The 139,818-nt window shown below is 39.4% G+C and overlaps 7 protein-coding genes across 16 annotated transcripts in view; 2 read left to right on the top strand and 5 right to left on the bottom strand.

The window, feature by feature from the left end:
- The window catches only part of LOC309488894 (protocadherin Fat 4-like), a gene marked incomplete at both ends in the record, with an annotated part of 15,620 nt that extends 8,849 nt beyond the window's left edge, over positions 1 to 6,771 (bottom strand). Inside the window, 3 exons of the mRNA XM_082157312.1 lie at positions 1 to 1,088; positions 1,911 to 4,208; positions 6,676 to 6,771. The exon at positions 1 to 1,088 is cut by the window's left edge and continues 1,207 nt beyond it. Coding sequence (XP_082013438.1) covers positions 1 to 1,088; positions 1,911 to 4,208; positions 6,676 to 6,771 — 3,482 coding nt within the window. The remainder of the gene's footprint in view (positions 1,089 to 1,910; positions 4,209 to 6,675) is intronic.
- A 25,048-nt stretch (positions 6,772 to 31,819) lies between these two features.
- Positions 31,820 to 43,372, bottom strand: LOC309488893 (protocadherin alpha-C2-like). Its single transcript, XM_082157311.1, has 6 exons — positions 40,837 to 43,372; positions 39,774 to 39,835; positions 39,535 to 39,647; positions 39,152 to 39,400; positions 35,306 to 37,767; positions 31,820 to 33,730 (listed from the first exon to the last, which is right to left on the bottom strand). Exons 1-6 carry the CDS (start codon positions 43,306 to 43,308, stop codon positions 33,707 to 33,709), a joined length of 5,382 nt encoding a protein of 1,793 aa, XP_082013437.1. The 5' UTR covers positions 43,309 to 43,372; the 3' UTR covers positions 31,820 to 33,706.
- An 11,998-nt stretch (positions 43,373 to 55,370) lies between these two features.
- fgf18b (fibroblast growth factor 18b) lies at positions 55,371 to 62,324 on the top strand. Of its 2 annotated transcripts, XM_082158211.1 has the most exons (5): positions 55,371 to 55,804; positions 58,576 to 58,615; positions 58,719 to 58,896; positions 59,980 to 60,086; positions 60,290 to 62,324. In XM_082158211.1, the coding sequence occupies exons 1-5, from the start codon at positions 55,773 to 55,775 to the stop codon at positions 60,572 to 60,574; spliced, it is 642 nt and encodes a 213-aa protein (XP_082014337.1). In that variant the 5' UTR covers positions 55,371 to 55,772; the 3' UTR covers positions 60,575 to 62,324. The 2 variants fall into 2 exon arrangements, with proteins under 2 accessions (XP_082014337.1, XP_082014336.1); XM_082158210.1 differs by lacking the exon at positions 55,371 to 55,804 and having other exon boundaries at positions 58,477 to 58,615.
- Positions 62,325 to 63,585: 1,261 nt separating this feature from the next.
- fbxw11b (F-box and WD repeat domain containing 11b) lies at positions 63,586 to 78,746 on the bottom strand. Of its 2 annotated transcripts, none has more exons than XM_082158197.1 (13): positions 78,623 to 78,746; positions 75,853 to 75,912; positions 73,820 to 74,060; positions 72,764 to 72,950; positions 72,450 to 72,540; positions 71,951 to 72,088; positions 70,382 to 70,500; positions 69,974 to 70,223; positions 67,626 to 67,744; positions 67,200 to 67,310; positions 66,517 to 66,595; positions 64,509 to 64,673; positions 63,586 to 64,420 (listed from the first exon to the last, which is right to left on the bottom strand). In XM_082158197.1, the coding sequence occupies exons 1-12, from the start codon at positions 78,659 to 78,661 to the stop codon at positions 64,512 to 64,514; spliced, it is 1,596 nt and encodes a 531-aa protein (XP_082014323.1). In that variant the 5' UTR covers positions 78,662 to 78,746; the 3' UTR covers positions 63,586 to 64,420; positions 64,509 to 64,511. The 2 variants fall into 2 exon arrangements, with proteins under 2 accessions (XP_082014323.1, XP_082014322.1); XM_082158196.1 differs by having other exon boundaries at positions 73,820 to 74,039; positions 78,623 to 78,676.
- Positions 78,747 to 79,238: 492 nt separating this feature from the next.
- Positions 79,239 to 86,114, bottom strand: etf1b (eukaryotic translation termination factor 1b). 8 transcript variants are annotated; one of them, XM_082158200.1, is made up of 11 exons: positions 85,911 to 86,114; positions 85,465 to 85,570; positions 84,184 to 84,359; positions 83,810 to 83,949; positions 83,586 to 83,724; positions 83,306 to 83,496; positions 83,092 to 83,221; positions 82,767 to 82,937; positions 82,605 to 82,669; positions 80,741 to 80,888; positions 79,239 to 80,662 (listed from the first exon to the last, which is right to left on the bottom strand). In XM_082158200.1, the coding sequence occupies exons 2-11, from the start codon at positions 85,548 to 85,550 to the stop codon at positions 80,580 to 80,582; spliced, it is 1,329 nt and encodes a 442-aa protein (XP_082014326.1). In that variant the 5' UTR covers positions 85,551 to 85,570; positions 85,911 to 86,114; the 3' UTR covers positions 79,239 to 80,579. The 8 variants fall into 8 exon arrangements, with proteins under 8 accessions (XP_082014326.1, XP_082014325.1, XP_082014329.1 ...); XM_082158199.1 differs by having other exon boundaries at positions 85,465 to 85,573; positions 85,911 to 86,110; XM_082158203.1 differs by lacking the exon at positions 85,911 to 86,114 and adding an exon at positions 84,495 to 84,613 and having other exon boundaries at positions 85,465 to 85,573.
- Positions 86,115 to 89,136: 3,022 nt separating this feature from the next.
- On the bottom strand, positions 89,137 to 103,836 carry trpc7a (transient receptor potential cation channel, subfamily C, member 7a). The gene is made up of 12 exons (XM_082158506.1): positions 103,342 to 103,836; positions 97,388 to 98,150; positions 94,302 to 94,484; positions 94,052 to 94,216; positions 93,731 to 93,947; positions 91,894 to 92,127; positions 91,430 to 91,694; positions 90,234 to 90,429; positions 89,923 to 90,144; positions 89,772 to 89,849; positions 89,608 to 89,683; positions 89,137 to 89,322 (listed from the first exon to the last, which is right to left on the bottom strand). Exons 1-12 carry the CDS (start codon positions 103,740 to 103,742, stop codon positions 89,183 to 89,185), a joined length of 2,940 nt encoding a protein of 979 aa, XP_082014632.1. The 5' UTR covers positions 103,743 to 103,836; the 3' UTR covers positions 89,137 to 89,182.
- A 4,103-nt stretch (positions 103,837 to 107,939) lies between these two features.
- avd (avidin) lies at positions 107,940 to 110,110 on the top strand. The gene is made up of 4 exons (XM_082157083.1): positions 107,940 to 108,038; positions 108,137 to 108,347; positions 109,722 to 109,842; positions 109,929 to 110,110. The coding sequence occupies exons 1-4, from the start codon at positions 107,949 to 107,951 to the stop codon at positions 109,969 to 109,971; spliced, it is 465 nt and encodes a 154-aa protein (XP_082013209.1). The 5' UTR covers positions 107,940 to 107,948; the 3' UTR covers positions 109,972 to 110,110.
- Positions 110,111 to 139,818: the final 29,708 nt, after the last annotated feature.

Genomic DNA, 139,818 nt, shown 5'->3' with positions numbered 1-139,818 from the left:
GGAAACGAGCCTTTCAGCGCACAGTGAACAATGCCATTCTTACCTCCATCTTTATCAGACACTGTGACTAAAGCAACAGCAGTTCCTGGTTTTGCGTCCTCTTTCACACTTTCCAACAGAGGAGTCGTAACTATCTCTGGCACATTGTCATTCTCATCCACAACTTCTATTAAAACTTTGCAGTGTGCAATTTTTGGAGGACTGCCTTTGTCTTTTGCCTGAACACGGAGCTCAATTGCAGGCTGTTCTTCGTAATCAATGTGTCCTTGAACAACAATTTCCCCAGAATTAGAATCAATGCTAAACAGTTTCAATTCATCGGTATTTCCATGTCCAAGAAATGAATATTGAATTTCACTATTGATGCCCTCATCCAAATCAGTGGCAGAAACAGAAATTATTTTGGTTCCAATTGGTGTGTTTTCCTTCACTTTTACTTTGTATAAAGGTTTGCTGAAAATAGGCTTATTATCGTTTACATCCATGACGTCAACAACAACACTCAATGTTCCAGATTTAGGAGGTTTTCCTCCGTCAACAGCGGTTAATATTAAGTGAATAACGGCTTGTTTCTCTCGGTCTAAAGCTTTCTGTAGAACTAACTCAGCAGAAATACTCTGTTGCCCGCTATGGACATCTAAAGAAAAATATTCATTTGAACGAAGTTTGTAATCTTTCAGAGAATTACTACCGACATCTGAATCTTTTGCGATTGGAAGAGGAAATCTGTCCCCCGCATTTGCATCCTCTGTAACATTTATAACATACGTCGTGTCAATAAAAAACGGAGCATTGTCGTTCACATCCACAATTATAATTTCAAGCCGATAAAGTCTGTGCGGATTCTGATCAAGAGCCTCTAAATTCAATGTACATTTCTGATTAGTGCCACACAACTCCTCACGATCAATCCTGTCTTTGACAACCAGCGACCCCGTTTTCACATTAACATCAAAATACTTTGCATTTGATCCAGGCATAATCTGAAAGATGCGTGATTCTAGTTCCTGAGTGCTGATCTTGAGGTCTTTTGCAATATTCCCGATCACGGTTCCTTTATTTACCTCCTCGGAGATGGTATAGACAATCTGGCCAAGCGAAGATTTCCATAACAGAAATAAAATTATCCAGAAGCCAAGATATTCGGTGACATCCATGATTGTGCAGTCAATATCTTGCGAATTTTTTTTATATAAAAACGATTAAAACAACTAAACAGACCTCTCTCGATACAATCCTAAATCACGACGCAGAAGCTACTATAAGCCTTGGTTATTTGCACCCTTTCAGCGCATATTCTGTTGCTGTAAAGGAGGAGCTCAGATGACTCTCAAAGTTGTGGTCTGCAGTGCCACCATGTGTTGTAACAGTGATGAAACAATGAGATGTTACTTCATAAACTTTCCTATAAAACAAAGAGCAAACTAAACGTATCTACGTCTTAATAAATTCAAAACTAAACCTTCATATCTACGCAATCATTACGAAATAGAAAAAAAATGTTGTGTTGTGTATTCCAGCAAATACAAATATTGAGAAGGAATATACAACGTCAATACCGCTGTCCGTGGTACTGAAGTTATTTTGCTAATGAACTCATTTGCAAAACTAAAATGCATCATCTTAAAAACGAGTGAGAAATTTAAATAATATTTCCAATTTGTCAAAGCAGTCCAGTATATGTATTATCTTAAGTACATTTAGAATACTATATAGGATGCGCGTAATAAAATAGAAAATTAAATAATACGATATTTCCTTTGTTATATTATTCCCATAGACATGTAAACTGGAAAATGAACTGTAATGAGAGTTTATAAAATCCAAACATTCAACTTAATCGTTTCTAACAATGTAATTTTGCAAGTCAAGCAGTGATTGCAATACACAAGCAAGTTGCAATGTCTTACCTTCTCTGAGTTAGGAAGAGTTTGGGTGCGCGTAAAAGTGTCTTCTCCACTATTAATGCTGATCAACTCCGCGTCTGCTGGTGGAAACGGCGAGGGGTAAACGACTACATCACTCTTTATTGTGTCTGAACTAAAACACACGTCATACTGTTGAGTAGATTTAGAGAAGGACCAGCTTCCGTCTGGATGGGTGCTGATCACTGGAGCGCTGTACCTGCTGAAACTGCCGTCTGTCCTGTAGCATTTAGCTGCTATCAAACCCACGAGACTCAGTAAAAAGATGACTGATACTGAGACGATAGCGATGAGCAGATACACATTCAGATCTGAAAAACTCTCCTCTTTAACAGGAACTTCTCTGAATGATGTCTTTATGTCATCCAGACTCTCAACAACCACAACATCCATGGACATAGTCGCTGAGAGTGATGGCTCTCCATTATCAGACACTGTAATTATAAGTGGGTGAGTTTTTAAGTCATTGTCACTCATTCGTCTCTTAGTCTTTATTTCTCCAGTGCTGCTTCCAATGCGGAAGAGATTCGTTCCTTTGGGTTCACTTATATGATAAGACAGAAGAGCGTTATATCCAGAGTCAGCATCAACAGCTCTGATCTTGGCTACAAAGTATCCCGCTTCAGCAGAGTAGGGAATGTTCTCAGTATTAACTGATCCAGGATCAGAATAAGGCGGTAAAATAACTGGACTGTTGTCATTCTCATCCAGAATAAACACATTTACAGTCACATTACTGCTCAGAGGAGGAACACCAGAGTCTGTTGCCATCACTTTAAGTTGAAATCTCTTTGTTTCTTCATGATTAAAAGATTGTAAACTGAATATTTCTCCACTCAAAGAGTTTATATTGATCAGTGTTGTTACAGGAACACTGGAGCTGGAACTGTCTAACAGTGAATATGAAAGTTCTGCGTTCTCACCAGTGTCTGAATCATCAGCTGTCACTTTTGTCACGAGTCCTCCAGCTTGACCATTCTCACTTAGAAAAGCGTTAATAACGGGTGCTGGGAAATGTGGGGCATTGTCATTAACATCAGAGATATGTACAGTTATAACAGTGCTGCTGGAAAGAGCCGGAGTTCCTTCATCTGAAGCTGTAATTGTGATGTTATACTGAGAAACACTCTCTCTGTCCAGAGGTCCGTCTACCACTAGAGAATAATGATTGTTATATGACGTCTCCAGTTTGAAAGGAAACGAGCCTTTCAGCGCACAGTGAACAATGCCATTCTTACCTCCATCTTTATCAGACACTGTGACTAAAGCAACAGCAGTTCCCAGTTTTGCGTCCTCTTTCACACTCTCCAACAGAGGAGTCGTAACTATCTCTGGCACATTGTCATTCTCATCCACAACTTCTATTAAAACTTTACAGTGTGCACTTTTTGGAGGGCTGCCTTTATCTCTCGCCTGAACACGGAGTTCAATTGCAGAATCTTCTTCATAATCAATTTGTCCTTGAACAACAATTTCCCCAGAGTTAGAATTAATGCTAAACAGATTCAGTTCATCTGTATTTCCATGTCCAAGAAATGAATATTGAATTTCACTATTGATGCCCTCATCCAAATCAGTGGCAGAAACAGAAATTATTTTGGTTCCAATTGGCGTGTTTTCTTTTACTTTAACTTTATATAAAGGTTTACTGAAAATAGGCTGATTATCGTTTATATCCATGACGTCAACAACAATACTCAAGGTTCCAGATTTAGGAGGTTTTCCTCCGTCAACAGCGGTTAATATTAAGTGAATAACGGCTTGTTTCTCTCGGTCTAAAGCTTTCTGAAGAACTAACTCAGCAGATATACTCTGTTGCCCGCTATGAACATCTAAAGAAAAATATTCATTTGAACTGAGTTTGTAATCTTTCAGAGAATTACTGCCGACATCTGAATCTTTTGCTATTGGAAGAGGAAATCTTTCCCCCTCATTTGCAATCTCTGTAACATTCACAACATGCATGCTGGCAGAAAAAAACGGAGCATTGTCGTTGACATCCACAATCATAATTTCAAGCCGATAAAGTCTGTGAGGATTCTGAGCAAGAGCCTCTAAATTAAATGTACATTTCTGATTAGAGCCACACAACTCCTCACGATCAATCCTGTCTTTGACAAACAGCGACCCCGTTTTCACATTAACATCAAAATACTTTGCATTTGATCCAGGCATAATCTGAAACATGCGTGATTCTAGTTCCTGAGCGCTGATCTTGAGGTCTTTTGCAATATTCCCGATCACTGTTCCTTTATTCACCTCCTCGGAGATGGAATAGACAATCTGGCCAAGCGAAGATTTCCATAAACACAGAAATAAAACGGTCCAAAAGCCAAAATATTCTGTGACATCCATGATTGTGCAGTCAATGTCCTGCGATTTATTTAATGTAACAGCGGCTAAAACAAACTAAACAGACCTCTCTCGATACAATCCGAAATCACGACGCAGAAGCTATAAGCCTTGGTTATTTGCACCCTTTCAACGCATATTCTGTTGCTGTAAAGGAGGAGCTCAGATGACTCTCAAAGTTGTGGTCTGCAGTGCCACCATGTGTTGTAACCGTGACAAAACAATGAAATGTTACTCTATAAAACAAGTGAACTAAACGTATCACCATCTTCATTTAGTCAACCTTCATAGTGTTGATAGTCATTACAAAACAGAAAAAATCTTGTGTTTTGTGTATTACAACAAATATGTATGAGAATAAATATACAACGCCATTACCGCTGTCCGTGGTACTGAAATGACTTTGCTCTAATACAACATAAGGCTACAGTTTGGCAATAATTCAAGCTAATAAAGAAAGTAGAAAGGCCGTACAAGCAAATCAAACGATGACATCCCAAAGCTGCACATCAATATATGAACAAAAATACGGCAGAGTCACGATATGCAGAAATAACTTAAAATAAAATGTATCATCCTATCAACAAGTGAAAAAATCAACTTTTATTTTTTAACACTTAATATTTCATAAACATTTAAACTAAATAAACTGTAAAACTGTAGAAAATAAGAAAAATAAGTCTACTTAAACGTTGCTAAACATGACCAGTTTGCACCACTAGATGACACTCAAGTTTCCTAGTTGTAGTTAATTGTGAAGTAAGAGGAGACAAGAGTAGCGAGAATGCTGAGCATGTGTATGCATGTTACAATGCTGGCTATGACCATATATTAAAGTTTCTTAAATTAAATATTATTTTTGTGTTTCTTGTCTACATAAGACACAACACTATCAAACCAATAAGACTCAATAAAATATGACTGACTGAGACAACAGAGATGAGTAGATACAGATTCAGATCAGAAAAATTCCTTTAGATCTCCACCCCAGGTGTATTAGAAGTTCCAGTCTCTTTAACAGATCCTGTCAGAAGACAACAAGTTAACAAAACTGTATTTGTCTGGGTACCCAAACAGTGTTCTATCAGCCTGAGAGGTTGACAGATGAAGTCAAATAAGACATGGATTAAATGCAAGCTAACTTTAATGATCATTGGACACAAAAGCTTTGTGTTCAGACCATACTCTTCCCATTCTACAAGTCATTTAAAAGAACATGTCCCTTCTGTCATAGCATGTACCAGCATTGTTTAGGTCTCTTTTACAACAGTTAAGTGATCTGACAAAGCAAGTCAACACTCTCATTGATGTGATCTGGAGTAAGTTGCTGAAACTGCAACTGTTAAAGGGATACTTCAGCTCTGGGAAGATGAATGTGTATTTAAAATAGGTCATTTAAGTAGAAGAAATGTGAAGAAATTTTTGAATTTTGAGCTTTCTAGACTGAGAAAAGCCAGAAAATGTATTTTTGGCTTATGTGGATGAAAGACAACAACTCCCAGTATGCACTTGCTTCACTGCCCTAGGAGGCCACGCCTACCGGTAAGAGAGCGCAGTTGAAAACAACAAGGCTATTAGGCTAGCCTACATGATGATTTTGCCAGGGATTTAGAGATCGCCCAAAATGTCTGGGATTCGGCTTTTGCGTTCTACAGTCGCCATTCATTATGTTTACTGTGGCGAGCAGGACGAGGCTGACGGCCGCGGGAGAACGTCGCGAGGCCGGTGGCGTGATTACTGAGACGCGCCGGGTCTTGCATCTCTCACGGAGGAGCGGGAATTTTCTTAGCAATGGTAAAACGCACATCAACCGATTACTTGTTTAGCGTTCATGTAAACACTACATTCAGACTCACCAATCGGAATGAATTCAGTTAGATTGAAACAAAAGGTGTGCATGTAAACAGTGAATGGCGACCGCAGAACGCAAAAGCTGAATCCCGGACATTTTGAACGATCTCGCCCGCCGGACAAGTCCGGGAAAAGGAGGATGGTAACCCCTACTTACTCAGCTTTCTCCTACTATTCAGCTTTCTCCACAGAACAAGAGCCTGTTAGCTTAGCTTCCAAAGAAAGACGGCTGACACTGTGTGTGCATTCTGTGAGTGAGATCCCACCCTCTATGGGCTGGTTGAAAACATGCGGAACAACGCCTTCTACTGGCTGTAGTCTTTAGCCTCTGGCCAGAAAATCCTCCGATGACGCAAAATGACGATTTTTGCGTCATCGGAGGATTTTTTCCAGACAAAAAATACATAAATCTCTTGTCTCAGGGGGATATGAGGGTGGAAAGCATGGTAATTCGAAAATACTACAGGTTTTCTACTAATACAAAGCTTAATGCTAAATCCTGAAGTATCCCTTTAAAAATGCTTCAAGTTATTCCAAAATGTCTCACTTGCAGTTTCTCATTTGGATGAGAAAAGAGTATAACAACCTGTTCCACCATAACTTCAGCTGTATTGTTGATTAAATCAAACATCTGCAAGGCCATTATGCTCATGTTATTTTGTCAAATTGTAGAGATCAAATCAGACAGTGACCCCCCAAAATGAAAATTGTCATCATTTACACACAACAACACCGACAAACAGAAACGGACACGGACACACCGAAATGGACACGACACGTCAAAAAACGTGAATTTGACTTGGTTACACATGAGACATACTGTATACAATACAATGTGACAATTTTATTACAAATTAAAAACTGTTTTCTATTTTAATATATTTATATGACGTAACATTTTTATTTATTCCTGTGATGGCAAAGAGGCACGGACACCGGCACAGACACGGACAAATGTTTAACCGGCAAGGCTTTAAAGCACATGTAAATAATGAACTTTTGTAAATTGCAGTATCCCGTGAGTGTAACTCGACCTCTGTGTTAGCATGTGATGTGAATGTTCGTCACATTATACAGTATGTTGGGACGGAGGAGCCAGACCACGGACACCGGCACAGACACGGACACCGGCACGGACACACCGGAATGGACACGGACACCGGCATGGACACAGGCACAGGCATGGACACCGGAACGGACACGGACACACTGGCACAAAACCCGACACGGACACACCGTCACAGACCCTGGCACAGACACGGACACACCAGCACGGACAACGGAAAGGACACAGTCACCAGCACGGAGACACCAGAATGGACACGGACACACCGGCACAGACCCTGGCACAGACACGGACACACCAGCATGAACACCAGAAAGGACACAGTCACCAGCACGGACACACCAGAATGGACACGGACACACCGGCACGGACACGGGCACCAGCACGGACACACTGGTACGGACACACCGGCAGGGACACCAGCACCGGCACGGACAAAGACACAGACAATGGCATGGATACCGACACGGAAACCGGCACGGACACCGGCACGGACACAACAGCATGGACACAGACACCGGGACGGACACACCAGCATGGACACCGACACGGACACCGGCACCGGCATGGACGCACGGACACACCAGGACGGACACTGGCACGGACACCGGCACGGACACAACAGCATGGACACCGGCATGGACACACCGGCACGGACACATCGGCACGGACACAACAGCATGGACACAGACACCGGCACGGACACACCAGCATGGACACCAGCACCGACAAGGACACACCGGCACGGACACAGGCGCGGACACACCCGCACGGACACACCGGCACGACACCTGTGAACAATCAAGACGATCAACCAATAAGAATATGGTGGTCGATATGGCAAAAATATAATATCACGATTTTTTTCCGCGAAAATCACGATTCATGTTTTTATCACGATTTCTTTTGCATATTGGTTTTAACCCTGATGTATATATATTTGTCATTTTCTATATTTACTGAGGGTGAAATTATGATAAAATGCTTTTATTTATTTTTTTGTATTTTGAAACATGTTTATGTTCAACATGTATTGTTTTTTTCTTTTCTACATTATAGTTTGGTTGGGGTGTACATGTGAAAAAACGTGTCTCACATCATATTGGGTTGTTAGTTGATGTGCATTGGCCCAAATAAGAGACTGACAAGTTTGTGAGCCAATCAGATTTTCCGAGGGGAGAGTTTTTTTGGTTCAGAGAAAGTTCGAGAAAAAAAGTTCGAGAGAAAGTTCGAGAGAAAAACAGAGGAGAGACGAGAGAAAGTTATGGGGCGAAAAGATGCGATTTGAGTGATTTATTTGAGTGTTTAGCGCAAGAATCTTTCTTGTAATAAGAAGTACTGCTCGTATTTCTTCACTAAGGAGGAGGCTTGTGATTACTGCGGACTGTTTCATGTGAGTTTTGCCGTCTTTGCATGTTTGGCTCGGCCAGAGTTGAACGCTTGTGTGTGTTGGCATTCTTTGTAGACTGAAACTGTTGTTGTCATCTGCTTAAACCGAGCTGAGTTTCAGGATAACTACGTAGACTTTCGTTTCCCGGGATGAACTTGTCGGTGAGCATCGTTCAGTAATTTTATGAGGATCTGACGCTCAAACAATCTCTGCATCTGTCGTACACGGAGACATTGCAACCCATGGGACACCGGACCATTTCAATGTGATGAATGCGGATGTGTTTCAACGTACACTAGCAACCAGATTGAGGTAACTTTTGAAACAATTCTTTTGTTTGCTCCCTCGAGCGAAGGGGCCATTTTCGTTTTCTCGGCCACTACGCACTCAAGCTCCGAATCAGGCCTGCAACGGGGTGGGATGTGTGTTAACATTCAAGTGCACTAATTATATTTGTGACCGGTCTTTTTCTTTCCATTTTGAGTGTATTTTTGGATGTGTTAAAAGTTTAAAAGGGTTATTAGAGCTTATACAAGTGATACATAGTTATAAGTTAATTTGATAGTATAACTTAAAGTTAAACAGAAAGAAAGGGTGTATGCCTATATATGGTTAACTTTAGTGAGTTAAATACATTCAGACAGTGACTTAATATTGACAATCCTGCCGTGATACGGTAAAAAAAAAGTGTTTAGTTACTGTTAAAAGGAAGGCAATCACAAGAGGGTTGTTTTGTCATATTTTATTTTATTTGGTTTAGTTTTCATTTACATTGTCAAATTCAAATAATTGATCTATTTCATTTCATTTAAATACAAAGTTTCAATTTACCTTACATTTAATACAATACATATCGATTTAAACGTTATTTTGTGAGTGTGTGTGTTTTTTGTAGTTTAAAAGTGATTTATAAACAACTCATGTGCTAAGTAAACAGACTGCTTGCATAAAGTGATTTCCTGGAGGTTAATTTATATTAGAAGACAGGGTTAACAGATCATGTCAGAGAGCGATCTATCACGAGAACTTTGCAGCTGGTGCGCAAATGAGAAAATTGATCCCCAACATGCTATTTTGCTTGTTGGTGTGCCTTCTGACACCGATGTTGCGTTTATCGAAGACACGGTGCAAACGGTCAAAGTCTTTGGTCGAGTACGGGCTCGCGCCACAAAAGAAGGCACAGTTCCTGGGACACTTTTGGTATTGTGCGAGTGCAGAGAGAAAATCTGTCCCGCTCAGGTGCCGTCTGAAGTGTTGTCATCCTCTGGGGAGACCTGGGAAATTGTTGTGATAAAAGATGAGGATCCTAATGTGAATGCCTTTTCAGACAAATTAGCTCAGTTCCTAAACAGGGAAGGCAAAAGCATTACTGACCTTCAAAGCCTGATAAACCCCTTGGCTTCAAATGTTACATCACCTGAGACGATCATTCGTGCCATTGGGGAGTTATTGGAGAAAACTAAGCCTACTAGCGATGGTCAAGCCTACCGTCGGTTACGCATATTTTCTGGTCTCGAGCCTACCCCAGTTGGTGAAGAGAATAGTGAGAATTGGCTTGAGCAAGCTAGATTGATGATATTTGAGTCAGACTGCTCCGCCAAGGAGAAGCGCAAACGTATAGTGGAAAGCCTTAAAGGGCCAGCCTTAGAGGTGATAAAGGCGGTAAGAGCCAACAACCCAGATGCTACAGCGCTCGAGTATATTGAGGCATTGGAGTGTGCTTTTAGCACCTCAGAGTCGGGTGAGGACTTATACTTTGCTTTCTGTTTGCTTCGACAAGAGCCTGGGGAGGCATTGTCTGATTTTCTTCGTAGACAAGAAAGATCGCTAACATTAGTGATCAAGCGGGGAGGGTTAACGCCTCAGAGAGCTGATCGTGCCCGTGTAGAACAGTTGTTAAGGTGTGCGATTGAATCAGATTTGATGCTATTGAAGTTGCGGCTGCATGAACGGAAAGAAAACCCCCCCACGTTTCTTAAACTTCTCAATGAGATTCGAGAAGAAGAAGAAAATGAAACGGCTAGACGTAAGCTTGGTGTCAGTGTGAAAGATAAGACCGTAAAAGACAGAGTGAAGGGCTCACTGTCAAATCGAGACAACTTGAAAGTAGATGCTAAAGAGTTAAGACTCCAACTGGGCAGCACAAGTATATCGCGGCCCTCAGAGAGGGATGATGTTAAGAGCAAAACTGAGGTAAGGCCCTCAGACAACCCGTTAAATGCAGAGGTCCTAGCCCTAAAAGCTCAAGTAGAACAACTACAGAAACAGTTGTCTGTGCTTAGTGTAGGGGCGAGTAGTCCGAATACTCAAGAGTTTCCTGTAAGCCGTGGTTCCGTTGCTCCAATAAGATCGGCAGGTAAAAGCAGTGACGGGTTTTTCTGTTACAATTGTGGCGGAGATGGCCACATTGCCAGCAAATGTGACCACGCTGCAAATTCTGCTTTAGTCATTCAGAAACTGCTACAATTACTTCGCAAATCTAAAGAGAAAAAAACAGATTCAGGCCAGAGAGATACTGATGTAGGGAAGAGTAATTGCTTCTCCAAGAAAAGCCTAATTGAGGTTCCTGAGCCTAGTCTTGTACCACCTGGTCTAGTAGGGCCATCCTCCACAGTCGAGGTCAAGGTTAATGGACAGCCTTGTTTAGCTTTGTTAGATAGTGGGTCACAGGTGACCATTGTCTTTGAGAAGTGGTACTTACGTCATCTACCCCAAGTACCCTTAAATCATTTAGATGGATTAGCTATCTGGGGTTTGAGTTCATCCAGCTATCCTTACAGAGGGTATATTGTGGTAGACATAGAATTCCCACAGGCTCTGATGGGTTCATCTGAGGTAATTTCAAGGCAAGGCAGGCAAGGCAAGTTTATTTATATAGCACATTTCATACACAATGGCAATTCAAAGTGCTTTACATAGAAGAAATTAAAATAATAAAAAGAAATAAGAATAATTAAAACAGTTTAGAAAAATAAAATGAAATACAGTACAGTCGGACGAACAGTGGCACAGTGCTCATTCAGTAAATGCATAGCTAAACAAAAGTGTTTTGAGTCTAGATTTGAATGTGACCACTGTAGGAGCACATCTGATCTCTTCTGGAAGCTGGTTCCAGCTGCGGCTGGCATAATAGCTAAAAGCAGACTCACCATGTTTAGAGTGAACCCTTGGTATTTCTAGCTGATATGATCCTAATGATCTGAGTGATCTGTTGGGTTTATATTCAGTGAGCATATCTGCAATGTATTGAGGTCCTAGGCCATTGAATGATTTATATACCAGTAATAATACTTTAAAATCAATCCTAAATCTAACTGGGAGCCAGTGTAGAGACCTGAGGACTGGTGTGATATGTTCATATTTTCTGGTTCTGCTCAGAATCCTAGCGGCAGCGTTCTGTATGAGCTGCAACTGTCTTATGGTCTTTTTGGAAAGGCCAGTGAGGAGACCATTACAATAATCCACCCTGCTGGTGATGAAAGCATGCACAAGTTTCTCTAAGTCTTGTCTGGAAACAAAGCATCTAATTCTTGCAATATTTTTTAGATGATAGTATGCTGATTTAGTTATTGCTTTGACATGACTACTGAAACTAAGGTCTGACTCTAGTGTCACACCAAGATTCCTGACTTGATTTTTAGTTGTTTGACCCCTGGAGTGAAGGTATGCGTTCACCTTGAGAACTTCATCTTTGTTTCCAAATGCAATGACTTCAGTTTTATCTTTGTTTAACTGAAGAAAGTTTTGGCACATCCAACTGTTGACTTCATCAATGCATTGGCACAGGGAGTCAATTGGGCTGTAATCGTTAGGCGATAGGGCTAAGTACAGCTGTGTATCGTCTGCATAGCTGTGGTAAGCAATTTGGTTCTTTCTCATTATTTGGCTCATTGGGAGCATATACAGGTTGAACAGGAGTGGCGCAAGAATTGAGCCTTGAGGGACTCCGCATGTCATGGATGTCCACTCAGACTTATGGTCTCCTATACTCACATAATAACCTCTCTCATCTAAGTATGACCTGAACCATTTTAGGACTATCCCAGAAAGCCCCACCCAGTTTTCCAGCCTGTCAAGAAGTATGTTATGATCGACAGTGTCAAATGCAGCACTGAGGTCGAGTAGTACCAGCACTGATAATTTGCCTGAATCAGTATTTAAGCGAATATCGTTTATTATCTTTATGAGCGCTGTCTCTGTGCTGTGATGCGGTCGGAAACCAGATTGAAAATTGTCAAAGTATCCATTCGAGCTTAAGAATTTGTTCAGCTGATTGAAGACAACTTTTTCTATGATCTTGCCTATGAAAGGAAGATTTGAGATCGGTCTATAGTTGCTTAATATGGTCTTATCCAGATTGTTCTTTTTCAGGAGGGGCTTGACAACTGCAGTTTTCAGGGAGTTTGGAAAAATCCCAGAGAGAAGTGAGGCATTTACCACTTCTAGAAGATCTGCTTCTAAACTGTTTAGCACACTTTTAAAAAAAGATGTGGGAAGTGTGTCAAGAGCGCATGTTGATGTTTTAAGGTGCTGTACGGTTTCTACCAAAATTTTGACATCAATTTTATTGAAATCAGACAAAGTTACTACTTTTTCAGGTGGTCTGATCTGTCTGACCCCAGCGCAACTCAATGATTTGCTGATCACCTTTCTGATATTATTGATTTTGTCAGAGAAGAAGGAAGCAAACTCACTGCACTTGCTGTTTGAGAGCATTTCACTGGGAATCTGGCTTGGGGGGTTTGTCAGTCTCTCTACAGTAGCAAAAAGAGTGCGTGTGTTGTTTAAATTGCAGTTTATAATATTTGAGAAGAAAGTCTGTCTAGCTTTGCCTAGTTCCATATTGAAAGCATGAAGGCTGTCTTTGTAGATGTTATAATGGACTACAAGCTTTGTCTTCCGCCACATGCGCTCTGCTTTTCTGCATTGTCTTTTCATATTTTGCACTGCTGTTGAGTTTCTCCAAGGTGCTTTTTGTCTGCCACTCTTCTTCCTGACTTTCACAGGAGCAATATCATCAATTGCACTTTTAACTTTTGAGTTAAAAGAATCAAGGAGAAAATCAACAGAGTCAGCAGATATGCTTGGTGTTAAGGATATAGCCTTCATAAATAGTACACTAGTGTTCTCATTTAAGCATCTCTTCTTGACAGACACAGATCTAGCTTCAGTGGCAGGAGAGATCAATATATCAAAGAAAATACAGAAATGATCAGACAGTGCTACATCCTTAATAACAATCGATGAAATGTTTAGACCCTTACTGATAAGTAAATCTAGAGTGTGTCCATGATTGTGTGTGGGTCCATGTACATGCTGAGTCAGATCAAAAGTTTTTAAAACAGTTTTGATTTCTTTTGCCATATTGTTTTCTGCATTATCTATGTGAATGTTAAAATCTCCAGCAATGGCAAAACAGTCAAGCTCTGAGGTAATTGTTGATAACAGTTCTGTAAATTCCTCAGCAAAGGCTGGAGAATATTTTGGAGGCCTGTAAATAATGATGAGTAAAATGCGTGGAGCACCTTTTAATACAATACCCAGATATTCGAAAGACGAGTAGTTCCCAAATGATATTTGCTTACATTGATAAATATCTTTAAAAAGAGCAGCTAGACCCCCACCTCTCTTAACAGCTCTGCAGACACTCATAAAAGTAAAGTTAGGAGGGGATGTTTCATTGAGGATTGTTGCACTGCAGCTGTCTTCTAGCCAGGTTTCATTTAGAAGCATAAAATCCAGGTTGTTTGTGGTTAAGTCATTGACTAGAAGTGATTTATTTTTAAGTGAGCGGATGTTTAAAATTGCTAACTTAACAGTCTTACTTTTTTCCCTACACCAATCTTAGTTAGACGTGCAATAGGCATCAGATTAGTTGAGTTTGCTGTACGGCTATTGAAGGCCTTAGACTTTCTATCTTGTAATAGAACAGCAATAGAGAAAGATACAGGCACACTGGGTTCCCGCTTGTTCTGTAAACATTTGAGAAAGTTACTGTTATCAAAGCGGGGACCCGACATACATCACTGAGAGCTGGTATCAGTTGTTTTTGGTTGACCTCGAGCAGATGGAGGAGGGTGTGGGCCCTGGCGTTGTGGCAGAGGCCGAAGAGCTCTCACAGAAGGAGGGGGAGGGCGAGCTGGGCCTGCAGGCTTTGGTGGTAGCGGTGCCCGACGTTTTTTGGTTGATATCTGGGGGCTTGCAGCAAAAGAGTGTGATAGTCTGGTTCCAGCATGCACTAGTTCTTCCATTTTCTGTGAGAAGCACAGAAGTGGAGTTGGTGGCGAGAGGGAGAAGGTGTCTGGTGAAAGGGGCTGTTGCTCTGGTGTTATAGGAGGCTGTGATATGCTGTCCTGGCTTCCCTGGCTGTTTTCCAGGAAGCCGTCCTTGGGTGCTGAATCTTGGAGCAGTTCTAATATGTCTGTCTGTGGTGAGCTCTGTGGGCAGGGCTCAGCTGAGATTGTGTCCGTGAGCAGAGGTTGTTGTGGCTCAGTGGTGTTATCATTGTCCTTTGTGTGATATGTCAACATCATGTCCATTCTTAAGTGAAGTCCTGTGGTCATTCATACTGTGTCCAGGTGTGTGTGTGCCGTTCTGATTGAGTGGATTGGCACACACTGCAGAAGGATGATTGAGGGAGAAGTAGATATTGTCCTTTAACACTCTTGAACCAAGTTTGTTTGGGTGATGGCCATCCCGATGAAATAGTTGTCTCTGACTCCAGAAGAGATTGAAGTTGTCAATGAAGTTTACTCCTTTTATATTGCAGGTTTTTTGCATCCATGTATTAATCCCAAGCAACCGTGAAAACCTGTTTGTCCCTCTTGCTGGGAGTGTTCCACTGATGAATGTCTTAACTTTCAGTTTTTTAAGTGTTTCAAAAAGTTCATTGAAATCCTTCTTAAGGAGTTCTGACTGCTCTTTATGAATGTCATTCTTCCCCACATGAATGATGAGTCGATTTGCAGTCTTATGTTTCATTAGAATGTTCTGAAGTTCCCTGTTTATATCAGAAGTTGTTGCTTGTGGAAGGCAGCATGTAGTTGTATCCCTGCTGCTTATGTTTCTGATTATGGAGTCCCCCACTATCAGAGTCCTGGGCTCGGCTGTGCTCTGAGCAGAGTGCCGCTGTCTGCTCGACCTTGAGCGCCAGTTAGCATCAGTGTTAGCTACTGGCTGATACAGTCTGTGTTCGATCACATTCATCACGTTTGGGGGTTCCTCATTTACATTCATTAGTACTTCAAATCTGTTCTCAAGATGTATAGGTGTTGGTAGGAGACCAATCTTTGCAATCTTTGTCTGAGCTGTATCTGGGGTAGAGGATGCTACTGCGGTAATATGTGAGGCTCGTGACAATCTGATGTCTCGAGTGCCTTTGGGTCTCGCTCCCTGTTTGTGCCATCGATTTGTAAGTCGATCGGCTTGTTTCTCTACCTGTCGAGGAGCACTAGTTTCATGGGACTCACCGGCTATATGCTGAGGGTGTCCCTGACGAAGCTCTGTTGTGTGTTCCGTCTGGTTTGGTGGTCCCGTAAATAACTTTGTTTCAAGAACTGCAATCCTTTGTAAAAGTCTGTGGCAGTTAGTGCAGCAAGTAGATTCCAGAAGAGGCATTTTCTCTCTTAACCTTGTAGGCAGTTGTGTTTTCCTTTCCCCAGAATGTAAGCTGGTCGGGTAGAAGAATTCTGCGTTTTTGTAGTAATCCAGACTTTGTCGTTTGAGCACTGTGCTGATTTGAAGTTAAAGTTAGGTGATAAAAGGATCTAAAATTATAAAAGTATAGAAGATAAAATATAAAAGCGATAGAGCAAAGCGCGGAGCAGTAAGCAAGAGCGTCCGAACAGTAGCTGAGCAGGAAGTAGCACTTGCATTGGTGTGTCCGGATCCAGTCGGGCCTGAACAAACGCCAGTGATTGTGGGGACCAATGCCAGCTTTTTCCAAAGATTAGTTGACATTTGTACTGGGAGCTCAGGGCCCAAGACCTCTCATGTTATGAGGATACAGTCTCAATGGATAACAGATAGGTTAGTCCCTTCAAGTAAAATTGCTGCTCCAGAAGAAAAACCTGTTGGTGAGGTGAAGTGGGTGGGTGATAGCCCTCTTACACTCCCTCCTCAGACTGAAACATGTGTGGTGGGTCACATGGACAGTCAGTCTCCTCTGGAGAAAGATATTTACCTGGTAGAGGGTCCTGAAGATGATGTTCTTCCTGCAGGAGTGTTAGTACCTCCTGTGGTGGTTCCTTTTTCAGCCATGGAGGCAAACCAACTCAGAGTTTTGGTGCGCAATGATACTTTTAAGGAAAAGTCTATACCAAATGGGACGGTGTTAGCCAGAGTTTATGCTACAGACACAGTGAGGGACGCACGGGAGGTAACAACAGACCATCAAATACTCGATCCCGAATTGTTTGATTTTGGTAACTCCCCTGTGCCTCAGGCATGGAAAGATCGACTCAGACAGAAATGATCAGAAAGAGTGAATGTGTTTTCCCTATCTGATGTTGATGTAGGATTAGCGCAAGGGGTCAAACATCATATTCGGTTGAGGGACGACACCCCTTTCCGTGAGCGGTCCCGACGTATCGCCCCTGCGGATGTTGAAGACGTTCGTCGGCACTTAAAAAATGTGATGACCGCCGGAATTATTAAAGAGTCGCGGAGCCCATATGCATCTCCCATCGTCATTGCTCGGAAAAAGAATGGCGATGTGAGAATGTGTGTGGACTACCGCTCTTTAAATAGTCGCACCGTACCCGACCAATACACCACCCCCAGGATAGATGATGCATTGGACTGCCTAGCTGGTAGCCAGTGGTTTTCTGTCCTGGACCTCCGGAGCGGATATTATCAGATAGAGATGGCCGAGGAGGATAAAGAGAAAACCGCATTCATCTGCCCTTTGGGGTTTTTCCAATTTGAACGCATGCCCCAAGGAATAACTGGAGCCCCAGCCACATTCCAACGGCTGATGGAGAGGGCCGTTGGGGACATGCACCTCCTCGAAGCCATCGTCTATCTTGATGATATCATCGTCTTTGGACGAACTTTAGATCAACATGAAGAGCGTCTTCTCAAAGTTCTCGATCGGTTGGAAGAATGCGGTCTAAAAGTTTCTATTGACAAATGTCAATTTTGCCAGCCTGAGGTTAAATATGTTGGTCATATGGTGTCGGCAGAGGGTATTGCGGCTGACCCTGCAAAAATTGAGGCAGTAGCAAAATGGAAGCAGCCGTATGACCTGAAATCGCTGCGGTCCTTTCTGGGCTTTTGCGGTTATTACCGCCGGTTCATAAAGGGTTACTCCTCCGTAGTGCGACCACTCACTGACCTAACGAAAGGTTTTCCACCCGTCGGTAAGGGAAAAACAAAGTCTAAGATCGCTGGGGCTCATGGGTACTTCAAAGAATCAGAACCCTTTGGAGATCGCTGGACTCCCGAATGTACTGAGGCTTTTAGGGAAATTATTTATCGATTGACCCATGCACCAGTTTTGGCCTTTGCAGATCCATCCAAGCCATACATCTTGCATGTAGATGCAAGTATGAATGGTCTTGGGGCGGTCCTTAATCAAGAAAACCCGGATGGGTTGCGCCCAGTCGCGTACGCCAGCCGTAAGTTGAGTGAAACGGAACAGCGCTATACCATCCATCAGCTTGAATTCCTAGCCTTCAAATGGGCTGTGGTCGATAAGTTTCATGATTATTTGTATGGGGCAAGGTTTTCCGTCCGTACCGATAACAACCCTCTCACTTACGTGCTGAGCAGTGCTAAACTGAACGCCACCGGACACCGATGGTTGGCCGCTCTCGCCACCTATGAGTTTACTATTCAGTATAAGCCAGGTCGCACTAATACTGATGCTGATTTATTGTCCCGCAATCCGTCTGATGACACGGCTCCCATTAAGTGGGCTGAGATCTCCCCATCTGGCGTCAAAGCTGTATGCAAACTCGCTCAAGTTGATGTCCCGTCCAGTACTCCTCACAGGTTTGCCGATCAATTAAGGACAGGTTTTACTGGCCGAAAATGGGTAGCGACATTGAGTCCTACGTGAAAAACTGTGGTAGATGCATTGCTCGTAAGTCTATCCCACAGAAGGCTGCCCGCTGAATCAGCTAACCAGTAGAGGCCCCCTTGATTTAGTCTGTATCGACTTTTTATCCCTAGAACCTGACAGCAAGGGATTTGCAAATGTTTTGGTAATTACCGACCATTATACCCGTTACGCTCAGGCGTATCCCACTAGGGATCAAAAAGCGACAACCGTTGCAAAGGTCCTGTTTGAGAAATTTTTCGTCCACTATGGTCTACCTGCACGGGTACACTCCGACCAGGGGCGAGATTTTGAGTGCCAACTGATTCAAGAGTTTCTCCGAATGCTAGGCATCCGAAAATCCAGGACCACACCCTACCATCCCCAGGGTGACCCACAGCCGGAGCGTTTCAACAGGACGCTTTTGTCAATGCTGGGCACCCTGGAGTCAGCAAAGAGACAAAGGTGGAGCCAATATGTTAGCTCACTGGTACATGCATACAATTGCACTTTCAATGAGGCAACGGGTTACTCGCCCTATTATTTGTTGTTTGGGCGAGAGGCTAGATTGCCCATTGATGTTTGTTTTGGACTTTTTCCCTATGGGAAGGAAAATACTACCCACACGCAGTATGTGCAAAAGTTGAAGGCTGATCTTCAGGAGGCCTACGAACTTGCTTCCGCTGCAGCTTTGAGAAACCACCAGAAAAACAAAACCTACTATGATCGTAGAGTCCGGCATCAGGTTTTGGTTAAAGGAGACAGAGTGTTGGTTAAAAATTTGGGACTCAAAGGGAAACACAAACTTCAGGATAAGTGGTGTTCCGTTCCGCACCTTGTGGTGGAACAATTGCCCAATTTGCCTGTATATCGTGTGAAACCCGAAAATGGGTTTGGGCGAGAGAGAACGTTGCACAGAGATCATTTGCTCCCAATTGGAGAGTTTGTTCGGTTTGGTAACTCCGTTGAGAAAGAAAAAGTCTCTCGTAAACCGGTGACAAGGGCTGAGCGAGCAAGGAGAGAATTCACAAAAGCATCAAGAACAGAGGCTGCTCAGTTACCTCATGTATCTGTAGATTTTACAGCCAGCTTATCTAGTTCTTAGGATGAAATGTATTATGGTGAGTCAGAAATTTGCCTAGAGATACTAGATTCCTTCAGAAAAGAGCCTGAACATGGTGATAATGAGCCGGTTGTGTTGGCGGAAGATATTTTGTCTGTCAGTGAGCAGAGTGATGTAGAAGAACCACCTGTGGTACCTGAGGAAATGGTAGGGAACGATGCTGAGTCTGCCGTAGCTGAAGCAGTGGAGTCGGAGTCTGAAGGGGGAGACAATCCCGTTTCATATGACTCTGATAAAGCTGAAGAAAGTAGACATACTTATAGACTCAGACGCAGAGTAGAACCCGTCATTCGACTCAGTTATGATGAGCCAGGGGTACCTACAGACCGGCCTATACCTTAGTACATCGTGGGCTTGTCATTCGGATAAGTTACGAAACCCGAGATGTTAATTCCTTTTACACAGGTTGTAAATGTGTACCTGTCCCCTCTCGATATAAATGAGCATACGGTTTAAGTCTGGTCTTATGGGGGCATGAAGACCCTCTGAAGGGGGAGAGTGTAACCCTGATGTATATATATTTGTCATTTTCTATATTTACTGAGGGTGAAATTATGATAAAATGCTTTTATTTATTTTTTTGTATTTTGAAACATGTTTATGTTCAACATGTATTGTTTTTTTCTTTTCTACATTATAGTTTGGTTGGGGTGTACATGTGAAAAAACGTGTCTCACATCATCTTGGGTTGTTAGTTGATGTGCATTGGCCCAAATAAGAGACTGACAAGTTTGTGAGCCAATCAGATTTTCCGAGGGGAGAGTTTTTTTGGTTCAGAGAAAGTTAGAGAAAAAAAGTTTGAGAGAAAGTTCAAGAGAAAAACAGAGGAGAGACGAGAGAAAGTTATGGGGCGAAAAGATGCGATTTGAGTGATTTATTTGAGTGTTTAGCGCAAGAATCTTTCTTGTAATAAGAAGTACTGCTCGTATTTCTTCACTAAGGAGGAGGCTTGTGATTTCTGCGGACTGTTTCATGTGAGTTTTGCCGTCTTTGCATGTTTGGCTCGGCCAGAGTTGAACGCTTGTGTGTGTTGGCATTCTTTGTAGACTGAAACTGTTGTTGTCATCTGCTTAAACCGAGCTGAGTTTCAGGATAACTACGTAGACTTTCGTTTCCCGGGATGAACTTGTCGGTGAGCATCGTTCAGTAATTTTATGAGGATCTGACGCTCAAACAACCTCTGCATCTGTCGTACACGGAGACATTGCAACCCATGGGACACCGGACCATTTCAATGTGATGAATGCGGATGTGTTTCAACGTACACTAGCAACCAGATTGAGGTAACTTTTGAAACAATTCTTTTGTTTGCTCCCTCGAGCGAAGGGGCCATTTTCGTTTTCTCGGCCACTACGCACTCAAGCTCCGAATCAGGCCTGCAACGGGGTGGGATGTGTGTTAACATTCAAGTGCACTAATTATATTGTGACCGGTCTTTTTCTTTCCATTTTGAGTGTATTTTTGGATGTGTTAAAAGTTTAAAAGGGTTAATAGAGCTTATACAAGTGATACATAGTTATAAGTTAATTTGATAGTATAACTTAAAGTTAAACAGAAAGAAAGGGTGTATGCCTATATATGGTTAACTTTAGTGAGTTAAATACATTCAGACAGTGACTTAATATTGACAATCCTGCCGTGATACGGTAAAAAAAAAAAGTGTTTAGTTACTGTTAAAAGGAAGGCAATCACAAGAGGGTTGTTTTGTCATATTTTATTTTATTTGGTTTAGTTTTCATTTACATTGTCAAATTCAAATAATTGATCTATTTCATTTCATTTAAATACAAAGTTTCAATTTACCTTACATTTAATACAATACATATCGATTTAAACGTTATTTTGTGAGTGTGTGTGTTTTTGTAGTTTAAAAGTGATTTATAAACAACTCATGTGCTAAGTAAACAGACTGCTTGCATAAAGTGATTTCCTGGAGGTTAATTTATATTAGAAGACAGGGTTAATAGATCATTTAGGAATAAAAGAACTCAGGTCCTTATCAACAGACTCTGGCCTAGTGCAAATGGTTGGTGGATAGGGGCTACACTATTTTGCAAGTGACTGAGCATTACAGCCAAACTAATTACCTTTTTTTTTTTTTTTTTTTTTTTTAAAGCCTTACAAGCTAACAAAATTAAAAATTAAAAAAGAATGGCAGACATTTAAGACAGTGGTGAAGATAAAAACGTTGTCATTATTTTCTTTGTTATTAAAAGATAAGAACAAAGATACACATTACATATACACAACATACAATATACAAATGAAATAAACAGTGCTTTATTTTTTCAGCTACAGTAGGTGTATTTAACAGAAACATTGAAGAACGAAATTAAATGAACAAATATCAAAATAAAACACTACATAGACTTCACTGTATAAATAATACATTGATACTTATTAAAGCTACTATTAAAGTTCTCAGAGCAGTGAGTGATTTTCTCTGTTTTTTGTTAGGGTTAGGGTTAGTAATACCCTAAAATGTAATAGTTCCCTAATAGTTTAATAGTACCCAAATAGTTCCCCCAAAAATTACAAAAATGCTCAAGTTGTTTTAAACCCAAATAAGTTTATTCTGTTGAAAATAAAAGTTATTTTGAAGAATGTGATCAACCAAACCGTTACTGGTCCCCAGTGACTTCCATAGTATTGTATATATTTTCCTACTATGGAAGTCAGTGGGTACCAGCAACTGTTTGGTTCAAAATATCTTCTTTTGTGTTAAGCACAAGAAATAAATGAATACAGGTTTGGAACAACATTACAGTGAGTAAATAAAGACAGAATTTAATTTTTTGGGTGAACTATCCTTTTAAGGACAAGTGGCAGCATGTTTATTATTAGGCTACTGTCACTTTAAAGCCGCTTGTCCACCAGCGTCTCGATTTCTGACGCGACGCCAAAGCCCATTCATTTCCAATGGAACTACGTCAGGCAGCAAAAACGCCCCCGCAAAGCATGATGGGTCGCGTCGCGTCGATTTGGTCAACAGCGGCGCTGCAAAAAAGTATCTCGGTGGATACTTTATGCAAATGAGAGCGTCAAAACGCGGGGCAGCAGCCAATGGAAACTCGGCGGCGAGAATTTGTGTATGGCCGTTGCTATGGTTTCATATTTTTTTTTACATTTTTCCCGGCGCGAAAAGCAGCGAAAACGTCACTGGCGTCGCGTCGGAACAAAAATTGATCGGACGCTGCCGCTTGTCCACCAGCGTCTCGATTTCTGACGCGACGCCAAAGCCCATTCATTTCCTATGGAACTACGTCAGGCAGCAAAAACGCCCCCGCAAAGCATGATGGGTCGTGTCGCGTCGATTTGGTCAACAGCGGCGCTGCAAAAAAGTATCTCGGTGGATACTTTATGCAAATGAGAGCGTCAAAACGCGGGGCAGCAGCCAATGGAAACTCGGCGGCGAGAATTTGTGTATGGCCGTTGCTATGGTTTCATATTTTTTTTTACATTTTGCCCGGCGCAAAAAGCAGCTAAAACGTCACAGGCGTCGCGTCGGAACAAAACTTGATCGGACGCTGGTGGACAAGCGGCTGACGCGTTACGCGCGTAAAAAATTCCTGCGGCGCGAATGAGGCGTAGAGCGCGGCGCGGTAGCCTTGTTTATACTTTCGCCTGGCTCCGCAGCGCGAGTCTCCGCAGACTGCGCGCGCACCTCCGCAAACGGACGAGGCGTTTATACTTGACGCGCTCGCCGTTGTACTATTCTGTGAAACGATAGGGGGCGACTCGAGTAATTGTCCTCTAAACCAGGGGTTCTCAAACTTTTTGAGTGTGTGGACCACTATTTGTAATCAAGAATTTTCGCGGACCACCTCATAATACACATAATAAAATATGTCTACACACAGTCCTACCTGAATTAATCTGCACCTCTAAATAGGCTTACTAGCACTAAAACTATAACTGGTCATCACATCACAGGCTTGTTAAAGGAAAGTTTACTGCACACAACGGCTGCCACATATTCAATTTATTTATTTAGGCTACTCAAGCGCCCAGGGCATAATCAGGTTCATTTGAACAACAGGCTTATTTCCATAGCAATGTAGTATGAAATCTATACAGTAATAAGAACACTGGAATATAGTCAACATTTCAAAACCTTTGGCGATTTTAGGGGATTATTATTATTATAAATCTTCAGAGTTTTACAAGTCCTCAAAGTTTGTCCACTTAACAGCACATCTGCAAAACATTTCAGAAACGCGAGATCAAGAAACTAACTGGAAATTAAATAATAACAGGCCTTATTCATTCCATTTATAAACATTTCGTTTCATATAAACTGCCTATGCCTAACTGTGCGTTCACACACCGGACGCGAATAGCGCGTCAAATTCAAAAAGGGATTATGTGAAATTCGCGCCTGCCGCGTCTAGTGATACGCTTGACCACTTTGTATCAATTCGCGCGTCAAGAGCTAAATTGACGCGCGTAAAAACAAAAGTTTGAAGCGAAATTTCGTCCGTTGTGAACGCACCATTAAAGGCTATGCGTGTGATGTGATAATGAGAACATATTTGCCTCTGCCCTTTTCTCTTCAGAGAACCTGTTGCTATCCACCGAACCAATGTTGTGGTTCTAACGGCACTGAACTTGAATGTCACGGCCGAACACCACTAGGCTATTTTAGTAATCACACAATAACTTGACAATTTAATTAAAATGTTATATCAATATAGGCCTGCATATTCTTTTTACTTTTCTTTTTTTATGGGAATTTCCTGGTAAAATGAAGGTAAAAAAAATATTATTTTATATTTTATTTAGCCTTTCCACGGACCACCTGCAGTACCCTCACGGACCACTAGTGGTCCGCGGACCACAGTTTGAAAATGGCTGCTATAGACGGAGGTTACGTTCGAGAAGAAGTTCGACAATAACCCAGCCCCCGACGTAAGCATGACGTGGTAAAAGAACGGTTCTAGTCCAGCAAAGAGTTGGTGCCGCTTTGGAACCAATTTTCCTGGCCGAGAACCGGTTCTTTGGCTGTCAAAATACAAAGAACTGGTTCGCGAGTAGGCACCGGCTCCGAACCGGCACCAGCACTGCCTTGGTGGAAAAGGAGTAATAGTCCCTCCAGGGTGTCCTAGGTCTTCCTCGCGGTGTGACGTGCCCGGAACACCTCCCCGGGAAGGCGTCCAGGAGGCATCCGGAACAGATGCCCGAGCCACCTCAGCTGGCCTCTCTCGATATGGAGAAGCAGCAGCTTTACTCTGAGCTCCTCCCGAGTGACTGAGCTCCTCACCCTATCTCTAAGTAAACGGGTAAATCGAGAGCTTCGCCCTGCAGCTCAGCTCCGTCTTCACCACGACAGACCGGTACATCGACTGCATTACTGCAGAAGCTGCACCAATCCGTCGGTCAATCTCCCGTTCCATCCTTCCCTCACTCGTGAACAAGACCCCAAGATACCTGAACTCCTCCACTTGAGACAGGAACTCTCCACCAACCTGAAGCGGGAAAGCCACCCTTTTCTGACTGAGAACCATGGCCTTGGACTTGGAGGTGCTGACTCTCATCCCAGCTGATTTACACTCGGCTGCAAAGCATACCAGTGCATGCTGGAGGTCCTGATGCAATGAGGCCAACATGACAACATCATCCGCAAAAAGCAGAGGAAATCATGTGGTCCCCAAACAGGACACTCTCCGGCCCCTGGCTGCGTCTAGGAATTCTGTCAATTATGAACAGAACCGGTGACAAAGGGCAGCCCTGCCGGAGTCCAACATGCACTGGGAACAAGTCTGACTTACTGCCGGCAATGCAAACCAGTCCAGTCGTACAGTGACCGGACAGCCCTTAGCAGAGGGCCCCGGACCCCATACTCCCAGAGCACAGAGCAGGAAAATTCAACTGCAGTAGCCACCGTTCAACCTGAAGAGGGCAGCACTCAGACGTTTTTACACCATATATTGTAAAATTAAAACACTTTATACCCAAATGTCAAAAAAGTTACTCGAATCAATGAACAGCACTAATAAAGCCCCATTCTTACAGATCATTAACTAAAAAAAGTTGGTTTAGGGTTTAGTTACCCTTTAATTATATAAGTATATGTCACGGGGTGACAAATAAGCCCGGGACTATCCCTGCTAGAGAAATGTCCCCGCTGAGATTTGGGAAGCGAAACACCGTCCCAAAGCCTGGGTGAGTGCCTGTCGCTATGGTAACCTAGTGGCGGATTGACGGCAGGTGTGGGTAATTTGCGCTGAGCGTTTGAATGGGGCCACACTGGCTCATGAGAGTATAAAAAGTCAGAGGAAGAGAAAGTGAGTGTTGGTTCTTCCCCGCGGGGGTTGTGAGAGAGAGACGCGCAGCACGTGAGCGGCCGTGGCCGCGGTCGCGGCGGGAGGCCGCGGGAGAGAGAGGCACGAGCAGAGGGGGACACGACGAGAATGAGAGGTGAGACGGGCAGCACGTGAGCGGCCGTGGCCGCGGTCGCGGCGGGAGGCCGCGGGAGAGAGAGGACGAGAGAGACAGATGAGAGAGACAGATGAGAGAGCCAGAGAAAACCTCGGCTGGATTGCGGGTGGAAGCCTTGGTACACTGAGTCTGTTGAATTGCAGTTTTATTGTGGAAATGAGCACGAGTGAAACCTTACAGTGTGTGGTGGAAATGTGAGTTGGGAATTATTTCTGCTGTTCACTCGCAATCACACGTGTCTATTCCTCCCTCTGTCTGAGTCCAGTGAAGAACCTGCTAATGCTGTGAGTTACACGTGTCTATTCCTCTCTCTGTCTGAGTCCAGTGAAGAGCCTGCTAATGCTGTGAGTTACACGTGTCTATTCCTCCCTCTGTCTGAGTCCAGAGAAGAGCCTGCTAATGCTGTGAGTTACAGCTGTCTATTCCTCCCTCTGTCTGAGTCCAGTGAAGAGCCTGCTAATGCTGTGAGTTACACGTGTCTATTCCTCTCTCTGTCTGAGTCCAGTGAAGAGCCTGCTAATGCTGTGAGTTACACGTGTCTATTCCTCCCTCTGTCTGAGTCCAGAGAAGAGCCTGCTAATGCTGTGAGTTACACGTGTCTATTCCTCCCTCTGTCTGAGTCCAGAGAAGAGCCTGCTAATGCTGTGAGTTACAGCTGTCTATTCCTCCCTCTGTCTGAGTCCAGTGAAGAGCCTGCTAATGCTGTGAGTTACACGTGTCTATTCCTCTCTCTGTCTGAGTCCAGTGAAGAGCCTGCTAATGCTGTGAGTTACACGTGTCTATTCCTCCCTCTGTCTGAGTCCAGAGAAGAGCCTGCTAATGCTGTGAGTTACACGTGTCTATTCCTCCCTCTGTCTGAGTCCAGTGGGGAACCTGCTAATGCTGTGATTTACATGTATTCATTCCTCTCTCTGCCTGAGTCCAGTGAAGACCCTGCTAAACGCTGTGAGTTACACGTATCTATTCCTCTCTCTGTCAGAGTCCAGAGAAGAGCCTGCTAATGCTGTGAGTTACACGTGTCTATTCCTCCCTCTGTCTGAGTCCAGTGAAGAACCGGCTAATGCCGGAAGGGCCTGCTAATGCTGGAAGAGCCTGCTGATGCTGGAAGAGCCCGTTAATGCTGGAAGAGCCTGAGGCTAGTGAAGAGCCGGCTAATGCCGGAAGGGCCTGCTAATGCTGGAAGAGCCTGCTGATGCTGGAAGAGCCCGTTAATGTTGGAAGAGCCTGAGGCTAGTGAAGAACCGGCTAATGCCGGAAGGGCCTGCTAATGCTGGAAGAGCCTGCTGATGCTGGAAGAGCCCGTTAATGCTGGAAGAGCCTGCTGATGCTGGAAGAGCCTGTTAAGGCTGGAAGAGCCTGAGGCTAGTGAAGAGCCGGCTAACGCTGGAAGGGCCTGCTGATACTGGAAGAGCCTGCTGATGCTAGAGCCGGCTAATGCCGGAAGGGCCTGCTAATGCTGGGAGGGCCTGCTGATGCGGGAAGAGCCTGTTAATGCTGGAAGAGCCTGAGGCTAGTGAAGAGCCGGCTGATGCTGGAAGAACCTGCTCCCGAAGAAAAGAGGATGTGGAAGGGACTTTATATTGTTTTTATTATTTAATAAAGTGTATATTTATTTTGAATGCTGTGTCTGCCATTTCCTTCGTGTCCACGGCCGGCTCCTCAGGGGCGGCACGCAAGCGAAGGGGTGGGCGGCCCGCTGGCGCTCCACCCCGACCTGTGACATAAAATGGCGTAGTCGGCAGGATGCCGCCCTGAGTTGAGCAACCGTGGGCCGAAGGTATGGCGACCAGTTTTTTTTCCTTTTTTTTGTTGTTTATTTTTGTTTTGTTTCTTTTTTTGTTTTTCTCTTCCCTTTTCTTCGGCGTCCCGCTCCAGGGACTGGAGCGGATTGGTGGGGGGGTATGTCACGGGGTGACAAATAAGCCCGGGACTATCCCTGCTAGAGAAATGTCCCCGCTGAGATTTGGGAAGCGAAACACCGTCCCAAAGCCTGGGTGAGTGCCTGTCGCTATGGTAACCTAGTGGCGGATTGACGGCAGGTGTGGGTAATTTGCGCTGAGCGTTTGAATGGGGCCACACTGGCTCATGAGAGTATAAAAAGTCAGAGGAAGAGAAAGTGAGTGTTGGTTCTTCCCCGCGGGGGTTGTGAGAGAGAGACGCGCAGCACGTGAGCGGCCGTGGCCGCGGTCGCGGCGGGAGGCCGCGGGAGAGAGAGGCACGAGCAGAGGGGGACACGACGAGAATGAGAGGTGAGACGGGCAGCACGTGAGCGGCCGTGGCCGCGGTCGCGGCGGGAGGCCGCGGGAGAGAGAGGACGAGAGAGACAGATGAGAGAGACAGATGAGAGAGCCAGAGAAAACCTCGGCTGGATTGCGGGTGGAAGCCTTGGTACACTGAGTCTGTTGAATTGCAGTTTTATTGTGGAAATGAGCACGAGTGAAACCTTACAGTGTGTGGTGGAAATGTGAGTTGGGAATTATTTCTGCTGTTCACTCGCAATCACACGTGTCTATTCCTCCCTCTGTCTGAGTCCAGTGAAGAACCTGCTAATGCTGTGAGTTACACGTGTCTATTCCTCTCTCTGTCTGAGTCCAGTGAAGAGCCTGCTAATGCTGTGAGTTACACGTGTCTATTCCTCCCTCTGTCTGAGTCCAGAGAAGAGCCTGCTAATGCTGTGAGTTACAGCTGTCTATTCCTCCCTCTGTCTGAGTCCAGTGAAGAGCCTGCTAATGCTGTGAGTTACACGTGTCTATTCCTCTCTCTGTCTGAGTCCAGTGAAGAGCCTGCTAATGCTGTGAGTTACACGTGTCTATTCCTCCCTCTGTCTGAGTCCAGAGAAGAGCCTGCTAATGCTGTGAGTTACACGTGTCTATTCCTCCCTCTGTCTGAGTCCAGAGAAGAGCCTGCTAATGCTGTGAGTTACAGCTGTCTATTCCTCCCTCTGTCTGAGTCCAGTGAAGAGCCTGCTAATGCTGTGAGTTACACGTGTCTATTCCTCTCTCTGTCTGAGTCCAGTGAAGAGCCTGCTAATGCTGTGAGTTACACGTGTCTATTCCTCCCTCTGTCTGAGTCCAGAGAAGAGCCTGCTAATGCTGTGAGTTACACGTGTCTATTCCTCCCTCTGTCTGAGTCCAGTGGGGAACCTGCTAATGCTGTGATTTACATGTATTCATTCCTCTCTCTGCCTGAGTCCAGTGAAGACCCTGCTAAACGCTGTGAGTTACACGTATCTATTCCTCTCTCTGTCAGAGTCCAGAGAAGAGCCTGCTAATGCTGTGAGTTACACGTGTCTATTCCTCCCTCTGTCTGAGTCCAGTGAAGAACCGGCTAATGCCGGAAGGGCCTGCTAATGCTGGAAGAGCCTGCTGATGCTGGAAGAGCCCGTTAATGCTGGAAGAGCCTGAGGCTAGTGAAGAGCCGGCTAATGCCGGAAGGGCCTGCTAATGCTGGAAGAGCCTGCTGATGCTGGAAGAGCCCGTTAATGTTGGAAGAGCCTGAGGCTAGTGAAGAACCGGCTAATGCCGGAAGGGCCTGCTAATGCTGGAAGAGCCTGCTGATGCTGGAAGAGCCCGTTAATGCTGGAAGAGCCTGCTGATGCTGGAAGAGCCTGTTAAGGCTGGAAGAGCCTGAGGCTAGTGAAGAGCCGGCTAACGCTGGAAGGGCCTGCTGATACTGGAAGAGCCTGCTGATGCTAGAGCCGGCTAATGCCGGAAGGGCCTGCTAATGCTGGAAGGGCCTGCTGATGCGGGAAGAGCCTGTTAATGCTGGAAGAGCCTGAGGCTAGTGAAGAGCCGGCTGATGCTGGAAGAACCTGCTCCCGAAGAAAAGAGGATGTGGAAGGGACTTTATATTGTTTTTATTATTTAATAAAGTGTATATTTATTTTGAATGCTGTGTCTGCCATTTCCTTCGTGTCCACGGCCGGCTCCTCAGGGGCGGCACGCAAGCGAAGGGGTGGGCGGCCCGCTGGCGCTCCACCCCGACCTGTGACATATATCTTGATCAAAAGATTGAGTTCAAGTGTAGGCCAAATATCCTTAGACTTTAGTATACTTAAGAGTAATAGTAAGTATATTTCTGAGAAGTACACAACCAGTCAAAAGTTTTGGATCGGTTAGAGTTTTAATGTTTTTAAAGGAAGTCTCTTCTGCTCACCAAGGCTGCATTTATTTGATTAAAAATACACACACAAAAAAGTAATATTGTTAAAAATTATAACAATTTAAAATATCTGTTTTCTATTTTAATATATTTTAAAATGTAATTTATTCCTGTGATCAAGCTGAATTTTCAGCATCATTACTCCAGTCTTCAGTGTCACATGATCCTCCAGAAATTATTCTAATATGCTAATTTGATGCTAAAAAAACATTCATTATTATTATCAATGTTGAAAACAGTGTACGATTTTTTTTTTTCCAGGATTCTTTGATGAATAGAAAGTTCAAAAGAACAGCATTTATTTGAAATATCATATTTTGTAAGATTACAAATGTCTTTACTGTAACTTTTGATCAATTTGATTCATCCTTGATGAATAAAAGTATTGATTTATTTTATTTATTTCCCCTAAAAAATAGAATAAAAATTCTTACTGACCCAAAACTTTTGAACGGTAGTGTACATAAAAAGTAGACTGAAAGTATGCTTTCTTATTTTTAGGTCACAAGACGTATACTAATAGCACACTTGAATAAAATTCTTGTATGTAAGGGCAAGAGATGTATATATTTTAAAGATATATATAAATGTGTATTTGTGGACAGAGATTGTGCACTCTAAATTAAAAATGGAAGAATGAAAAATTAAACCGTTTAAATGGCATCCATGTGTTTTGGAGCTTCGGGTGGTATTATATCGATAACAAAGAAAAACACTGAGCAAAGAATGCTGAGTTCCATGTATGTTGCCTGTCACGTCAAGTAAGAGACTTTATGTGCTACAGTGCAGAAGCCGCAGACCAGCTGAAGTGTGCCTGTGGTGAGATACTGTGAGACAGATCTGCAAACTGCTGTGTCAAGCTTTTGCGTGCTAAATAGCCCCAACTAGTGGCAGAAATATGTAAAACGCATCTAGATGGTGTCAGCAGTATTTCTCTCCTGCCTATTCAATACTAAATCACCATTTATTAGGTTGTGTGTATATCCTTGACTTCCCAAGTCAGAAAGATCTCAATCCTGAAGAAATACACAGACAAATTATAGAAGCACACCAGCATACATTTTAAATGGGTGGCTCATTGAGACTGTCTAATTATTTTATTATATTTGTGTATTTTATAACTATCGCTTCAGTTAGATATTTGATGCGATACTCAGATCTGTACTCTGAATCACAGTATAAGCATATCACGTATCAAGGCCTGAAAACATATACGTGCGTGAGAATCTGCATGTGTGTTTTAGAAAGAAAGAGGCAGAGGGAGAAACAGGCAGTTTGACAGTATGTGTTAGAGAGGTTAAAAAATGGTGTGCTTCTCTAGATCTAAAGAGATGGAGGTGTTGTCATGGTGACTGTTTCTATGGAGGCAGTCTTGCCTAGGTCAGCACCAATGAGACGGTGTGTTTTGCCATTATGTGATCACACTTCACAATTCAAGACAGTGAGTCTGAAACTCCAGAAATACTGTAAAAGCTTTTATTTTACAGCTGTATATACAAGCAAAGGGCAAATCATAAAGTCCAGCAAGGACACAAAGGCATTGTTTACTTTGTTTGCATAAGGACATTTCGCAAGTAAGGCAACAGAAAGTAAATACAAATACCGAAACGAGAAACCCAAGGCATGTCGATGAGATTGTGGTGTATGAGTGTGCTAATAGTATTACAATACTAAACCTCATCCAGTTTTTGCTGTTTTAAATTTCAGGCACACTTTTCTCTGCCCTAAGGCACACTGCAGTTTTTTTTACTCGTGTCATTTATCTCTAAATTCTCAAATCTGCTTTAAGGAACTCCAATTTGAGCTGTCACCTTTCAGCACAGTTATTTCAACTGAATTACAAGGCTTTCAATACTATAATGGTAACTTTTGAGTGTCATTCTGTGTTCTGGTCACAGCATGTGCCAATCTAAATACAGATCACATGTTTCAAGTGACCTATATTGCTGTTTTTTTCCCCTCTCTTTTTCTCCTTGTTCCTCCTACACCACATTTTCTTGCACTATCCTCACTCATTTCCACCATCCCACTCCTTAGCTGCGACAAATCCTTTTAATATAAGGAAAGGAATGGAGTTTTGATTTCTGTAACGATATAATTAGGTCTACATAATAATGATATAACGAAACTGCCAAATATCTCACCACATATAATAATTTCTTAAAACATTGCACTGTCATCATAAAAGAAGCAGCATTAAATACATTAACAAGCATTTCTTTTCTTGTTTTCATAATACAAAACAATATAAACTTCAAAAACTTCAGTAAATAAGGCCAAAAATTACACTGAATAGCAATTTAATAATATAATTGTTAATTCTCGTACAAAAAAGGTGTATATTATTGTTGTCAGTTATTCATTTTTGTGGCAGGATAATATTCTGGCTATATATCTGCAAAAGCTAGATTCATACTTGGTTTTACCTTTTTTTGGATTTGCACATTTTTTGCCTCCTTGGTTTTCAGTAAAATTTTGGCACATCACTATGGCAGTTGCCATGCTGATGTAATTATTACTTTGTAGCATTTGTCTGATTTAAAATACTTTAATTTTCTAAATGCTCTTGCCAAGGAAAATCAATTTTAAGCCGTTTACAGGGCAGGAGAAAAATAAACATTAATCTATGTGTACATGTGCACTACATAGATGTCAAACCAAATGTTTTGAGGTATAGACAATGCCTGGCTCATTCGCTTGTGCTCATCTGATCACAACTTTCTCATCAGCGCGTTTAAACTATGCAAAAATAGAGCATCATTGATACCAGAACTTTGATCCATCTTTGTCTTTGTATCTTACTGGAACCCCAAATGGCTGAAAGTCCAGGTTCTTCTGGTAGTCACGAAGTACCACCAGTATCTCTCTCTTCTGTCATAGAATCTGTATAGAAATCTTTTAGATACAAAAAGTCTATCTTGTTTGTCTTAGCCATGCAAAGTCATGCTCAATGTGGTTACAAATGGCTGACATATAGTTCTTAGACCCAGCATTAAATCACCACAAATATGAGATCCAGCCGCGCTGAATTAATGTCTTTCTCTGACACAATGTTGGTCTTGGTCTTCTATTAGCCCAAAAGGCAACGTGAAGAACAGGAAGCAGGAGAATAAGTGATAGTAAAATAAGTCAAATGAGTAAATTACGGTAATAAATGAAAGGACAAATGATATAAATGAATATAAAACATGAAAGAATCTCTCTCTTGAAGCTACACACACAGGTTGCTCAAGTTAGATCCTTGACCAAAATGTCTTGAATCTAAAGAAACCCTGATAAACGGTTAAATAGAAGTTCAATCTGTCCTTCATGGACAGAGCCTGGTGTGGAAGGTTGTAAACCATCAGTCAACGTGTCCAGATCATGGTAAATCACTGCTTGACTCCTGTCAATAGAAGGAAACGCAATTAATCCAACAGTCAAGACTGTAGAACAGAATGTTTACATTTTACATTTGGCAAAGCAACTTACATTGCATTCAAAGATCTACATTTTATAAGTTTGTGCACTCCCTGGAAATCAAACCTTGCCATTGCTATAGTTTGAGCTACAGGAATGCTGAACCTCATGCATTTTTCTAGTTCTTGAATAGTTTAGTTGTTGTTTTTATTTAATAGTAACATGGAACATTAGGTTTAAGAAACAAAATAGAGTGAAAAACAACTTAACATTACTGGGCCGACCCTGTAAAACACGGCAAAATATATTACAAAATGTACTTCAATGGACAAGAAAATACATTTCCAGTCTTAAATACACAACAATACATTTTAGGTATGCATTATATTGCAATTGTATGTGCAATCTTTTATTTGAGAGATTGCAGTCTTATTCAACAGAGGTCTAGACTCTAAAATTAAGGTTGCATATCTGAGTATGATTAAGTGTGAGTGATAGCAACCATTTGGAGACAGCTCAGAAAAAGCTCTCACACAGATTTAGGCTGACGTAAAGGGAGAAAAGCCGCAGAGCTAACTTTTACTTTTACTTTGATTAACTTTGATCAGGAAAAGGGAATTATATGATCAGTCTAAATGTGTGGAAAATTCTCAGTCTTCCTTTACTTCACAGCTCCATCACTGCATGTCACTCGTTCTCCCACTCACATCCAAATATAGACACATACTGATGCGTTAAGACTGGGTGTCCAACTTTATGTATAATAAATATCAAAAAACAGATCTGTTTTGTTGCTGTTTATCATTTACAGTGCACACTTTTTACACTTTTTTTTCTCCCAAATTTCCTTTAACAAACAGGCCCAAAGTCATTTTCAGTGGATGTTTGAAGTCAGGTTTACACTTATACATTTAATGCCTGATAATCAAAATGTGCCTTAGTGATTTTGAACAATATTAGTTTATTAATTTTAACCCTCTGGTAATATTTGCATGTGGGTCAAAAATGACCCAAAAAAATGTATTTCAATGAAATGATTGTACTATATTTTAGTTCGATAATGGCAGATTATTGCTGAAGTTTAAAAAAGTGAACTTTAAATATATATAAATATATATTCCAAATTTGAAGTTGATTTCTCCAAAAAAAATTAGCTTTCAGTACGAGTTTGTTTGTGGGCAGTAACCAATAGATGAAATGCATCTATCATTCATTTCCAATGCAATCATTTTTGACTGCAACCAATACAAGTGTGACTATTTTTTCAGGACCATTTAACCTTTTCGAATCATGTCCATGTTTTTTCTGTTCACACAGCAAGTGCCAAAACCTTTACCAAGTTTCATTCCACTCTGATGAAGTAAAATAATTCCAAAAAACAAAACATTTAATTTTTCCGTCAAAAAATTACTGATCAGCACCAGAGGGTTAAATGTTTTGCTTAAAAAGTGTCCTTGAGCTATATTTATTTAAAATAAACTTGGCTTGATGTTAATGCAGACTGTTTTATATGTTCATTACTTATTGGGGTCACTGTATATGCATATAGTGGTTCCAGTACCTGTAAAGTGGAAGATCTTGATGCACTGGTCTCAGTCAGCGCAGCACTTCCTGGGATACTTGACACAATAAACCCTGTTCCGTTAGGAAGGGGCTGCCGCACCACCACCTTCCCTTTTCTAGTCTCTTGCAGAAACAGACTGTACCAGTAGGCATCACTTGAGATGAGAGTAGAGTCAGCGATGGTGGAGGAGTTCCTCTGGCTGTGGATGCTGTTCCTACCCTGTGGAGCCGCTTGTGAGGGCTTCGATTCCTGACATTTCAGCACGATGATCACCAGGATGGTGATGAGCAGCATAAACAACACCGACCCCAAACCGATCAGCAAGTACAGGTTTAGATCGGTGATCAGGTCGTATTCGACAGGCACCTCTGTGGTTTCGGTTAACTGCGTGACCACTTGGTCCACTGTGGAGATCTTGATGGTCACCGTGGCGGAGCGAGGCGGTTCTCCGTTGTCTCTGGCTATGATGACCAGGTGTTGAACTTTGGGGTCTCTGTAACTGAACATCCGCGTGGTTCGTATCTCGCCGTTGTACTGATCGAGGCTGAATAGTGGCGTGTCTGTGATCTGCAGGAACTGATATGTTATACGAGAGTTCTGCATGGAGTCGGCGTCCAACGCGATAACCTTGGTGACCAGGGATCCTTTATCGCTCGACCTTGGGATTTTTTGCTCTATGACAGTGCCCTGCGGACGCCAGGGAGAAACTATGAGGGGCGTGTTGTCGTTTTGGTCCAGGATGATGATGTGTACGGTCACATTACTGCTAAGCGGAGGGAGCCCAGAATCTCTCGCTTCAATGTGGAACAGAAACTCCTTCTCCCTTTCGTAGTCAAATGTGCGTAAAGCGTAGAGGTTGCCATTTTCAGGATTGATGGAAAACAGCATGGACATTGAGGTGTTGACTATCTCCTTTTCTATGATGAAGTAAACCAGATACTGATTTTCATGCAGGTCTGGGTCATGAGCGGTTAGTGAGGCTAGCAACGCTCCGGGCTCGTTGTTTTCCATCAGATGAATGGTATAGAGGGTTTGAGGAAACATTGGGCCATTATCATTTACATCTTGAATTGTAACACTGATCGTTTCGTTATCGGTCAGAGGAGGGCTTCCTCTGTCAGTCACGTGAAGAGTGATGTCATAACTGTGGATGCGCTCACGGTCAAGTGATTCGGTGACTATTAACGTAAAAAAGTCTTCCGATGACTTATTAAGTGCAAAAGGTAACATCTCAGCATTGTGGATGGAGAGAACAACTTTGCCATTATCTCCAGAGTCCCTGTCGCTCACGCTGATGACGGCGATCACCGTTCCTACAGGGTCATTTTCTTTAATCAGACTCTGTGAAGATTTGATCGTAATCTCAGGATGGTTGTCGTTTAGATCGGTGATGAACACTAATATTTTACACTGACCTGAAAGCGGATTCACTGCCTTGTCCTTGGCTTCAACATACATCTCAAAACTCTTCACTTCTTCAAAATCGATCTCGTCTTTTACTCTTATTTCTCCACTGCTGGGATCCAAAGAGAACTTTTCTTGTGTTTTCTCAGATGTGTATAAAGTGAAAGAGTATATGACGTCCGCATTGACACCCTCGTCCAAATCTGTTGCATTCAGCTGCATAATCAGCGTCCCTATAGGTGCATTCTCAATGAGGTCAACCGAGTAAACTTGTCGATCAAACTGAGGGGCGTTGTCATTGATGTCCAGCACTTGAATGATAATGCTGGCCGTGCCTGAACGTGCAGGTTTGCCGCCGTCCACAGCGGTGAGGGTTAGTGTGTGGACGGCCTGTTTTTCTCTGTCCAAACTAGCTTTTAGTACCAGGTCGACATATTTAGTCCCGTCACTTCCAGTCTGGATTTCAATGGTAAACTCGTTACTTTCACTCAGGTAATAGGTCTCGATCGAGTTCTCTCCAACATCTGCATCCACCGCGTTTGTTAAAGAAAATCTCTCTCCAGGTGTTGCTGATTCCGAAACATCGAGCGGTATTCTCTCCCGTCTGAACTGAGGCGCGTTGTCATTTATGTCCATAATTTCCAATTCGATATTAAATATGCGTAATGGGCTCTCGATTATCACATCCATCTTGAGGAAACAGAACGATGATGTTTTGGCCGGGCATAAATACTCCCGATCAATTTTCTCAGCGATAAACAGTTCTCCGGTGTCTTTATTTATTTCTAGGTATTTCTTGCTATGAATATAATCCAGCTTTACCTTTCGTTCCAACAGGCTGTGCGCGTCGAGGCCCAAATCCGAGGCGATATTTGCGATCACGGAGCCCACTGGAATTTCTTCGGGGATGGAGTATCTTGTTACAGCCGAGGCGAGACTCCACAGCGCGGAGAGGACTGCGAAACCGAGACGCCATCTCCTCCTTTGATCCATTGCAGTGCACACGTTAATGCTTTCGCTGTCTTTCACAAGAATTATAGCAATGTTTTCGAAAACGAATGGAGGTTAGCGGGTATTTGGAAAGCATCTTAAAAGCATCCAGCAGAGAATCGCCATATAGCGCCGTGCCGTGGATCCCGCCCGCTGATCAGATTCATCTGAGCTTCAGTGCTGCTCTGACAGTCCAACAGCATTGTGAAAGAAAAGCATGGGTTGTGCTTGCATTCCCCTTAAAGTGAATAGCATTAGTGCAGCGACATCGATCGTGTGAAGATATACATTTACATAAAAATATATATATATAAATATATATTTTAGGAAAATGAAAAAAATATTATTTCTGAAATTACTTTTGACTTTAGCTTTCTGGAAGTCTTATGAAAGCTAGCACATATAATGTACAGTTTGTCTGCAAATGTTGAAAGTAATAAAAAATGTATTTATATAAGGTACTATTATTTATTTTTCTCGACAAATTAAGACTGTTGTTGGGCGTCATCAAACAAGAAGCAAGTTCAGCACCACGGACAGATCCATCTTGTATCTTGGTTCCACTGATAAGCCAAGCAAAATAAAAGCATGTTTAGGGTGGAAAATGAACAACAACAAAAATTTCTGCGCGACAATCCTCACTTTATTACAGTAATGATTTATATTTATTATTTTTATTATTATTATTATTCCTAAAATCACAGATGTTGCGGTCTGCTAATATTCCACACAGGCTGCTATAATTAATTGTAATTATGTATCTAATTGGTAACGATTTAATGCACCTAATCAGTAACAATTACAGGTGTGTCATTTATAAAGAAGCACTGTGAATACTTGTCTCTTCAAACCATTTGTAGATTAATGCCATTGTGTAAACTAACCATAAGCCATGTTGATTTAATGTTATACATGTAAAATCCACCTATAAATTAAAGCTCTATATATTTTGCTACTCTACTTTTTTTTTTTTTTTTTTTTTTTTGTCAAAGAGGGTGGGGGAATAGACAAGAAATGCACAGTTTTATACCATCATGCTGTTTCTTGTCATTTTGGCACAGCAAGAACCACTGCAGTGATCATTTTTTTACATTGCAAATGACAAAAGAGCAATATTAAATCAATTATAATGATATTCTTTATTCTGTACATTTTGGAAACAAAAGGGATATCATTTTGGAAAATATAACCTGAATTCTCACCAATATGGGTGATTATAATTGAAGCAATCATCTGTTTAATGCTTTCAGAAAGTTTTCGAACACTGAAGATATCAGGAAAACAATGCAATAACAATTACAGAATTATCAAAGTACTTTAAGTAATGTCTTGTTGTGAAAGTTATGAAGGCAAATTATACAGCACATTTAATCCAAGTGGAATATATACAATTTATATACAGGAAGAAATCTACAGATGAAAAATACAAATGGAAAAATCATTTGAAAAAATCATTGGTTATTATTGCATCCTCTTGGCGGTTATTGTTCGGCTTTTTCTTTTTGCCAAAAGTTGAGAATGAGTTGTAGACTTCAAACTCCCCATTGTTTGCCATCTTAAGTGTACAGAGTGTTGATGGTGTTCCGGGAATGTAAACATTATGTTGATAGTCTGGTGAGGGTTGAATTGAATCCGGTTGGTTGTAACGTGTCCATGATCGGTTTGGAAAGCCCCCAACCTTAGGTGAGGTCTTATAATCTGTTTTAAGTGACAAAGAAAAGTTCAATTCGATTAAATAACAAGGAAGCTATACAGAATATATAAAGCTGGTCTTTTTGAGCATGCCTTTTAACTGAACATGTTTTTAAGGATGACAAATATAATGATTTTACCATGCATGTGATTTCCCCAGGTCCAGTACTGTGGAACAGATGGGTAAGCATAGTTGTCTGAGTCCTGAATCAGTCTGCGCTGCAGAGTCCTACCTGTGTTTATTGGAGTATGGCTAAAAAAAAACAAAAAAAACATGGACATGTCAGATGCTTTGTGTGTGTGTGTGTGTGTGTGTGAGAGAGAGAGAAAGAGAGAGAGAGAGAGAGAGAGCAATAGAATCAGCTTTTACTTTAATCACCTTTTGTATGTATAATTGAGCTGGTTCTTAGTCAGTGTTTGGTCTTTGTTTCCCTGTTTGAGCTGCAAAGAAAAGAAAAAAAAGAGTTGAAATATTTACTCCACGCACTTATACATGAGAGGCACAATAATGTACTACAAGCACAATGTCTATGCCAAGAAGAGGAAAGACCTCAGAAGAACACATCAAAAACAGTCACTAAAGCACTAAGTGACTTTACTAATTCATCACCTTGTTGCAGTATACTTACAATTTGCAGCAGTGACAAAAAAATGCATGTGTTTATTTATTTATTTATGAACTGTGCATTAAGAATTTTAAGGTCTAGTTCACAGAAAAACAATGAATATCCAGTATAGCTCAAAGGTAGAATAAACAATACACTATTGTTTGCTCAATAGTTAATTTCAGTGCTGTTCTGCAAATGTATAATAATAATAATAATAATAATATGTATTTTATTTTATTTTATATAATTATTGTTTTTGTTATTATTTAATTATTATAATGGGCAATTATTCTATAAAATTATATATTTTATTATATTGTTGTGATGTGTTATATTATATATATATATATATATATATATATATATATATATATTTATTTATTTATTTATTTATTTATTTATTTATTTATTTAAAATAATACAGAGTTAGCTCAACATAGGGACAGGAGAGCTGTCAGTCAATAAATGGGAAAACAAAGTAACTTGCGTTAATTATTTGAAAAAGTAACTCAGATGTTTTGTTGTAAATTTAAAAATAATGTGTTATTTTACTAGCTACTTGAAAAAGTAATTGATTACGTGTTACTCCAACACTGTTGTTGTTGTTGTTGTTGTTGTTATTATCATTATTATTAGTATAGTCCTGCGTGTGGTACTTGCATTGGCATGTCCAAATATTGTTTATATTTGTAATTAAATTACAATTTACAGGCTATTGTTTACATTTTATTATTTAATCTCCTGCCAATTTCTGGGCTGATTAAAGAACAAGAAGTATATGAAGTCTCCATCTAGTGGACAAACTTGATATATCTATTTTTTGTTGATTATTACCTCGTTTGGAGAGGTCACATTCCTTGTACCAAGACTGTGGCTGGTTGGGCTCCAGGTCAAAGTTTTATTTTCCATTTCCTTGATGTTATTTCGAGAAGATGTTCCCATCGGGCTACAAGGCTTGAGGAACATGAAGTCACTTTTAGATGACTCTGGAGTTAAACACATTTTATAGCAGTAGTTTTGACCTATTGGGTGGTTCGCGTTTACTTCCACGCAGTGCGTGGGCCCCTTTGATCCCGGTGATATGTGAATGTTCAAGTTGGACTTTTTAATGACGTCACTGGAGGGGTCCTTAGAATGAAACCCACAGCACGAGTTTCTGTCCTTGTGTCCCTTAATTGTAGCCAGGACAATAATAGCCACGAGAAACGTGAATGAAACCGCGCCCAGAGACACGATTAAATACAGCGTGAGGTTTGACCTGTACTGAGGGCTGAGCGCGAGGTCACCAAAATCAGGCAAGGATTCTGGCACGCTGTCAACAACTGACAACATGATGGAGGCCGTGGCCGAGAGGGGCGGATGACCGTTGTCCTTCACCAAAACCACTAGCCTCTGCCTCCTGGGGTCGTTGTCCATCAGCCGGCGGATTGTCCTGATCTCCCCAGTGTACAACGCAACGCTGAACAAACTGAGATCTGTAGCTTGAAGGACTTCATAAAAAAGACGCGAGTTTTGCCCGGCATCCGCGTCCATGGCGGTGATTTTAGCCACTAGGTATCCGGCATCAGCATTTCTAGGGACAACTACAACCGCTGTGGTGTCATTCTCGGGCATCGGGGATACAATGATTGGAGGATTGTCATTCTGATCCAAAACAAACACGTTCACTGTTACGTTAGCGCGGAGAGGCGGAAAACCAGCATCTTCGGCTTGAACCACGATCTGAAAGTTTCTGAGCTGCTCGTGGTCGAAAGAACGCAGTGCGTAAATGTTGCCGTTATCTGAATTGATGGACACGTAGGTGGACACTGGCATTCCATGGATGTCGTTTTCTTGAATAGAGTAGGATAAGTAAGAATTCTGATCCGCGTCTGCGTCTTGTGCGGTGATGGTGCAAATCGAGGCTCCTGGCGCGTTGTTTTCGGTCAGGTAGACCGTGTAGGAGGGCTGTCTGAAACGCGGCGCGTTGTCGTTTATGTCAGACACTTGCACTAAAATAGTTTTCCTGGTAAAAAGAGGAGGCGAGCCCATATCACGCGCCGTGAGGGTGATGTTATACTCTGAAATGGTCTCTCTGTCCAGAAAATCACACGTAACCAAAGTGTAGTAGTTTTTAAAAGAGGAGTGCAGCTGAAAGGGAACGTGATGAGGAATTTCACAATCAACATTTCCGTTTTCCCCAGAGTCTTTATCCATAACGCTAATGACTGCTATCACTGTGCCAGGGGGAGCATCCTCTTGGACAGGCGTAGATACTGATGTAAGAATCACTTCTGGAAGATTGTCGTTGACGTCTATGATGTTAACCATAACTTTGCAGTGCACTGCCACCGCAGAGGGTCCCTTGTCTTTGGCTTGCACATAAATCTCGTGCATTCGTGCCTTTTCATAATCTATAAGTCCTTTTACTTTGATTTCTCCAGTGCGGGAATCCACGCTGAACAGCTCGCGCACTCTCATTGGAGCGTGGCCGCTGAAAGAGTATGTGATCTCTCCATTGGGTCCTTCATCGATATCAGTGGCGTTTAGTTTTATCACGACTGTGCCTCGCGGTGCGTTTTCAGCCAGCTTCACTTTATAAAAGTTCTGATCGAACACAGGCGCGTTATCGTTGGCATCCAGTACCGTTATGTTTATTTGCGCAGTGCCCGACCTCTCTGGCGAGCCTCCATCCACCGCTGTAATAACCATCAAGTGGGTCTTCTGCTGCTCCCGGTCCAGCGGAGTTTCAAGGATCAGTTCTGCGAATTTACTGCCGTCACTACGCGTCTGGACGTCCAGGACGAAGTGTTCGTTTACGCTCAGCAAATACGAGCGCATAGAGTTCTCACCGACGTCCAGGTCCTGCGCGCTTTCCAGTGGGAAGCGCGATCCAGGCGCGGCGGATTCGGAGATATCCAGGTTAAATTCACTCCATGGAAAGACTGGAGAGTTGTCGTTTACATCAAATATTTCAACTTCGACCCTATACAATTCTAATGGGTTTTCGATCACAACCTGAAGATGGAATGAACAATATGGATTTTGTTCGCACAACTCTTCTCGATCAATTCTTTCATTGACAAATAAAACCCCGTTTTCTAAATTCACCTCTAAATATTGCCGTTTTGCACCTGAGACTATTCTAAATCGGCGAACTGAGAGTTTGTTGGTGTCTAATCCCAGATCCTCCGCAATATTTCCAACAAAAGCCCCGTGCTCCAGTTCTTCTGGGATCGTGTAACGAATCTGTGCCAGAACTACATCCATCAGAGACGCGATGAGCGCCAGGCAGGTTACCTGCCATGTCCATATCCACAGCTCCATTTAAATATAGTCTCCTTCCTGTGTGCCTTCAAATGAACGACCAAACAAAACACTCATAGCTAAAGCTTTAAAATGGTAGACAAAAATCCACCCAAACGCACAGTAACATTTCGTGAGAGAATGAGCACACTAATGACAATGAAGTGGTAAATCCCTGAACCTCGTACTTTAACACTGGAGAGCGCGCCTTTGGCCAATGGCACGTGCGCAAGAGTGAGAGAGCGCGAGTGTGTTTGCATGTGGGAGACAGAAGGGGAGGAGGTGAACTCTAAACACTATATTGTGTCTTCATTTTCAATACATTTCTTATTACATTGTTAAAATCCGAATCGTTTCACAATTGGGGTTTGTTGATCTCCCACCGCCATACGTACAAAATAAAATAAAATGTATGATTTCAATACACTGTAGATATACGAGTCGGCTTATAATATTATTCCCATTTGCCTGTTATTAACCGTAATTACATTCGTTTTACATAATGGTGCCCATCTTTTTATTTTTTTATTATATATAATTGGGTCATTGATTCAGTGCCTTTTGTGTCCCCAGTAAAGATCATGATCTTACTTAAAATGTTGAACAATATACATGTTAAACCTGTCTAAGTCATAAATAACACAATTTGTATTATAAGCATATTAAAGTTGATTAAAAAATAATTTGAGACATTTTACAGCATTTTGATCCACATATAATCATTTTTCCTATGTCCCCAGGTCTGTGTATCCCAATTTCAGGCTAGAAGAAGAAGAAGTTTTATTAATATAGCGCCTTTCCATAGCGCAAGGTCGCTTTACATTGTACATTACAATACATTTAAACACCCACACATACATTACAGTCACATAGGATACATATAGTCACATTATCCAAAATGCATGTTATATAGATATGTTTTTAACTGGGTCTTGAAAGTAGGCACAGATGAGGTATTACATAGTGTAAGAGGTAGCGAATTCCAAAATTGAGGAGCATTAACACTAAATTAACACCATGTCCCCAGGTCTGTGTATCCCAATTTCAGGCTAAACTTACTATAAGGATTTTTTTTTCTTTTTTTTTTTTCTACATTGTTGGGTATATCAGTAAAGATTCTCTCTAATTTATTTTATAATAAAGATTTTAGCTAGTGCCTCAATTTATTGTCCACCCTGTTATTTTTGACTACTGTCCCTTTAAATGAATATTGGGAAAATTAAATAACATCATATCATAAAGCCGTCCATCACTACTGTGGAGGGAAAACAATTTGGGGAAGTGAGTGAGATCCTACTGAGATTTATCTGTCTATTTTGACAAATTTTATCTTTCAAATTTGATGTGGTCAACACTAGTACATCCACCCTGTTAAGAAGGAAAAAAATATATAATTAAAGACTATGCTATTCTTTATTAGATAAACCTATGTTAGCTTCTTTAGCTTCTTTTGGCTGATTTTAGGTCAGAATGTCCACCCTGTTTCCACCCTGTTAAATAAGACCTAACAGAGTGGACACTGAGAGTGTAAATAGTGATTATGAAAGTAATTTATGTTTGAAGTTGAAGTATTTAAATTTCTTTGGCAATGTTTTACGTGTTGTTTCCCATCTCAATCCAGTTCAAACTAAAGTAATAATGTAACTGGTTGTATGTGAGAGAAATCATCCACCCATCTTGTCCACATCCACCCTGTTATTATTTTGTGCATCTCAATAAAAATTGAATGTAGGCCTATCCATAAATGAGGGGAGGAAGCTGAGCCAACAAGTCGTCATTATAACCCTTATGCGCCAGAGAAACAATTGCGCATTATTTAAAATTTTCTTTGAACTTCCATTTCAGTGGTCGATCTAGCCTATATTTCTATGGCATTGCTGTTGAAGAGTAATTAGATGGTGAAGTGGATTTACTTATTAGGCTACTTTGAGTCAATGAAAGTTATCAGAAGCATTGTAATGTTTAAAGCGGATGTCATAACAAATGTCAGTAGACTGGCAAGATTTTAAAAGGAGTGGCTAAATCATAAATCTGTAAGATCTTACCTTCATGCTGTAGAAATACAAACCGGAAGACAGAACACAACGTGCAGCGCTGAAAAGGGGCGTGGCTACATACAGTCTAAACAAAAAAAACAAGACACAAAATAGGCCTAATCTTAAATAATTTTCGATATTAGTTCAGAAAAAAAAGGTGTGAATTGGGCCTACATTTAATATTCAGTCTAACATTTAACATTAAGCTATTATTATTATTATTATTATTATTAATAATATGTGGTGGGTTACAAAAGCAGACAACGAAGCTGAGACAACAAAGCTGAGACAAAGAGGTTTCAACATATTTTAAAATAACTCTATAGCTTCTTCCCCATGTCATTTCTGCAGTCTTATCCCTTTCTCATTCCTCCTGCCTTTCCCGACAAGTAAAGACATTCTGTTTTAAATAAGCGCCAAACACAATCTGTCTGTGGAATGAAACTGCGGCAGATGGCACGATCTTCCAAGGGCTCGTGCTCTTTTTAATTAATGTAGTGGGGATTAAAGGGCCGCGGGTCCGGATCATTAGTGAACAGAGGTATTAAAAGGTTTTGTGAGGCATAATCCAGCCGCTCGCGATTGGTTGAGCAGGAGACTACATGGTTCCCATGATATTCTCCTGCTTTCCATTACCTTAAGTGCATACTAAATGGCATAGAGCCGAGTCGGAAATAAAGCAACTTAAATCGACCCACCAAACAAACACATTTACTCTCATTAATGGCCAAAAAGAGGACACGAATGTGGAGTGGTGTAAACAGTTGTTCTTCGTGGTCATTGTCATTGAGGTCAAGTGGAAAGGAAGTCATTTTTTCACACCTATTTTACAGTGATGTATAATAATTAATGATAGAAGCTATTTATATTTTGTCAGTGAACAAAATCTAACTGAAAGCGCTACTGTTGCTATAAGCGAATGTGATTTTTTTTCTTGTAATCTAACTTTTTATTGTTCGTAAAACATTTGAAAACTCTGATAGCCAAGCCTATAGCCTTTATAGATAGCCTATCAGGAGGGGATCGAAATGTAATTAGGGGGCTCGGACCCCCCTCCCCCAACCCCCCATTCACTGCACCCTACATTTTAACACTGAAAAAAAAAATCTCTGTGCAAAACACATTTTGTGAATACTGTGCTTTTTTACAGCAAAAAGCCTAAAAATCTAAATTTGTACGAGAGATAGGCTACACCTGAATAATAGAGATAAAATGAAACGTAAAAAATGTAATCACCCCGACTAATTTTAGGGTGTCATGCGGTCCAGACATTAGACTGGCACTAATTAAAGGCTCATTTTCTTTCTATCTCTGAATTGATTTTTAGGAGAGTGGTTTAATGATTTTAGATTAGTCTGTAGCCTACATTAGCCTTCAGTGAACTCCATAAATGCGGATTGACCTACAACAGCATTAGGCGACACAACTGTTTATAATCCAAATAGTCTGAGATAGAATTTGACAATTGAATAAACAGATAGGCTATTTATTGATATTATAAATTCAAAGAGTCAATCATTTATACTTTTTAGGTACACCTGTTCAACTGTTTGTTAATGCAAATATCTAATCAGCCAATCACATGGCGGCAACTTAACGCATTTACGTAGGCTATGTAGACATGGTCGAGACGATCTGGTGAAGTTTAAACAGAATGGGGAAGAAAGGTGACTTAAGTGATTTTGAATGTGGTGCAGTTGTTGGTGCCAGGCGGGCTGATCTGAGACTGAGTACTGTTGATCTACTGGGATTTTCACTTACAACCATCTCTAGGGTTTAGATTCCAGAGGGTTTAGATGCCTTGTTGATGCCAGAGGTCAGAGGAGAATGACCAGACTGGTTCCAGCTGATAGAAAGGCAACAGTAACTCAAATAACCACTTGTTACAACTGAGGTCTCTGAACGCACAACATGTCCAACCTTGAAGCAGATGAGCTACAGCAGCAGAAAACACACCGGGTGACATTCAAACAGGAAACTGAGCAACAATTCACAACTGCATGACGCTATCATGACAATATGGTCCAAAATCTCTGAGGGATGTTTCCAGCATCTATGCCACGAAGAATTAAGACAGTTCTAAAGGAAAAAGGGGGTACTAGCAAGCAAAGTGTACCCAATAAAGTGGCTGATTGTGTGAGTGTGTCTTTATTCACTCGACAAATTCCTTGTGTGTATAAACATACTTGACAATAATCTCATTCTGATTCTGATTCTGATTCTAATGTTAATCACTATTTACGATGCACCAAATACAGTGCATTAAAACTTGCTTTGCCTATCCGTAAGGAAATAGCAGGACTTGGAGCCTTAATAGTTGAACTTAGGTTTTAGACTTTGGTTCTGAGTAATTAGAACAACACCATCTTTTCAGTGCAAAGGTGAATATAAATGGTTAAAAACAATGAATGTACATGAATGTAAATGTAAGATTTTTTATTCTCTTATTTTTCATAATTATAGTGAATATATATCAAGTAATTCTAGCTGAAATAATTGCAGAATTCTACAGAAGAAAGAGGAATATCATTAGACCTAACAGTGCTGCCTTGCAAGCTAATGCATAAACTAAAGCACTCATGGTTCTGACTGCAGATGTAGACCTATATACTAATCTCACCTTCGTGAACTGCCACGGGGAGGCAGAGTCTTCTGCTAATTACCCCATCCTCCTGCTGGCCCGCGGCAACCAATCAAGAGAACAAAGTGTACATTTTCATTTACGCACCAAATCTCTCTCACACACGCATACAAGCAGTGCAGAGATGGGGCAGAGTGCCACAGACTGGGAATGTCAAGAATGCCATAAGAATGCGGGCACAGCCCTCACCTCATTCTCACACACAAATGCTCCCTTCTCAGACATTTACACAGATATGGACATGCTGTCATTTTAACATGACTGGTAGAGAAGGATCACTCTGTAAGGCCTGCTGTATGTGGAGACTGGTTGTGGTGGTGGTGGTGGGGGGACAAAAACAACAAGCAAAAGACACACAAAATGAAGATAGATTGAAAGAGCAGCTGGAAGGCCAGGACTCAGGAGTAGAGAAGACAGTGAAGATGAAGGGAATGAGGGGCAGAGGGAGGGCCCGTTGAATAACACCTGCTTCTCAGCTGTGTCAACTGAAGGATTCCCACAGAAGACAGACAGATATTTATGGAGTGGCTGAGGAAATTATCCAGCAACCACACTGCTATTGACACACATGTGATGCTCTGAGCTATTCCCATCTAAGCCCAACCAACTCACCACCAGTCATGGAGAAAACAAAATATACAAAAAAAATGACCTATATATCGCTATTATATTAAATTATATTATGCATTATTTCCCAAACTAAATACATTTGTATTGCTCATAAATGATTGCAGTTACCCAATAATAATGCTAAGAAGCACTTTCTTTCCCCTGAAGAACATTTTGTATTATTTTGCATTTGGAGGTTTAAACCAATATTTTTGGCCAGAAAAATAAATAAAAATAAATAAATAAATATAAAATATAAAATAAATAAACAAATAATTATATATTATTTTATTTGATCTAAACATATTCATTTCCTTTCAAACTAAATATTTATATTGTTCAATTTTTTTAATTTTTTTTAAAGAATTTTAAGATTTAAGGAAACATACATTTTATATCCTATTGAAGTACATTTTGTATTATGTTGGCATTTGGAAGTTTAAACATATATTATATATATATATATATATATATATATATATATATATATATATATATATATATATATATATATATATATATATATATATATGTGTATATGTATATATATATATATTTTTTTTTTTTTTTTGAAGTATGTTGAACATATCAAATAAATAAACAAATAACTACATATTATTTTATTTATTTTAAATGTATTATATTTACATATTTTAAATTCTATTATAATATAGTTATTTGTTTTTTGTTTATGCTGTATGGGAAACATAAACCCTCTGTAGATCAGAACGCAACGCCGTTTTAAAAAAACGCAAAGCATGTTTGTATCTAGAAATAGCGACTTTTTTCATGTCAACAATTATGAAACATTTGAGCAAACTTTTAAAGCAGTTCTCCATACGTCCGAAGGGTGGCAGCAGCACTGCTCCTGACTCAAACTTACTTATAAGTGAAAACAGATGAGGCACGTGGCAAAAAGCCACATGTAATGCATTTAAATCAGATTTTGCTTTCAAAAATGTTTTAGAGCTAAATGACTATCATAGAGTCGTAGTGTAACCTAAACCACAAACTTATATGAACAGTGAAATCTTATATACAACTAACCCTGATCTGACCCTGATCAAAACACAGGTTATGTAGATGCTTAATTGCATATGAGAGAATGTAATATTGTAAATAGATACACTATCCTGATCTTCTTAATTACAGATTAAGCAGTGTGGATTCTCTAATCCTCTAATGACAGGCATCTCAATAGTTGGATGCATTTGTGAATTGAAGCTGTTTTGATTCCAGCTATAGTCAATCAGAATAACACTTACCTGGAGTTCCAGGAATCCTTTTATCTCACATCTGCTCATCATTTCACAAAATAGTTGAACATCTCTTTGAACATCGTTTAACGGCTTCAAAATATGTTCTCTTTGAACACTAAATCTACATAATGTGGTGGAAAACAATGGAGAAGACTAAGAGAATTCAGTGTTATGTGCAACATTATCTGCAGGTGGAGTCCAGAGGAAAGCACCACAGACTGGCAAATGCACAGCAGGTGCATTAGGGTTTGACCTTGATACAGTTCACCTTGTGTGTGTGTGTGTGTGTGAGAGAGAGAGAGAGAGAGAGAGAGAGAGTGTGTCCGCAGGGCTGTGCATGCGCGTGTCCTCCCAACATCTGTCAAATGCATTATATTTCATTATCTAGTCTTTCACAACAACTGCTCTACCTGCATACAACAAAACACTCCTACACTGATACTTTATTAAAATGCATTCTTTTTAGAAAACATGAAAGCTGTTTCACATCAAATGTTTAATCCGTCTAGTAGGCCAGGAGAGAATAGCATGTTTCTGATTTCGGAATATGTAAACCGCTAACTACATATATTAAGTCAAATATATGTAGTCCTTGTACTAAAATATGTTTTTGGTTTCCTTGTAAATCATAATATTATAGATAATAATAATACATTTTAAAATGAATAACCACAGACATTTCCAGGCACTTATGAGAAAAAATAATTCAGCTCTACAATATTACATTTTAATATATTAAATAAATAATATTATTTTTAATAAATAACCCTGGTGTCTGATTATGTGAACAGCTAACAACATTTTAAAGTTAAAATCAAAATGCTTTGTACTGAAATATGATTTTGATTTCCATGTAAATTATTATTATTATTATTAATACAAATTTCCAGGTACTTCAATAAGTAAAATAAAATAAATGTAAAATACAGAATTTATAATTATATAATATGTATGTATTATATAATTGTATATAATAATATAATTTTATTTGTATGAAAATAAATAAAGGAATTTTTTTTAAATAAATTAATATTTAGTTTTCAAAATTTTACAATTATAATTTATTTGAATAATTTGATCATTTAAAATAATAACAAAAGTATTCAAATAACATCTTTAGATTATTGAATATATATATTCACACACACACACACACACACGTACACTATGTTATGGATTGCACCTGATCTAATTTTTGTTTATCCATCTAATATTTCATCTCAGCCTTCATTCTCTTGATTTCATGGCAGTTAATCCTTCTGAGTCAATGTTGTTGCTCAAACCGCTGGGTTAAAACAACAGTTCCCCAAAATATACAGACGTACTCTGTAGAATAGCATGTTTGCTAAGGCACCTGGCAGCCGCGCAGCTCTTGCAAAACTTGACGATAATGCAACCCAACATTCCAGCATCAGAAAAAACACACACACAAAAAAACTGCTCCTCACAAGACAAGAAATTTTCCTTTTTTTTCTCTCAGCGTATGTGTGTATGTTTATTTGCCAGGAGCCCTAAGGTCAATGATGTTATAGCAAATTAGAGGTGAGTGACAGCTGGCTAGCATGGCCGACAGATTTGAGGAATTCGGGCAGTCTGTGAGGACGGCCCTGCCTGAATGTTAAACACTTTTTCCACAAAGCTCAAAGGAACAGTTCTACCTATTAGCAATTCAAACGCACACGCATTCTTTTTCCTCTTGCTACTTACAGAAATGGTTCGTTCTGGATTCAGAGTTGTTTTAGGCAATGCTAAAATACCTTTTGCAGGCAGATTGGATTAATTAGGTGTTGAAAGTACAAAATGCGACGATAATATTCTCCAAAACATGCACGAAAAAGAAAGTGCGTCTACATGCGTATGTGTCTGTGTGGTTACAAGAGGCCTGTGGTCGGCAGACTAAAGCAAATCCATCTCCAATATGCAGAAAGGAGGTAGAGAATGTCCATTTACGTACGTGCAGTTCAGTGGCTGCGGTCATGTGCTTTCGCCAGCGCACAGAGAGAGGAGACCTGTGGTTTTAACCCAGCCGGATCACACCAGAGGAGGGGAAAAGAGAGGGAAGGAGGGAAGGGGAGAGGAGTGATGACAGCTCATGATGTTATACATTGCAAATGCGAGCGGGGAAGTGACCGAGTACGGGTTAATAAGCCGTAGAGCGAGGAAAGAGTCCAGAGATGATAATGCAGCGTATGTAAGGACATGGAGAAGCTAAAAACAGGCTTGTGAAAGCAGCGAAAACACGCGAGGTATTTGGAAGGCGTTTTAGGGGCGCAATCGCCAGCATGATGACATCCATCACAGCTGAGTTTCAAAAGAAAAACGATTTTGGCGTCGGGTGCGAGCCAAACAGCGTGTTTCTGTTACCTACAGTGACCTTCTTTCCTTCTGTCATTCCACAATCTTCCATTATTCAGCTCCTCGCTTCCTTTTTCCATCGCTCTGTCCCTTTCTTTTCACACTTCACTCCCTTTTACACCTTCTTCTCCCTTCGGTTTTGCCGCCGCTTCCCCTTCCTCCCTGGCCCTGCTAATCTATTCCAGAAGAAAAGGCTACCATGGAGAACGCATAACAAGTGCTCATACTTCAGCACGGGCCAAGAGAGAAATAACACAGGGAAGGAAAAATGGGAGTGGGGTACAGACAGGCAGAAAAAGGAGAGAAAGTGTTTATTCAAACTCAAAGCTGACTCCTTTGTTGTGGTAAGGACCTGTCTTATATTAGAAGTCTGAACTCCCTTCAAAGTCTGGAAAGATGGAAGATGAGCCAAAAGGAAGAGAAAGAACGAGACAGAGGGAGACGAACAGAAGAAGGAAAACTCCTATTTTGTCTGAAACTGGTAGAATTGGACATGAGAAATGAGAGGAGGATGAAAAAAAAAAGAAGAGTTTGGTACTTCATTGAGAGAATAGACGAACTATGCCTGGTTCTGGACTGCGCACACATTCAAACCATTCAGCCAGAGCTTTGACTGAGCCTTTGATTTCAAATATTGATATTCATAAGCACTATGGTATCTGAGAAATCACATAATCAATCTACAGCATGTTGACGTCCACAAAAATTCATTTCCCTCCTTTCCTAAAAAATTTTTAATAAAAAATCTGGCTTGAAAACATAACTATTTTATGAGCTTTCATATTATTTGAATGAAAATGTACAATTTGTAAAAAAAAAAAAAAAGTATTCATGAAGGTCCATGCCTTATGTTTATCATCAGTTGGGTGTAAGCAGATTGTATGAATGAGATTGTACTAATTCATATGAATTTGGCAAAACTTAAAATAGTTTGTGGGCTAATTCTTAAATGTTAAAATACTCACTGTTTTGTCACAATTTGTGTGTTAATATAATAATATGAATAAAATATTTAAAGGGATAGTTCACCCAAAAATGAAAATTCTGTCATCATTTACTCACCCTATATAAGACTAACCTCTATATAATATATTTTAAAGAATGTTGGTAACCAGACAGTTGATGGCAGCCATTGACTTCCTTTGTATTTCTTTTTCCTACTTTGAAAGTCAATGGCTACCGTCAACTGTCTGGTTACCAACATTCTTCAAAATATCTTCTGTGTTAAGCAGAAGAAAGAAACTCATACAGGTTTGGAGGTGAGTAAATGATGGCAAAATTTTAATTTTTTGGGTGAAGTGAACTATCCTTTTAAACTGTTCTTTGTAAAGTAAGTTATATAGGCCTATTTAGTTTTACAACTTTATAGCTACGACAATGCAACACCATAAACCACAAACCTTAAAACAAAACTGATTAAATAATTAGCTTTACAGCTCAAATAATGCACAATATTTAAGAAATTGTTTGTGTATGTGCCTCTGAAAAGAACTAAAGGCAGATTTTTTGAAGGATTTAGAACACTGTAACCTTGACTTTTTCTTTAAAACAACAACAGATGAGTAATTTTGTGTGTGCGTCTGTGTGGCAATCAACAAATAATGTTCCTTTAAGAAAACTAAAACAGATTATTCTGAAATTCAAAGAACTCTGAGAGAAAGTGCATTTGATACCTTTCACATGAAGATCTCTGGACTTCATCTAAAAATTCAATCTGGGTGGAGGGCCTGAAGTCCAGACACTGAAAGACAAAGAGCAGAAAAATGCTGGAACAAAAGGTTATACAATCACAAGTTCACAACGGTGAGTGTCATCCAGTCAACCAGGCTTCCTAATTCAGTCTAATGTGGCTGTTCACACACCCGGGTGTGTATACGTTGAATATCAGGTCATTTTGACCTGCTAATTGCTTAGTATACTCCCCAGTGGAGCTAAAATATCAAACCATTTCACTGATCAAAAATGTTTGTTGTCTCTGGAAATTATGGCATTTTTAAAGTGAGAGGAAATGAGTTATTGTATTTTGGAAATGTGACACGGCTCATTTAGGATGTTCAAAAACCGCCAAGCGGCCCATGACCTGTCTAGTTACCCGCTAATTTACATCTCTCTCCTTCACTTGCACACATCTATTGCTCCTCACGGATGGGGCACAGGGGTGCTGGGGCGAGAAAAGGGGGGTTGAGGAGCATGCTGCGCTGGCGCTTGTTGGCTGACCCTGGTGTCTGCGGTTCTGTCGTGGTCAGAGGAGGGGGGGGGGGGGGGGCTGTGTTTCTGAAATCCCTGTGAAATGTTCATTTTGGAACGACTTGTTGCTTGCATACCTCTCTCACACCCTCTCTTCTATTTTGAAGTGTTCAAATATGGCCTAATATTGCTCAGTACTCCTTTTAGGCTGTACAGAAATCACATTAGTAAAGGATGCACTAAGTAAGTGTTTGTTTAGGTTTAGCTGGTTCTTATTTGCCCCAAAATTACCAGTGTTTTTGGAATTTATACTGACACCTGTTGGTGTGGATGCATGAGGATGTTTGCTAACGGCTGTTGCTCGTAAACAAGCTTGTGTGTGTGTTTATTTATTTTATTTTGATCATTTCGTTCCTGCTCATTTGTTTTTCTCTATCTTACACTACACATGTCCATATAGTGGACATTAGATTTAATCACAACAGATTTTCATGACTATTTGCGGGCTGTAGCCTATAGTTGGTTTGTGCAGCATGACACGGCAATGTGATGTCAACATGGCGGCGACCATGAGGGGGCGCCCCGCTCCATGTAGAATAAAACAGTTTTTTCCCACATGACTGACAGGACTGGAGTCTCTATCGCACATATTTCATAAAACAAAATTAATTTCGTTTAATTAGCAAAAAATATGACTGAATGCACCATTAAACTGGACGTCCATACGTTCACGAACCTTTTCCATTTACGATTCCTCTTAAAAAGGTCACTCGGTTTATAAAAGCAGTTTTAAAGTGCTGAAAGTTTTCATTTAGGTTATTACTGGACGGTCGAACCGCTTCTCTTGCATCGCCCCACCTTGGTGATGATAAGTGAGCTAGAAACATCGTCCCATCACCATCCCTGCCCCTGCGCGCCGCGCACCCCGCCCATCTCCGTTCCACTTCAGCTGCGCTTCCTTCTCATTCAGCAAACGCACTGTCCTGTGGCGAGAGAGGGGTCCTTTCCACCCCACAGCCAAACAAAAGAAGCCTGGAAAAGGAGAAAATCTAGCAAAGACTTCTTAAAGGGCAGGAGGACCCCTGAATTCTGCGTTTTTGTGTGAAGACAGCAGCGTTCTTAAGGATATTGCAAGAAGGAACACTGGGAAGCTTTTTAATATCCATCTATTGTCAGTGTGTCATGTGGAGTGTGGGGTCACACAGGAGGATGACCTGTTTTTCACCTGTCGTTCTCCAGTGTCCATCTGAACAGGTTTGCTCGCGAGAAGACTCTCTCTGAACAATCCTCCAACGCGCGCTCAGATGCTCACCTGGGTCTGTGTCCGGTTTTGGCTCCAGTTTTTAAAACCATCGCCTCAAAGATCTCACTGTCCGGGGTGATTGAAGCGCTGGAGCGATGCAGTCCATCCTGTCCGCTGCTGTCCTGCTGTAAGTTTCACGTGTAAGATCATTCAGTATGAGTTGAGGGCTTTTTCTGGTTAGTGTCCATCTACTGATAGGTCCAGCCTGAGCATTTGTTGTGTTTCTCATCTTTGGCTCAGACGACATAGACTCAGCAGATGCTGTGTTCTCATAATAACACATCCCACCTAGTCTCCTCAGATAACAACACTGATGATGATGATGATGATGATGATGATGAGACTTTCTATGTCTGAATGCTGCTTGCCCTGTTCTATAAAAGTCATGTGTCAGTCAATTACAAATAAGGATGTCTTAAAATATTATATATATATAAATTATTTTTTTTTTTTTAAATGGACAATTAATTCTTGAATTATTTGCTACAAAATACTAACATTTTACATATATTATTATTAAAGTAAAAAAAAAAAAACAGTTATGAATATCACAAATATTTGTTACTCCATTTGACCCGAAAAAAATGTCTTAAAATGTCAAAATTGATTTTTTTTTAAACGCAAAACAAATGTTAATCGTGGCACAGTATAAAGGGGTCCCTTCTGTTTTATGTTTTTCTTGACACATTGCAACAAAATGGCTTCCTGCTTGTTGGTTACACAACAGTGACTTTAAAGGGTTAGTTCACCCAAAAATGAAAATTCTGTCAGTAATTACTCACCCTCGTGTTGTTCCAACCCCGCAAGACTTTCGTTCATCTTCGGAACACAAATTAAGATATTTTTGATTAAATCTGAGAGCTGTCTCACTCCTCCATAGGCTTCGCTGTAATTGAAAATTGGTTAGTAAAGACAATGTTTAAAATAGTCCAAGTGACTACAGTGGCTCAACCATAAGTTTATCAAGCGACAAGAATACGTTTTGTGCGCAAAAACAAACAAAAATAACGACTTTATTCAAATATTCATTTTCTTCTGTGTGGGCCTCTGAATGAGTTCACGTAGTGTAACAGCGCAGCGCTTCTGGGTTGTACGTCAGAACCTAGGCTCACTATTGGCCAGCATCACACACATGACCAGCGTCGGCCAATAGTGAGCCTACATTCTGATGTACAACCCAGAAGCGCTGCGCTGTTACACTACGTGAACTCACTCAGAGGCCCACACATGAATAGTTGAATAAAGTCGTTATTTTGGGGGGGGGGGTTTGCGCACAAGAAAGTTTTCTCGTCGCTTGATAAACTTAAGGCTGAGCTACTGTAGTCACTTGGACTATTTTAAACATTGTCTTTACTAACTTTCTGGGCTGGCAAGTTTCAGTTACAGAGAAGCCAATGGAGGAGTGAGCCAGCTCTCAGATTTAATAAAAAATATCTTAAATTGTGTTCTGAAGATGAGCGAAAGTCTTACGGGGTTGGAACAACATGAGGGTGAGTATACTGACAGAATTTTCATTTTTGGGTGAACTAACCCTTTAATTAAGTGGCCAGATTTTTCTTTTCAATATTTTAATAACAATTTAAAATAATAATTACTTTATGGCTTTTAAAAAATATATATATACCATGTTATACCAAACTACTTATGCCAAAAAAAAATTCAAGTATTACAGCTTTTTAAATCTCCACCAGTTACACCACTTAGACATTTACTTAAGTGGCAGAAAAAATATCAAAGTTATGCGAATTCAGAAATTGAAAAGATGTCCCATCATAGATTAGGTGTATTCAAGCCATTGCATATATGATTAGCTTTTATTTATTTTGTAATACTCATACACTGTAAAAAAGAATTGCTGTGATTATGTATCACAACTTAAAATTCAACATTAGAATAAGAAATAATGTGTGGTTTTTTTCAACTTAAAAAAATGTGTTTGTGCTTGACTTAAAATATTAAGTTTAGTTAATTTAGTTAAGTTGGATATTTAAGTTATCTCAACAAATTAAGTTGTTATAACTAATTGCAGATTTAAAAAAAAAAAAATACATTGTAATAAATCCACACAAAAGCATCACATTTACCCATTTATTAAAATCAGTAATAATACTTTGTTGAATAAGAAGTGTTCATAAAATAGGAGAGAACTGTATTGGTTTGATCAGGGTTCATTGATGGGTCATAATGAGTCGCTGTCACAAAATTGTGACCTTTGAGTGTTTGATCTACATTAATAGATTAAAACTTGCGTGGGGTCTTTTTATGACTTTTTATGTCAAAACAAAAAGCCCTTAACCCCATTCAGCTAAAACAAGGATTTAAAATAATTAGAGGAAGATAAAATATATGAATGTTGGTTAATAAAGATTGGAAGCAATTATATTATGGTATAAAACTTGAAGGCCTGTGATACATTATGATGCCTGGCTGACATCATTTAAGAAAAGAGAGGGAGTGAGCTTGGTTGGCATATGTACAAAGTATTATTAACAATTCATAGCAGACCTGAACATTGATCTTTAAATACACGCAGACACTCACATGTGGTGTTAGTTTGGGTTAAAATAAACATTTTCATCTTTTTTCCCCTTGTTGCCTCCCTCTTAAAACTGTAGTTTTTTAACACTGTGCTAACCAACCCTACAATAAATACATTTAAAAAAAGGGGGAAATATTTTGTTATACTAAATGTATGGATTGTTTAGTTTTTTCTCAGGACTTAAGATTTCATTTGCATCTAGTAGGGTTATCTTAATGCTTGATTCACCAGAAATATTCAACAAAGAATGAAAAGTGTGCTAACCAACCTCATTCTGCCCTAAATAGGTTAGAAAAGCTACTCAAATGAATGCAAATGTCACCGAATCACGTGTGTCTTTTCTATTTCTCTTCGGCCAGATGCTTCCAGGTCGTGTTACTGTTCTACAGCCCATTACAGGTGCTTATAGTCTGCAATGTGTTACCGATAATAAAACCATATATCAATTGATAGTTCAAAAGTCAATAAAAGTGATTTGTGGCTGACTCGTGTGTTTGTGCAGGTGTTAGCAGTGGAAAATGTTAACTTTGGAGTTCACGTAGAGAATCAGACAGGGGTGCGGGATGGCCTGAGCCGGAAGCACCATCGGGTTTACCAACTATACAGCCGGACCAGCGGGAAACACATCCAGGTGCTAGGCAAGAAAATCACTGCCATGGGAGAGGATGGGGACAAATATGGTAAGAAACAATCTGAATGTGTCGGCCTACCTGTGTATGTGTATATGTATGTATGTATGTATGTATGTATGTATATATATATATATATATATATATATATATATATATATATACACACACATACATATACATATATTACAATTCAAAATAATGGTTTTCTATTTGAATATAGGAATAAATTATTACTCCAGTCTTCAGTGTCACATGATTCTTCAGAATTCATTCTGTAATATGATTTGCTGCTCAAGAAACATTTATTATCAATGTTAAACACAGATGTGCTGCTTAATTTTTTTTTTTGAAAACTGTAATAAATGTTTTTGTTTTTTTCAGGATTCTTTGAAGAAGTTCATTATCAATGTTGAAAACAGTTCAAAAGAACAGCATTTATCTGAAATAGAAAGCTTTTGTAGCATTATACAATACCGTTCACAAGTTTGGAGAAATTAATACTTTTATTCAGCAAGGATGCATTAAATTGATCAAAAGTGACAGTAAAGACACTTATAATGTTACAAAAATGATATTCCAGATAAATGCTGTTATTTTGAACTCTATTCATCAACTGTTTTCAACATTGATATTAATAAGAAATGTTTCTTGAGCAGCAAATCCACATATTAGAATGATTTCTGAAGGATCATGTGACACTGAAGACTGGAGTAATGATGCTGAAAATTCAGCTTTGCATCACATTTTTAAATGTAATTTATTCCTATATTCAAATAGAAAACCATTATTTTAAATTGTAAATAATTTTAGCTGTATTTTGGATCAGATAAATGCAGCCATGGTCAGCAGAAGAGACTTAAAAAAATGAAAAAAATCATACCAATTTAATATCCATGAATAAATCTATATTAAATAAATCTATAAATATAGTAAATGGTAAACAATGATATCCACAACCATTAACATTCCTTTGTACAACAGCCTGAAAAAAATAAAATAAAATAAATAATGTCAATTACAGCTGCCTTGCTGAACTCCGTTTTTATGACAATACATCTATTGCTTGTAAGTATATAATTTACGTCCTGTTTATATTCCTGTCCGTCTGTCTTTTTTGTGTTTCTTCACAAGCCCAGCTCGTGGTGGAGGCCGACACCTTTGGGAGTCAAGTGAGAATACGAGGGAAAGAGACCAACTACTACTTGTGCATGAACCATAAGGGGAAGCTTGTGGGGAAGGTAAGTCACTGAAAAATTACTGTACTTAATATTGCATCACCTACATCCTTTAAATCATTCCCATTCTGAAAAGGGATCAGACTGTAACTCATCAATGTGAAAGCCCTACAAATTACACATCTTTGTTGAGCTGTTGTTGAAAAAGCTGGCAAACAAAACAAGCTTATTTCACAATGATTCCAGTGAGATTTCTTCCATTTCAGAAAGACAGCAGCGTAAACGGAGGCTGCGCTTTCATCGAGATAATGCTTGAGAATAACTACACTGCTTGGATGTCGGCGCGCTATGTGGGCTGGTACGTGGGCTTCACCAAAAAGGGCCGACCGCGCAGGGGCCCGAACACGTTACCCAACCAGCGAGACGTGCATTTCATGAAACGCTTCCCTCCAGGAGAGCAGCCCGACCTGCAGCCCTGCAGCTTTACAACAGTCAGCAAGAGAAGCAAAAGAGTCCAGCTGACCTCCACCGCTCCTCCACCACTCCCATAATACAACAAACACTCGTGCGCAAAGATCCCTTCTTACAGAGGATCTAGAGACGCTCTTCTTTGAAACGTAAGTAGGTTAGACTTTAGGACCGACCTCTTCGCAGTCACAGTCAAAGGACGGGGTTGCTTAAACACTGTGTAATCATGCAAACATAACCAAAGACTCCTGGGCAAGTGTCCAGTCACTAAACCCTGTCAATAAGGGGACCAAGCACTTCAGAGGCCAAAGAATTCCCCTCGTATGTCCTGTGCCACAGATTTGTCCCACCATGAAAGTGCAAAGCACTCTACTTGCGTGAAGTTGTATGGCTGGAAGTGCACGTCATGATTCGCATCAGCTGAGACTTGCTGACTTGGATGCTCATGACCAAAAGGACAATTGAAGGACCTGTTGTGTACTCATCAAAAAGTCAGCCTCGGGCCTGTAAGAGTTATGAGATTGTAACCAAGAACCAAAGTCTGTCACTTCTTAGACTCTCCTTTGGTTTTGCCCCTCAGATACTTTGCCTTTCACATTTCACCAGGAGCATCGAGGGTCGTTCATATTCTTCAGCGTTGAAGGAACCAGCAACCAGTGAAATAAAGTTTCATTTCAAGAAAGCGAAATACACTACCATTCAATAGTTTGGGGTCAAGTTTGAGGGGCCATTTACACAACGCAGTTTTCAACTAAAAACATTTAGCGTGTTTAGGCCGTTCATTTACACGGCAACGGCATTCTGGCGGCCTGAAAACGCGAACTTTTCGAAAACAATCCCATTATCGTCTCTGTGTAAACTACAAAGAAGCGAATTTGTAAAAACTGTGACGTCATGCGCATGTGTATTACACGTTTAGTCAATAGACCTTATTCAGAGCAGCGGCATTATAGGTATGAAAGCGAGGCTGTGAGGGATAGACTTGACGTATTTTCAATGGCATCCGCTGTAAAAAGCTCCTAGATCACTTATATTTTTCTACAGCTCATATTGTCTGGGATTTTTTGTCTAATGAAGTTTGTCAGAGATATTTTTGCAGTGTTTCATCAGCAGAACAATCCAAAAACACATTAAACAACAGTACAGCCCACTGAAGAGATGTGTGTCTATCCCTCACAGCCTCGCTTTCATTCCCGTTAATAATCCAAGCTGCTGTGAATAAGGTCTATTAGGCACATAGTGTTTCTTTACACATTAACTTCGATTCGCCAACTACTGGCCCGGCATGAATACAGCGTTTTTAGTCGTTTAGTCGCGGATCAGTGTGAACGGGGATCGTTTTGACAACGTTGTCGTCTGTGTACGAAAAACGCAAAGGAAAAACGTTTGTTTATAGTACGTCGCTGTCGTTTAAACATACGTTGAAAGAAGTCTTTAAAAAAAAAAAACTGTAAAAACTGTAATTCTGTTATAATTTAAGATATTACGATATTAAAATAGTACTATTACAACTTTCTATTTTAAAATGTAATGTAATCCTGTGAAGCAAAGCTGACTTTTCAGACTGACAGTCTTCAGTGTCACATGATCCTTCAGAAATCATTCTAATATGCGGAGTTGCTGCTCAAGAAACATTTCTTATCATCAATGTTAAACACAGCTGTGCTGCTTATTATTTTTTAAGAAAACTGTGATAAATGTTTTTTTTTTTTTCAGGATTCTTTGATAAAGTTCAAAAGAACAGCTTTTTATTTGAAATAGAAATCTTTTGTAATATAAAAAATTATCGTCACTTTTGATCAATTCAATGCTTAATGGCTAAAAGATATATATATATATATATATATATATATATATATATATATATATATATATATAATGACCCCAAACCTTTGAACTATAGTGTATTAGCAGCACAGAATGACAAATTAAATATTTTGACTACTAACAAAAGAGTATAATATCCATTAGAGCTGAACGTATTGAAAGATAGCCAATAGAAGTCATATTTGACCAATCGCTGATCTACACTGACGCTCCTGGCTTTCTCAAAACAACATATCCATAACGGGAGTTGATTTTCACTCTAGATAGTTAAATATATCAGAGTTACTCAAACTGACCTCGGAGCTTCCAGCCCTGCAAGTGTTGTAATGCAAAAATGTTGCTGTAACTGTTGCAAATTACTCTGTCCCTAAACCACTTGGGGCTGGTGAAATCTTGAGAGATATTTTGATACTATTCATGTTATTAAAATATTTATTTTGTGGATGCATTGATCAACGGGTGTTATCTTTCCATGACACATTTAGTACACCTTGTATTTTGGGGTCAAAACTCTCACTGCATCTCCAACACTGTTTTATTGCCACCTGGTGGACCCAGAAGGTATAAACTACAGCCCTAAAACTCACAACACCAGCTTCGCATTGAAATGGACTATGCAAACCTTCTCATATACAAGAGCTAGTTTAACTAGTCATAAGAAAGCTGAACTCTGAACAGCAGAACTAAGTTAGTCAGAAGTTTTGTTGTTTTGAGGGTTTGTCTGTAATCTAGTCATCTGCTACATTCTTGATCACCCATATTGGGCAGTAGTCATCTCTCTCTCTCTCCCTCTGCAGAATGACTTTGATCCTCCCTCTTTATAATGTCTCCATCTGTCTCACGTCCACCCTTGCGTCTCAAACTCTGACAGTAGGCTGCCATCATTCATACTAATGCCTTATTCCAATGGAATTCCATTCTGCAGTTCGCACAGGACAGAATACAGAGATTCTTGAGATTTAAGACTGAAATATTGCTCTGCATTCAAACATTTTTAAATCGTTACAGTGCTGAAATTATGTATTGTGGCTGTTGCCATGGTCATAAGATGAAAATGACAGTACTGCCAATTTCCACATTTTCGGAGCAGGAGGTAAACTTAAATATTTGAACAGCGGCCCTATGCTTTTGGAAGGTCTTGGCAGCCGTCACGGCAGGTTACTGAAATTTGGGCCTGTTGGAAAGCCTTTATCTCAAAGGGGCGAATCATGCGTACGAACACGCACACTAAAAACACGACGCGCTTGTGCAAGCTTCTTAACACTCCTTCACAGTCAAGTACTTTATTCTTATTAATAACGCTTTTTTTCTTTAAAAAAATCTTTTCAATATACAACACCATTTTAGACAAGACATTTCTGTTTACAACTAAATTCAGATCAGTTATGGGTCATTCAGAACCTAGACAAGCAGACAATGAAAAGGGGAACGAGACGGACAGCGCTAAAACGAGAAATGGAAGGACATATCAGGAGAAGTCAAAAACTACAATTATTCATACAATTTCACAAGAAAAAAAAATATGAAGTCAATTTCCCAACTTAAAAAAAGGAAAAGCATTTTAAAAAAAATCAGAAACCGAGGAGTTGACCAGCACACATTATACGTCCCATCGCTCGCTCATTCATGCAGAACAGTCCCGAGAGAAGGAAGGCACTCAGACCTTGCCTTCTCCCTTTAGTTTTTCTTTTTTTGAAATCAAAAACAAAACAAACAAAAGATAGATACAGAGTTCATGGGCCCAGGGGGCGGAGCTGGGGCAGCCGTCACCCTGTACGCAGTGGCGGGGGGTGAGAGGGGGGGCTCCACGCCCACCCTCAGGTTCTCTGCTTAATGGCATCGCTCTCTCCACCGTTTCTCCACCTCCTCCTCCGCAGAGAGGGAGAAAGAGAACTGACGCAGTTTGTGTTTTGTGGGGCGGCCCTCAGTATGACCGAAGAGGGGGAGAAATAAAACGGACAGATGGAGAGAGGAGGGTGAAGGGGAGGGGGGTGGTGGTGGCGTTCCTCGACCTTTGATCCTGGCACACTTCCACAGAGACTGGGTCAACCGAACAGTCCCCACACACACTCGCACACACTCCGCACGCCACCAGAGCTTCCCTGTCAAGAGATCACATGCATGCAAGTTAGTTTTAATTTTGACGTGTGCGAATTTGAACGAAATCGTACAAGTCAAAACATGCGTTACCTGCTATCTGGATATATAGGTATACGTGCGGGACGGCGATCGTCCTTCCGTCTGCCCGTTGGTTGACACGTTGAGGAAGTCCCAGATAAGGATAGTGTCATCGTGGGAGCTGCTGATGATCTGGAACTCATCGAATTGGAGCCGGAACACTCGGCCAGAATGTTCCTATACGCAGACAGACTATTATTGAAGCGACAGACTATTATTGAAGCGACATCGCTGCTGTGGATCAAAATCAGGCACAGACTGGGAATGACGTGATGCAGATCAGACTATCTATGGTGGTATAAATGCGTCACCATGCAGAGGGCAGGTTAACTACACATGACAGGGAAGCGGGACAGATCAGAGATTATTAGGAATTAATAACAGAGTAGAGCAGGTAGGCATAGGACTGGGTGATATGGCCAATATATCATCTCTTTATTTTTGGCTGAATGACAATATAGGGTATATATCTCTGCATTTTCTAATTTTTCTATTTGGATTATTGTTTTTAAAATCTGCATTTAAAAAAAAAATATATTACTTTACATCCTGCCCAATGTTGTCCAGCAAACAATGCTTATATTGAAGGCTATGAAAACAAATGTAACCATGTTATATATTGTGCAAAAAAAGGTTAAAAGTCGCATTACATTCTAACAAAATCTAAAAACAAACATGTTCCCTTTTAAAGCAGAAGTTAGGCTAAAAATGATAAGAAAAGCACTGACTAAATGTTAATTGCTAAGAGGAACACACATTGACTCATCTGAGCTTAATCAAATGTAGGCTAATCTAATTACCTCATTACACTAGGCACTTTACAGTTACTCCTATCATAAAAACACGCTTAATTGTAGGTTTAAAATTCTACATATGGCAAATTTAAGTCCAACAATGGACTATATTTTAGCAAAATGTATATTTTAGTCAGAATTACTGCGCTTCATCTGTTCAATGAAGTCTGTGAAGTTTAGCGGCGACTCGCTTACATAATGTTCGTCCAGTCATGACAGCAAAATAGAAACATTTGCAAGACTGTCTAACATTTACAGAAGTAGAACATGCCTATAAAATGCAAGTAATGCCTGGAGGAAAACACCACGTCTCAAATGCATTAAACAGCACAAGTATCTGTCAGAGCAGCTGACAGGGAAAGCTCCTTTAAACTAATGCACTAACAATATTGCACAAGTTATTTTTAAGCCCTTAATATAAAGCATGTCTCATGTTTAGGACAAATTGATAAACTCGATATACCGACCTTCCCTAGCACCTTCCCTAGCACCAATTCATCAGCTGATATTTGAGCATTTTGAGATTATCAGTGACAGCGCTGTTTTTCATCAATTCCAAGTGCACACTATAACACTGTACATTTTTAAAGAGACGAGATATATATAATAAAAAAATAAAAAAAGAGACCTTGAAAACAGGGAGGGGCTTTACATCAAAATGTTACACACTTTAGTCATGCAGTGTTTTAGATTCCACGTGTTCATTTTAAAAGCTTGGTAAAATATTTTCCATTGTTTCAGTGATCTTCAAATTTACCAAAATTAAGTAAATATTGTCACAAGACAAGTGTTCATTCAACTTTAAAATTGTTTTTTTTTTACATTTATTATATAAAATACTATATACACACACATTACTGTTTAAAAGTTTGGGGTCAATAAGTTTATTCCTTTTTTCCCCACTCTCTTATGCCAACCATATTACAATTTAAAATAACTTTTTATTTTAAGATATTTTAAAACGCAATTTAACTATGGATTAAACTATGGAAAGCAAAAAAAAAAAAAAATGTAATTCAGGATTCTTTGATGAATAGAAAAATCAATGCGGAATATTATTTAAAATACAATATAAATGACTTACCTCTAACGTTATTTTATTTATTTTGTGTGGAATTTACAGAGCACCCATTTGGCAGTTTTGTTAAGAGATAATGAATTGAGCCCATGTATGTTCTTTAGTGTTGTGTGTCAGGTGGCTGGGTTATGAGGGGTTGGGAACTCACCACTAGTGTACGTAGACACAGAGTGCTGGCTGGGGCTCGTGGATCGAGAGCAGCTTGTAGGTCCCATACTTTAATTTTACTGCACACACACACAAACATATTAAAGAACATTAGATAATGGACAAAAATATTACAATCATAAATCCACAATACATTGGTTAAAATAACCCTCTCTCTCATTCTTCTGTTGTAAAGCAGCTCCACAGCCGCATTTCACGCATAATCTACAGATAATCTGTGATTCAATTGTGGGCTTTCCAGGATTAAAAGTGACTGCTCCCTCGGCTGTGTGGGTATAGTGTACTGCTCAAGTATCAGATTAATGACTGGAGCACAGGGAGCAGACAAATGCAACTCCGCAATTAAAGATGTGAGAATAAAGAGATTATTCACATTAAGGCCAGGAATAAACCAGCCATAATCCAGACAAAAAAATTAAATAAACAAATCTGGCCAAAGTTAATCCTCCAGACTAGAATGCATTTCAGCAAAAGCATCTTAATTTGTCAAGTGTTCAATTTTTTTTTACAGGAACTCCCTCTCAGTCTTTTTTGGCTGTTAGCAAACAGTTGCAAAAATTGTTTTTCCACATTCTGTTATTCTTCAATGCACTGTAATGCAATGCAATGCAAAAAAGCCAATAAAACTCATTTCAACTTTGAATAAATCAGACTTTGGCATACCCGTCATATGCTCCACTCACAATCCGCTTGTTATCAAACCGAATACAGCGAACAAGCTCCTCATGCCCTTCCAAAACCCGCAAACAGGCTCCACACTCAATATCCCAGAGCCTGGAGAAAGAGATTAACAAAGATTTCAAGAGAAAATAAATCAAATGCAAGTAATACTAACTGGGTGAACCCAGGTCACATTATACCCAAAAAAGAACAATTATACCAACAAGGAAAAGAAGAATTAGGTTATATCCAGTATTAAGAAAAGAAAGTTTAATATCAAAACCCTTCAAATGTTTTGTTAAAAAAAAAGAAAAGAAATCACTTCAATTGTCCTAGGGTGAAATGTGACCTGGACATTTTTTTCCCACGTTTCTTGAGATTCACCCAATTACTTTATGTAAACTCAATGTATCATTTATTGGCACAGACCTGATGGTGTTGTCTGAAGAGCCACTGACCACGAGTCTGTCTCTGTACTGTAGGCAGGCGATTCCTCGCTTATGACCGTTTAGTGTCCGAACAAACTCACAGGTGCTTGTACTCCACACCTGCAAAACATTACATTAAACACTTTAAAACTGTGATCTAAATGTGTAATGTTTAAACCTTATATGTATATTTTCTAACCAGTGCCACTTTTCCTTTAGAATAATCCATTGGCGTATTTAATAAAGCACCAGTACATTCAAACTCAGGAAGTTGTGTGTGCGCACATGTGAAAACACCCCTAGAAAACCCACACACACCAGCCCATACTGCCCTGCCTCATTATTTGGGGAATGTTTTCAGAGGGTGGGGGCTGCAGAATGACTTGGCACCCCTCCCAGAGCGATGGGTGTGCTGGCTCAGGGCTGTCTGTTCCTGGAATCCCGATTGCCCCGATTCCAGCATCTAGGAGAGAGCGGCTGGAGAATACGAGTGCTGACGAGGGCTCTGGGCAAGAGCAGCGGACTGTAGCGCTTCTCCAGTCTACAGAGAATTGAGAAGCCATTACACTGCTGCCCTCTGCTGGGTATTTCTGGCTTTGGACAGATCAAGCGGACACCTGAATAGTCCAAGCCTGACTGCACGACAAATTAGTCAAGTCCATTGCAGCACTAAACCATTGAACTTATTTTGGCGGAAAACTGGAGGACCACTTCCCTGCAGAGTTTAGTTCCAAATCTAACCAAACACACCTGAACAAGCTAGCCGAGGTCTGAGTTACTAGAAAACTGCAGGTAGTCGAGTTTGATCATAGTTTGAGCTGAACTCTGTAGGACAGTGGCACTCCAGGGCTGGATCTGAGTAACCCTGCCTTATCGCTTCTCTGTTGTCAACAGATTTATAAACTATTCTCATGACGAATGTTGCGTTCCCAAATGGAAATTATGAGCGACTCAAAACACACAGCACTTGCAGAGCAGAATTAACTGTGAAACGAAACTGAAAACAAAGTCCTGTTACAGTACTCTGAAACATGCAGCGCGTCAAGACTATATTTTTATAGAATTACACCACAACCGCTGCAATCTGATGATCGCACTAAGCCATACCACATTCTCACAACCATGCAGTTAATTCATAAGAAAGTTACCAGGCAACTTCCGAGTGACAGTTTCAACGCTGATTTTTACTTGCATTTGGCGCTTTGAACCCTGGCTAACCCACACACAGCTTGTGCAGTACTGTTAAAAGCAATCTGTGCATTAAATAAAGGTTTTAGAAAACGTAAAATTTTGCAGTTTATTTAGTAATTGTTTTAGGCCATTTCAATCATCATACAGTAACAGGCACTAAGGCTGTCAAATAAAAAATGGAATACTTGTCAAATTTCAAATAAAAATCCATATTCGAATGTAAAAAACGGTGCATTCGAATTTTAGGTGTGCATCAGGCAGTGGCGTACGAGATGTGATGTCGTTGTTGCGTTTTAATGTTTTTGCTAGCATATACAGTTGAACCCACTAGATGCGGTGCAAGATGCAAAACATTGCAGAAATAGAGAAGCTCAATGCGGAGGTCTTGGTTACGTCAAAACTGTAACAAAGCTGTTCACACAGAACGCATGTTTTCTATGTAAACGTGCTAGACAGACATCTGACCAGTGCACTCGTGTCTCGCACAAGAGAGTCGCATGTTTAGAAAGCCATGTAAAGGTAAATAAAACTTTATTTTTATTTTTTATTATGTCTTGAGACTTTGTGGGGGGGAGGGGTTTCCATTCCACTGCATGTCATGTTTTTAAACGCAAAAAAAGTACTGTGTGATTGGAGCTTTGAATCTTTGCATTAAACTATGCATAAATACATGATGCTGTTATGTACATAATTGTTATGCAATTTATGAAATAATATTTGATTTATAAATGGTAGTTTAAACTTTATGCACAACAAACAGTAATGTTATTTAATTGTCTTGCATAAACAATTTAATGCAGTGCATTAATATTTTGCTCATAGCACCCTCTTGTGGCATGGAGACAAGCAAAAAAAAGTTCTAACTGAAATCATGCCTTTTAAATTCAAATATTAGTAATAAGCAAGTATGAAATTCGAATTTAGTTTTTGAGCCGTTTTGACAGCCCTAACCAGCACACCACCCACCCACAAACCATGTCATGGTCATACTTTTCAGGCCGTAAAATACAGAAATCTGTATAAATATAGAAAAGAAATTACCCCCCTGTGATATGTATTGGGTGCAGATATATTTGAAATCAGATACAACTCTAAGAGCATTGATTTGTGGTTTGATTGACAGCTGATAACAGTCATTCAAGAGAGAAGAGCACTGACCTTTATGGTCCGATCACCAGAGGCAGAGACAATGTACTTGTCGTCAAAGTCGACCACATTGACGGCGGCCCTGTGTCCGACGAGGACTCGGCGGAGGCTGATGTCTGTGGGAGATGCCATGTCCCACACGGCGATGGAGCGATCCTTCGAGCAGGTGACCATCAACCCGTTACAGAATCGCAGGTGGAGCACGGCCTCGTTGTGATGGATCAGAGTGTTCAAAACCTCCCCCGAGTTCACATCCCAAACTCTGGGTAAAAAGAGAAGGCAAGAGAAGTCAGCGCCGATTTTATCATTCCCTTACTCATTCCAGCTGAACAGACATGTGGAGTGATGGGGGAGAGGGGTGGGGGAATGGAGAAATGAACAGAGGACTTATAGAAAGCGAGAGAACGATAGAAATCTGACCTGACAGTGGAATCAGAGGAGCCGGTAACAATGACTCTCTCATCGTATTGCAGACACAGCACAGAGCCTGTGTGCCCTGTCAGGATCTTCAAACACTCCAGAGTCTGTTTATCCCATATCTGAATACAAACACACATACAACATCTTTTCACATTTGCAAACACCATGAATTTCACAATCTCAAAAATACACTTTTAACGGGAACGGACTCATTATTAGACATTAATTTAACCTTTGCAATAATTTCACATTGCTAGTTGACATGATGCGGCAATATTTTGGCCAATGTTGTTGTCAGCCAATAATCATTAATATCATGGCCGATATCAATTAGAATTTTTGATCTAATATATTTAATTAAATAAAAACTTAAAATACACTACTGTTCCACAGTTTGAGGTTGGTAAGATGTTTTAATGTTTAAAATCACTAATGCTCACAAAGGGCCGAGGCTGTATTTATTTAAATAAAAGAGTATAAACAGTAATACTGTGAAATATTACAATTTAAAGGACCTGTTTTCTAAATGCATTTTAAAATGTAATTCCTGTGAAAGAAAAGCTGAATTTTCAGCATCATTACTCCAGTCTTCAGTGTCACATGATCCTTCAGAAATCATTCTAATATGCTGATTTGATGTTCGAGAAACATTTCTTATCATCACCAATGTTGAACACAGTATATTTTTGCTTAAACTGATCAAATTCATAATATATATTTGAAATATAAATCTTTTCTAACAAATGTCATTACTGCCACTTTTGATCAACTTAACGCATCTTTGCTGAAAAGTATTCACTTTTTTCCAAAAAAAAAAAATCTATTATACTATTACTATTCTATAATTAAAACCTTTGTTTAATAACAACAACCTTTTAAAAAATACAATAACTCGTTACTGCTATAGTCACCAATGAGACATCCCTAGAGATACACAAGCTGAATTTCAAGAACAAGAAATAAGAGATGAGAAGATCGGATGTAAGAGTGCATTTAAACAAACCCCTAACACTACATATGAGCAATATACAGTAGTCAACATTTGAAGTGGAACAAAAAAGTTCAAAGTTGACCTAAGACAAGAACCGGTGTTGTTCAAATGAATGTGTAACTTTGATGAAAGGTTTTGATCCACTTCAAATGTTGACTACTGTAATTAGTCATTCTTGCCTTAGAGTCACTTGAATCATTTCACTGGTTTCAATATACTCTCACTAGTTTTAGTATTATAATATATAAGGGGAGAGTTTCAATTGTGTAAATCTAAAACTCGAGTCGTGTTTCTGTTTTGAGAGTTTTAAAAGCATCCTCCATCTGAATGCAGACATCTTGAACCCCTTTGGTTCGAGTAACATCAGTTCAGCAAACAATCACAAAATTGTGCATTTGCAAAATGTGATTAAATGCGTCATAATTCACAAGAACACGCTTGATGTCAAAAGTGGTTAGCATTTTTAAATGCCACCTGCGTAAGGAAGGATGCAGTCAGACTGTGGTTTTTACCAGTGATGACTACAGTTCACCCCACACGAGGTTCACGAGAAATACACAGGCAGAGTGCGGTCACACCTTGATGGAGTTATCTCGTAGACCGCTGATGATCTTTTCGTCATCATACTGGAGGCAGTAAACACCTTTGCTGTTCTCCGACCTACACTGGATCCTTTGCAAGTTATGTCGGCCACACCTCCAGTTCGCCTCGATGGTCTGGGAACAGGAACAGCAATTTAAGCAATTATTTTACTTGATTTGATCAAAATGATGACGCATTGACATCAAATTAAAAAAGCGGACCATCTGAAAATTGCATTTGAAAATGTGATGTTTAAATAGCTGATGGCTGCACAATCTGACTACTATGAAAAAGACAGCTGGGTTGCATGAGGCCTGCCGCCCACCCCTGAGGTTAAATCACTGCTCCTGCTTGCTCAAATGAACAAACAAATGCTCAGAGTTACTACCTCCCTTCCCTTAAAAAAACATTGGCTCGTTTCTGGCATGAGCAGACAAGAGCTAATCTCATATTACACCCATAAAGACAGAAAGAAACAATGATTAATTTGCCCACCTCGATGTCCTGAATGATTTTCGGATAAAGAGAACGGTAGTATGAGTTCGGAGGAACTTCTGTTGTGCGGTTCTTGAACAGGTATTTTTCCCTGTGAATCAAACAGCAATAAACATCCCTGATAAACTGCCATAAACAAGCCCCTTTATAATTTAAGGCCAAATAAGATGTACAAGACAGTCTAAATGGAGGTTCCTAGAATGTCTGGTGGAGAATTACACCACTGAGAGATAATGACGAGGTGGTTGTTAAACCTCATGTATAAATGAGGGGGTTTGAGGGATGTAAACAGTCATATCAGCACCATGACTCACCACTGGTGTCTCTCTGAAAGGCCTTTCCACAGCGGGTCTGTCCGAACCATCCTCTCGATCAGCTTCTTCCACAACATGCCTTCAGAAATCACACGCTGCCACTCCTTACACACCAGCTCGGCCGAACACAGCGAGCGTGCGTCCAGGAAGGACAAGATATTCTCCGCTATATGATCCAGACCCTGAGCTGGAACACAAAAATAAAGTTTTTTTTTTTTTAAAGGATACAAGAGTTAAAAGCTATAAAAAGCAGGATAAAAAATATTTAAGAACACCGGTCAAAGAATATTTGTGTTTAACATAAAAATAAAAAAAAAGTGTAAAGATGATGCAAGAAACACTGTTCAAATATATATATTTTTTACTTTAATGCTTACAAAGATTACTATTATTTGATCAAATGCAGTAATATTGTGAAAAATTACATTTTAAAATGACTTTTCTATTTCAAAACATGGTAATTTGCATGTACATTCTCGTGATGCAGAGCTGTATTTTCAGCATCATTACTCAAGTCTTCAGTGTCACATGATCCTTCAGAAATCAGTCTAATATGCTGATCTGGCACTAAAGAAATATTTCTTAATATTAAGTTGTGTAATATTTTTTGTGGAAATTATTTTCAGAATTCTTTAAATGTAAAAAAGGTCAAAAGAAGAGTATTTAATTTAAATGTATTTTTGTCGTAACATTATAAATGTCTTTAGTCACCTTTGATCAATTTAAAGCATCCTTGCTGAAAAATTTATACATTTCTTAAATCTTACTTGCCCCAGACTTTTGTATGGTAGTATGTTTTAATGAAATATGAACATTAACTTTTAATCTTAGAATAACATGCAATGATGAATTATGAACAATAACACCAGGAACATGTGTTAAATGATTAATTTGATTGAAATTAAAGTTTGATTTTTATATAATATAAGAGATAGGCTATACTAAAATAGTCTTATACAAACATGGTCTCTCTTTAATCTTAAGGCTAAATTGAATGCATGGATCCTCCCTCAAAAACAGCACTTTCAGAATAAGGACTAGGCCTATATGTAATACCTGGCAGTGCCGTAATGAAGTCCCTTTGGAGCATGGGTTTGAGGTAGGAGTTTATGTGGCCGTGTTGGTAATGGCACATGCGTGAGATCAGGTGTTCCACAAACTCCACCTGGTCCGCTTCAGACCACTGATCAAAGAGCTGGATACACACGTCCTTCTCCTTCTCGTAATTTCCTTCCGATGGCCGCTTCCTAGAGCCCGTCAAAGGTCCATTACTCACCTGAGGACAGATAAAGATAGGCTGGGAGAATCGTACAAGGAAAAACAAATAAATAGATGTGTTAGATGATACCAAAAAAAATCTGTATTGGAAAAGGATTGGGCAAAGGGAGAATAGAAACAATCATAATATTTCAAGGCAGATGCATTTACTCAGAAAAGAGTTAAACAATTAACCCTTTAAGCCCTGAAGGCATTTTTCAAGTATTTTTTTTTTTGAGTGACAAATGTAAAGACTCATTTCACGTACAAAACTTGCTCAAGTTTAGTCAAAGCCCAAAACAATAATGTTTGTTGTTTTCTACTCCGTGCACTACACTGTACTACTTAGGAGTTAATCAAATTGGTTACATGCATGTAAAGTTGAGACTAAGCTTTCAAATGACACCTATTTTGTGTTGATCAAGCCAGTAGTTTTGAAAAATATGATTATTAATCGTTTTGTCGCTAGGTGGTGGCCGCCAGCGGTACAGTACGGTTTAGAGAGAACTCAGCACTCGTAAGTGTACTAAGCCGAGTTTCTAAGCTTTAAAATTATACATATTTTGTGTTATTCCATTCAGTGGTTGTTTAGCAATTTGATTACAAATGTTTTCACGTGGGGTGTACCGCCAGCAGAACAAACTTACTTGACTTAAGATAGAGAGATAGTTTTAACATTAAACTCTCCTGCTTTTAATCAAAAACAACATTTATGCCTAGTTTCCACCAAGCAGTACGCAAGCTGGATCAGGGTTTCCCGTCCCAAATCATACTGTACTGTACCACTCGGTGGAAACGAGGCATTAAAAACACACAAAAAGCAGAAAACAAACTGAAAAACACTTCACAAAAAGAGGTTTGATTCTTTGTTGAAAAAAAGATTCTGGGCACTTTCATTTTCTGGTAGTCAAATGTGTGATCTAATTTGTGGTTGCTCTGATAGGACATCTGTGTGAGCTTCAGGGGAACTGAACATCCACTAAAATAACTTTGGCTTTTATTAAAAGTAAATGCACAAATGTCTCAAGATAAGTGAAGTTGAGTGAGAAAAAAAGTTTATCATTGTATGTGGCAGATGCCACTTGTTTAAATATCAAATTCAGATTTGTACTGAAGTGTGACTTGCATCACCGTTCAAAAGTTTGGGGTCAGTAAGAGTTTTTTTTTTTTTTTAAGAAATTAACACTTTTATTCATCAATGATGCATTAAATTGATCAAAGGTTACAAAAGATTTCTGAATAAAAATGTATCACGGTTTCCATTAAACACTAAGCATCAATGATTATAATTGATAAGAAATGTGCCTTGAGCACTAAAGCAAATTAGAATGATTTCTGATAGATCATGTGACACTAAAAACTGATACTGAAAATACAGCTTTGCCAGGAAAAGATTTTATCTTAATATAGATTTTAAAATGTAATAATATTTCACAGGATTAGCCTACTGCTTTTACTGTATATTCAATCAAATAAATGCAGTCTTGATGAGAATAAGAGATTTCTTTCTAAAACATTACAAAACCTTACGGTAGTATAAGTGTCCGGATCATTTTGGGCCCACTGTTACTACACAGGGCATCTCAAAAATGCAAGAGAGGACACACTGATCCTAAATACGGATGCAATAAAGGCTTGCGGAAATGGTCACAGAGGTTTTCCAGACACAGATTAGGCAGTGCCCTACAACAAAACCCTAAAGTCAACAGTACTTCAATATGGAAAATCCTTCATGGTCCAGGGAGAGGCTACTCAACTAGTCCTTATTCTAGTATCTGCTTATTATTTTTACTGGCTTTGACAAACACAGAGGTACGGCTCATCCACCTCACCTTAAAAATTGTGATCTTTGGGGAGCGGTCTTCAGTCTGCGAGTCCATGACAGAGGTGTTCTGCAGAAGGAAAAAACAAAAACAAAACATTATTTCACAATGTCATTGTTACATTGGACCACAATATAAATCGGAACCACTCCTATACGAGACCTATTGTCGCTGTCGGGCGGAAACCTTGTATCTCCATATTTTGTCTATTTTATTTTTTCATAAATCATTACTATTGGTCACCCTTTACATCTGTATGTGGGTTTTGCACATTTTAAACCAATGAAAATCATTAAAAAGAGCTTGTGACGGAAACTTGTAACTCCACTGGATCCTCAAACTGTCTTTAAAACATCATAACTCCACCCGCCTCTATCGTGAATGAAGTGCCGCACGCAGTTTGCACTGTCTCTGCTTGTTTGCAATGCAAGGGTACATAATGTACTGGTTCTATTAAAAAGTAGCATTTTCTTTACTCAAGAAACACACACTATATTTTATGTATTTGAGAAGTGGAGAAGAGTGTCTTAGTCTAGCATTTATCATCGAGTCATGGCCAATACGGTCTTAAAAACCAAGTGCATAGCACTTCATCTTTCACAATATGAGATTTCAGCCAAAAGACAGAAAGAAACTGAGTGCTCAGCCGCCCACATAGCTACAGTAAACTTTATAACCTGCAAGTTGACGAACACATAATGCGATGCACTTATTGGCGTTCTAATGACAGACAAAACATATACTAATACTCCAGTCAAAAACCTTGTAACTCAATTGAGCTTGATTTTGGAATTTTTTTAATATAATGACATATGCAAGTGTCTGACCATATTAATACAATATCAACTTTGACAATGGAGTGTAGTGCTTTTTTCCATTTCCTGAAAAGCAGTTTTTGGAGACACAAGGTTTCCGTTTGACAGCGACGCTAAAAATCACCCTTTCATCGTCTGCTCGCATGCGTTCATAATTCCATCACATTGTTTGTTGGAAAACATGAAAGGACTGAGTACCAGCCTACGATCTCTGTGTGCTGAATAATTGGACAGATTCTCCATCAGCATGCCGTTAAGATGTGGGATGGGGCAGGGTGTGTAGGCGTTTGGGTATCGTGTCAACAGCTGTCCCCTAGCCAAGGCCACCACAAGGATATGCTTACATCCCAAACACAGGCAACACAGAGATGATGCCCTTAATATCCACGACTCAGCACCTGCTTTAATCCATAATCACCATTCATATCGTGAATATCTTTATAAACTTGGACAAAAGCTCTCTGGACTGAAAGGTGTGAATATCAAAGCTAGACACCAGTGTTGTTTTACCATCACTGAGATGGTAGTATTATAGTTTTATAAATATATTGAATTAGTTTGTTTTTACATTTTACGGTTCCATTTTAATTTTAGTATTTTGTTGTGTTTTTGACATTTGCATGATTTTGTTTCATTATGAGTCCTCTGCTGTCTATACACAAATGCACGTGGCTTGTTATCTTCAACCAAAAAAAATAAATAAAAATTCTATCTTTCTCAAGCTTCACAATACAAAGTGGACAAACTCAAGAGCATTCACTCCTACCTTTACAGTGTATCCATAGCAACAAGAAGCAAATCCAATCTGTAAAACTGATTCTATAATGATATTGTATTGGCAAGATGATATTGATTCAGAGACAGCCTCATTAATAAAGGGCATATTTAAATAAGTCAATACACTTAAAGGCACTATAAAAATGTTTTAGATTAACAGCAATGTTTTATTTAATTTAGATTGATAATGAGACTACACACAGATGTAAATCATGTCAAATGTGATGTTAAACTAGTGAAGGACAAACTTGGAGGAATCCAGTATATTTTTATTGAGAGTCTTATACAATTTCTATTCATAAAAGTATGAAACAAAAATCAATGAGTTTAATAAGAAAATATCGCAATTAGTTGGCGTAGGCTAATGGTTTTATGCGGTTAGCCACCTAGCAGCTTGCTATTACTTCCTTCACATCAACAATGAAGATTTGTATTTCCCTAAAAAGATGCGTGGTTACCAAAACACAACTATTCATTCACATTAAACCATGATTCTTGTAAAAGTTACAATATTTCTATATTTCCTCATCGTTTGGCTCAGAAATGTCATTTGCAATTGACAGCACGAGCGGTTACTTCCTATTACGCAGCTTTAAACTCCAGTTAAAATATGTCGTGTCACGTAAATGAGACGTTTTTGTGTGAGAGAAATGGTTGTTTTGAAAACTTTAAAACATAGTGAAGGATTCTGAGACTGCATATGAACCACAACTGGTCTGTACGATCAGATTATAGGCTGGAGTGAGTGGCGCAGAGGCGCCGCAGTGAAGCTCAAGTCACCGGCTAAAGTCGACGAGCCTCGGACTCACCACGATGCCGCGGCAGCTTCACTCCCTCCACATCCGCCACTTACTCAATATATATCCTCAACCACCACCAATAACACCTGCTGGTCTTGTCTACTAACGTATCAGCTTTGGTATAAAACGGAAAACAAGGGGGAGAGACGTGAAAACCACCAAGTGAGACAGCGATACATAGCAGGGCCCTCCTTGTCAGCCGAGCCAGCCATTTCTCTCTCTCGCTCCTCACCCCTCCTTCCCCCTCAACTCAACCGATCCCTACCCACTCCACAAGCTGGTTATGTTCTACCAGGCTTTGCTTGTAACCGGTAATATGAATGTATAAACGCGAAAGTCTTTAGGACATACCAGAAAATCTTTCTCGAAGCACAACCGAGTACTCACCATTAGCTCTAAGGTTTTGTCCTCCATCTCCGGCTCCATGTTTGTTCCCCGAAACTCGCAGTGAAAATGGAAACCCCGCCCTGCGACACAAGCACGTCACGAAAAAGAGGCGGAGATAGAATTCTTGATTCGAACTCTCCGATTGGATGTCAAATAGCCAAAGCTGACCAAATGGGCGTTGTCCGCGTTGTGATTGGATAATTCCTGCTGCTAAGGTACAAAGCGGGTACAGACGGACTACGTCATGATCATAATCTAACAACATTCGTGGTTGGTCACCGATTGACAAAAAGGGTTTTGTCCGTTTTGTAAAATGTACAGCTATTGGCTGCCGTCTGGTACTAGGGTAAAGAATAGGGTTATCCCCAATGATTCACATATTATTAAGAATATTGCTGATTGAATGCTGGTGACAACTATGCCAGAAGCATAAAAAAATAAAAATAAAAATAAAAAGTTTATTAATAAATGCATCAGAAAATATCTGCCTTCCCTTTCCTGCTTATAATTAATTGACTTCCTCAACCTGCATGTGTTCATTTAGAAGGCAAAATAATCTTATCAAACTCAGAATCAATTAAGATAAAATAGCTTTGCAAAATAAACAAGCTATAAGTGCAATTTGCAAACAATGAGAACGTTTAATGTCTGTGTCCAGATGTAACAAATGATTTATACAAAATAGTGACGGATCAAAGAAAATGAGAAAATATACAACATAATATTTGCTAAAATATTTTGGGCCCGTTATTTGGATATTTCTCTCCTTTTTCATTATTGGGTTATCTGTTCGTTTTAGTAGGCTTCAGAACACCAACCATGCCATAATTGTTAAAGGTCCAAAATATCACTGATTTGCAGCTTGTCTTTCTAAAAACCAATCTGCTAATAAAATATGACTGGACAAAATGGATAGAAATTAGAGGCTTGTAGTCTGTGGCAGGCCTTCTAAAAGGGAATGAAACAGCCAAACTGACGTATACTCACTCACACATCACAGTTAACACAGTAACCCCCCACCCCATAATCGGTCCGAAAGGACATTCCCATGCACGTGTTCTGCCGGTAAAGCCGTCGTATACCAATGAGTGCTGAAGGCTCGAGCTAAGATTTTTTGTTCAGAAACAGCAGGAGGCTGAAGTTACGGTCCAGATGCTGGTACACTGTGCTCACATCTCACAAACTGCAAAATTCAGGCACTCATATTGTTTATTTCGAGAAGTAGCATCTCCTGGGGGCTGAGGAAAACAAGCGAGGGAAATGTACTGTAAAAGACGCTTCTCTGTCTTCATGGAGGGATGGGTCCAGTTACTAATATGGTCCATTTGAGAGCAAGACACGCCTCAACGTGGGCACAATGCGATGGGAGGAGCAGGTGTACCGCTGGCTCAGAGTGCACCACCACCACACTGGTTTACAGCAGAAACAAGGCAACAAATCAAGTCTGGACTAACCGGGAAATTAAAACGCAGGCCTGGCAATGGGCTTGAGGTGGCTGGGTAAGCAGCACTGGTCTAATAGCTTGCTACTGCTTTCTTCATACACTGAATAAGAGAAAATATAATACATTTGAATAAAATACAACAGCAGCAGATGCCATTAAAAAAGGAGAGGCAAAAGGAAGAAAGGAATGAGATTAGAAGGGAAGAAAAAGTAGATCTGAAAGCCTAGAGTGTTTTGTGAAGAGCTGAGGCAGGACAGGCAGACGGGCCACGGCCATGATGTTGCGATGACCTGCTAATTGGTGGAGAGGAGAAAACGCCACTTCTTCCAGTCCAGAGATGGAGTCACTGTATTCTAAAGCCAGGGACACGCAGACCATCCGCCACCATCTCAAATTCGTATTCTCCCTCCTGCTGATTCCATCTCCTTCGCTCCCCTGCCGTTTGCGGGGTAGGTGAAGAGGGGGAGGTGGGAGGGGGATTTTATGTTTGAATTTTATGTCAGTCCCGACTACCTAGTAGTCATCTAAATCAAAGAACTCATCATCATCTCCCTGGTACTCCATGCCTTGGAAATCCACCCGGTACCTCAAGATTCCTGGGGAGAAAAAAAATGTATATTGATAAAACAATATTGTTCCATTTCCTACCAAATCGAAATCTGTGGAGTACTTACCACCGATGCCTCCGAACCCTTTCACAAACTGCGAGCCCTCCTGACTTTTGTCTGTAACTATTTCCAGTGTGGCCCCAAACTTCTTGTAGTTATTGGCAAACCACTCAAGCAGTGGCATGCTCTCGATCAGCTCATGCTCCTGACCCGTCTAAAACACACATATATGGTACCGTTAACATTATACATCGTCACACATTGGTTATAGTGCAAAGTAAATATTACGCGAAAGGGATAAGCGATCAGTACAGCCAAGTGTGCATGTGGTGAATGCATGGATCGAACACTGACACACATTATCTTTCTCAGCTGTTTACATATACTTAAGACATAGCCGACCAAAGGGTTAGTTCACACAAAAATGGAAAATTCTGACATCGTGTTGTTCCAAACCAGTCAGACTTTCGTTTATCTTTGGAACACAAATTAAGATCTTTTTAGTCCAAACTCGATCGCTTTATATGATGAACAGATTGAATTTAGGATTTTATTCATATATAAACATTGATCAGCAAACAAACAGAAGCTCACCCGAACCTGCTTGACGCACAAGAAAAAACCTCTTGCTTACACTCAAACGTGCTGCGAAAAACCACGGTACGTATCGCGAAACTCTCATGGCGTACAGAACGCTGCCCGCCCCCTGCTGCCCCACCCAACGGCCAATTTTTGAGGTTGACCACATTACCTCGTCACAAAACAAATTTTCTTCCTTGACATGATTTATTTTCGTGTCTTGTGTACAAGACGAACCGCCATTAACCACTAACCACCAATAATCGTAATAAGCTAATAATAATAATAATAGCTAACTAACTAACTAGCTAGCTAACTAACTAAACCTCTTCTACAGGGAAAATTTTCAATATTCTACTCTTATAAAAGGAGTGCTCTTTACTTGCTTTCTGTGTGATTCAGTCACAATTTGAAGAAAAGTTTTTGTTTTTCATGAGACATATATATTAGGGATTGGAAATGGCTGCCATCTACTGGTTATAGTGTTATTTTCATATATTTTTTAATAAAAGTGTTTGTTTGCAACGAAGTGTTAGTTCTCCATCTATCATCTTTAAACATTTAGTTTTACAAATCATCACATTAAAAAAAAACATTAAAATTGATTATTTAGAGCCTTGAAGTGCTGGAAAAAGTGTTCAGCACTTGAAAGTCATTAAAAATGGCTTGAATTTCACTCTCAAAAGGTTGTATGAAGCCTGAGATGAATAATGTAAAAACATTTGACTATTTCTGCCACAATACCATGGTTACAGTAGTGTAACTACATTTAATCCATGGTGAATGTTGTGGATTCTACAACTTGTTCATTCATGGCACAACGTTGTCTCGGTTTCCACATTAGCTGTTTGATCTAATATCTGTGGTTTATAACAGAATTGTTCTCCTCCCTGGATCTCCCAGCACTGTGTAGTAACGCTGTCGTGTGATCGAGCTCGCACTGCGTTGTCTAATATTGGTCAGAGCTGATAAACAGTCAGTGCTGCGCAGAAGAACCTTTAACATCCATGAAACTTTCCTTTGCACAAAGGGCAATATGTTCAATTTAGTGTCAGACTTTAGGATCTGCAATGCATAATCCCAATAAATCAAAACAGAACTGCAATGAGCTTGGTACTAATTGGCTGATAAAACCCTAAAGATCAAGGTTTTTAACTCGAAGGCTGCTGGTCTCATTTCAGGCCATGAGATCATCAATGTTTGCTTGAGTATGGCCCTTAAACTCAAAAGTCATTCAGGGGAAAGAGTTCCAGACAATTGAGAATCTGCACTACTCTTTTTTTAATAAATAAGAAAATCTGCTGAATAACATACAATTAATAATCTGAATTTAGTTGACAGTTTTACAAACCTCTTTGTCAGTGAAATGAGACTTGTCCTTCTCCTGTTCTGGTGTCAGATAGAGTGTCTTTTCATCTGATAAAAAAAGCAATGAAATTAAACCGAGAAAGGAATCATTTTATATTTTGCAAATATTGTGTAATTGCACGTACAAGAGTGAGGGTGTGCATACCATTTTCTGGTGTAGTATTTTCTCCATGACAACGTAGGACGTAACGCATAGTGTCCAGGTTCTCGTAAACTATAAGAATCTCCACCGCTCCCATTTCCAGCGCTTTGAGCGTGTCTTCAACTCCAAAACAATACTTCCCTGTGTCCTGACTGATCTCATCAAAATATCGTCCTGAAATCAGAGACACAAGTCACTACACAAGAAAAGAAAAAAAACACAGCATGAAAACTACTGAAAGCCCAGTGTTTTAGGCCACACATTTTTTTTTTTTCACAGCATGTCTATCACCTTTATCAAGCCTGTAAATGCTTCTTGGATTAACTACCTATTAGTTTCTTTTCTTGGATGAACTTGACATTGGAGAGCACTTCCGCTGAGAGCTCAATGGCCTGGTTGAAACCGTTTTCTCCTCCATATGATATGTCAACCAGCTTGAGAACCTTTGCTTGTAACCTCTACATGTGCAGAAGAACCAAAGTCAGAAAAGAACCAAAACTCTGAATTAAGTTCGCAAATCATTTGATGCTAAGAGAACATACTGGATCAAACATGTCTGACTGGCTGAGCTCCGTCTTGAAGTCGGCCGATCCGGCAAGAACCAGTCCTGCCACGTTGACTTTGTCATTGGACACGAAGAGTTGCACAGCAGTCTCCGCTACCTTACGCACATAGTTATGTCTCTTCTCCATCCTCAAGCGGGCAAATCGAAGAGCGGACTGTCCTCCTCTACCTAAAAGAAGGTTAAAGGAAACAAGTGGGTGAATTCAAAATCCTATAAAAGAACAAGAGTCACAGCAAGCGATTTGAAGACACGTTTACCATGTTTTTTGGGCAGGTCCACGGTAAATTTGTGCAGCACCTCCCTTGTGTTGCCTTGTAAAGTCCCAAACAGGGCACCGCTACCATCAATAACAATGAAGCCAAACTTGCTGTCGTCTGACAGCAGAGCTGTTAGAGCCTGTGAACAAAAAAATTAATAATAGTTGTTATGATATAGGATAGAAGGATAGATAGTTAGATAAATAGACAGATAGATCATTTACCTCAGTATGGAACTTGTTGTCACATAAATACAAGGATGTGTTGATAGGTTTAAAAGGCTCAAAATCAATGTTTACTTTCTTCTCTTTGCCTTCCTCGGTCACAATGGTGCCACAATACACCACCAGGCCATTAGGAGGCACTGCAAGATAAACAGCAGACTCGTGTGAGGGGATCAGGAGAGACCACACCTAATGAAAAGATTAAATCAGGCGCCACTCTCTATCATACCCACACACACACAGCAAATGTATCAACTGCCAGTTTAATATTTGAACAGCACCAGTTTGGAAAAGTTAAACATACCAAGCATAATGAAATTCCATCATCTGAGAAGTTAAATGGCTCTTAGATTAAACTTAACCCACATATTTACCTTTGTTGTAGAGTTTGAGTCTCTGCTGTACGGAGGTAATGGCTCCTAGAACAGACAGTCTGTTGACTCTGCTCTTGATGTTCGAAGCCGTGCCGAACTCATCGGCCAACATCTTAGCAACACGCGAAATCTGGTCCTTGGGTGGGATGATGAGGGATATCATACTGGTGCCATTTCTGAGGAAGAAGAGAATAGAACAGTCTGAGACCTTTTCATGATCATACAGTACCGTTCAAAAGTTTGGGGTCAGTAAGATTTGTTTTTATGATCATATTGTGAAAGAATAAAATTTAAAATAAGTGTTTTATTACGTGAATATACTTATAAATGTAATTTATTCCTGTGATGGCAAAGCTGAATTTTCAGCATCATTATTCCAGTCCTCAGTCACATGATCCTTCAGAAATCATTCTAATTTGTTGATTTGCTGCTGAAGAAACATTTCTTATTATTATCATCAATGCTGAAAACAGTTGTGCTGCATATTTTTGTGGAAACAATAAAAAATAAAACAGGATTTTTTGAATAGAAAGTTCAAAAGAATAGAATTTAAAATAGAAATCTTCTGTAACATTAAGTGTCTTTACTGTCACTTTTGATCAATTTACTGTTCCCTTAAACAGTAAGTTACTGAATGAGCATCATGCTAAATTGACATTTTAACTGTTTATGAGTATATTTGTCAACGTATATTCAGTACATTTGAGTCAACATTAAATGGGTAGTTCATGACTTAAAAAAGAGAAGATAACTGAGGCTGTCATTCTGTTTAACATTCACTTTCATTGTAAAAACGATGGAACAAAACATACATACGTCAAGGAGACTGGTTGAATAGCCATAGTACACTAAAACAACTACAACAACGATGTTATCAAACCGTAATGATAAAATCTGACATAAAAAAAAATATATACTAACGTTAATCTTCTCACAAAAAAACAAAACATAGGATATTTAGCACAGTCTCTCCCATAAAGCACGTCACCTCCACCAGCCCGTTTTAAAGCGTCATCCCGAAGGTGCATGACATTTCAAACGACACCACATATAACATTTCCCGCTCTTTATCCCACAACAACACAATATTTTGGCAATAAACAGCTGTACAATGAGCGGTCTCGTTCTCCATCCACCATGCTTCTCTCTACAACAGCTGTTAGCAAGCTGGCTAGCATGTGGTCCCCCCAAAGAACGAATCAAATCGCACACTAGAGGTGTCATTATTTGTCATTCAACACCTGTATACAAATATAGAGGATGTGACAGAGCGAGCCTCACCCTCGGGCCGCCTCAAGGCTTTTGATCAACTTCTTAATCTTCCAAATTTCCACGTTCCTGTCCGCTGCGCTGGGGTCGTCCGCCATCTTCCTCGCGCTGTCTGGACCTGCTGAAAAACAGAATCCAACTTTAGCTTGCTAGCGCGAAGTGCTTGAACTGTCAGAGATTTTAAAGGCGGATCATTCACTATGAAAATCTGAATGGATCGGACAGAATTGTTACTTGATTAAAAGAAGGCTTGTGGGTGGAAGAGAAAAGAGCGACTCAAGTTGGATGCGCTAGCTGGCTAACGCAGCCCTGCGCGCGGGCCTCTCGCGCCCGAAAACATCCCTGCTGCTGCCACGCGCCGCTCGTGCAAAACCACCCTTTTGCAATATTTTATCTTCAACACGTGATCCAAATAATCAAAGTGATTTTATTAACAGACATTATAGCAGCGTACTCACAGGCTAGAATGATCTGCTCCGCCGCGTCCGTACGGCAGGTATTTTGTGGTCCAGAACTCGCTCGCCGCTGTTTCCCAGTGACGTGATATACTTATCGTTAGCAGCCGGTTTGGTCTTGCTGCGCGTGGTGCTTCGATGGAGGCTCACGTGGGGAAAGGCACAAATTCCATTTAGTATCACTTCCTGAAAACGCCACGCGTGGGGGTGTAGTGAGATGCGTTATTGGAGGATTTTGCTGTCAAACAAAAAGGGTGGAACAATGACTTTTGGGTTCATCAGAACTCGGCGAGCCTGCGAAGTGGTGTTTGTGATTCGTACGAAAACGTTCAGGACAGGGCAGGGCAGCGTTTCTCAAATGCATCGTAAAAAGAAAGAATTTGGGGCCAGTGGTCTCTACGATCAACTTAGATCACGATGCCTCTTGAGAAACGCAGCACAGGCCACGTTTCGCCCTTGATATATTGTTTTTGCATCGTTTTGCATTATTTTCCTTAACTTACATTTCCCCTCCTTTAATAGGCTACTAATGCGTTTTTTAAAGTTTCCATAAATGCTTAATTGTCATGTAAATAATGCAAAAACAATTAGAAGAATGGACTTACTTTTCTTGATAAACAAAATATTACTGCCAATTTCTTTTTAAGTAACTGAAACGACTCTGGCCCTTGACAGGTTTTTAGGATGCAGTCTTTGTGGGAATGACAGACATTGTTGTCGTTTTTTTCATTTGTTTAAAATTACAAAAAAAAAAAGAAAAAAAAAGAGAAAGAAACCTTTTTCTTTATTTAAATAACACCCAGAGAAAATGTGACATTATTTTACAAATATTAAATAAGAATTTCTTGAATTATTGTATCAGAAAATTAAGCACAACCAGGAACTTTCGCTATAATTTTATTTTCATATTTAAAATACATTATAATAATGTTCAGTACTACCACACACATACCTGTTGTTTTCATGTTCTATTTGACATAAAAACTGAGCCTAACATTAAGATAATGTTGCATTATGACATTATTTTTCAGAGAAATTGGAATTTAAGTCTTAAAGGACTTAAAGTCACAATGAAATCAAAATTGTTTTTGTTTTTTATGGAATATTGCATTATTTATTATAAATTATTTATCTGTGCACCATCATTATTTATAATTAGTATTACTCATGTGCCCTCCTAATCTGTAATCAAAATAACTTCCTTGCAGTGACATCTCTTCTCTTCGTTTACTGATGCAAGGTCGGGACAACCTGTCATTCACATCACATCAATAGCAAACCCAGGACGACCTGCGGGGGGCATTCATAATTCTTTAGTGAGCCATCACAATCCAGGGATGGGGGGATTTGGTGATGAATTAGGGTGTCCCCCCTTTTGCCCCCTCATATCCTGAGCAAACCAAAACCATCAACTCAATTCCCCATGGATAAAATCAAGTCCCACCTTATTTTTATTAGATTTTTTTCAGTTTGAGAAGCTGTTTCACTCATATAACAACAGGGAAGAAAAGACTATCACAACTTCAGTTTCGTGCCAACTTTAACAGTCCTTAAAAAAAAAGGCTTCATTTTCTTCAGGCAAAATATAATTCTGTATTTTTTTCTCATGAGTTTGGGGTGAAATATGACTTGGGCAACTTCTTGACAGGTTTTGTGAGATTAACGCTTGTACATTGATCCAGTAGTCATCATATATGATTTAATAATACAAAACTGAGAAAAGTGCATCTCTGGAGTTCCCCATGCAAGTTTTTTGATGTCTTTGTCATAACACACCTTTATTTATATCATAAGCTCATAAGTCAAGCATCCAAGACCATAATGTGCAGCACTGGGATACTCCAGGACCAGGACTAATGTCATAATAGTCAAAACTCATGTTGATTGCTGCAACCTTTTTTTTTTTTTTACAATCAACTTGGATGTTTAAGTCATTTAAACTTAAATTACATTAAACTGACTTTAAAAAATGAGTTGAATCTTGTATAGCTTGTAAAAAGAAGTTTAAAATTGCTTAAAATATTGGGTGAGTTAAAGCCATGTAAAAACATATGTTGTCATAACTTATTAAACATATTTTATTTTTTACAGTGTAGTATAGGTATTGTGGTAATACATTCACCATCTCTCCCGTGCTACTAGAATTACTTTATTAAATAATGGCATCCTACACCCAAATGGCAACCACAAATCCTACTTCACAAACTAATGTCTTCAGAGTATAAATAGACTTTAAAGTTTGTATCTAAACTAAATATTTCAGCAAATCTGTTTTTAATGACCTGGGCCCGTATTCATAAAGAATCTTAATGCAAAGAGTAGCTCCTAGTGACAAAATTCTAAGAAAATTCTTAGAAATGTGGGCGTTTACTCTTAAAATTAAAGAACAAATCCTAGTAAAGAAAAAAGTAATTCAGAAAGCATCTTAACCCTTAAAAGAGGTCTTAAGGTCAAAATTGTTAGGAGCACAGACGAGGACTTTTAAGAGGCTTAAGAGTTTCTTTAGCAGAGGAGAAAATGGCAGAAAGACGAAGAGGGAGAAGAAATGTGTTGCAGACAATGAATAACAGTGAGTTAATAAGACGCTATAGATTAGATCGTGCAGGGATCATGTTTGTGACTGATCTTATTAGAGACACGCTAACATCTCCGACACAGCGCAGAAATGCCATAGCGCCAGAAATGAAAGTAATCACTACATTACGATATTTGGCAACTGGGAAAATTCCATGTTTGATACATTAAAACCAACATTCAAACCACCACTTAAATAGACATGCCAGCAATCAGTGTAATTGGAAAGAGTGGAACAATTTTTATCATTCTAAGCCAATCAAATACCTTATAGGAAATTAACAGCATGGTAACAAAAAAAAGAGGATTTATATACACATATGCTGTGTGTGTGTGTGAGAATGGTCAAATAGGAAAAATTACGCATGTAATTTCAAAGTGAAGGCTTAGAATAGACCCTATCCTTAAAATCACTTTTTTTTTTTTTCTTGGACAACCAACCAATCACAGTCGTCAAAAGATTGTGTCATACATAGCAACGGGGTCAACCCGGCCTCCTTACTAAGATGAACGTTTTTGTCTTTTCCTTACTCAGAGTTGCTCTCAGATCGGTCCCGAATCGCTTTTAAGCTAAGACTCCTACGTAAAAGTTTTTAAGCTAAATTAAGAGTTTTCTTAGAGGATTCTTAGAATCTTTATGAATACGGGCCCTGTAGTTTCAACCTAGGACACTTTCAGCTACATTCACAAGAGTTCATTTTTCATGGTCTCTTGGTTCCTTTGCTGAGTTTGTCTCCAAGCTCCTGGATCAGTTCAGCAAGTTCTTCAGTGGCCTGTGATTTTTCCTCCAGGAGCTCATAGCGGAGGCTGGAAATGTCCTGCTTGATTTCCTTCAACTCACCTGTGGAGAAGAGGCAATGCAAAAACAAGGGTTTGACCGGTTTCAAGAAAAACTTGGCTAAGAAATCAGTTTTTCAGCCTTGCATGCATGAAAACCTAGGAAAATCTCCAGAACAAAATTAGGAACCTTTAAAATAGCATACTAGGGGCACTTTAATACTTTATGGTTTATCGCTTGACGTGTATGTGATCTGGCATGTTAAACATAAGTCAGTAAAATATATTTTAGGGAAAAAATAAAACACAATGGATGAAGAAATTAGACAATAAAACGGATAAATCTTACCTTCATTGATCTCATCACTTTCACTGTCAATTTGGGCTTTCAGGACGTACCGCTTGATGAGACGCTTCATGAGTTTCTATGAGAGAAGGTTTAGAATAAGGTTTTCCCTGGGAAATATACAGGAACATTTTAGGATAATAAAGAAAATCAATTAGTAGGCTTACCTGATATCTTGTGGGGTGTTTGATGGGATTCCTAACTGTGAATCCCTCCTGTGCATGGCAAGGTCGAAACCGATGAAGCTGTAAATATATAAAAATGAAGAATGGCCTTTTCTTGATCAGAACAATTTGAAAAGCCTTGCTGATCTCTGACCTTAGACCGTGAATTGGCCATTCCCATGTCCTGCTGGCCGCTGTTGCTACGGACCCTGGCCTTGCATAAACTCACTAGGCATGCTTTGGTGCGCTGAGCCATGTAATAGAAGGATTTGGGGCTGGGCATTAGATTAAAGGGGGGTGGAAGAGTGCTGCCTTCATCAAAATAGGAGAGCCACAGCTTTGCACGAGCAAACTTCCATTCTACATCAGAATCCTCCTGTTCTCACACACAAAAATAACCATATCTATTATGACAAATGGTCCTTTTAAGTATTAATATTTGTTTGCAAAATACATTTGTCTCACCTCAATTTCCTGGTATGAGTGGTTAATCATGGCTATAAGCATATTAAGCAGGACCACCACCATTGTGACATTATAGACTCCATAAAGTATGTAACCAATGTTTTCAATGAACTTATGATCATACTTCAAGACCACAGAGATCACCTCAGACAAACCAAAGATGGACCAGAACAGCGTTTTAAAGCTTTCCTCTACCCTGAAACAGAGACATACATGCAAAATGACAAGGAAACTATTCACAAATAGTTCTTAAATTGCAACATAATTTACTAGCATTTATTCAAAACCTGTATGACTGTCTTTCATTGGTGGAACACAAAAAGAGGCATTTTTGAGATATCAAACATCAAAATTTAAGGGATTAATGTGAGAGTTGAGGGGAAGATTATCAGCTTAAATTTAACTTTTTCACACAAGCTATTTATACACTAACCATTCCAAAAGTTTGGAGTCTGTAAGATTTCTGTTGAAAGAAGTCTCTTTTGCTGACCAAGCCATTTGTTTTTTTTATACAGTAAAACAGTAATATTGTGAAATATTATTACAATTTAAGATGGCAGTTTTCTATTTAAATATATTATAAAAATGTAATTTATTCCTGTGATCAAAGCTGAATTTTCAGCATCATTGCTCCAGTCTTCAGTGTCACATGATCCTTCAGAATTCATTCTAATATGTTGATTTGATGCTCAAGAAATATTTCTTATTATTATCAATGTTGAAAACAGTTGTGCTGCTTAATATTTTTATGAAAACTGTGATAGTTTTTTAAAATTATTTGATGAATAAAACAGTTTATTTAAAATAAGATTTTAACACTATAACACTATAAATATGTTTTTTTTGTACCCTAGTGTTAATTTAATTTAAAAAAATAAAAAAAATTAAGTATTGACAGGCCCCAAACTTTTGAACTGTAGTGTATCTTTCAATAGACTTGGAACATAGTGCACAAGTAATATAGACACATTTTATTGTACTTTAATTATTTCTTTTATTTATGAATTAGCTTGGTCACAAAAGAGCAGCCTGAACATTCTGCAAAATATCTTCTTTTGTGTTCCACAGGAGAAATTTGTGAAACATTTTAATTTGTAACAACATGAGAGTGAGTAAATGACAGAATTTATCTTTTTTTGGTGAACTATTCCATTAGCAAATCTAAAATCATTTTCATTATTCTTTTATGGACTTACGTGGTAAAAGCAGGGTTGTATTTTGCTCCCAAGTAGTAGGAATACAAATTAAACATGCCGATCATAAAAGCGAGGAAGACCATGATGAATATGACCATGAATTTAAAAATATCTTTAACAGTGCGCCCAAGGGATATTTGTAAGGGTCCGAAGCTCTCGTTGGCTGGCAGAACGTAGGCGATACGAGAGAAACTGAGCACCACAGCGATGGAGTACAACCCTTCAGAGATGAGCTGAGGATCAGAGGGAAGCCACTTGTTCCTGGCTAAGAGAGAGGAAGCACTTTTTGGTGTTACCACTTGATGGCAGCATTATGTTTCATTTCAGACAGCTGCAAGAAAGTCTGCGCAACTTTTTTTTAGCATTTCATTGAGAACAGAAAGAAGACTTATGGTCTTATACTGGTATGTTACAGTTCGTTAGATTTTTATGTATTGAATAAACTTTTTTTTTTTGTGACATACCATAAGTGAAGTAGGCCACGTCTGCTGGTAATGAGGCATTGATCAAGTCTGCATTGGTCACATGCAAATCCACATACAGCTGTGCATGGGAGGCTCGCAGGAAAGCCATGAGCCGTGCAGTGAATGACGCCACGAAGACTGACAGCATGCCGAAGTCTAACACATTCCACAAATGCATTATGTACTCACGCGGCCCATCAGCCCAAACTTCCTTACACTCCGTCCAGATCATTCCTGTTCAGGGAAATCAAAGAAAAGGCATAAGGGAAATTCATCATGTTTATTGTCAAGCCCTACAACAGTTTTCTTTTAGGTGGTGGTCTGATAGAAACATGTAGTAGAGAGAACCTTAGCAAAAATTGTAAATCACTGTTTAATAAAAATTAGGAAAAAATTTAACTACGTATATTGATCAAGCTGACATCAAGCTATTTTTTTTTAATATTTTAAATGTTTAAATATACTATCATTCAAAAATTTGGGGTCAGTAAGATTTTTTAAAGAGAAATTACTACATTTATTCATGAAGCATGCATTAAATGGATCAAAACTGACAGTTAAGACATAATGTTACAAAAGATTTCTGAATATCCGTGGCTGTATTCACAAAGCATTTTATCTTACCACTAGGAGTACTCCTAAATCGCACTAAAAGATTTTAGCTAGGAGTTTTCTCTTAAAAGTTATTCACAACGCCTTTCAGACCTACTCTTAGTAAAGAAAAATGACAACTCCTAAACTAAGAGTGAGTCTTCGTTGCTATGGATGACGTCATTACTCATGCACGAGCTTGACTGAAGTGACCACCTTGATTGGCTGATGATTGTAACGTGGGAATGATTCCAAACACCTCCCCTACGATGATGAGTGACAGGTGACAGGTCTGAGAATGCGTGCGCTACACAAGTAGTGCGAAGGACGGAAGATGATGAATAACTGAATAAATAGCCTAAATGAATAAAGAGTAAGGCAAAACAAATAGCCTAGTAGCCTAATGAAACATATGGATTGATGCAATATCTTTGCAACATTATTGAATTAATCTGTCACTATATGCCTCTGCCTACATTTGCAAAGAGAAGAACATTTTAATTTGATTCACAATGAAACGTTACAATTAGTTTACATGCAATGAGTAGCCTAGTTTTGGTTGTTGTTGGTGGCATTATTGCATCCCTAGTTATGCCTGCAATGCAAAATTGTTTCCTCGCGATTGGAAGCTCCTGTAGCCGCCGCATACGCATTTCAAAACATCGCAACGTGAAATGCCACAAAAAGTGGTTTGTGAATAGGTCTTAGTTAGTTAGGAGTCCTCTCGACTTCTTTTAAGCTATCCCAGGCTTAGGTGCTACTTTTAGGGCTAAAATGCTTACTCTTAGTCAAAAAAATTAGGAGTCCTAAAGTTACGAGTGACACGCCCATTATTTTTAGGAGTTGCTCCTAAATTCGCCAGTTAGCAGCTACTTTTAGCCTTAAAATTCTTTGTGAATACGGCCCCAGATTTCAAAACATTCTGAAAAAAAAAATATGCATCACGGTTTCCACAAAAATATTAAGCAGCAGAACTGTTTTTAACATTTAAGATAATAATAAGAAATGTTTGTTTTTTAGCAGCAAATCAGCATATTAGAATGATTTCTGAAGGCTGTGTGACAGAGTACTGGAGTAAAGGCCCGTTCACACCTATAACGTAGTTATTATTGGTGTCAACAGGCCTTAATGATGCTGAAACTTCAGTTTTGCATCACAGGAATAAACTACGTTGTAAAATATACTGACCCATATGATTATCTATGATCTAACACTGATCTGCAGCTCATGCTTGACTGATGCTCACCTAGTACCCACTTCATTATCAACATCTCTGTCCAAGAGAACTGAGTGGTTTTGATGCGAAAGATTTGCCGCGGATGATCAGTGATGGTTTCGTTAGGAAGGTTTTTGACTCCTGCGAAGCGGTCAGAGGCATTGAGAACCAGAAGACCCAGGAAGAGGGTGAATGACACTGCGTGAGCTACAAACTTCATAAAGGGACTGCGGAGAACCTGGCCCACCTGGAGAAAAGATCAAATGCAGACAATTTTGTAACAATAGAAGAAAAGGGAAGCCTTCCCAATGTTATTAGATGAACTGAATCTGCATGAAGAGGATGATGTACCTTGCTGCAGGGCATAATCCAATATGCAATGGCAAGAAATGGCAAGCCCACCATCACTCCCAGCACTGTCCAACATTTCACACCGATTGACGTTTGCCTAAGGCCTGATAGATTCTCATACCACAGCGTCAGCAACTGCTGCTGGCAATTAGGATGAGCCACGAACTGTAGGAATATCATTGAATTAGACATTTCCTTGCAAGCACATGGGAAACCGTTCCACTTTAGCCTATAAATCATTACCAAGTACCTTTTTGACTTCGTACTTAATGGCCAGTTTGACCCGGCTAAGGCAGGGTCGGTGGTGTTCGCTCGGAGGGCTCTGGTCAACATCTCCGTTCAGAATGGCCTCCACTTCCTCTGTGTTTCTGCAGAGATCCAGAACGCCAACCACAAAGTCCTTACACTGCATGGAGAGTTTCCTATAGTCATTCTAAATCAAAACAGAGCCACAGTATTATGACTTCAGACAGGCTATTAATCACATGTAAAAAATAACTCACTCCAACTGGGATGATAATTGCATCTAGCAAACAGTGAACGCTCTGCTATGAAAGACAAAGATGTGCGCAACGCCTGAACATTCGCGAAAATCCCATGTCGCACCTCTAAATGGAAGTCTGATTGATGTTTGCATCGGATCTTCTCAAACAGAAATGTACCTAATGGAGGGCACCCAAGAGAAGCCCATCCTGCTAATTATAGCATTGCATTGTTTTACGAGAACAAACATTTTATGTGGAATTACAGAAGCGGAATCATTGACACGCCATTACAACTGTCGAAAGTGATCGTCTGTAAAGAAAAACGGTGATGAGAGAATAATAACGGGGTGATTACTGGAAGCTCTCGATGGAGCAGTTTCAATTAATAGCTCGCTTACCACAATAAGGGGGAAAACTGTCTGGATTTGAGAACTCCTGATTAGATATTTCCCCAGAGTGACTTTCAGTGAAGAAAGTCTCTCGTACATATTTAAATATAAAACAACACACATCGCCGAAGCGCGTGAAGCTCCCTGGAGGAACGTTTTCTTTTGGAAAAATGTTGTGTACTGAGATTCTACTGAACCAGAAACTGTCATCCAAAAGCCTCTAATTTATAATGAGGCTAATCTCAAGGGTGGGAAATTGGTTTTCGTGCAGAATATTCTGCTGGTCTATGAGCTGGAATGAGCATAGACGTTTCTCTCAGAGAGACGCAGCTCATCACAGGGCCATAAGCACACTCTTCACGATTGGACATTTCCTAGATTAACTGAGAAGCTGTTTAAAATGTGCTTTGAAATAATCATGAGAGCGCCTTAAAGGAGTTTGCATTACCCACAAAGAACATAATGATTCATAGCAGTGATTCAACTCATTGTACCCGCATCATAAGGGGGGATGTTGTCCCACGTCTTGTGACGAGAGGGGTCAATCAATCAATCAATCAATCAATCAATCAATTTTAGAAACAGTGTTGTCTATACAATACCATGCTTAGTTTATATCTCAAACAGAGAATTATTATAAATGGGTCTATAAATGTGAAAATATACAGCTGCCCTATTTTTATTTTAGGGGATCATCATGAAACCCTAATGTAGCCTACTCATTGAACCCATAAATATGTTTTAATAATTTAATAATTTTTAAAACATTTACCAAATTTTATAGATGTAGATTTTTATATTAATTCTAGTTGGAGACCACAAGATAAATCACTATTTTATTCTATTAACAGCCCTATGGCCCTATTTTAACGATCTCAAAAATCTAAAATGGGTTAGTTGAAGTAGCTACATTACTCATAGGTGTGGTTTGGGCGTAACGTGCAATAAACCAATCAGAGCGTCATCTCACATTCCCTTTAAAAGCAGGCGCGCTTGTTCCATTGCGGCTTGCTATTATAATGGCGGAATGTCTTGCCACTATTGGTCAAACAGGTTTGATACGTCATTACTACAATTAGCCTGAATAATTTGGGTAAATGTGTAAGCTAGATTTATGCCTATTTTTTCACATCTTCATGGACACCACAATGATTTCCCTCGTGTGGTAATATTTTTCCTTGTAATTATGTATGGTTTGCAAAACTGGGACCTGCTGCGTCTGTGTAGATGAGAGAAGCAAAGTGTGTGGGCATTGTGCACACGCTACATTATAATAAGCATTAAAACTGCTTAAAATGGCATCTGAATAACACGCCACTGACTTAAGACTAGGTTTTTCCTGGTCTGTGGTGGAATTGTTTTCTGAAACTGCAAAATAGCACCAGGGAACGTTTGCACCGGAACACGCCTCCTCTTTTCGCTGAACCGCCCCCGGAAGCGCAAGTTCATTCCCTAATTTACCAACGTGCGTCTGTGGAGGGAAAAGTCCGCTGTGCGTCGGGTGCAAAATAGGAATGATGCATGCGTCGGTGTACAAATTCAGTTGCGCTGGGTGCAAGATAGGGCCCCTAGTTTTTAATAAATAAAATCTTTTTCTTTTTTTAAAAGAGGGTCCAGGTCAAATTGACAGCTTCGAATAAATAAACAAATAATAAAAAAAGTTTAATTTTGAGATAAAAAGTCAAAATGATGACAAAGGCTTTATGCCGTAATTAACATTTTATCTTATAATGTTGATTTTGTGTTATAATTGTTTTTTAAGTATGGTGACAAACAGTTAAAATTTTGAGATAGAATTTATGACTTATGTCATAATACATAATTAAAATGGTATCATAATTATATGTGACCCTGGACCACAAAACCAGTCACATGGGTACATTTTTGGAAATTGAGATTTATACATGAATAAATGGATACATGAATAAATAAGCTTTCCATTGATGTATGGTTTGTTAGGATAGGACAATATTTGGCCGAGATCTGAGGGTGCAAAAAAATCAGAACATTGAGAAAATTGCCTTTAAAGTTGTGCATTTATGTTCGCGATTGTGCTGCATTCACTCACAAAAATAAATGTTTTATATATTTACGGTAGGAAATTTACAAAATATCTTCATGGAACATGATCTTTACTTAATATCCTAATGATTTTTGGCATAAAAGAAATATCGATAATTTTGACCCATGAAATGTATTTTTGGCTATTGGCAAATATACCCATGCGACTTATGACTGGTTTTGTGATCCAGGGTCACATATGATTTATATAAAAATATATTCCCAAAAAAAAAATATAAATGGGTCTGTATATGAAAATATTCAGATATATACTGCATTTTCTATTTAAGGGGATCATCACAAACTCCTAATGCAACCTACACATCCACATCTAATAATTCTGTCCTGGGCCCGTGAATTTGAGTGACCCCTGGATATGGTGTAAGTGTGCATCTCCTCACCTTAAACTCAGTCTCAATGTTGGCGAGTTGTGCCAACTCATTGCTGAGCTCCAGGGCTGTGAGCACAGGGTCTTCACTAGACAGTGACAGATAAGCAGCGCTGGCGAGGCCTTTGTAGGCGTTCATCCTTAATCGAGAGTGACTGAAAGAATCCTGCTTCTGTTTCTCCGCACACTCGCCGCACTTGCAGAAATAGTCGTGGGGTTTCTCAATGCGAGCCCCCTTCAGTAACAAGATGTGCACGATCTCGTACTCCTTGCAGTGGGCCGCCAGGATCATGGGCGTGATGTCCTGGGAGAAGCGAGTCCCGTCCTCATCGTACGCGTAGAAGTCGTCATCGCGTAGCTCTTGCTCCAGGGGACTCAGAGTCAGACGGAGGCCGCCTTCGAATGCCGGATGGGCCAGGATGGCCTCCACTATCCGCACGTAGCCCTTGCTAATGGCTAACAGCAGGGCATCACCCACTCGCGCCAGCCCCTCTTTCTTCAGCAACAGTTCAGTGACCTCCAAGTGCTCGTTTCCTACAGCAAGCTGCAATGCATTCTGGCCCATGTAGTCCACACAGTTTACATTCAGCGTCTTGGACTCTTCAAGCATCTTACGGACCACAGGGATGTTTCCGTACTCCGCGGCATCTAGGAAACGCTCCTCCTCTTCGGTCAGATTGGTGCCTCTCTCGCTGAACATGTACGCGGGGCCACGGACGGCCTGTCTGCGGCATTTCTCTCTCAGGGTGGTGTGTCTGCGCTGCATGGCCTCAAACCTGCAGAACCCAGAGAATGAGGTTGATCATAGGATTTGGTGAAACTACGAAACAAACTTGAATGCTTTGGGAGAAAATTGGTTTATGACACCAATTCATCTACAAGAATATCAGGTCCACTGGTTTTGGCCATTCAAAATTAGCAGTGTATTCTGACAGAATGCATTTTTAAAGCAAAAAATATATACAATTCCATTCAAAAGTATTGAAACTACATATCAACTAACTCTAATTAGAATATTGGTAGACTGTGGCCTGGTTTCACAGACAGGGCTTAGATTAAGCCAGGATTGGGCCTTTTTTTAATTAGGACATTTAAGTAGCTTTTATTAATGTGCCTTAGAAAAAAACATTACTGGTGTGCATCTTGAGACAAAACATTGGCACTGACATATTATAAGATATGTCAGAGCAAGTTGCTTTCAGTTAAAACAGCTCAAACATGCATTTTAGTCTGGGACTAGGCTTACCTTGTCTGTATTTGCAACTACATGTTGTCAACTTATTCTACTAACCCGAACCCTAACACCTAACACTAAACTAACAGTCTACTACAGTCACCTAATAAGCTAATGACTGACATAGTTGCATAGTTACTTATAGTTGGTAGAATGTCTAAAGTGGACCATTAAAATAGTGTTACCAAATATTTTAATGTTTTTAAAAGTCTCTTCTGCTCATCAGTGTTTATTTGATCAAAAATACAGTAACAAAAATTATATTGTGAAATATTATTACAATCTAGAATAAGTGTTTTCTATTTGAATATATGTTGTGATGCAAAGCTGCATTTTCAGCATCATTACTCCAGTCTTCAGTGTCACGTTACAGTATCTTTCAGAAATCATTCTAATATGCTGATGTTATGCTAAAGAAAAATTATTTCTTATTATTTCCCATTTTGAAAACAGTTGTGCTGCTTAATATTTTTGTGGAGATGGTGATTATTTTTTCCCCCCAAGATAAATAGATCAATGGAAAGTTCAGAAGAACAGAATTTGTTTGAAATATAAATCTTTTGTAACATTATAAATGTCCTTACTGTCCTTTTTTTTTATCAATTTAATACATCCTTGCCATGTTCATGATAAAGAAAATGGGAAATCTTAAAAAAATTTAGTTTTGCCAAGTTCTTTAAAAATTACAAAAAAAAATACTAAAAATGTAATCTGCTGTAACCATCAATAAAATAAAATTGTAATCATTAATTCCACAAATGTCAGGATTATGTTTAGTTTATGTCATGTTTCTCTTCATGGTTTCTGATCGAATTACGCACCTGTTCCTTGTTCTGTTCATTATTCCTGTGTGTATTTATGCTGCCTTCATGTGCTATTGGTATGATCGTAAATACTAGTTTCCTAGTTTAAAAAATGGACAAGAACGACCTCTCAAGTCAAAAAATTGTATGTAATGAGCTCGTAATCACGACTTCAGAAGTGGTAAGTAGAAAATGTCTGATAACACATGAAGGCAGCATTAAACTCTGAGTTATTTCTGTTCATTGTGTGTCATTTACATTACATAGTATTCTAAAACAGTACACTGTACAAAGTGATAGTTGACTTAACTTAAAAAAGTGAGGAAACCCATGCCGAGATTGTGAAGTGTGCATTTGATGGACAGTTTACTATCCCATGAGGCCACGGGAGAGGATTTATGAATGGAAGTGATGAGACGCAACTGACGCTGGTAGGTCACGTGATAGTAACAACATGGTGGAAATGATAAATCAAGACATCAAAGGCTAAAAAGAAGTATAAAAACAAATTGGAGTAGGACTTTGCAAATATGAACACCAAACAGGCTTTTCAGTGAATCTCTTAATGGACAAGCCTTTAAACAGACTATTTCTGTATCAGATCCTACCTTTCTATAGGTTCTATATTTCTATACCCGTTTTGATCCCTCAGTTTTTTCAGCAGAGTGTGATAGCCTTTTAGATTCTTTGCCATCTCAAGAGTTGGATTATGAGTCCCTTCTAACCAAGCAGGATGTCTATTTCCATCTTATTAAGTGCAAACCAAATAAGACTCCAGGGCCAGATGGAATTCAGGTCTTGAAAAACTGTGCCCTGGAATTAACCCCCATTCTTCATTCTCTTTTCCTTCGATCACTTCAACAATACTTCAATAATAATTTCATACGGAAAAACCTCCGTTGTTATTCCTGTCCCTAAAAAAATTCATTCATCCTCATCATCCGATTTTTTCATCACCCATTAACCTCTATCATAATTAAATCCTTTGAGAAAATGGTTCAAAACATTATGCTTCCATATGTTTCACCATTTTTGGATAGTCTCCAATTTGCATATAAGCAGAAGAGAGGTACGGAGGATACAGTAGCTTGTCTCTTGCACTGTGTACTTCAACACCAGGATATCCCTGGAAATTATGCCAGACTTCTTTTCATTGACTTCAGCTCCGCCTTTAATTCAATACAGCTTCATCAGTTAATCAAGAAACTACAGTGTCTGCAAGTTCCATCACCACTAATACACTGGGTTTATAATTCCCTTTCTAATAGACCACAAGTGGTAAAGGTGGACAAGGCATTATTGCCCACCATTGTTCTCAACACTGGCGCCCCTCAGGGGTATGTACGTAGCCCATTTCTTTATATTCCCTATACAAATGACTGTCACAGTCCAGTTACAACTACACATTACCTTAAATATGCAGATGATACAGCAATTATTGCACTGCTTAATAAGGACAACGATTATTTAATGTCCCACCACATATTTTTGTACATGGTGTGATGATAACTTTCTTCAGCTTAATATTTCAAAGTCTAAGGAACTAGTTTTTAGCTCCTCCAAAACACAGATCCATCCATCCATCCAGTACTATCATTAACGGAGAGATGGTTGTAAGGTTGGGGCATTTCACATATATTTGCATTACACTGGATAAGCATCTCAACTTGAGCCAGTTCATATGGTGCCATTTGTTTCTGTCATATGCTAATAGCTATCTATCTATCTATCTATCTATCTATCTATCTATCTATCTATCTATCTCGTCCGCATTTCATTACTATACATTCATACCATATAGACTATAGCTTTCTTTTTCCAAAGGTCGCGAAGTAAAACTTTTTATAAGCAGTGAAGCCATTTAAAAAAAATAATAATAATTACAATCTTAGAAATAATACACATTTATTCCGAACTATTTAATACGTTTTTTTATTTTATTATTTTAATTAACCTTTTTTTAAATTCTTAATGAAATAAGGACAGGTTAAAAACATGCTCAACACAGAGGTATATTTAAGTTATTGTGTCTAGGCTATTTGTCAAAGGAGATAAGAGATAAAATTAGTCACATGACTGACCCATAGTAGATAATGATAACGTATTGCTTTCTCCAAGTTTTACAGATCTCTTTGGGTCAACCACACACTGCATGGCTTTACAGTAACAGTACAGGACCATCAATTACAGTGACGGTCAATGAGATCAATGCAGATGTACTTCTAATTACACGCATCCTTTACTAGAGCTTAATCTCATTATAGGAACCACCTCTAAGAACAGATGTTCTTAACATCCTATTATAGTGTGATCTTTACCCATGACTTCATTCATTTTCTTTATTGAATTAACTGGAACTGCTTTGTAGTGTCCATTTTCAAAGCCTTCAAAGACTCTGAACTAAAATCGTAAGCAAGTTATTTTCAAACACAAGCCAGGTAGACAGCAAAGGATGAAATCTAATTTTATTGCATTTTTGCAAGAGCCTCGGCACAAATTGTACTCTGTAACGGATCACATTTGTGGGTGTCACTTGGAATAAAACTCATTCCTTGCTTCGCAACATGATAAATCAAACATTACGATTTTGTAGTGTGCAAAATGCCATTTTGTTCCATCTCTAAATCTTTACTGATCAGTTTTTGGAGCGCACAGGGGACAAAGAATTGTAAGCCTGCAAATGTATCTGTCAACAGCCCTGAAATTAAACGAGATTGAAATAAACAGGCTAAATTATTTATGTTTCAATATGGTCTGTGTGAACTGTGCCAATCCAATAACTGCAACGTTCATTCATGAGAAGGCCAAGGAGATTTCACTGCTCAGTGCTCTTTCACAACTCACTTTAATTTAGGAATCAACTTTGTCTCAGATGAATTTATAAAAATAGAAACAAGTGATACTGTAGACATAAATTAAGAAGAGTATGAACCTATAATATTAACTTAGATCAGGTCTTGAAAGTATCTGGTAAAATATATTATTTTTCAAAGTTTGAGGTGGGTAAGAATTTGTTATGCTTTTGAAAGTTGTCAATAAATCAGAATTTCATGCTGAAGAGTTGAGAATTAAAGGGATACTCTAAAGGGAGTTTTATGAACTCATGAATGCACATATTACAATTAGCCGAAAGCGATGGTTTTTAGTTGAAAAAGTTTAAAATACTAGAATTTTTTCTTACACACACACACACACACACACACACACACACACACACCTATCATTTCACTACAGAAGACAATGATTCATCAACAGGGGTTATATGGATATCCGTCGTATTTGTTTGCATTGTTTTTGAAGTGTCAACTCTGGGGGTCCCATACACTGACTCACAGAGATGGATTATTTTTCTAAAAATCTTTGTTTGTGTTCATCTGAAGAAAGACGACTGCATGGGACAGAGTAGAGTGCTAAGAGAATGGTAACACTTTATTTTTATGATCTCCTTTAAATATTCTGTTGACAATAAGTAACTTTGCAACTATGTAGAATAACTCTCATTAGAGTATTAGACTGACTGCTAAATATCTGCTAACTCTTTATTGTGATGGTCCTCCAACAGACATTCTGTACTAAGTAACTTTGCAACTTGTCAACTTATTATAACCCTACCAGTCTACTAATACTCTACTAACACTCTAATGACAGTTAGTAGACACGTGGTTCAATGTTACATATAGTCAACAGAATGGGTTAAAGGGACCATCAAAATAAAGTGAAAGTTTTAGGTGCTTAGCTGCAGTTTATGAGGTAGAACACATGAGGGGAAAAAAGGCCTTTGAACAAGAAAATAATAAATGAACTGCAAAATGCTAACTGAATCCAAACTCATGTAGATAAGACAATATTTTGAACATAGTCATTTTCAGAATTCCAGTCCAAATTGTGTTACGCATGATGACCACTGATCACGTGATGTGTTCTACTTACGAATAGTGCGAGCTGCTATCATGAGGATGCCAGTGATGGTGCGCAGGATAGTCCAGGTCATCATCGCTGTCGAATAACCTGTGCGCGTGATGGCCAAACTCGTGTTTGGATCCCTCAACTTCATGAATATCTGATAACTCTGACTTGGTGGGGTCGTTTTCTCCTCGCCTGTCTATCAGAGTACCAGGAAGAGTCCTGCACCTGTTTAACATGGGTACTTCAGGGCGACAGCAGGTGTCTGTATCGCTGTAGGGGAACTGTTCTCCGTGAGTGTCGGTCTCCGCTGAGGGGACAGCATCATCTCCCGCGGTGAGCGCGAGCGGTATAGTGCAGAGTGCAGCGTGAGATATGATGAACTGCTCCTTAGCATGCATATCGCGCTCGTCTCTATCACTCAGCATTTTAAAAGCAAAGAAACTGCTGATCAGCGAGAGGTCCGGTGTTGTGCCGGTCCATGTCTTGTTCTGCAACAAGTGTGACAGCCTGTCCCTCGCCTTTTTGTAAAATACGCGCTTTTTCTACTGGTTCTCCCTCGCCCACCCTTCAGGTTAACACCTCCCCCACCCTTCAGGTTAACACCTCCCACCATTTCAATACTATTCTTTTGTTTTAATTCATTAAAGGTAGGAGATATAATAATATAACATAATAATAATAATAATTATATATATATATATATATATAATATATATATATATATATATATATGTATGTGTGTGTGTGTGTGTGTGTGTGTGTGTGTATATATATATAAAATATTATATATATATATATATATATATATATATATATATATATATATATATATATATATTTATATAGCTTTTATGTTTTAATAATTATTCATTTAGATAAAAATTTTAATTAATTTGCATTAATTGAATTCATTTATTTATTTTAGAATATATATATATACACACATGAAGAGTTCAGATGCATAAGCCTAAGTGCCATCTGAAATTTTCTTCTAGAATGATCATTTTTATCAAGCTTGTATATTTAAGTTCAGTAATTTCACTTAAATGCCAATGAAAATTACCTATTTATTGTCATTAAAGTGAAATTACTGAACTTAAATATACGAGCTTGATAAAAATTATCATTCTAGAAGAAAATTTCAGATGGCACTTAGAGGCTTTTGAATCTGAACTCTTCATATATATATATATATATATACACACACACACACACACACACACACACACACACACACACACACACACACACACACACACACACACACACACACACACACACACACACACACACACACACACACACACACACGTATGCGTCGTCAATTATTCCTTACTTATAATATATATATTTTAATAGTTTTATTGTGTTATTGATAATAAATAATTCATAAAACAATTTAGTTTTAATTTATGAGATTTTTTTAATTAGTCGTTTGAAACTCACATTAGAGAGAACAATCATATGCATATTTGAACCTTTGAGCTATTGCGTGACAACTAGACCCGGTCTCATTGAAATCAACCCACAAATAGACTGATTCTAAACCCCTCCAGGCTAAATGCAGAGCAGCTGTTAGATGGACATCACCTGTTGAGGTGCTTTGATGCTCATCAAAGGCTTCATGGGAGTTCTTTCTCTGAGATCTGGCCCATCTCATCTCATACGACTCGCAAACTTAATTATGTGATGTCAGAGTTTTTCAATTCAAAGGGACAGAGATGAAGCCAACTGATGCTCAGAAATCTCAAAAGAAAAAAAGTGAAATCAATCTCTATGTAACAGTGTCCTAAAGGTTACAAATATAGTTAACATCCCATCAAATCATGTGGTAACCACAAATAATCTCAGAGACCAGGCCTGATCAATATTCTGAATAAGTCTGTTAAAGTCTTTACTCACAGTGCTGCTCACAATCTGAAGATTCTTCTGCAATTGGGGAAATAGAAGAGGTGTCAATCAGGGAAGAGATGTTGCAGTAGAATCTCTTTCTGCAGATGGAGGTGAGGTGAGATGAGATGAAGGCAGGTTATAAGGGGACATTTCTACTGTTTTAGTGGAAAGAATGGCAAACAGCGGGAGAGAAAGACAGAGAGTGTTTTATAACCTCACGACTGTAATCTTGTCACTGATAGATTTAATGCTGTCAGCTTCAACTGGATTTACACTGGAGTTCAACTGGGGAACTTTCTCTGTTGTTTATTTCAGTTTTTGAAATAGCTATACATTATCATAATATATTATGACATCTTTAAACGTTTCACTGTGTCTCCTTAATTTTTAAAAGTGTTGAAAAGTTACATTTGACAATTTGGGCTTGTTTCCTAGACTTTTCCCCTCTGTGAAAATCAAGAAAATTCTACTTTACAGTTTTTTTTTTCTTCAGTTTATACATTTATGATGGATGGATGGATGGATGTATGGATGGACGGACGGATGGACGGACAGATAGACAGATAGATAGCCATTCAAAAGTAATCTTTTAAGAATTTTTTTTTCATCCAATATTTTTTAATTGTTATAAAAGGTTGTAAGATTTATACTTCAAATAAAAGCTAAACGTTTGAACTTTCTTTTCATCAAAGGATCCTGGAAAAAATGTTTCACGGTCCACAAAAATATTGCTTTCAACATTAATTAAAAATGTTTTTGAGCACAAAATCTGCATATATAATATTTCCAATTTCGAAGTCAACTTTTGATTTTCCATTCAAATTCCTATATTTTCCTCTGACCTATACTGTAAATTAAAAATAATAATAACCTGAATAACAAAATTAGATAATGCATCTTGAATATCAGCAAATGTTTTCACTTATTTTAGGCATAGACTAAACTATATTATTTTATTTCTCTTATTATTATTATTATTATTATTTATTTTTGGTTTCCTGTCACCCTACTGAGTAGAAGAGGTGGAGAATGGATGGATGGATTTTTTTTTTTACTGTGTATTTTGAGGTTTGTTGTTAAACTAGGAATGATGTCCAATGGGACAAGGATTACTGATGCAACCATTGCCCAAGTGACACAATAATCCTTTCAGAGAGAAAAGAGAGAAAGCAAAGGTACAAAGATACACACACCTGTTCTTCCAAAAGGAGAGGGACAGACAAAAAAATCAGGCCAGGCACAAGCTGCAACTTCTATTAATATTTATACATCAATCTTCTGCACTCTAGCCTCCCAAAAACTTGTACATCAGGGGAGCGCAGCTATTTTGATTCAGCAACATTGCATGTTTAAATATAAATAAAACATGCCAGATGACCACTGCTGTGATGTTACTCACATGTGTGGTGGTTTCATCTATACCAACTCTGGCCGATTCAAATTCACAGAAGAATAGTAATTCTAGCAAAAAAGAGAAAAGACAAAGTGAAATAAAAAGCTGGATATGAGCGCATGACATAATGCTCTCTGAAATGCCAAATAAGAATTGCTTCCTCTCAGCAGCTGTTGAGTGAAAACCCATTAATGGCACACAGGGCCGTGCAGCAGCCTGGAGTAACCTGTCATTTTGCACAATGTTTACTTGCTGAGTCATTGCAGGAAGATTTTCTCATACAGCGGAAGCATATACTTTAAAATCAGCCGATGCAGACTCACATTAAATACCAGATGTACTGGGAATTGAAAAGGTCAATGGCACTGGATGATAATTACTATACAGAGTTTGGGATTATATGTCACCTGCCATTTTTGCTTTCACAATTCTGTTTAATTAGTAATTGTTTAGTTTGTTCCTAACTGTTTTACCATTTAAAATCAACTGAAAAACCTAAAATAAGATGTTTAATGGCAGGTTCCATTGTGACGACTTGCCCCATTGGTCTACACACAAAAGTTTCATTTGTTTGATCAAAAATGCAGTGAAAAATTGTAATATTGTGAAATATTGTTGCAGTTTAACATAAGTGTTTTCTATTTGAATATATTTTAAAATGTAATGTATTCCTCTGATGGCAAAGCTGAATTTTCAGCATCATTTGTCCAGTCTTCAGTGTCACATGATCCTTCGGAAATAATTTGAATATGCTGATTTGATGTCCGAGAAACATTTCTCATTATTATCAATGTTGAAAACAAGCGTGCTGCTTATTTTTGTGGAAACCATTATAGGCCTATTTTTTTCAGGATTATTTGAGAAAGATAAAAAGGACATTATTTATTTGAAGTATCTGACACTTTAAATCAATTTGAAAATGTTACTGTTCTGTGGTCTATTGGGTAAAAAAGGGTGGAAATGTTTATTACTTTTTTTTTTATCAATAGATTTTGTGAACATATAGTGACTTTCTAAAAATAAACGTACCCTGATAGGCTTTTCATCGGAGTAAAAAGTGTGACAACTATCCCCGATCTTCCTTATATTGTGTAACCTTTAGATAGTCATAAATAACAAATCATTATTAATCAGTCATCTTAAAACTCTTTTTAAATATGTATCTTCTGAGACAACACTGCCTCCCTCTGGTAGTTCTCATTAGTAGTTCCCAACAAGGGAAAAATAAATACCCTAATTTAAATGCGACCAATGACATGATTACCTGCATATGCAAATTAATTAACTCCAAATTACCATAGGGTAAAGAGTGAAATATGAGTCTGACCCACAGCTTTTGACCAAGATGAGCTCATTAATGTGGTATGTGCTCTTTGTGACTTTGATAACCTCTCCAACTGTGCCTGCAAATGAGTCCTCAACGCAGGACATGAAGGTATTTTACTTTTAAATGTAAAGAATGACGAATCCAGAGCATTCAATAACGTTTTGAAAATGTGAATGAATGATGAAAGTAATCGTTGATCACCTAAGGTCGACGCTTGTAATATTACCGGCGTTTGGCGCAATGAGCTGGGCTCCACGATGCGTGTGAAGGCGGAAGGGTCAGAGGTCAGAGGTGTGTATCAGACCGCAGTGGAGAGTATGAGCGGCGCCGCTGGGTTAGACCGCACAGCCCAAATCCTCGGGATAGTTGGTGATGGGGCTCAACCTACCGTGTCATTGTCCGTGCTGTGGGAGAGAGGTACAATGCACTTAAAGTAACCACACATTCCCTCAACAATATTTGGTTAGGGGTGACTGGTCAATGTAACATATAACGTTAGGGACTATAAGCAAATATGCTGCTGCATGGGTCAGCATCACATTCATGTGGTTTTAGGCTTTATTAATGTCCATACATACCCTTACCCTAAACCTAGCCTTAAAACAATGCAAGTGTTGGCATTATTCGGCAGAACAACGGCGACCGGAAGTAAACTGATGACGCTTTACTGCCCTAGCCAAGTAACCACAATAAAGATTGCGGCGTAACGGATCATTTAACAAAATACCAAAAGTTATTTAAAAAAGTAATTTTAAAAGCAAGATAATGGTTGCTTTTGGCATCAAATTATATAGAGATAGACTTCAATTAAAATATTTCATAACTATAAAATATAGCATTTAATTACTTGTCTAATCCGTTATATCAGCTGTTTTCCTGTAGTAGACTGTCACGAAGTAGCAGTTGAATTAAAGTAGCGCAATGACGCGCATGCGTAGTACAACGCCGTTGCCGTTCTATCTGCAAATGTTGTTTAAAGTCACTATTTTGTTTCGACTAACTCCAAGTTGTTGTTTTTGTTTTTTTGCGCTATAGGCCTATGTCTTCGACTTTGATATAGGCCTACTATTCCCATAGGCTATCTGCTACAAATGAATATTTTCATGAAGATGTAGCATAGCCTACTCTTTAAATGCATACAAAGATTCACCAGATTTAGTATTAATTTAATTTGTGGTAATCCCATTTACTTGAAAATGGCTACAAAAGTCATATTTCAGCTGGCAGATGTTGTCACCAACTTTCATACACCGGAGGTGTTATAGAATATTATAAACCTTTATTACTTATATTTAAATTCTCTAAACTAAAGGGCATGCAAATATGCATGTCTAAATATGCCAATTGTAATGTGGTGATAGACAATTTTTTGAGTTGAGTTGTCAGTTGTTAATCAAATAAAAAAAGTGTTAATATAAAAAGCTGAATGCATTCATTTTTGAAAGATAATAATAAAATAAAACCAATGAAATGCCACCACTTTTGTAGAATGGCTTACCATGGCAACCACACTAGGCTTTATGCCAAACTACCTTGCTTTTTCTTTATTTTGTCAAGACGCATGGTTACTTTTGAATGGACGTCATTGGGGAAAGCTTTTTGAAAGCATAATTATGCTGCAGTGCTACTGCATTTATCAGCAGTGCTTAAAAAGGCGACCCCTCGCTTCCTGCTGGTAAATGGTAATTTATTAGAAACTATGGTTTTATTTTATTTTTAAAACATTTTCTCTGTATAATTTTGAGTTTACTTTACATCCTATAATGATGTGGTGTTTTTGCATATTTGCAGGTTCATGTTCTGCTTGGGTTGGTCAGTGCTTCATTTTAGGTGACGGTGCTCAAGTGCTGAAAACTTTCTGGATGTTGCGCAGTGTAGCCGACAACTTGGCTGGTGACTGGGGAAGTACCAGGTAAGCTGTGTGTAAATTCAAGGATTTCTTTGAAATGTCTATTGAATGTCAATGACTCCATGTCTCCCTCTCTTTTTGTATTCTAGGTTGGGAGAAGATCTTTTTTTCAAGACTTCAATTTCAAATTAACTCCGTAATAGATTCAATGTCATTTAAATTCCTTAAAGGTGTTTTTTCAAGGAGCTTGAGCTTGTAGAGTTTAAACCTACTGAGACATTTAAAAGCCTTGTATAAAACCCTCAAGCTTAATAAAGACAGAACAAAAAAGAAACCACTAAATGGTTTGTGACAGTCTTTACACAGCCGATAATTCTTCACCTTTAGGCTGACATGTCTTGTTTGAGCTTTTAATACGAATTCTATACCAAGTGTTGTTGGGTATAAAAGTGATTTTAATATTAAAGTACTTAATTTGAGCTTAACATGCAGAGACTACTATACAAGTAAAACCATTCATAGGTTAATTTCCTTGAAGTGTAAAATGGCGCTGTGTTTGAGCCTCCCAACCAGGTCTACATAGCAATGTTGACACAATCAGTGGTGTGAATTTAGGGATTCTAGTGGTTCAGAAATGGAATTGAAAAATGCAGCACCAAACAGAATTGAGAAATTGGCTTCCCAATTCCCAAGCACTCCACCGGCTCCCTTCGGCCACCGAAACCTCCAACTTCTCTGCAGGTAGTCTAGTTCAGTTTAAATTATGCATGATCTTGTCATTTCAGTTAAAAATGCTGCTTGGAGATGGGGAAACTAGAGTAAAAAAAAAATCATCCAGTTTACACAGTGGGAGAATATATGATGACCTGCACTACTGTTCAGTTTTTCCAACCTAGTCTCTACAGGCCACCTTAACTGATCTAACCTGAGCTGGACGTTTCATCCAGCAGCTTCAGGATTTAAGGTGGTTACATAATCCATTTGATTAAAATTAAATGAATGCCGAGACTTTAGGTGATGCCAACTTTGGTTCGACATGCACACTATCAAATATTATCTTCAAATTGTAAGAATGTGATCCCAATCTGTATTCATTGCCTAACATGATAGTAACAGTGCAGATAAGTCTTTGGCAGGGCAAGAATGGTTCTTATGTTTTCTTCAAATAATTACACAAACTATAAATGTATGTATGCACGCCATACAAATAAACTCAACAATTTTTAATTTTTTTTTATCTTTTAAAACCAAGTATACACAGCAGCATTATGGTTTGAGTGTCTTGCTGTTAATTTATTATTCCCTAAGCTTGATATTCACAATTTTATTGCCTTATGCATGTTTGGACATTGTGATAATGAGGATTGAGTAACTTTTAATGGCCTAATAAACTAATTTCTACACACTTTTGTTTCTCTTTCACATTCTGTGAACGTTCTGCAGCCTATTAGTCAAGATCTCTAAGGCCTTGGGTGTAGCGCATGGCTTAATACAGCTATCAGTGCACTCCCATTGAGAACAGCATGCTTCAGGTGATGTGCTCTGATGAAACTATTGCTATATATACCCACAAAATAGGCGGATTTTTAACTGCAGTTGGTATGTACAATGCATTTAGTTGAATAAGTCCCAAAAGGGGCCTAATGTAACCAATTAATCATTGAATTCTTCAGGCAGGAGACTTCATGAGCATTTTAAGTACACAGGTTCTTTGGTGGCTGGTTATAGATGAGATATGCCAGATAGTAAGGCACGCACATTCAATTTCAGAAGGATCTTATGAGTATCAGTAAGGTACGCTAAATAAACTATTGGTGATGGTAACAGTGCAAATGAGTCTGTGGTAGGGCAAGAATGATTCTTAAAATCTTTTGTTTAAATAATTACACAAGCTAGGTCACAAATCTTGTTGTGCATCTGCGCTAAAATGAAATAATGGGTCAATGCATTTATAATAAATTATGTTGTTTACACACACCAGTTCTTTTGTGTTAGTGCTGTAATGTTATTTATTTGTCTTAAAAACTTGAGATGGACCAAAATTAAAATTGTAGCTGGTAATTATTCAAATAAATTGCTATGGCCAATAATAAAATTCATTAATATTTTGTCCAAAAAAAAAAAAGTAAGTGCTAAAGTTAACTTGTTCCCTGCCATTGAAGGGATTTTCCGTCATTTATGACACAATGCTGCCTAGCCATTGACGTAACTTCCGGCAAACCATGTTTTCAATGTTATGCAGTACAGAATCTCTGGATCAAAACACAGGAGAAGAAGCAGAAACGGAGGCATAGGCCGTGTACGAAATTGCCCCCATACCCTTAAATAGGGCACCATTTGAAGGGACAGCCATTTGTAGCGGTGTCCAAAACCACAGTGGATGTTATCAAGTGCACTAGTGCTGCACGATTAATCGTATCGCAATCGCGATGTCAAGCCTACGCGATTATATGACGCAAAATGCTGCGATTTTATATTAAATAAACAAATTAGCGCCGTTAACGCACTTATTAATGCAAATGCTTTTAAACCATTCATGCGCTATAAGACATAAAAGAACGAGCTGCCTGTGAATGTCCTCCTCCTGACACACACACACACACACACACACACACACAGATAGACGCGCGCCAGTATCAAGTTCTCTTTCACACATGTATGCCAAAATGAACGCGCTGCCTGTGAATGTCCTGACTGTGACAGACAGAAAGGCTTACGCTAATATCGTGCGTGCGCACAATACAGCATGACAGAATACAGTTCTCTTACGAGAGGTTCTCTCGTATTGCGTAAGTTAGCTTACGCTACGGGAAAGTCATCTTTTCTCGAGATCTGAAGCCAAAAAATTATCCTTAATTTTTATAATTTTGTCAACGCAGTGCAGCAGCACACAGACCTAGGGCAGGCTTACTAGCGTGCCCTGCGGCTGCCCTGCGGCAACTGCAGCAGCCTATCGCTGAGCTTTATACGTGACGTCACGTCACGTCCAATGAGCGTGCTTGGCACGCCTCATGCGTCACAGCCCGCGAAAGAGGGGGTGTGGCTTAGCGTATACAAGCGAGGCTCAGAGGCTGCTTCACTGTTTTCTGTCTCTTCAGCGATGCTCTCCGCATCGCTGGACTCTGAGGAAGCCGCCGCCGTTGAAACAAGCGACCAGCACGCCGAGGATATCAGCCTGAGGAAGCCGGCCGTCTTCGCCGCCTTCAGCCTTCCCTGCCTGCTCCGCTATCCGGCGGATTATATCCTTCTTTGCTCTGTGTTGTGTGTGTTTGTGTGTTCGCCCCGCGACACACTGCATCTAAAAGAGCGCGAGGCGTTGTTGCAAATGCCTCGCTCCTCCTGTGGCTCGTGCAGAGCCCCGCTCAGCGACAGCGACCGCCATGTGATCTGCGCTCTCTGCCTGGGCCTCGACCACGCAGCCCCCGCCCTTAGCTTCGGGCGGCTGCGAACTCTCCGAGGAGATGCCGATGTCGACCCTGCGGGCTCGACTCGCCTTGTTGGACCCTCCTCCTGCCTCTCCGTCTGCCTCCGCCGTGCCGCATAAAGAAGAAACGCCGCGCTCAGAGGCCTCCGGAGCCGGATGCAGTAGCTGAGCGCTCGCCGGAGCCCCTCCCACGAGCCTCGCTATCTCCTTCTCCCCCCCACCTCCCGACGCGCAGCGGCCGGCTTTCGCCCGCACTGCCGTCGCCTCAGGGGATGAAGCAGACAACGCTGCTATCATAGACATACCCCCCTCTGTCAAGCCGCGCAAACGGCGCCGCTCACAAGGGATGTCAGAAACGGACGGTCTCGGGCTAAAGCTTCCTTTACGTTACAAGAAAGCTTGAACACTAGGTGTCATAAGTGTAGAAAATGTGCCCACACCCTCGTGCTCACTGCTACACACAAACACGGTTCCCCTGGTAACGCGCTCAGAGTGCACTCTCATAAAGCGGGCACGCGCTGCTCGAGTGATAAGCGTAGAGAATGTGTCCACGACTCTGTGCCCACACCTACCCACTGCCCGCTCTGCCACACAGTTACCCCGGGTTGCAGACCCTCTAAAGCGCTCAAACACTGGCCATGTGACAAATGTAAGCCCTGCGCCCGCTCACGAGTGCGCGCACTTACTAACAAACACGATACCCCTCATGCCGCTCTCGCGACAGGGGTTTTTAACAGCGAAATGTGCCCCATCCATAAAGATCGAGCCGTCATACGCTGTACAGCCAGTCACTACTGTCTACCAGCCCCCGTGTTCAAGCACGCCCCATCTTCTCTGATACAGGTTCCCCATCTCGCGCAGTGCGGCGATCTGAACCCAGAGACCATTCGACCCCTAGCTATGCGTGCGGAAGCATGGGAAGCTATCCAGGGCATGTCAGAATGGGTGCTGAACACTATAGAACACGGCTATTCGCTTCAATTCGCTCACCGTCCCCCGCGCTTTTTAGCACGGACGGAGACAAGAGTGAATTCAGAAGCAGCGCATCTGCTTCATGCAGAAAATAGCAAAGCTGCTGCACAAAGGGGCTATAGAACAGGTCCATCCTTCTCTGAGCGAGTCAGGCTTTTACAGCCGTTGCTTCCTCGTACCCAAGAAGGACGGCGCGCTAAGACCTATTTTAGATCTGAGACATTTGAACAAAGGCCTCATGAGACGGCCGTTCAAAATGATCACAACCAGACAAATCCTCGCGCAAATTCGCCCAGGAGACTGGTTTATCTCTCTCGATCTGAAGGGCGCGTACTTTCAGATCCAGATAACACCCCGTCACAGGCCATTCTTGAGATTCGCCTTCGACGGTCAGGTATATCAATACACAGTCCTGCCGTTCGGCCTTTCTTTGGCACCCCGTACATTTACGAAGTGCATGGACACGGCTCTCGCTCCCCTCAGAAGACGGGGAATGCGTATACTGAACTATCTGGACGACTGGCTTATTCTGGCGCAGTCTGAGACAGAGCTTGTGTCTCACAGAACAGTGCTTCTCAGCCACTTGGAAAACCTGGGTCTCTCGGTTAACTGGACCAAGAGCTCATTATCGCCCCGCCAGTCAATCTCCTTCTTGGGATAGAACTGGACTCGGTGGCTATGACGGCCAGATTATCGGAGCAGCACGCGCGCCGCATACGTCATCTCGCCGCATCCTTCCAGGTGGGCAGCCAGGCTCCGCTGAGGACATTCCAGCGAATCCTGGGGCATATGGCCTCAGCTGCAGCAGTGCTTCAGCTGGGCTTACTGCGCATGCGCCCGCTTCAACGCTGGCTGAAAGCGCGCGTGCCTCACCGAGCCTGGGCGGCCGGCGACTCGCGAGTCAGGGTGAATCAAGGCTGCATTTCAGCCCTACAGCCCTGGCTGGCAGCCGAATGGTATCGCACGGGAGTGACAATGGGAGCGATCTCGCACCGGAAGGTTGTCTCGACAGATGCTTCCAACCAAGGTTGGGGAGCGCTCTTCGAAGGCAGACCGGTCTATGGCCGCTGGTCAGACCAGGAGAATCTCCTTCACATAAACTGTCTAGAGATGCTCGCGGTCGAGAAAGCGCTCAGGCACTTCCTCCCAGTCCTCCAAGGTCACCATGTTCTAGTCAGCACGGACAATACATCAGTAGTGGCCTACGTGAACCGCCAGTGCGGCGTCAGATCCAAAATGCTCTGCACCCTGGCGGAACGCTTCCTCGTGTGGGCTCAGCACTCACTGCGCTCGCTGAGAGCCGCGCATGTGCCTGGGCACCTGAACGAGGGTCCCGACGGACTGTCCAGGGACAATGTTCCCCCTGGGGAGTGGTCCTTGCATCCCCAAACAGTCCAGTCACTGTGGCGCCGTTTCGGCAAAGCGAAAGTCGACCTCTTTGCGTCAAAAGACAACGCTCACTGCCCAAAGTTCTTTACGAAGAACGAGGACGCGCTGGCCCTGACCTGGCCCAGCGGCCCACTAAATGCCTTCCCGCCGGTCTCTCTGTTGCCACAAGTCATCAGGAGAACCAGGGAAGCGCGCCACATGGTGCTCCTCATAGCCCTGTACTGGGAGAACCAGACTTGGTTCCCGGAGCTAATACAGCTGGCAGACACAGTCCCCTGGCCGATTCCGGCGAGAAGAGACCTCTCTCAAGCCCGCGGCTCGATCTGGCATCCCCATCCAGAGTGCTGGTCTCTGCCTGCATGGAGACTCAACGGATACCCGTTGACCTGCCAGAAGGGGTTGTGAACACGATCACCCAGTCTAGAGCCCCCGCTACGAGGCGGCTCTACACGTCTAAATGGTCTGTGTTTAAAAGTGGTGCACTGCCAAGGGGCTGGATCCACAAGCATGTGGGGTATCGCAGATATTGGTTTTCCTTCAAGAGCTGCTGGACACGGGCAGGTCCCCTTCCACGCTCAAAGTCTATGTTGCGGCCATCTCAGCTTTTGCCGGTTCGGCGCTGGGCCGCACATTAGGAAGGAACGAGTTCGTCACCCTCTTCCTTAGGGGAGCCAGGAGGATGAACCCCCCGCGACCCCCCCTCGGTTCCTATGTGGGACCTTTCGCTGGTCCTAGAGGCCCTGAAAGCGCATCCCGTTGAACCCATAGAAACTGTGGAAATGAAATACCTCACGCTCAAAACCGCTTTTCTGATAGCTCTGTCTTCAGTCAAACGTGTGGGAGACCTTCACGCGTTATCCGTTAACGCCGTGTGCCTCGAGTTCGGACCTAATGGCTCGACAGTCATTCTTAAACCGAGGCATGGTTACGTCCCCAAAATATCGGGCACTCCCTTCAGAGCACAGGTCATTCCTCTCTCAGCCCTGCCGCCTTCCGGCAGCGAGGTTGATGGTAATCTCCTCTGCCCGGTCAGAGCACTGAGAAATTACGTCACACGCTCCGCCGCTATCAGGCGCTCGGAGCAGCTTTTCATTTCGTTTGGTGGGCGCACCAAGGTCTCGCCGCCTCGAAACACAGCCTGTCCGGATGGATAGTGGACGCTATCGCAGCTACTTATGCGTCTAAAAACCTGCAGTGCCCTCTGGGCATCAGGGCTCACTCCACCAGAGGCACCGCCTCTTCGTGGGCTTGGTCCAGCGGAATTTCCATTCATGACATTTGTACGGCGGCGGGCTGGGCCTCCCCCTCGACATTTGTTAGGTTTTACAACCTGGAAGTTCCTGCCTTGCAGGCGAAAGTTTTATCAGTCTAAGTCACGCGTAGGCCGGCCCACTGTCTGTGTGCGGGCTACTGCGGTTGATTTAGCTCTCCTGGTTGAGCTGCATTATACAAGGGTTTATCAGCTCAGACCGGCCGTGCCGCTCTGAGCGCCCTAGTGTGTGCTTATGTACTGCGCTAGCCATTCTATTGGCCGCCCGGTTCCCACTCATCGTGTTCCCCGGACTTCCCCTGGGACTCATTTAGTGGATGATGGGCGCACACGGCGTTGACAAGGGAGTTCCCGTAGCGTAAGCTAACTTACGCAATACGAGAGAACCTCTCGTAAGAGAACGTAATCGGTTACTAACGTAACCTCGGTTCTCTCTAGAAGAGGGAACGAGTATTGCGTAACCCGCCGTGCTCGCGCCACGAGCTCATTCGCTTCAGCGACAGAAACCAGTGAAGCAGCCTCTGAGCCTCGCTTGTATACGCTAAGCCTCTTTCGCGGGCTGTGACGCATGAGGCGCGCCAAGCGCGCTCATTGGACGTGACGTGACGTGACGTCACGTCTAAGGCTCAGCGATAGGCTGCTGCAGTTGCCGCAGGGCAGCCCTAGGTCTGTGCGCTGCTGCACTGCGTTGACAAAATTATAAAAATTAAGGATAATTTTTTGGCTTCAGATCTCGAGAAAAGATGACTTTCCCGTAGCGTAAGCTAACTTACGCAATACTCGTTCCCTCTTCTAGAGAGAACCGAGGTTACGTTAGTAACCGATTACGTTCTCTTTCGAGCTTGAACGAACAATAACACACAATTATGCCAGAATGTCTTTTTGTCGAGTGTCTTCATAACATAAGAGTAGTCTTATGATGAACATGAAGAGTTGTGATGACTCGTGAAAGAATGAGGCGCGTGTGAGATCTGCGTCTCTGACAGCGGCTGGTTTTAAAGGGACAGTACACAGTAGCCACTAATTATATCCGTCCCTAAAGTTATTCTTTTTTATTTTTTTATTTTTCTATATATTTTTTTTTTCTTTACCCCTGACATGTATGGTTATATGTACTCTTGTATGTAAATTGTTTTGTTCTTGTTAAAATAATAAAATTCAATAATAAATAAAAAATCTGTCCTAAAGTTAATCAAAGAACAAAGGGAACAGAGAAAAACACTCACTGCTCTTGACTAAATAACTTTTTTCTTTAGGCTGATTATCACTAATCTGTGTGTGCATTTATTTTCCTTGAGAACAAAGTTAGTTGACTCATGAAACCATTTGTTTATTATATCGCATATCGCAATCGTAATCGCAATATTGACCTCAATTATCGCAATATGACATTTTCCCCAAATCGTGCAGCCCTAAAGTGCACTCATTCAATCGCCCAATGCACTGCAACCATTGTACGCTTAACCGGCTCAAAGGCTAGAAAATACCCATAATGCACTGTGAGAGTCACGTGCCGAATGAATTCCCGCGACTGACCAGAAGATGGCGCCCGCAGCTGAATCATCCATCCATTTATCAAACCGTTGGTCAAATGTGGGTATGTTGTAATATCATCCAGGTATGAATTCCTTTTTAATCCATTATTAAATTGTTTAATTAAGGTTTATACATAGTTTCCATGACAGAGTTCAAGATGAATCCATTCATTACTACTGGAGCACAAATTAGGCAATGGCGGCAGCCCTTCCGACACACTCGGTGTCTAAATTTGCTCACTCGTTTTCATTCACTACTTCCAGTGGACTATATTAGTGGAGTAATGTAGGGAATAGTGAATGAGGGTATGGGGGCAATTTCAGGCACAGCCATTGGCTGCATCCAAAATCACATACTTTCCTACTAGTAGGTGAAAAACAGAATGTGACAAACTATGTATGTTCGAATTCATAGTACTCATAAAAAGTAGGCAAAAAGTACCCGGATGACCTACTACTTCTGCCAAGATTCTGAAGTGTGCATACGATGGACACTTTACTTTCCCATGAGGCCACGGGAGAGGATTTGTTAATGAATTGAAGTGACGCAACGCAACTGACGCTGGTCATGTGATAAGGGCAAGATGGCGAATGTAGTATGTCCATATTACATTCATACTACACATATTCATACTATATAATAATTATAATTATACATTTTATTTGTAATGTGCCTTTCTCAAACTCAAAGCACTAATATAAAACATACTATTTAGCGGTTGTGGAGTAATTACTTTTTCAAAATAAGTACCTACCGGTGCATGCCTATTGGCAAACTAGGCAAGAAAGAGAGAAATTTAAATTTGCATTAAATTATTATTATTATTATTATTATTGGACATTCGTTTGGAATTAGTGCACTCATATCAGCAAGTTATCATCCAATGAATGAAATGTTGAACCCAAGAGATAGCGACTGCAAACTTTGGGGGTGTTGATGGAATTACAACATTTACAATGTGCCATATTAAAATGGATATTTTGCCATTTGCTGAAGACTAAAAATGTAATAGCATTGATTAAAGTGTAAAGATTCATTATAATTGAGTATTTGATGATGGGGCGGTAAAGGTTTAAACGTAAAAATAGGAGAAATGATCATGCACAAATAAATATAAATGACATTCTATTATAAATTATGGATCAAATTAGTGTTAAATATTAATAGAAATATAATTTCTACTTATATAATGCAGCCATTTTAACCAATATGGTAAAAAATATTGTGCATAGCTGGATCTTTTTTGTTTGAAAAGTTTTCTTCAGGATATCTTCAGATATCCTCTCACATAGTGTCCCTATCAGATTCATCTTTTCTACTGCATTGGCATTTGTAGTGGAAGCATTGACTTTTAAATGACAGCAAAGGTTTAGGTTTTACTGAATTTGTTTGGAGATTATATTAAAATCATTGTAAATAGAGTGATTCACCGCACCACAGGAGTCATTTGACTGTGACTGAATATCAGCGGAAACACTTTATAAGTTCTGTGAATAAGGACAGACTGATGCTTAAATAACATTTCATTTTCCATTTTAAAAGGTGTCCAACGTTTTAAAATCTTCGATTTGAAAATATCATGAAAGATGTATGAGGTGACAAATTCTTTTTTTCTTTCTGTATTATATTTCAGTGCATTCTGTTTTGAATACAAAAAGCAAAGACTGTCTGATCCTTTAGTAACTGTGAGACGTGGGAGTAAGATGCATTCAGTATAGAAAGCAAGAGGACATACGGTCACAATATATTCTCTTTTCATCTTCAGACCATTTATCCATTGCAGACACTTTCAGCTCTCCAATCATATTTGTTGTGGAGCTTGACTTGCCATAAAGATTTTCCGTGACTGACAGCTCCTCAAACCGACTCATCGCAAATCATTAATTCTGTCATATGTCTGGGTTCTGTCATATAACACGATTTTGGTTTGTTCCAGTTTCTTTCTAATTAGATTTTTGCCCTTGGCTCTCAGGATGCAAGAAAGAGGTGATCTGTTTAATAAAGATGTAGCAGAATCTGATTTACCCGTAATTCCTATCTTCAGCATGTCAACTTCTCCCTGGAGATCCACCACCCAATGTCTTCGAGTCTTTGAACCAGACTCTTCCTCCAGAAGATGCTCCCATCATTCAGGGTTTTTCGGTTTCTTTGAGCTGGAAACAGAGAACGAAATTATTTTTGGAAGATAAACTAACAATACCAAAATGCCTTGAGGATGACAAATGCTCGCAGGCAGATGTCTCTGTGAATATTCACTGCCTTGAGAAAACGCCTGACTTTTACTTGTGTTCTGTCTCCTCAGACTGTCAATATAACAGACTTCTGTCTTGTCACTGGAGCTGGCCTTCTCATCGATCCTCCTAATGATTTTTTACATTTTCAACTTGTTAAAGGGGTGGTATAATGCCCGCTTTTACAACATGTAAAATAAGTCTCTGTTTGTCCCCAGAGTATGTATGTGAAGTTTTAGCTCAAAATACCTCACAGACTATTTTTTACAGCATGTTAAAATTGTCCCCTTTTGAGGGTCAGTAAAAACACGTCGTTTCGTGTGTGTCCCTTTAAAGGCAAATGAGCTGCTGCTCCCGGCACAGAGGGCGGAGCTTCAAGAGCTTGTGTGTGTGTGTGTTTGTGTTAGCAGCTCTGACTACCTCACGAAGACAAGCACTAAAATGTCAGAAACTGTTCTGCCTTTTATGTTTAAACTGGAGTCGGACAATGATGGAGAGACTCAAGAAGAAGTGACAACATGTAGAATGCATCAGGACGTTTCTGAATGGTTAGTTGATGAATTTATGTTGCTGATGTGGAGTTAACTATCTTCAAGTCTTTGATTAGTATATTCTGTCATGATAATCTATAAAATCGTTCGTGTGGGAACTGTTGTAAGATGCCTTGAGTAACATGCATTTGTGTTACGTACTGTATTGCATGTGAAAAGACGGATGCGACAGGCTTGAGCAGACTCACAAATGTGCTCGACTACAACAACTCTTCCTCTTCTCAACATGGACTGTGTTCTCGGGGGCGGGGTTTATGTAAATTTTAGGGTTAGTGATGTCACTAACCCAGAGGAATGTCGTGTAGTCCCTACCAGCCGTTTGTTGTAGTCCTTAAAAAACGATTTCTTTAAAAGCAAATATCTTCCTTTGCTTTGAACTTTGAGCATTGTAACTTTGCAGATGTTTATGCTAAAACAGCAATATTACAAACTAACTAAAATCATAATCAACTACCGCTTTAAGTGTGTTATGTTGCTGTTTGAACATGAAAAAGGTCTGCAAAGTTACAAAGTCCACTCCAAGGCAGTTATTTTCTATACCAGTAAGCGTTGTTTCTGAACTATTTGAAATGCCTTGATTGTAGTCTATGAGTTTTCTTCAGGGAAAGAAAACATTTCAATATTCCTCATTTAAATAATTACCGTCCAAAGCATATGCAAAAAAAGGGGCGAGGCCTGGTTGAGTTGCATTAGTAGTGTGTTGAAACTCAGAGTTATGATAAGGGGCATGACATTTCTGAAACACTCTCAAACGGTTGACCAATCACAACACAATGTTCCAGCCGACCAATCAGAGCACATTGTGCTTTTCGGAAGGAGGGGCTTCATATATGGAAGCTTGTTTCCGCCACAGAATAAAACATTTTAAAAGATAATTGCATTTTTTTTTTCTTACAATTGCGACTTAACATCTGAGATATAAACTCACAATTGCATGTTATAAACTCACAATTGCGTGATATAAACTCACAATTGCGTGATATATCGCAAATATAACTCGCAAACAATTCAGACTTTTTTCTCGCAATTGTGGATTTATATCTCACAATTCTGACTTAACACGCAATTGGGACTTTATATCATGCAAATCTAACTTTATATCTCCCAATTTCGTGTTAGAATTAGAATTTAGTTAGAATTGCGAGATATAAACATGCAAATCTGAGAAAGAAAATCAGAATTGCAAGTTTATTTCTCACAATTCTGACTTTATAACACAATTCTGACTTCATATCACGCAATTCTGACTTTATAACTCGCAATTGCAACTTTATATCACAATTCTGAAAGAAAAAGTCCAAATTGTGTGATAAAATGTCGCAATTACCTTTTTTATTCTGTGGCGGAAAACAAGCTTCCACAATAGAGACCGGAACTGAACAGAGCGTTACTGACAGACTGTGAAGAGAGGCGCTGCAACAACATGTGACATTTTTTTGGTTTTTTGAACATTCATGAAAACCTGTTCTTGTAGACTCCAAAAACAAAATCAAGACTTTGTAAAAGGGCACAAAGAAGCCTCTTTAAGCAAAATGTAAATGCTTATAGGGAAACTTTGACAACTGTAAATAAAAACTGATCATGCTGTTCTCATTTATAAAGCTGCTGCGTCAGTGCTTGCTTTTGTCCACCGCTGCAATGAATAATATCACACTAGAATTTCGCCTCAGGCTAATTCACCTCCGGCGGCAGGTTCACAGTTGGCCGTCACTAGAGACCTCACATGGAAGGGTCACACAGACACCATGTTCACGGTCTGACTTTAGATTTGAAGCAGATTGGAAAGAACAGCTTGAGAGAGAGTAATCTAATGGAACAGTACGTCACAGTCTATTAGTGTACAAGTATGATAGCACGGTGTTATTATACTTCACAGAGTTAGCGAGTTTGTCTTTTAGTGCTGCAAGGCTTTGCTGGAGTATTTGAGTTGTGTTCTGTTACACATACTGGTACATTTATTCTACCTTAATATTTGTTGAATCTTCTCTGGTATCTCGTTAAAGAGTTTTCATACAGTTTGCTTGCTCGAGGCTTTCCCGTTTATAGTAAGATCCATCATTACTGCTTGAACCTCGATAGTGTTGGACCTGATCCTCAGGGCATCTGTTCACACATTCCAGGCTGAAAATGTAAGCTCTTAAAAATTTTTTTTAAGCACTCCCACTCAAGCAAACTAAACATTCTTTACTTGCACTTGCCCAGTGCTTTTCTCCTTGATGGTCTGTGAAAAAATTTATTCTGCAAGGACACATTAAACGTATAAATTTTTTATAAAACCACGGTTTTAACAAAAATATATAAATGTTGATAAGAATAAGAAACAGTTATTGAGCACCAAATCAGCATATTAGAATGATTTCTGAAGGATCATGACACTGGATGATCATGTGATCATGAAGTTATTTCAAATATTATTAATACAGTATTTCACAATATTAGCCTACCGTCTTAACAATATTATTGATCAAATAAATGCAGCCTTGTTAAAGGCACACTATGCAGTTTCCATTTTTCTCAAACAGCGACCCCTAGAGTCGCTGTGGAGTACTTGTATTTAACGTTACTGTTGTAAATACCACTCACGCAGAGCCGTCTCTGCACTCTTCCGACCGTGCTTTCTTCATTTTCTTCGTCGACTCTGCCGTGATTCACGTCTGAAATGCGTGCTAGTGTCTTCCATAGAGGCTGCTTCATATGTTGTTGATGTATGTGACGTTGTGCCGTAAAGCAAGTTTCTTGCGAGATTTGTCGTGGCGCCACCTCTCAAACCTGCATTGCTGGTTTTGTCAGCTCCTGCTTTGCTATCGGGTGTCACGGTGTGGTGCAGGCAGAAGAAGACGGAGGACAAATAAAAGTTACAATGCAAACTTTTACTCATAGAAGAATGCAAACTGATACATCGAGTACAGACAGAAGGTACACACACACGTAATACAACGGAGATCGGACCATGACTGACTGAACGGATGGAACTAAATACAAAAGACAGATGAACACTGATTAATGGAACACAGGTGATACAGATGTTTATGATTAACTAATGAAGAAGGTTACCATGGGAAAACAGAACAAAGGAAGACATGTGACTAATCAAAATACAAACAAACACTGATCCGTGACATCGAGATGATTCGCCCTACTATGGGTTCGTTTACCATCAAAATGATTTCGAAGCGGTTATATTAAGGTACAAATCTTGCATAGTGTGCCTTTAAGCATAAGAAACTTCTTTTAAAAAAAATACTAAAAATGACAAAAGCTAAAAACTAATTACAAATTCACGGAAATTAGACTGAAATGAAAATATAAAAAATCTTAATATTAATATTTTAAATTAATTAATGCTACAATAGTACATTAATTAATGATACTGAAATAACTGTCGATAGCATAGAAAAGTAATAACACACTTTTTCACAATAGCATGATTTAAGCATTATTAGCTCATTATTAGTTTGTGTACAAAATAAGGAAATAAATTAAATGCTGCAGAAGCTGCTTTACGAACAAAATGAGTATTTACCTGCATTTCTGCAGCTTTTCCATTTTCCACAGTTTGATTTTAACCTTTGAGTCATTCAGCTGTGTGGTGTGGTCAGCCAGCTGGCTCTCTCTGACCCACCAGCTTGGGTCCAGACCTGACACCTTTGTCCTCTGACCCGGCAAGCCCCTCGCTGCACCCACCTGCCCACTATCATGGCCTGCTGCCACGCCACCTCCACCTCTCCAGCTTCCAATGTCGCTTCTATCTTATACTTGGCTTTCCAGAAACTTCCCTTGAGTCATTATTAGCCTTCTGACCCTCATCTTCAGCCCAGGTGTTGGTTTTGCTTATTGATGCTAAAGAAGAAGTTGAACTTGAAATCTCATTTCATGGCTTTGTTTTGGATTTCGCCTGCCATTAGAAACGGTACCAGAGGAGTTGCCATTAATGACTCTCGCTGCTAAAAGTACAGTCCAGATCCCACAGTGCACAGCAACACCTCCTTTTCAGACCAGATGGATGATCATCCAGGAAGAGTGACGAGGGTCACCTCTCATTCTCCCAATACACCCTTCAGAAGTACTCTCATTGGTTACAGTGGCCCTAAGTATTTGGATATTTAAGCTACATTCTAAAAACATTTTTGGCTTGGTTTCACAGAAAGGGTTTAGATTAAGCCAGGATTAGGCCCTGGTTCAATTAGAACATTTAGCTTTTATAAACATGTCTTAGAAAAAACAAACATAACTTATGTGCACCTTGAGACAAAACAATGACATATTTTAAGATATGTCAGTGCAAGTTGCTTTCAGTTAAAACTGCTCAAACATGCATTTTAGTCTGGGACTAGCTTAAGCTTTGTCTGTGAAACCGGAGGATGATTTTCATTGAGTTCTTTTTTTTTTTTAAACAGCTGCTGTCAAGGTGAAATGTATTTTTAGGATGTAAGTCAGTTCGCTTTAATTTCACGCATGAAATTTTTAGCTTGACGTGCTTTTTTTTCCTATTAAAATGAATGCTCAATTTGATATTTTGTTATCCAGTGCAATGAAAATGTTGTAAGGCTTAGATGTTAAGACATGTTTCGGTGCCAAATTGTGTCATGTTCCTCTCATGGCTGCTCTCTCTTTGACAGTTTTAAATATGACTCTTGAGTCTTCAATGTCAGGGTCTCGTGTAAGAGGCTTTTATGTTGTGGTTTTGGATAAAGATAACATTTTTTTCCACCTTTCCACCCTAAACTTATGAGTCTTCAATGTCAGTGTCTCGTGTAAGAGGCTTTCATGTTGTGGTTTTGGATAAAGATAAAATGTTTTCCCACCTTTCCACCCTGAACTTATGTATAAACACACGTAGACAATTTTATCTACTGATGAGCCCATAGTAAATCATATTATCGGAACAGGGAAAACAAAAACAAAAGACAATAAAACTAAACAGACTTAAACATAACCCTGGCAAGAGAAAAAGATACAAATGAAATATACATAGCTTTTCAAGGTTTTTAGGTAGGTCTAACTGTAGTTTGCAGGTAGCCTACATATAATGAATAAAGTAATCAAATGTAAAATAACACTGCATATAATCTTCACTGTATAAACTACAGGTTAATCCTAATTAAAGTTACAACAGTGAGTGATTTCTTTGCCTTTTATTGTTTAATTAACATTAAAAACATAGACAGCAGCAGATTCATTAGGCTGCTGTCACTTTAAGACTAATTCACGGATCCAATGTACTAATACAATACACTTGCTTTGTCTTTCTCTGTTTACATTCACTTAAGACATAACTGACTATGTTTACTAGTATCCTCACCAAGATGGGCATGTTGATCGTTCATATAATTTTTGTGTGAATTTGCCCGTTCAAGCATAAGAAGACTTGAAAGTTTTCTTTCAAGTCTGTCTGAGACGCTAGCCTGGAAATCCAAACCCAAATCCGAAAGATTAAGGGTCTGGCATTGAGAAATGAAAATCGCCCAACTCGAGGGGCGGTACCAAGTATGCATTTGAAAATCTCACTGCACGCAATTGGATAACACTACGACCAATCACTGTCGTGATTGCGCTATCACTAGCGCTGTCATCATCTGGCCCGCCTATATCAGATACACCGCTGTGATTGGTGCAGCTCGGCTACAAGGGCATAGTTAATGAGCATCATTACTCAATGCCAGAGTAACTCGCTGGTGGATGTGTATATGTTGCACCTGTACACTGTTTCTGGCCTCCTCTTTTATTTTATTTTATTTTATTTTATTTTATTTTATTTTATTTTATTTTATTTTATTTTATTTTATTTTATTTTATTTTATTTTATTTTATTTTATTTTATTTTATTTTATTTTATTTTATTTAGTAAGTTATAGTAAGTTGTGCTCCTACTTCTGCCCTCTTTCCTTTTCTTTTTTTTTTAGGGCAAGCAGATGCTATTTATTGATTTATTTATTGGTGATCTGACTCTACATGTATAACCTGGAACCATGGAGTGAAACATTAAAACTACTTGCATCACGTACAGACTGATAAATGTTTAATGATTTATTTTGACACAAAACACATTAACTATTAATTTCACCATTTTTTAAATATTACAAACCACATATAGCTCGCCTGGATGCCTCAAAATGATCCATAAATGTATAGGTTTGTGAATGGAGACAGAATTTTCTTTGGCTGAAGATTTTGAGCATCCATGGCTGAATTCTGTTGGGATGCTGAGGGCATTGTGACCTCTTTCTATCTGTAATATGACAGTCCCACTGATTCTCCTGTCACACCTATGATTAGATGACTCATACTGCAATCTGATGCTCTGATTGTTTGCATAATACAAATAATGTCCCAATAAAAGTCTGTTTTCCTTATTTTGGGCTGAAGGACTGGTAATCTAAGCCATATCTGCCTTGGGTAAATAAGTATGTAAATATATTGTTTATCTGAGCTCAAAAGATAACAGAGAGGGACAGATGCCTCGTTCACCTGCTGCCTACTGCTCAGATTCTCCTTCCAGCGGTATTCAGGGCCAAACTGTAAGCTGAAATATCATAAAACATTGAACTAAACTGCTCTCAGAGGCCTCTCCTAAGAAAATGTCTGTGGCCACATAACTCAGGGTCATAGGTCTGTGCTGCTCAAACGTTGAAGCCCATGGTGTTTTATTTATGTGTTTTTTTGGACAGAACTGTTTAAATGGTCCCGCATTGCACAAGTTTGGAGTTTGGAAACATGATTTGATAATAGCTGCAAGCAGCAGGGGGTAAAGTCTGTTGGTTGCTTACATGAGTCTGACTGTGCCAGTGCCAGCTATGGGAAACAAGAGACTTGAGAGAGAGAAAAAAGACAAATTGTGTGAAAAATTCTTGAGGAGCAGCATTTTGGATCTCATGAGATTGTAGAGAGATTTTGGCAGGAAAGCAAAGGGTGAGTTGCAGGGATAAGGGTAAATATCATTAATAATTGTGGTCTGGGGGTATATAGGTAGAAACTGAGTAAACCATATCTTCTCATCTAAAATTAAAGAGGTTTGTTTAAATAATACTGGAAGTAGCCTAAAACCACTTCATCTAGTAATTAATTTTGGAAGTAATTTGCCATTTTGCTGTTAAGTGAAAGCTTTTTATTTAATGTGCTAACTGTTTTGTTTGAATGTACTTGATATGGACAATTTTACACAATAAACTGCAGTGTATCTGAACCATTTATAGTGTGTGTACAACATGTCTTGGGGTTAAACGTAATAGGGTTATGGCTCGTCCACACCAACAGATGACAACGTTTGGTTTATTATAAGCATGTGCTGCAGTTATGTCATCTGCCGCTTTAAATGCTCGATTCTGATTGGCTGTTCATGTTTTTATCGTTCATCAGCCGGAAAAATCATGTGATTCCAGTGAAACTGTTTTTCTGTGTCGTTATTATCGTTGTGCTGTGTGGTCTTCGCTATTTGCATAGAATTAGAAAGATTATTAAATCCAAGTGAAACGGCTTCTCTAATAAGAAAACATTCAGGGCGGGACTTGATTTTGTCCATGGGGAATTGATTGGATAGTTGTGGTTTGCTATTGGTTGAACTCATATGAGTGACAGGTTGCCCCAACCTCGGTCCAGTAAACACCTGCACTTACTTTAATTAAAGATTATGAGGACACATAAATAAATAAATAAAAACATGTTGTGCACAGATAAATCATTTATAATAAATAATATTTCATAAAAATAACAATGGTCCACTTTAATTTCATGGGGACTTAAAAATGGTAAGTAACAGCCTTAAGTAGTGAATATCAGCATTAATGTGCTACAGCAAATTCATATTTTCTTGTGCTTTCGTCTGGTAGAACAAAAACTTTTTTTGTTTTGTTTTTTTTTATAACAGAGTTTTGTAGTAATAATGTTACCCCATATAATGTCAGCATTTTTAAAGGTACAAATGTCACAGCACTACAGGGTTGAACTGAACATGCATAAAGTGTTTTAGACAACAATTCTAAATACTAAATATATATTTCTAATCATGTTATTTTACATGACTTCAATTAAAGTGACATTATTAGTTTTATTTAATATAACCCATTTAACTGTGAGGACATGCAAATTGGCTGATATTCAGATGGAGAAATGTTAAGTATCAAACTTTTGCATTGCACACTAACATGGCATCATATCTAATAACACGGGACACACAGCTCTCAGATCTGTGATTATAAATAGAGGTGTGTTAAAAATATGAGTCCTGTCTTAATTTGAAAAACTGTACCTGTGAGGCTGTGACACATCTGTGGTTCAGCGTAGATGTAATTGTTTTTTGTTTTTTTTTGGTGTTTTTGTGTGAATAACAGAAGACTGCACTGTCACTGACAATCTCCGTCTGCTGTCTCTCCGGTTGACGTTCTGTAGAGCTCACGTCTCATCAAGTGCCTAATCACACAAGAGTCTGACAGTCATCCAGATCCAAGACTAATAATCTAGCATGACACTGTCAAATACAATGTTAAGTCAAAATAATCAGTGCTAAATAGATATCAATTGTTTGTGAATGATTCTTAGCAAGTTACCTCAAATTCCTTGTTTTGTATGTCAGAACATTTATTAGAGCATCTCTGATCCAGGTTATTACAGTAAGTAGGTATTTTTTTCAGTCATTAAGCCTATAAGCAAAGTTTCTTTCTCATCCAAATGACAGGTGAACTTTGATTGGTTCTCCAGGGGTTTCAGACCAACTGCCTGAGCTTAATGCTGCAGTTGTATCGGGTAAATTAGATGGTAGAACAAAAGAATGAACTGCTGGTGTACATATATACTCACATAATGAAAATCTTTGCTTGATTGTGGTCATTAATATATATATATATATATATATATATATATATATATATATATATATATATATATATATATATATATATATATTTTTAGAAGTAAAATGTGACCCTGGACCACAAAACCAGTCATATGGGTAAATTTGTTGAAATTGAGATTTATACACCATCTGAAAGCTGAATAAACAGGCTTTCCATTGATGTACGGTTTGTTAGGATAGGGAAATATTTGGCCGAGATACAACTATTTGACAATCTGGAATCTGAGGGTGCAAACCAAATCGAAACATTGAGAAAATCGCCTTTAAAGTTGTCCATTTATGTTCGCGATAGTGCTGCATTCACTCACAAAAATAAATGTTTTATATATTTACAGTAGGAAATTTACAAAATATCTTCATGGAACATGATGTTTATTTAATATCCTAATGATTTTTGCCATAAAATAAAAATCGGTCATTTTGACCCATACAATGTATTGTTGGCTATTGCCACAAATAAACCCGTGCGACTTGTGACTGGTTTTGTGATCCAGGGTCACAAATAAGCAAATTATTAAATAACTCAATTATGTAAACAATTTGTCATTCGTTCGAAAGTTTGTGGTTGGAAAGATTTTTTTAAAATATATTTTTGAAAGAAGTTTTTGTGCTCATGTAACATGGCTGTTTCAGAAATGAAAGTGGAGTTGGATCCAAGTGCAGCAGACACATTTATTTAAACAAACTCAACAAGAGTGCATCGGTGCAGAAACTCAATATTCCAGACACGAGCAAAACCAAAACAAACACACACATCTATCAAAAAAACAGGCAAAGAACATGGGAAACACTGGGGTATAATGCTGCCTTCACACACTGTAAAAAAAAAAAAATTGGGAAAACTTAAAAGTTTAAGGCAACCAGCTGCAGGACATTTTTGAGTTTTCTCAACTTACATGTTTGAGTTATCTCAAATTTTCTCAACTTTTTTCATGTTAAATAGTTGAATAAACTTTAAAAATGGAATTTGTCATACAAAACGTAAGTTGGATTTTTTACAGTGCATGGTCTCGCAAATACCAGTTTCCTATAGTTAAACAAGGAACAGGTGAAAGTGATTAGCTATGGACATTAATAAGGGTATCTACGGAAACAAACCATGCAGGGACTGAGAAAATAAAGACTCAGAGTCCTAAGGCACAAAACAGGGAAACATGAAACAGGAATCGTAAATGGGAAAAATTATTTAAAATTATTTAAATCTATTTTTATATAAATAAATTCAAAAATAAAATGTATTCCTATGATGAAAAGCAGAATTGTCAGCATCATTACTGTCTTCAGTGTCACATGATCCTTCAGATATCTTTCTGATATGATGATTCGCTGCTCAAGAAAGATTTCTTATTATTATCAATGCTGAAAAAAGTTGTGCTGCTTCATATTTTTGTTTAAAAAATATATTAATCTTTTGTAACAATGTAAACGTCTTTACTGTCACTTTTGATCAATTTAAAGCATCCTTCCTGAATAAATGTGCTAATTTCTTTTCTTATCTTTTATTTTTCTTGAGCTTGACCCACGCTTTTGAAAGGTAGTGTAATCATCTATCTAATTCTGGGCTGAAAATGCTTCCATTTCTTCATACATTATTTGAGGAAAAACCCCTCAATCATGATAAACAATGAATATGTGAGCATGCAGACATTGAGTGATGGTGTTAAACACCTGAGGCCTGTCTCTTTAGTTCCTGCACTCAAGCTGTCATCTCAATTTCGTCTTGCTGCCTTCCTCTCCATTGAGTTTGACCTCACTTCAAGAGATTTCAATGCCAGAGTGGTGAGCTAAAGACTCCCAGCACATGTGTCGTTTGGAAACCGAACAGAAGAGCACAAACGCAGGAATTCAGAGCCTGAGCTTACCTCCCAATTACCTGCCCTGGCTTTCTTAAGCTCTTACAATGAGCTCCACTGCTGGAGATCTGTGTAGTTGCCATAATGAGGCAAAGGGAGACAAAAGCAGCTCTTCTGGGAATCATGCAGTCCTTCTTTATTTTAGGCAAATGACTCAGGTAATTACCGAGCTTGGGGGAAACTCCATCCTCATTAAACATGAATGAGTAGAATCAGGCCACCGCTGGCATTGTATACAATGTCTAACATGCATTTATCTGGACTTCGGTTGTGGTTGTTTATTTTAAAAACTGTTTTACACTTCGTTGTTTATTTAGTGATTCTAATAGGGGTTTTCACAGCGATGCCGAAGTAGAACCAATTTGTGTTCTCCATAGTATCTTTTATTGAACCATGTTTTTCTTAGTAAATCTTTTTCCACTGTTAAGAACCTTTCGTGCAGTGGATGTTAAAGGTTCCTTGTGGAACCATATGCCAAAAAAGAACCTTTGTTTTTTATGTCTGATCTCTCACTCAATGTAGTTTCTTCACCAACAGCATAACACACGCAAGGAAATATTAAAAACAGAAACAAAAGTCTCAGAATGTATGATGATGGTGTCTCACTAAGATCCTTGTCAACTCATTAGGCCCGAAAAGGTTGGACAAAGTTTGGACATGGTACTCTTAAGTACCTTATAGAACACCATTAGTAACTATGTAATTACTATGTAATTACAATATATGAGTAATAACTAAGAACCTTAACCTAAACTTAACTCAAGTTAAGTCCGTGCTTCCATAAATTACACTGTACTTTAGTGTACACTGTAAAATGCAGTGCAATCACACAAATATGTGCTATAGTACTAAAGACCAAACCTTACAGAAAATTACTTTGGCAATACCATGGTTTAGTGATAGTAACAGAAGATAATAATATGGTACTTTGAAATATACCATATCTTGCAAAAAATAGCATGCTACTACCATGGTTCAGTACCAAGGTATATTTCAATGTACCACAGTATTACCAATTGAAATCAATGTACCATTGTACTGCCACCTTTTATTAAGGGATTGTACTAAAATATCTGTACCATGACATTACTCCAGGGTACCATAGTAGGAGTACCATATTAGATTACCAAAAAAAACACAAAAAAAACACATCATGTACCAAAGGTGCATTTTTTAATGTAAATTCTATAGTACATGAATATGTTGATCATGATGGTGCCATGATGATACTGTACCATGGTGCTGTCACAATACCTTTTTGTGAAAGTAAAAGACGGTGTTCCACCACTTATCAGCTAAGTTAACGATAACCTGCTAACTCTGTACTCAACTCATCCAGCTCAGTCCCCAGCTTCCGCAAGCTTGTTATGTTGTTTTTCAGACCGACTCTCAGTGGAATTACACGTTGTAGAGTCTCAGTGTCCAAGGCCTGTGCTACCATCAAGATTTAAGGGCTTATCACAGCTTCAAGATTTGAGAACAAATGAGCAGCACTCGAATTCAGCAAAACAGTTGCTCATTAGTCGGGCTTATTAGTATGACTTGCTGAACTTATGAACTTTCTGAGAGTTTAGGATACCGCTTGTATAATAGGGCTATTTTATATTTGTCCAAGTTGTATTACATTTGATCAATTACTCAATATTTTATTTCTCTTCCAGACAAAATTTATTGAAAATACAAATCCATTGGCCACTAGAGGACACTGGAGAGCTAAGAGAGAATTTGAGTTTGATAATCATGAACCTCAGCATCAAAGGTATATATATATATATATATATATATATATATATATATATATATATATATATTACGGTGATATTTTCTGTTCTATCAGCACAACCCCATTTGTAGATCCTCATGAAAGAAAGAATAAAGCAATGTCAAGATGCTTTATCAAAAACTGGTAAAGCAAGCCAAATGCATACTTTCACAGACATATCTTGTCTTTTATTTGGACTGAATTCAATGGACGTGTCTGTGCTGTCACACCAGCGGATGGTTGTAGAAAACCAGTAGCTTTTGTTGTTTTGGCGAGTACGCAGTCTGTGAGCACAAAAAGACTCTTTCATCTCTTTCTGTCCTGTCATGAGCTGTTTGTGTGTGATGCAGTAAACAGAACTGAATAACAGAGTATGTTTTACCTGTGCTCGCTCTCTCTCGGTTTCTTTACCTCTGCTTTGAGCTCTTGCGGTGTGTCTGAATTTGTGAGTACAACTGTTGTTGACTTGCAGAGCTTCTAGACCTGGAGTCTGGGCTGTAGACACTGAAACAATTGTGATGTGAGTAAGGAAAAGTGATAACTGTTACAATTAAACACTGTTATACAGGATTCAGCCACAGGAACGAGACTGCAAGTGTTCACAAGGCTATTAAAATCCAAGCTGACAACGATAAGCCTATAATTAATTTTATGTTATGACTTAAAACCTGACATGAAATTAAAATGATATGCTTGTATAGAATTTAAAACCATCCTAAATGCTAAAAAAGTGAATTTATGCATAACAACATCATGGACAGTGTGAAAAATGGATATTCATCTTAATATTCACTGTTATTAATGTTTGTCATCTATATATAAAAATGGAAAGAACGAGCACAAACAATTAAATATCTAATATCAGCCAATATCTGGCATGGTACAGATACATTGTGCATTTCTAACAAAAAATTGTTCTAACTTTTATGAAATTGATCTGTCTTAAATCAAGAAAAGAAGCAGAGAACGGAAAGACATACAGATGTCTCTCCTCAGCTCCTGGAGAACTGCTTTACATTCAGTGCTGCGTTCGTGCAAAACATCATTGCTTTTCTGTATGGTAGCTCGTGTAATAATGTTTAAAAAGTAGAAAGGGAAAGTGAAAGAGACAAAACTAGATTTTATTTTTTATTTTCTGAAGAAAACAGGAGTGCTGCTTATCCATGCAAATGTTGCTGCCAGAATGCTATGGATGCTGGCAGGAGTGTTGTTATGCGGTTGCTAAGCCCATTCCCAATTTACCTCTTTCTTTTTTTTATCTTACATATTCCCAAGCATTATTTTGTAATATAATTCTTTTGTAACATTATAAATGTCTCTTTTGATCAGTTTAATGCATCCTTGCTGAATAAAAGTATTAAAAAACATACTGACCCCAAACTTTTGAAAGGTGGTGTATATGCCGTAATATATAAAATGGATTCTTTGTAAGACAAGTGGTGTGGGCTGAGCTTCAGTTCATGTTCAATATTTTAATATTTATGGTTTGGGGTGTCACATTTAGGTTCAGTTTAGTTCAGTTTCTGTATTAGTTCTAATAAGTCAATTCTTGTCAGCTGTTCCAGTTTAGTGTCCTCATTTACTGTGTATTTATACTCCCATGTTCTGGGGCCTGTACCATGAAGCCGGTTTAGGTGGCTAGCCAGCTATGTTTCAGTTTAGTTTCCGCCAACCCTGGGTTTTAGGTACTATGAAAGTAGCTTGGCTTTAATCGGTGTTCGTTGCCATGGTATCTTACGCTGCACGGCTAACCTGCTCCGGGACAGGTTATGTTCTGGATTCAAGATCTCAGACTGAAGTTTGACCAATCAGCTGAGAGCAAAGAAACATATAGGTGACGTAACTTATTCCCAGTGTCTGTTGCAATGACTTCACCTTTTCTTCCAAATCCTGTGACATCTCAGCGCAAATTGTTTGACGAGCACTTCGTAGAGAAAGAGTTTTTAGCCAGACAAAATCCCCTTGCCTGATAGTTACTTGTATGAAAGATACAGATTTTCCGCGGAAGGAATGTCTTATCTTTGCGAACTTCTTGAGCCGCACATAAAGAATTTAACACGTCGAATTCATGCACTTACTGTACCGCAAATATTGCGTTGCGTTTTTTTTGTTGCAAGTGGTAGGCCTACATTCCTGCACGGTGGGTGACGCACAGAAGCTCGGGGAAAACACGGTTTGTCGAACCATTCGTAAGGTGGTCCTCGCTCTGCAGGAGTACATGAATAGTTTCATTAATAGTGTTCCCCGGACATTTATCGGCCATGTCCATAAAAGAGGGCTTTTATAAAATTGCCGGTAAGATATATTGATAGGGTGACATCATGAACACATTTTATTTTATTTTTTTCAAAAAGCAAATTGCACAAATGTACTATACAATATAATACATGTTAAGAATTATTTTAAATCTTTATTATTATTCTGTTAATCTTATGATAGGATTCCCTAGCTTTCTTAGTAGTACAAATACGTTCTATATTTATGTAAAATTATGTATGTATGTGTAGCCTATGTGTAATATAGCCTATAGCCTATTTTTATAATATATAAAAAATGTGCATGTATCATTTTTTATATATTATAAAAATAGGATATAGGCTTTTACACATATAGGCTACACATACATACATAATTTTACATAAATATAGAACGTATTTGTTTAACTTACACATTAACAATCAGCAATCTTTCTCCAACAGTCTTCTCTTGCTTTGACAGCAGAGACCGTATTGTTTCGAGCTTGAAATACATATTTAAATTCATCGTAATTCTGAATGATTATCTCTTGCTCCTCTGCGGGAAAATATATCGCTCACGCTCTACCCGCGATTGGTTGTTCAGTGTCGACGTCACTCTTTTATGTGCACGCGCGCGTGGAGTAATCATAGCTTAAGGATCAAAGCCTGAGTTGACAGAGAAAGTTGATGAGCTGCATCATGGTACCAATAAAGCCTGATTGCATCGGTTTGGTTTTGTCAACTCAAAACTAATCCTGTAACCCCGAGTTTGTTCAGCTACCTTCATGGTACAGGCCCCTGTTCTATCCTTTTTCGGTTATTGTTTGTGTCAACCGTGTATTTGACAGTTCTCCTTGAGTTGGTTAAAGACTGAGTAATTCATCATCTTCTTTGTCATGCGCTTTCTACAGTCACTTAAACGTGACAAGGGGTTTGTGTACAAATTTGTGCGATATTAATATTGATGCTTTCTTACCATATTTAGTGTGGACCTGTAGTAATGTTCTCTTTTCTTATGTTCGTAGATTGTAACCTGTGATTGACGGCCTCAAGGTCCAATTTGTGCGCTTGAAACAAGAAATTATTTGAATACCTTACTTCTAATGTTTCAGCAGCTCTGCGATGCTCTCCCACGCTTTCATTCTGCCCTCCAGACCTTGGGAGTTGAATTTACTGTGCTGAAATCAAAATAAAAAAGCACACACACACACACACACACACACACACACACACACACACACACACACACACACACACACACACACACACACACACACACACACACACACACACACACACACACACACACACACACACATGTTTCAGTGTAAACATCTTATCAAAGCAGAGCCTCATTTCTGCTCTCTCATTACCAGCATTCTCCATCTGCATTCACTGACTCTGCTCTTGCTGGAATTCAGTCTGGCCTTCACGACAGCAGTGACATTGACATCAATTAAATTAAAATATGTACAGAGCAAAATGAAATGAGACAGTGTTGTCGTTCAATTAAAAACAGTCTTAATAGTAAGAGGCGGGAAGGTGAGAAAATAAACCCGAGGGGAAGATAAACTGAGCGAAAAATATGGAGCATTTATATCTTTACTTCATATGTCAAGAGATGAAGCAAACCTCATCAAAAAGGTGGTTAAAGCGTTGTTGACCTTTACCTCTGTGTTTCCTATTTGGATTCCCATCCTGCAATCATAGCTATCATAACAAAGAGATTGTTAAGTGCTACTCTGCTGAAGAACAGGCCGTGTCACTGCATTCACACCTTTGAGCTGCTCCATCTGGGTCCTGGCTCATTCCCGCTGCTCCCGGGTCACTTCCTCACCGACTTCCTGTCAGGAATCCAGCTGGTGTCACTTCTGAATTAGAGTCCCCTGACTCCAAAACCTGTTCCACAGTCTTGGTCTTCGGCTGCCGGATCATGGCCCATACCTGGCGACTCCTCGGCCTCCACTGGCTCCGGTCGATGCCAGGTCAGATTTGACCAGCTCCCAGCTGAGGCACAATAGCTTACCTTAGGCAGGGATTGTAAAAGCTCTCTGGTCCAGCTGGCTCTTCAGAGCCTCAGCTTTAGTATCCAAATTTCCTGGTTGCATGTCTGCATGTGTGCCCTGTATACAGACTTAGTGACAGTAAAATCCACAAATGAAAATGGCCACCATTTTTTTCCAGCGTTGTTTCAGACCCCATTTACTTGTATATTCTTACGGACAAAACAGCTGAACCAATTTTTTTTTATATATTTTTTTATATATATCTTCTTTTGTGTTCCATAGATGAAAGAAAGTCATTAATGTTTGGAATGACATGAGGGTGAGTAAATACATTTTCATTTTCGGGGTGAACGTTCCCTTAACGTATCTCAGGTGTTTCTTCTAAAATGCATTGCACTGTAAAAAGTAGTCAAACCTGTTGCCTTAAAATTATAATAAACTTCATGCGTAATTGAAAAAATTATGTTTTGTTCACTTGGCAGTTCCACATAACTTAATTTTTTCAATAACGCGTGTTTATTTATTAAAATTTTTTAAGGCAATAGGTTCCCTAACATTTTTAAGTTAAGTCAACTGATCACTTTTTACAGTGGGAAATAAATATGTGACAGTTGTTGACATATAGCAAGACTAGAAGTATTAAATAAATGTGGATGATTTATGATGAAATAATTGAGTATTTATAATTGAGTAATTGAGTTAATATTGACTGTGTTGGCGTATCTGAGCACAGTTTGTGACACTGAGATTTTGAAATACTACGGGACAGAAGTTTTAAAAGGATCCCCAGGGGGTGTTTGAGGGACCCACAGAAAAATAGAAAGAAAAGAAAAAGATTCTACAAAATGTATTTGATACGGCTTTCAAAGTTAAATTGTGAAGATGATGATGATAACAACAACAACAACAACATTAATAATAATTATTATTTTAATGTAGAATTATTATATAATATACTGCTACTATACTTTTACTACCACCACTACTACCAAATAATATTATTATTATTATGAACTGCTTTAGAATTATGTATTGTGAAAAATGCTTTACAAATACATAATCACTGAATTGAATTGAAAATTCTCTTTAGGCTTATACATATAATATTTCTCTAATGTTGGTTTAAAAATATATTTTGTTAGTATAATATGGGGGAAAAAAAAAAATGTAAAAAAAAAAAAAAAAAAATGTTCTCAGCCATCTGTGCATTGTGGCAGTACCTTATCTCTCACCTGCAAGCTTCCCAAAAAGGCATATGTGAGTACAACAGCGAGATCTATCTGAACCTAAACGCTGTGTTAGACTGTTTCCACATTCAAATTCAGTAACATGATCGCTGGTTGTGAAATTGAATAGCATAGGTGATTATAGGCTTTTTATAGACGTTAGTTTCGCAGCAGCAAAATGGTCAAGAACATGCAAACCATTCCAGGCCTTACATGCAAAATAACTTAGGCAAACAAACCTATGAAAAAAAACTCTGAGATCATAGAAATATTGTGTGCATGACTTTGTGGAATATAGTTCTGTGCTGCTGCATGTAAATTGATGCTGCATTTGCATTAGTCGAGGCTGTTCAAACAAATCACATACATAATTAGAAACACTGATATCAGTGTGAGGGACGGACATTTGGCTTGATGTATTTACCAAACACGACTCAGGAAATTTGAGGACATTTATTTTTTTCCTAACAGCATGATGAAACGCAAGTGCCAGTGACAGTTGTTAAAATAGAAAATTAAATAAGGATATGAAGCGTTGAAAGTTTGAGAACCCTTCAAAATGATCTGTGTTAGGTTACGCAATGAGAGTTGATTGTCGTCCGTGTCCTGACAAGAGGCTATGAGTGAAGAAATAACACAAAAATAAAACATGCTTTCATCTATATCCATCTGTCCAATATTCATGGTTTATGTTGGATAAAAGACTAGAAAGATTTCTGGTGCTCTACAAAATC

Source organism: Leuciscus leuciscus (genome assembly GCF_965113295.1).
Source record: "Leuciscus leuciscus genome assembly, chromosome: 24".
Taxonomy (NCBI): domain Eukaryota; kingdom Metazoa; phylum Chordata; class Actinopteri; order Cypriniformes; family Leuciscidae; genus Leuciscus; species Leuciscus leuciscus.
The sequence above is the reverse complement of the archived record's forward strand: the minus strand, read 5'-3'. Positions and strand labels throughout refer to the sequence as shown.

Bases quoted from the DNA above. Each gene is read 5' to 3' on its own strand.
- LOC309488893 (XM_082157311.1), bottom strand. From the start codon at position 43,308: ATGGAGCTGTGGATATGGACATGGCAGGTAACCTGCCTGGCGCTCATC. The intron at 39,836-40,836 runs GTAATAATCAAC...TTTTCTTTGCAG, and splicing joins ATGTGACCTCTCCAAACGAG to CTCAAACAGGGAAACAAAGA. The intron at 33,731-35,305 runs GTACTGGAACCA...TTCTATTGACAG, and splicing joins CAAGATCTTCCACTTTACAG to GAGTCAAGCAGTGATTTACC.
- fgf18b (XM_082158210.1), top strand. From the start codon at position 58,526: ATGCAAATGTCACCGAATCACGTGTGTCTTTTCTATTTCTCTTCGGCC. The intron at 58,897-59,979 runs GTAAGAAACAAT...TTTCTTCACAAG, and splicing joins AGAGGATGGGGACAAATATG to CCCAGCTCGTGGTGGAGGCC. The intron at 60,087-60,289 runs GTAAGTCACTGA...CTTCCATTTCAG, and splicing joins AGGGGAAGCTTGTGGGGAAG to AAAGACAGCAGCGTAAACGG.
- fbxw11b (XM_082158197.1), bottom strand. From the start codon at position 78,661: ATGGAGCCGGAGATGGAGGACAAAACCTTAGAGCTAATG. The intron at 70,224-70,381 runs GTCAGATTTCTA...CTTTTTACCCAG, and splicing joins TCCTCTGATTCCACTGTCAG to AGTTTGGGATGTGAACTCGG. The intron at 64,674-66,516 runs GTGAGTTCCCAA...GTCTGCGTATAG, and splicing joins TGTGTCTACGTACACTAGTG to GAACATTCTGGCCGAGTGTT.
- etf1b (XM_082158200.1), bottom strand. From the start codon at position 85,550: ATGGCGGACGACCCCAGCGCAGCGGACAGGAACGTGGAAATTTGGAAG. The intron at 83,222-83,305 runs GTATGTTCTCTT...CTGCACATGTAG, and splicing joins AGTCAGACATGTTTGATCCA to AGGTTACAAGCAAAGGTTCT. The intron at 82,670-82,766 runs GTATGCACACCC...TTTTTTTATCAG, and splicing joins AAATACTACACCAGAAAATG to ATGAAAAGACACTCTATCTG.
- trpc7a (XM_082158506.1), bottom strand. From the start codon at position 103,742: ATGCTGAGTGATAGAGACGAGCGCGATATGCATGCTAAGGAGCAGTTC. The intron at 91,695-91,893 runs GTATGTCACAAA...CCTCTCTCTTAG, and splicing joins CGTGGCCTACTTCACTTATG to CCAGGAACAAGTGGCTTCCC. The intron at 89,850-89,922 runs GTCAGAGATCAG...ATATATTTACAG, and splicing joins TGGCCAATTCACGGTCTAAG to CTTCATCGGTTTCGACCTTG.
- avd (XM_082157083.1), top strand. From the start codon at position 107,949: ATGAGCTCATTAATGTGGTATGTGCTCTTTGTGACTTTGATAACCTCT. The intron at 108,348-109,721 runs GTACAATGCACT...GCATATTTGCAG, and splicing joins GTCCGTGCTGTGGGAGAGAG to GTTCATGTTCTGCTTGGGTT. The intron at 109,843-109,928 runs GTAAGCTGTGTG...TTTGTATTCTAG, and splicing joins GGTGACTGGGGAAGTACCAG to GTTGGGAGAAGATCTTTTTT.